Source organism: Coenobita brevimanus, chromosome 59 (assembly GCF_032717465.1).
Source record: "Coenobita brevimanus isolate Jiangsu-jjx chromosome 59, ASM3271746v2, whole genome shotgun sequence".
In the NCBI taxonomy this organism is placed as follows: domain Eukaryota; kingdom Metazoa; phylum Arthropoda; class Malacostraca; order Decapoda; family Coenobitidae; genus Coenobita; species Coenobita brevimanus.
Window position 1 is genome coordinate 20,684,091 of NC_137012.1, and position 144,179 is coordinate 20,828,269.

The following is a 144,179-nucleotide window of genomic DNA, read 5'->3' on the forward strand; positions in this document are numbered from 1 at the left end:
GGAGCGACCATTGATCGTCTCTACCTGGACACTGTGGGAGCGACCATTGATCGTCTCTACCTGAGCACTGTGGGAGCAACCACTGATCGTCTCTACCTGAACACTGTGGGAGCGACCATTGATCGTCTCTACCTGAACACTGTGGGAGTGACCATTGATCGTCTCTACCTGAACACTTTGGAAGCGACCATTGATCGTCTCTACCTGAACACTTTGGGAGCGACCATTGATCGTCTCTACCTGAGCACTGTGGGAGCGACCATAGATCGTCTCTACCTGAACACTTTGGGAGCGACCATAGATTGTCTCTACCGAAACACTTTGGGAGCGACCACAGATCGTCTCTACCAGAGGGGCGCCGTCTGGAGTTTGAGTTCTAACTCCACCCCTAGCTAGCTCAGCAATTCCGCCACGCGAAGGTCGTGTCCTTCTCCTACTGTGGCGGCGGCGTGGTGGCTGCATGTCACAGGGGCGCACGGCCTGGGCTGACATGCGTCGCTGTTGCCCGGAGTGATGGTGGCTGCGTGGCGGCTACCCCGTGGGGTCCGTGTGGGGGTGTCGGCATGTTTGCGGGCAAACTCTGTTGTTCTTGGTTTGCCCTGTCGTCGGGGATATTATGGTATTCTTCGGGGGCACTGTTCAAGCCACGCATTTTAGGCTCTTTACCCTGGTCCGTAGTCTGGCCGTAGCCAGAAGCTGATCTGTCCGATCAGAAACAACTGAAGGGCGTACAAGGCCGCTCCTTCCCCGCCACGTATAGAGACCGTCGGCGCGGTGTTGCTCCTGAAGGGGAGAACAGCAAGAGAGGGATGCACTGGGGCAACTCTCTCTTTCTGGTGTACTAAGGCCGGAGCCTTGGGTCGCCTTACCCTTGTACACTTCATTAGGCCGTAGCCTTGGGCCTCCTGCCCTAGAGCGTGTAACAAAAGCCGTCAATACGGTGTTACCTGGGACTGAATCTTGTTCAGTCCCACCCCTATTCTGGACGACAGGTGCTCCGCCCGCAATGTAGTTGCCTTTCCCTGGTCAACTGGGGTTGGGGCAATTGCGGGGAACAAGGGCCCAGGATCGTAGTGTCCTGGTGACCCTCTTGATCGGGGTCACTAACCCCACTGTTGTGTCCTCCTGGGGTGGTGGTGCGGTGGCGGCCCGGTGGTGGGGTGGGGGGGGTGAGGTGAGAGGTCCGGCGGCGGGCACGGCGGGCATTTTAAGTCCAATCATGAATGCTACAGATGCCTGTGTAGCATTGGGAAGAGCATGGAGATATGCCATAATGGATGCAACTTCTGAGAATCTGCCATAAATGTACCTGTAACCATCTTACCTGTAAGGGAGTTAGTTCTTTTGTAACTTTTTCTTTTACTTTTTTTATTCATATTTTTTAACCCATCTCACCCCAGCAGATTTTTCACCAATGACCCCCCCAAACCTGGCAATTTTTTTTTTTTTTTTTTTTTTTTTTTTGGCTAAAACCCAGCTTTTTATGAAGAACATCGAAAATTTAGAAAATGCTCACCTGAGCTTAGAAATGCCCTGTACAGATGACTTTTCTCTCATCTGGTACCGTCTTCTCTCGAGCCCAGCTCCAGAGAAGATGTTTTCTATGGGAGGGGTAACGTTTTCAAACCACTCAGAATAGGTAGGTATTTATTTATTTGGTACTAATTCATATGTAGTACGAGAGTATATTGGTTTTCACACAATAATATAGACGATATAAGCGTTATTTCACTCACAAACACATCAACATACCGCACCTTCCTTGGCGACGTTACCTCCTCATCACTTCTGATCGTTTCTGTTATGCGGGGCGTTTTTAGCTCGACTTCTCGGACTAGAAATGCTCGCAACTGAGCGGGGTCCTCTTTCCGGACCGGAAATAAAACACTTACAAAGGAACAGGGCATAAAAACTAGGCAGTACACCTTAACACATCTATTAGCTTATTTCAATACACTGTTACAATACAGAGTTACAGGATATAATGGAGACAAGTTTACAGAGTTAGCTTCCCAATATGTATCACACAGCACAGGCAGAGAGTAGAGTTCTGTAATTGTAACTCGGTGGTGAGTTGTAAGTTCTATATAACCGTATTGTGTCTATAGGTAAAATTAGTATTTAAGTCTCAACCGGATGTACTATAGATGGAGAGGGCCTGGAGTCGAGAGAGTGAACATTACTATAATTGATTAGAGCGCGAGCCGCAACACTCGAGGAAGTTACTTAGTCGCGTGGACACTGCTCACAGACTTATGGCTTTTCCTCGCGCTCAGGTTCTATGTCCGTGTTCACTAGTCTTTTCTGTTCTGCCTGGGTATTCATCTCAGTGTGTTACTGATATTATTTTGGCCTCACTCTTTCACTGTCACTGTTCACTCCCGTCTCTGTGGTTTTCTACGACACAAGAGATACACTTCAGTCACTGCTGGCCCTTGTTTCCTGGGCTTAACACAAGAGATGCCCGGGCGTGGGAAGGGGCTCTACTGGGGAGCCCTCCTGCAGGAGACAGTGGACTACCTGTAGGGGTGTCACTGCCCAGGGTTCCTTCGTCAGGGGGGTGCAGGGAGGCTCTCCCGTTTGGGGGCCTCGACCTGAGACGTCCTCGTGTTGGAGCCTCGTCGGTGGGATGCAGGGAGGCCCTCTGAATTGGGGGCCTCGACCTGAAGGGCGGCCCTCGGGACTGGGGCTGAACAGCTGCAGGAGGCGGGCCTGTCGCCTCTTCTTCCGGGCGGAGAGTTGTGGGGGAGTAGAGCCCAAGTGGCCTGACTCTGGGGCCTGCCGGCCTGGTCTAGGAGCCTGAGTGCTGCGGTCGCCTTTAGGGAAGGGCGCCGTCAGGGGCAGACTGTAGCACCTCTTTTTTCTGGCGTCCGTCAGAGACCGGGACCGACCAGGTGTAGGCAGCAGGGCCGATACAGGGCCGCGCCACCACTCCGGTAGTACCTCAGGGGAACCACACCTGGAGGAAGTAAGAGAGGGGCCTCCCACGCAGCCGAGAGGTGAAAGGCCAGCCGCGCAAGGGACCTCCTTCTCCAGGAGGACCTCAGAGATCACAGATGAAGGATGTACAGTGGCCGATCCTTCCCCCAAACGTACAGTGGCGGATGTGGCGGCTCCGTGATCTCCAGGGTCCACAGCTGAAGGGTGTACAGTGGCCAACCCTTCCCCCACACGCATAGTGGCCGATGTGGTGGTGCTGCTCCTGAAGAAGGAAGGGGCAGATGAGGGGCGCACAGAGGCTACACCCTCCCTGGCACGTACAGTGGCCGATACCGCAGCTCTGCCTGCCCCACGGGAAGTAACAGGATGTACGGTGGCCGATGTGGCTGTGTTACTCCCGCAAGAGGAAGAGGCAGTGGATGAGGGGCGTACAGTGGCCGAACCCTCCCCGATACGTACAGTGGCCAATATCGTGGTTCCACTCCTGCTTCCTTTTCCAACCGGAGTGCGCTCAATAGCTGACACTCCGGAGGTAGTACTCCCGTAGGAGGAGGTAGTGGATGAGGGGCGTACAGTGGCCGAACCCTCCCCAACACGTACGGTGGCCGATGTCGCGGTTCCACTCCTCCTCTCTCTGCCAGTCGGAGTGCGCTCAATAGCTGACACTCCGAGGCCTTTGCCAATTGGAGTGCGCTCAATAGCTGACATTCCGAGGCCTTTGCCAGAGTGCACTCAATAGCTGACACTCCGAGGCCTTGTCCAGATGTGGCTGTAGCTGAAGGGCGTACAGTGGCCGATGTGGCGGCGCTACAGGGGGAAAGCAACCGAGGGGCGTACAGTGGCCGAACCCTCCCCGGTAGGTACCGAGGCCATACCGCGCTGTTGCTTGGGACTGACTCTAGTTCAGTCCCACCCCGAACCTAGTGAGTGCTGTCCCGCCCGCAGGGTTGTGTCTTCCGCCGGCGTAGTTTCCTTCGGGGCGGTTGAGGGGTAGAGGGACTCAGGATGGGGACACCGATGTCCTTCTTGCCCCAGGTTGAACTCTCGGTGACCCGGCCCCGTGGTGTCCTCCTGGGGTGGTGGTGAGGTGACAGCTTGGTGGTAGGGTGGCCGGTCCAGTGGCGGCAGGTATTTCAATTTCTTCCTCTGGCATCATGTAAACTTTGTCCTCCACATTGTCATCAATTGAGGAATCACTCTCGCCTTGAATTTCGTACCATGGCGCGACATGTCTTTACTGGCCAGGTTACTGGTAACAGGTGAGTTGCCGAGACAATGGCATGTGGGGGGGGAGGTCACGCAGGGTAAGGCATTGTCCCTACCTGTCATCGGGTAGAGGAAGGTGTCCCTTGTATACATAACAAAAATCAAGTGTGAAATTTGAAAAATATGCAAATGACAGACCTTGCAATTGCAAAACACATGGATATGTCAACGGGTGTCACCGTGACAAAACGTGGTGAAGTATCCATACGTCAACGGGACCCCTCAGGTTAAATAACGGAACAAATGAAGGAAAAACAAATGAGTAAGAAAAAATCCATACACCAGATTACTGGTGTCCTCCATCCATAAAAGAATCTATAACAGTTGGACTTGAACTGCAGGGTTATTAACTATTCTTATAGTTTTGTTCTAAATTTTGTGAAGTTGTTTTTGTGCAACCACCACATCTACAAATACTGCAGCTATGCATGCCCACTGGCAAGTGCAGTGCCAAATGAACAGGAGAAACCTTGAGTGCTATATCTCCCACTGAGTTCTGTATTTCTATTATTGACCCCGATAGCATCAAGCAGTGCCCTCCAGTGCCAATGCCAGTGGAGTCAAATGAGTGCCACCTATAAAAGTACTGTGAATAGTTATGCAAAGGGAATGATAGTCACTGATATGTTTACACAATTCCACTCTACCATCTCAAGCACTCAGGGGGTCAGTTTATCCTGAATGTTTTTGCCCATATGTTTATATGTTATTGGCACATGTGCAGTAATTTTATATTTCCTCGAATCACAAGATGGCTTTCTAGAGATAAAAAACACATTGCAAGGTGCACCACATGATTCTCTTCACATCTGTAAGAAAAAGAAATTCTCAAAATGTGAAAAAATGGTCCTAGAGCCAGCCTGGGATGAACACAAATGTGCTACCTCACAGCAATTGGAGGGTTAATGACTTCCAACAAAGTGTATTTGAAGATGTGTTTATACACATGACAACAAACTACAGAACATCCCCCAAATAAATGAAACAATACTGAACAACTTCATCCCTCAAAAATTAAACCAGAATGGTTCTTCCAATGCACAGATTACCTTCACAACGGAATACTGAACTTCCCATCAGAGTACGCTGAATCCCTACAGAAGTATTCCACCTGAGTAGTTTGACCCACCTGAATAAATAGGAACTACGAGAAGTGAGAGCGGTCTATGAAAATCTGGTCATTTTTCTTTCAATGGAGGATGTGGAAGCACCTAACCCATGTGTCCAACCCAAACAGCCTCATCCCCTCTTCCTCCCTTCTACTGACTCTAAGAAACTGGAAAAAAATGAAAGACTGATCTTAAACCTATCCATGCAGAAAAATGATCAAGGGAAAGGGGAAATATACTGTATGTTTGGTTACTTTTTTTTTTTTTTTTATGATAACCTTTTAAGGGTTATATATGAATGAGGGTGAGATGTGGAAGATTCCGGTGTTGCTGTTTGCTGATGATGCAGTATTGTTGAGTAAAGATGAATGGGAGTTGCAAGGTTTGGTGAATGAATTTGGGAAAGTGTGTAGGAAGAGGAATCTGAAAGTGAATGTAAACAAGAGTAAAGTTATGGTGTCTGAGAGCAATGAAGTCACAGAATGCACAGTGAGGTTGGATGGTGAGGATATGGAGAATGTGAGTGCATTCAGGTACTTGGGTAGTGTGATGAGTAAGGATGGACCTTTTGGAGATGAAGTGCTTGAAAAGGTACAGCATGGAAGGAAGGTTGTCGGTTCACTGAAAGCAGTGATAAGAAATAGGGAGGTGAATATGGAAGTTAAAAAGTCACTGCATGACAGTATTGTGATCCCTACCCTGACGTATGGAAGCGAGGCATGAACCTTGCTAGAGGGGAACAAGTCAAGAGTGAGAGCAGTGGAAATAAGTTATTTGAAAAGAGCATGTGGAGTGACATGGAGGAACAGGTTGACGTATGAAGAAGTGAAGGAATGTTGTGGGGTGGATGTGGATGTGGCTGAGAAAATTAGGAAAAATACACTGAGGTGGTTTGGACATGTGGAGAGAATGGAGAATGAAAGACGGACTAAGAGGGTGTATGTAGGCAAAGTGGAGGAAGAGAGAGGGAGGGGAAGACTGAGAATGAGGTGAAGGGATGGAGTTGAGAGGTATATGAAGGAGAGGGGGTGAGTTGGGGGGAGGGCAGTCAAATGGTGGGTGACAGAGCGATTTGGAGGCATTTTTGTCTGCTGCCACCCTTTGCAGGATTAGGGCGTCGGGCTACAGATGTATAGATAGATAATTTGAGGCCAACAGGGTTACAGCATCTAACTCCTCAGCTGAGTGGGTGTGCTGGGATGAATCCCTCGTTGCATCAGTGCTTGATGGTATGAGTGCATTCAGTATCTTCAAAACCTCCTATGAATGAAAACACAACAAAAACATGCTTTTCACACCAGTGCATCTCTATAAAGATACTAATGCATCCATCTGTGATTTTATTTCAAGCAATGTCTTATAGCAAGTTGCAGCTCTTACCTTTGTAATCTTCAAATACATGCACAGGTAATTTGCACTCTTATATATACTTGTGGTTAAAGAAATACATGACAACAATAGTATTAGGTAAGAGAGTATAACACAGTATCAAATGGAAACAATGACAGTGCTACCACTTATGAAATGAATTGAACTGTATCATAACTAAGAACAATATGTAAGTAGAAGATGCATCAAGTGGGAAGGACTTTGAGGCAATTTGGAGCAACTGATATTTCAAGAGATATTGTTAAACTGGAGGGTCAAAATGGCATTCAAGGCCAAGGTCAAGTTACAAGGGGCAATGAGTATATTTGGGTACCATTCTGGAAGGGCATGAAGTTATTAATGAGGTAATAATAATGATTAAAAAAAGTATCGTATTTTTAGATCAGAAACACTCTGATGCCTTTTAGACAGGATGTATGGTGTACATAATTGGTACTAATCTGATGATGTAGAAAAACAAGCAACAGTAGCAAGCTGAATGTTGGATCAGTGGATTAACCCTTTCCATCTGATGATCTTTTTATAACACCAACAGATACTGTACAGTAATTTAATTCACCTCAAGATAAACCTTTCAAACTTGGGGGGGAAAAAAAAAACTAATTATTTATAAAACTGTCTGGTGGTAGCCCACTTCCAATGAAAAACACATCATCACAGTGAATGAATTATGAGAAACGAAACTTACCTTGAGTGGTCTCTGCATCCACCCATCCATCATATGAAGTAAAAGATATTTCAAGATTTTTTAACTCCCTCTAGTCTACAAGGCCCTGTCTGAGCTAAATATATACAGGCAAACCCCAATACAGTATCCCAGATTAGAGATGGGGGTAGAAATACCACCCTACCCTGCCTAACGATGGCCGAGCCTCGGTTTAACGATGGGTTTTTATATTTTTTTACCGATTTTGATATATTTTGTGTTTAGGTTGATTTATAAACAGCTTATATTTTTTATTAATGTGTTTTTAGTCATAGGTGGAGTGAGCACTGTCATTTAGGGTACAGATTCTTGCCCATCGGGTGAAGTACAAAACAGTGTGGACAACTAGGTGACTCAACAAAGAATATTTTGTGTTTGACCACTGAACATCTAATCTATCTTTTAAATTATAATAATTTTAAATAAATATTAATAATCATGAAAGCCATAAACAGTAAATATTTCCTGCATTGATGAAAACTGTGACATCAATAAATCATGTGTTTACATTTGGGCTGTTCAAGGGAAAATGCTTTGAAAATATGAAGTAATTTCTAAATAAATGTTGGAAAATAAGAATGAAGAAAATAAAGGAGCTCAGCAACCAGAACAGTAACAAAAACAAAATAAGAGGGTCCGCTGAAAAGGTTATCTCGATCGCATCATCAATCACATTCCCCGCCAAGAGAATTCCCCGTCAAAATATCAACAATTCTCCGTCACAACAATCAGCACCTTGGACGATTCTGTCATTCATACATTATTATTATGCATAACAGATGTTTATTTAATTGTCCAGGGACCGTCTGATGGTGAGACTGAATACAGTGCCGCTGCTTCTCCTCTACCAAGTTTGAATACAAGATGATCATATTCTCCAGTACAAGAGAGACGGGCACTGGTTTTAGGCTTAAGTCAGCTTCTTGTACAGATTGCCTATCAACTTGTTTTTGGACTCACCTGGGTGGGTTTAGGACTTGGTTGGGAGGAAAACCCAAGGTTCAAAAATGCATCCCTATACTTTACATGTTAAATCAGCCCTGATTTACAATACCCAAGGGCTGATTTACAATACCCAACCCAGCAATGGATTTTTACTTAACCAACTATATTGTTAAACTGGAGTTTGCCTGTATTTAAATATATACATATGGTGGTAGCCATTTGAAAGTAAACCAAGTTGCTTTGCAGAGAATAATGGTGGAGACAGTTTTTGAGCCCTTTTGTCTAAGATGTCCTTCCTAAGCTGAAAGTGACCATATGATTAATCCCATACTTAACATACTGAAATAAAACACTCATGAGAAAAGTATGTGTACTATAAGTGTGGAGTAAAGAAGAGTTACAGCACTACACTGCATACATTACAAGCATATAGAGAATACTGTAAATAATGATGAAAACAAAAGTTATCATGGACATTTTCAGCACAGATCATCAATTATCCCCTTCAATCCAGTAATATATGTTACTGGTTTATTCTTACTACTTCCAGACACTGCTAATCAATTCAGGAGTGACTTTCTAACCTAAAGTGGTCAGAGATGCAGCACCCTTTATTAATCCCTTCATAACTAGAAATCTCTCCCAAGCTAACTAAATATTTTCCAGGTGGCAAAAGAATATCATAAAAGCCTACATAACCATACTGACGAGGTTATTGAGGTCCTGCAGGGGATACGAGGCTCATGAGATATTAACTGCTTAAGTGATCCTTCATTTTATACTGTACTTAAAGTCTCACAGCAGGAAAGATATATAGTAGTAAAAAACATGAAAATAAATTTAATAATGAAGCCTCACTACATATCTTCTGAGTCCTTCATGGGAATACTGTTGTTACTTGCATCCAGGTCTGTAGCCGATCCCTCAGTTTGGTGATCTTCCACAACTTCATTAGAAATGCATGCAATAGTCTCTTCTTGCTTTTCCTCTTCTACATCACCACATTTTGCCTGCTTCTCTGATATGAAAACTCTCTTCATGGTTAACTTCTTGTTGGTCTTGCAAATGTACTTCAGCATTCTGGGTGGCTTCTTACAGAAAACTGGATCACACTTCAGTTTCTTTTCATCCTCCTCAAAGAAAGCTGCAGTCCCCATCGTGTGTTCATACTCACCAGAGAACACAAAATTCTCCACTTGTAAGATGGGACGATCTGAGTCAATGGCCAACACTTTAAACTTGTCAAAGGAGTCTTTTGCAAATATCTCTGAGTCTATAACACCATGTAATTCCACCATGACCAAAGTCTCCTCTTCCTCATCTGATTCCATTTTGCTGAGACAGTTTGTGCAAGCCTAAGAAAAGGGCTCCTGGATTTAATAAATATATGATGAAATGTAAAGAAAACAGTACATTATATACTTAAACAGTTAACAATCACAACACACATTAACAATGTTCGTGTTACTACGAGCCAACTAAGTCTTTCAGGTTAATCTTGCAATTATACAGGCCACGAACTATTACAGAACCATCATGAATAGTTTGCCAAATTGGATTCTTCATTAGCATCAGTATCCATTGCTTCCTCGTCATTTCGACCAACCATTGCATAAAGTTTCTGGTTGATTCGTTCCAATTCCTGGGTTTTCACTGAACAGTAATTGAGGTAGACTATTTTCAGACCCATGATCACTGCCAGTTTTTGCCTGAGATTGTAGCGTGCTGAATGTTTCTTGTTCCTAATGGCAGTTTTAAACTGAACTTCTAGATCTTGTACCTGAAAATGAAAAAAATTATATTGTATTGATAAAATATGAATATAAGAAAATATGTCTACATAACTTGCATACCAGTAGGTCAAGCTTATTGTTTAAATACTACAGGCAGACAGTGGTGCTTGCTGCCCTCAGTATTAGTCACTGATGTGTTTCAAATCACTAAAACCTTTCAATACAACAGATACTGTAAACTGGGATAAGTGGCAAATCAGCTTTACAGGTAACTGATCTTCAACAGGCAATTTTTCATTAACTTATTGTAGACTTAACTCAAAACAGACAGCAGAAAGTAAAAATAAGAGACTTCTATTTATCTATCAACAGACACACTCCATAGGGGTGGTTGTCTCCGAGTTAGCTGTTTTACGGGAAGGGGCACTAAACCTCCGCCAACCCACTTGCTGAAACGTAGGGAACACGTACGGGTTGGTTACATGGTTACCACCAGTGTTGTAAATGGTTTCCTGACTTGCAGGAAACCATTAGTACTGCCACTCAGTGTAAAGCCATCTGAAAGGAGAGTCATAAAATGTGACAAGAAAGATGGGAGACAAAGGAAGAGGGGAGGACAGACACAGAAAAAGAATGATACGGTGAAGGAAGAAGCAGGAAGCACTACAACAAGTGAGTGGATGACAGCTGCCATTACCTACTACCATACTGTATATCATGTACTGAAACAAAATACATTACTAAAAAGGTCAATAATAACATGGCAAAAGCTGTTTAAAAAACAGTGCCTGGGACCCAAACCTTCAAAATAATAACTCACATGACAAGACAATTGTACTTTCATATGGGTACCTGTATCACAAGGCATGGAAATTAAAAATCAAACATGAGTTGTTAAGTGATACCAAATTGGTGGAATGTGTTACAGCAAGGTCTAATGTACTTCACAGCAAGCCATCAGCATGTTGAAATATACTCCCTGTAAGTCATACAAGTGATTTAGATTTTTTTATTGTGAGATTGTAAGTACACTAGTATATCCATTATGAGTTACTATGGAACACCTCGGAAAAGATACTGGTTTTAACTTGACACAGAACACATCTTATATGGAACCCAATATTTTAATCTCCACAATTCATCATTAAGCTACTTTAGAAGAGAAGTATATGTTTTGCTGCAAAACTAACATCCATTCCCTACATAACACATGGTCTTCCATTGGACTGCTACAGGTTTCTACCCAACATCATTATGGAGTATTTTCCCTGCTCATCTAAAGTTTCTTCTCTCCTTTTATAATGTTTCTACCCTGCTCGTGTAGTGCTTAAACCAAGCTCCAGTAGTGTGTTTCTAATCTGCTTGAGTAATGCTTCTACTCTGTCCATCTAAGAGTTTTTACCAAGCTAATCAAGACTACCAACTCCACTGAAGTTAAGTTTCTACCCTACTTATCTAGACTTTTTACCCCGTTCATCATTTACTAGGCAGCAAGGGACTTATAACAAGGATTTACTGTGCAGTATGTAAGGTGTTAGATACCTATAAAGCCAGAAATACATAAACAGTAGCTACATCACAATTTTTGTATGTAAGCAGAAGGAAATTCAGTAGCTATGTGCTTCAACTTTAGAAAATGACTGCAGTCCAACAATTTACATAGACTTCTGTATCTCACTGGCTTTTGCATAAATATCAAGCCATGTACTTTATCATGGTACATCATCATCATTATCATCAGGATCTCCTTTCCCACCCTAAGGCAGGGTGAGGAGTTGCAACATCCAAACAGCCCAAGTATGCCCAATTCAATGGGCCACCATTCACTCATCAATCACGCCCCCCAAATCCTAGCTCATTATGATACGCCAAAAAATTTTCACCACATTCTGCAGCTTCACATAAACGTATCCAATTGTCAATCCAGACGCTGTCACATTCAAAAGGGGAGCCAAATCCCTGATCATGCATTTCTCACAACATTCATCCAGCCAGCTCGATCTCTTGTCAGTCCCTCAGCCTCATCAACTTCCATACCTCTCTTCCTCACACACTCATCCACCATATCCCTCCATCTTCCCCATCCCCCCTTTTTTTTTGGCTAGGGAGAAGGAACCAAAGGCCATGAGCCTGCATTTACTGTTCCTTCTCAAGAGAAAAACAAAATACAAGAGAAAGCCAAATTCAAGATCCGATCATTTCGAGATGCCTGGGCACACTATGTTTGAAAGACTGGAGATCATAGCTAGTAGGAAATACAGACAGAGGGAGACAGTTCCAGAGTTAACCTGTTGCATAAATGAAGGACTAGGAGTAATGGTTAACTCTTGCATTAGAGAGTTGGACAGAAAAGGGATGAGAGTTTGCTGCTAGATGGATTCTATGTGCTCGCTGTAGAAGTGGAGGAATGCAAGCAGACAGTTCAGAGGAGCAGTGACCATTGAAGCAGCGACAGAAAAGAGATAAAGATGCAACAGTGCAGCGAAGAGACAGAGGTTGAAGGGAGCCAGTAAGAGGAGAGTTAATGAGATGAAAAGCCTTTGACTCCACCATATTGAGAAGAGCTGCATGTGGGGAGCCTCCCCACACATGAAAGTTGTACTCCATACAGGGGCAGATAAAACCCGTGAATAGAGTCAACAATTGTGCAGGGGTAAAGAAGGAACGGAGTCGGCTTAGCACATCCAATCTCTTAGAAGCAGATTTGACAAGAGATGTAATATGATCTTTCCAAGACAGGTCCCGAGTGAATGAAACCCCAAGATAGTTCAAGGATGATGCAGGATTAACCTGAATATTATCAAACATTAGTGGGTATACCTGTGGAAGATTTTGTCGGGTTGATTGGTGTAAGAACTGATTCTTTGATGCATTAAAAACAAAATTATTTTTACCCCAGTCAGAGATCCGAGCCAAGTCAGACATTAGTTGTGCCATAGCTTCATCCCTTGTTTGTTGAAGTAACTGCTGAGATGAGCGTTGCAGGAACCAAATGGAAAGGTGAAGGGTGAAGTCATCAACGTATGAGTGGATAGGGTTAGATGTACAGCTTAGAAGATCATTGATGAGTAAAAGGAAGAGAGTTGATGATAGGACAGAGCCCTGAGGAACACCTCTGATGATAGATCTAGGAGAAGAATGATGGCCGTCTTCAACAGCGGCTACAGAACGACCAGAAAGGAAGCTATAGATGAAGGCACAGACAAAAGGATAGAAACCCTAAGAGGGTAGTTTAGAAATTAAAGATTTATGCCACACTCGACTGAAAGCCTTTGAAATGTCAAGTGCGATGGCAAAGCTTTCGCCAAAGTCCCGAAAGGAGTATGACCAGGAGCCTGAAAGGTAGGTAAGAAGATCGCCAGTGAAGCGTCCCTGATAGAACCCATACTGATGATCAGAAAGAAGGTTGTGATAGGAAAGATGCTTTAAAATTTTTCTATTAAGAACTGACTCGAAAACTTTTGAGATACATGATGTTAAAGCAATTGGACGATAGTCAGAAGGTTGGGAATGGTCACCCTTCTTTGGGACTGGCTGAATGAGAGCAAAATTCCAGCAAGAAGGAAAGGTGCAAGTTGATAGACAAAGGTGAAAGAGTTTGCCTAGGCAGGGTGTAAGCACAGTTCTTGAGGACAACAGGAGGGACTCCATCAGGCCCATATGCCTTGTTAGTACTGAGGCCAACAATGGCAGAAAATACATCAGCTGAAGAAATTTTAATGCCAGCCATGAGGAAGTCAGAGGCGGGAAGTGATGGAGGAACAGCACTGGAATCATCTTAGGTGGAATTGGAGGAGAAAGTCTGTGCGAAGAGATCTGCTTTATCAGTAGAAGAAATAGCTACAGAACCATCAGAGTAGAAGAGAGGAGGGAAGGATGACGAGGTAAAGTTGTTAGAAAGGTTTTTGACAAGGTGCCAGAAGTAAAGGGAAGAATTCAAGTTGGAGAGTTGAGAGCATTTAGTGCAGATGAATTTTTTTTAGCAGAGTGAAGAACAGACTTAGCACAATTCCAGGCAGAAATGTAAAAACGATGTGATTCAGGGGTGGGTTGGCTCCGGTATCTTTTACACGCCATCTCCTTGTTGCGGACAGCATTAGAACAAGCGTGATTAAACCAAGGCTTTCTTGCGTTAGTCAAAGGATATGAGAAAGGAATGTATGCTTCCATGCCCGAGAAAATAACCTCCGTAATGCGCAAGGCACACTCACATGGCTCCCAGCCATGGAAGCAATAATCTTTCCAGGGAAAATCAAAGAAGTACTGCCTGAGGGCCTCCCAATCCGCAGCTCCAAAGTGCCACAGACGACGTTTCTTTGGAGGGTCCACAGGCCGTACCGGAGCGAACGGACAGGTTAAGGTAATAAGGTTGTGATCGGAGAAGCCCAATGGAGAGAAAAGATTAACAGTGTAAGCAAAAGGATTAGTTGTAAGGAAGAGGTCAAGTATGTTGGAGCTCTCTCCGAGGCGGTCAGGGATACGGGTAGGGAACTGTACAAGCTGCTCTGAGTCATTAAGGACAGAAAAGATGTGGGCTTGTTCATCAGGTGGATCAGTGAAGGAAGAGGAGAGCCAAAGGTGGTGATGAACATTGAAATCTCCTAGAATGGAAATTTCAGAGAAAGGGGAAATGGATAGAATGTGTTCCATCGTAGAAGTAAGATATTTGAAGAATTTTAGATAGTCAGCAGATAAGGGATAAGTAAACAGTGCAGGTATATTTAGTCAGAGAATGACAGGAAAGCCAAAGCCAGAGTGTAATGAATTCAGAAGAATCGAGTTCAGGAACACGAGAGCAAGATAAGTCGTTGCGCATATATACACAACAGCCACCTTTGGCTTTGAAATAAGTATAGAGAAAGCAGGAGGATACAGAAAAGGGTTTGTTGTCAGATGCCTCAGACAGCTGAGTCTCAGTCAGAAAAACAAGGTGAGGTTTAGAGAAGGAGAGGTGGTGCTCAACAGAGCGAAAGTTAGAGGAAAGGCCGCGAATGTTGCAGAAATGAAGAAGAAGAGTCAGACAGTGGCTCCAGGCAGCTTGAGTCATCACCGGGAGAGAGGCGGAAGGTGGGAGCATTTATGGTCCCCCCCGCCTGGGGACTCCGAGGTCACGTGTTGCGCTGCCATGATTTTTGAATTTTGGAAAAGGATGTGTAGAGTGTACTGTGCATGTAGTTTTGTGTTGACAGAGAAACTTGTATTGGAGAGCATGCTGGCCAACTCTCTGTGTTACTGAGACACTGAAAAAGTTCAGCAAAGGGGGATGGTCACGAACTAGTCCTGAGGGCTGATGAAACAGGAACTCCACCTCCTCCCTCCTTCAAATTCGGCCAGATACCCCTTTTTCACCACTCTAATGTTATCCACTCTCTCCACATGACCATACCACCTCAGCACACTCTCTTCGATTCTGGTGTCCACAGACTTCCTCGCTCTGCATCTTTTACATGTCACATTATTTCGTATCCTACCCACTCTCTGTACTCCACTTACATTCCTCAGCAGTCTCATCTCCAATGCTCTCAGTCTTGATTTTTGATTTTCATGCCAAATCATAGTCTCACAACCATATGTTAAAGTTGGCACTAACACTCTTTGCACAGCTGCAACACTCAAGCCTCTGTTTCTTATCAAAGCCTTCATAGCACCAGCTAGTTTACTTCCTTGTGTCTGTCTAATTTCCATTGCTTTTGTGCATTTTCCTCTCTTTTCTATCATTGTACCCAAGTATTTGAACTCTCTCACCAATTCCAGTCTCTCTCCATTCACTGTAACATCACACTGGTAGTCACCTTCTCTCTCGATTACCATCACTTTACTCTTTTCTACATTTACTCTCAAAGCATGACACTCACAGACATCAGCAACTCTCAGCACTTGTCTACCAAGTTCTTGTCCGGTACTTGCAACTAGTACTGCATCACCAGCATACAATAAATTTGAGATATTCCATCCATCACCATTCATTACCAATGCCAACACTCTCTCCATTACTCATGTTTTTACTTCTCTCATCACCCCATCCATTTATATATTGAACAACCAAGGGGACATCACACAACCTCATCACATGTCCATACTGATTGTGAACCATTCACTTAAATGCCCATTTACTCTTACACATGACTCACTACCATCATTAAAACTCTTGACGGCACCTAGCAGCTTACCATCCAAACCGTACATACGCAAAACCTTCCGCAATCCTTCTCTGTCTACTTTGTCGTATGCTTTTCCAGATCCATAAATGCCATAAACACCTTATTCCTTCTCACAAGCCTTCTCCACTATGCCTCAATGCAAATATTTGATCCACACATCCTCTGCCACTCCTAAAGCTACCATGTTCATCACTCACTAGGATTTCTGATCTCTCTCTTACTTTCTCTATAATAATTCTTCCATATACCTTTACTACAACACTCAATAAACTTATGCCACGTTCATCACTCACTAGGATTTCTGATCTCTCTTACTCTCTATAATAATTCTTCCATATACCTTCCCTACAACACTCAATAAACTTATGCCACAATAATTCTTGCACTCACTTCACTCACCTTCATTTTTGTACAGGGGTACAACCACAGCCTTTTTCCGCTCTGCTGGCACAGTTTCACTCATCCATGCCTTCTTACATATCTCCAAGTACTTCATTCTGCTCTCTCCATTACACTTAATCATCTCTGCATACATCTCATCAACCCCAGCTGCTATCCCATTTCTCAGCGATTCACAGTGTTCTTCACCTGTACAAGTGTCACCTTCCCTGGGACTGCATTCCTTCTCTGCACAGTCCCAAAACCAATCATATTTACAGTGGCTCTGCTCTCTCTACTGTACAGTATTACCATTCATCAGACTTTCAAGAAATCCTTTCCATCTGGTCCTTACTTCATCCCCATGGGTTATTAATTTACCGCTTACATCCATCATACTTTCATAACAGTGCATATTTTATCCGTGATAACAGGAATGAAACATGAAGTTCATATTACCTGAGTAAACAAAGTACTGATGTGTTGATTAGCCAGGTCGAGACGCACACGGGTCTCTGCCTGCTGCTGCTTGATGGACTCTATACTTTCACACAGCTCTTCCTCGGACATTTTATGTCCACGTCACTCTGAAATGTACAGTACACCATGCTATCACTAGTTATGACGCACTTCTTATTATGAAGAGATGCACAACAGGCAAAGTTACTTATACAAGCTATGAAGAATTAAAGCTGTACATACTGAACAAGGGGATATATTTGGGTTGGGTCCTTGCCATAAGCTGTGTGTGTGAATTTGCATGACCTAATGTGGCCTTCTTACCAAAATAAAACTATTTTAAGATGTGATGCATGGGGATGGGGTTATGGGACTTACAGCCCTGATAATCGATAGCCTGGAGCCTTACCAAGGCTTTTACCACGGGCCTTAACTGTGTGTGAAGTAGGACAATCAGAGGGAGTATGGTTATGGAGACATAACATCCACAACCTCAAAAGCTGTAATGTGTAGTGGAGTATGGCATGTGGGTCTCTGAAAATCAACAAATTGCCTTTCCCATAAAATTAATAAACATGAAAAGCTCCACTGCCAAAGGTGGGCTGGTTACAAAATACAGCAAATGTCCTCCAATCCGACCACCAATAATCCGAAAATCCCAATATAGTACAGTAATCCCTCTACTATCCGATGTAACAGAGCCAAAGGCATGTCCGGAAAGTGGGCCCCTGGCTCCTAGACTGGTACTTAAGGACCCTAACCCAGCCTAACTTTGAAAGCCACCTAAAAAACTCCCTTCCAGACATGCATAGCACCTATTTAAACCTATTTAAGACCCTGTTCACACCAATAATGGACATAAAGCATGAAATAAATGAAAAAGAACCAAAGAATGAGGAGGTAGAAGTGACTGTACCTCAGCCACGGTACTTACAGCATGTCAGTGGCAGCCTTTTCTAAGGATCTGGCAGTGGTGAAAATGCTCTTGAAGCAAGTACAGTACTCCAGCGTTGTGCTGCACTTAATTCTTTGCACTGTGAATTATAATTGTTTAACACTGCGCAATGTTCCTAACTGCATCACGCCAGTTTCAACAGCTAATATGCACTTCACAGTTGATCCTTTGCACTCTATGTTTGAATTTCTTAACACTGCAAAACACTGTAAATTCCCGTGTGGTCCAGTGGCGAGGTATTGCAGTTTATTCACTGTTTATTCACAAAAAACGAGCATGTGTGGCTTCCATTGCAATAAGCATCTACTCACCATCGAAGTTAGGAAGTAACTGTTGATGACGGGGAGCCAGATCGCAATGGCCACATTACCAAACTCCTCAATTACTAAATTTAACTTTTCATTACCAAACTCGTAAAGCTAGAATTTATTCTTCACTAATTATATATACAAGTGGAAATACATGTAATCACTCTCCTTACAATTAACAGCATGTTGATTATTTTCATGCTATGTAGGCTAAGAGATTAATCAGAGAGAGCAAACAATCCACCATTTCCATCCTGTGTATCCTGATACATGTGAAAAATCCGTTTGGTAATGCATTATTCTGATTCATTACCAAACAAATTTTTCATTACCAAATTGGTCCACATTTGGTAATGAAAAACACCAAATGGCAACCCTGAGAGGCGAGGGGGGAGGGGGGAGGAAGGAAGGGGTGAAGGGGCCATGGTGTAAACCAGCTGTTTGGCGCCACACGGCAATTTCAAATTACAGGTGGGAAAAAATTTGGATTTGGGGGGGATTTTTTTCTTTTTTTTGGCCATTTTTGGGCTCCTAAGGTCTAGGCCCACACAGTGTCCGGTAAGTGGGCATCCAGATAGTACGGGGATTACTGTACTCCAAACTCGTCAACGCGAATTTTTTCTAAATTTTCTGGTCTTTTTAATTTTTTTCTGGACTTTATCTAAGAATTTATCTGGCTTGGACCTACCCTTGGACTTGGATGTACCTGCCTGCAACAATCCATCCACACTTATATGCATTTCCGGTGAGTAAAACAATAACCCATATCATTTTAAGTGTTTATTTAATGATCATGTACAGCTGCCAGCACTCCTGTGTGTTACAGGGACACAAGGGTTTGAAGAGATGTGGCACCACTGTTATTATTTACTTCGAAACAGTCCACGTGAGTGAAGCGGAGTAATCTCAATATAGTTTCATTAAGGAAAGATGTCTGTTGTATGTATGCTCTATTTCGCAAGGCTGACATTTCAACCTTAATTATTGGTATAATTTACATTGTTCTACATGAAGATAATAAGTGCCCTTATGTATATGATGTATTATGACCGTCCACAGTTTTGAGGTGAACTGACGTGTAAAGGAGGGTGGGAGGGGAGGGAGGGTGTTCCCCAACCCTACCTGGGGTAAGAGGGAGGATCCCCCACATGGAGTCAGAGAGAGAGGGGGGGGGGGTTGTAATGCGTCGCACATGACACGGTGAGATGAGACCACATCTGCTTCATTACCCTCAATACGGAAACTCAGCAGTACTGAACAATCATAAAATAATGAGTAACTTCATGAACTATGTTTATGTGAGAAATAAATCATGATAAAAAAAAGAGAAAAACTATATGTTTCAGTTTATGTATTAAGGAAATACAGTATTACGCTGTATAATCATAAACTCTCTTCTGTATTTTTTCTTTTTTCTTGGAAGGAACGTTTTGTGGGCTCATCCTTTGGTTCCTTTTTCCTTAAAAAAAAAAAAAAAAAAAAAAAAAAAGTGGGTGAAACCATGCCCGTGACTTGAGAAGACGCTGATCCAGACTGAGACTTGTGGATGGCAACCTTCAGAGATCAAGGTCAGCCCACTCTAGTAGTGTTAATCTTATCTCTATAATGATTATAACATCTTAGGCAAAAAGACTAAATAAAATTGATAATGGAGTTAAACTGCTTAATAACTAACGTAATGAATGGTTTTGATACACCAAATGAATGTGGTAAAGTATACAGTATATATTGATATGCTAGGTGTTTTTGGGTCGGCTTCCCGTCATAAGAACACCTAGAGTGTAGCTGGGTTCCCCTTCTAGACCGGAGCTTAGACACAGTATGAGAGGAACAGGGCATAAAAACACAGGGAAACAACCTTACACGTATATTGACAAATTCTTTGCTATGGAACAGGAAGACAGTTTACACAATATGCTAAACAAAATTAATACATAGGCTGGCAGATGACTTTTGAGTATCACATAGGATACTAAGTAGACAGGAGTCTTAGTCTGGGTTGGGAGGCAATACACAACTTTTCCAGTCCCTGCACAGGAGGCTCATTTCCAGTGGGAAAGCAAAATATACAGTAGATTTTACTAGTTCAGGGATATTTACTCTAACACTTGACTCTGGTTTCAGTTTCACGATGGTTATGAGTGATGTTACTAATTTCTGTTTCTTGATTCACACAGGGTGGATGTACACTGACACAGAGTTGTAATAATGACACCGAGTTTTGCCTCTCATCTTACACAGAATGGATAGGCACTGTCTCAGGTGTTTTTCCTCACTTTATTGAATCCCACAATTCACTTATACCGCACAGTCTTTGCCTCTCACTGTTGGTCTGTTGGAGCCATGTATCACCGTCACTGTTAGGTAATGTCACTGACTGGGCAAAGGGGAAGGCCGGGGAGGCCTGGGGACTCACAGTTGTCGGCCTGGGGTAGGCAGAGTCCCTTCAGGAGTCCCTTCGTCCCACGGCCAAGGGACCACTCGCAGGGACATCGTCTCTCGTCGAGGGTTTGGGCTGGGCGTGGTGAAGGGCCCTCATTATTGGGACTGGAAACTGGGGTCTGGCCCTTAGGGCTTGGGCCAAACAGATCCTGGAAGCACTTATTCAGGCGCCTGGTGGAGGAAGGGCGTCGCCTTCGTCGGGGAGGGGTGAGGTCCCGCCCTGGGGTCCGAGGGCACCCGCAGAGGCTCATTGGCTACAGTCTCCTTCTTGTGGCGTCGCTGTCAGGTTGGGGCTGCGGTGTCGCTCCCGGCCGGAGTCCATCAGGTGGAGGTCCTCCTCGGGGGCTGACTGGATAGAGAAGAGCCCAGGGATAACACAGGGCCTCTCCACCAGTCCTCGGGGCAGAAGTCCTCCTCCTGGAGGTTGCCTTGGTCTAAGTGAATAGAGCAACGGCCTGTGCTCCTGCCAGTAGGCAGGGCTGATCGCAGGTCGCCCTCGTGCTGCGGAGTCACAGGGGGCGAGGGGCTTTGGCGTCCCTCCCCAGCATGGCTATGGGCCATCGCTGGGTTCCCTTGGGCAACAGACGGAGGGCAGCTATGGGCCGTCCCTTCGCTGTCGGTGTGGCCTTGGGTCATCACCAGGGCCCAACTCCCTCACGAGAATGCAGACGAAGCACAGCTATGGGCCGTCGATTGCCTGTCGTCACGGCAGTAGGCCGTCACCGAAGTCCCGTGTGGAGGCCGATGTGCAGACAAGGAGCAGCTATGGGCTGTCGCCTGTGTCATGCCCTCCGAGGCAACTGCAGAAGGAGAGGGGGCGTACCTGTCTCTCCCCTCATGTGGCTTTGGGGCGTCATGGGTTCTGCAGGGGGTGTAGGCAGCACCTGACAGAGCGGCTATGGGCCGTCTCCTCTTTGGCGGCCCGGCTATAGGCTGTGGCCTTTTTTGTGTGTGGCTTTTGGCCATCACTGGGGCCCAGCTATAGGCTGTGGCTCTTTGGTCGGAGCGGCTATGGGCTGTCTCCTTATTGGCAGAGCGGCTATGGGACGTCTCTTGCTTGAAGCGGCTTTTGGCCGTCGCTGGGGTGCTGCCTGGAGCTGAAGAGTCAGCACCACCCCGATCCTGGTGAGGGCTAGCTCGCCCTAAAGGTAGTGCACTTGGACTGGGGTGGTCTTGTCGGGTGCACTCTGGGGAATAGGGGCACGCGGCTCTGGTGAACTTATGTCTGTATTAACCAGACACGCAGTGCGCACAATCTACCTCTCTGTAGGCTCCTCCTGGGGGTGTGGTGGCGACCTGAGTTGCCATGGCCGGTATTTCATATAAATATACTGTATATAAATAAATATATATATCTATATATATATATATATATATATATATATATATATATATATATATATCTATATGTGTATATATACACCGTATGTATATATATATATATATATATATGGAGAGAATGGATAATGAGCGATTGGTGAAAAAGATAACTAGATCTGATGTGAGAGGTGTAAGGCTGAGAGGAAGACCACGAATAGGATGGATGGACAGTGTGAAGAGAGAGCTGGATGCGAGAGGGATGTCTGTTGAGCAAGGAAGAGTGGCTGTGCGTGACAGAAATAAATGGAGAGAAATTGTGAATGAATAAGTGATGACGCAGCCCTGAGGGGATATTCTCCCGCATTTGGTCTGATCAGCTAGTCAGGTCAGGTGCGGGTAAGGGGATGGGTCTGTTATGATGTGGCAGGGGTAAACCAGTTCTGCTGTCGGGCCCTGCTGCGGATGTCACTGATTGCATTGCCCAGTTGACCCTTGTGCGGTGTGGTGCGGTGAGGATCTGTCCGTTCTCCCCTTTGGGGCTAAGATGCGAATGAATGTGTTTGAATGGATGAGTAAATGGAGAGTGAGTCATCCTGTCTCGGCTACCTCCCTTTCCTTGGGGGAAGCAGCCTAGGTATATAGATAGATAGATATATATATATTATATATATATATATATATATATATATATATATATATATATATATATATACAATAATCACTCCAATATCCGACGTAATAGAGCCATAGGTAGGTCCAGATATTGGTTCTGTCTGGATATTGGGCCCCAGCTTATGGACTTGTACTTATGGACCCTAACTCAGAGAAACACCTATACAACTCCCTCTGGACATGCATAGCACCTATTTAAGACCCAAATCACACCAATAAGGCAAATAAATGACTGAAATAAATGCAAAAGAAACATAAAATGAGGGTTTAGAAGTAGGTTCATACAATAATAAACATTCTGGTGACTGGCTCCTGGACTGGTACTTATGGACCCTAACCTAGCCTAACTCAGAAAAATACCTTCCTACTGCACATGCCTAGCTCCTAACACCCTATTCACACCAATAAAGGACATTAAAGAGTGAAATGAGGTAAGTATAGTATGGAAAAAAGTACAGTATGAAACATTCATATGTCCGGATAGTGGGGATGTTCAGATATTGGGCATCCGGATATTAGAGTGATTACTGTATATATATATATATATATATATATATATATATATACCCCCTGGGGGTAGTGGGGTTTTTCAAGAATACTCCCCCAGTATCCCTGCTTGTCGTAAAAGGCGACTAAAAGGGTTGGCGGAGAGTTAGTGCCCCTCCCCGGAAAACAACTAACTAAAAAAACAAACAACAAGCCTTGGACAAGGACTGACCAAACGATGTCGACCAAGGACCGGACAAAGGACATGGTTATTGGAACGTGGAATGTACAGGGAGCGAATGATGAGGTGAAAGAGAGAGAGATTGTCCAGGTGCTTCAGGGTGCGAAAGTGGATGTATGTGGAATAACTGAAACAAAATGGAGAGGAGAAAGAGTGAGAGAATGGGAGTATGGATGGGGTATATGTGCAGGAGTAGGTGAGAATGAGAGGGCAAAGGAAGGAGTATGTATAGTTGTGAGTAAAAGATGGAAGAAGAGCATAAGACAGTATGGATCAGTTAGGTCAAGGATTGTGTGGGTAAAGTTGAAAGTTGAAATACAAATGTGGGTGATTGTGTGTGTGTATGCGCCAATGCAAGATCGTGCTAGAAGAGTGAGAGAAGAGTTCTGGACAAATGTAGAAGTGTGCATGGAAAAGTTCGGAAGGAATGAGAGAGTGTTTTTGATCGGTGATATGAATGGTAAAGTTGGGAATGTGAAGGTGGATGCAATAGTTGGTGAGTGGGGTGTGCCTGCTGTGACAGATGAGAATGGGAGTGCGTTAGTGGACATTTGTGCTGGGAGGGGGTTGGTGATAGCCAAAACCCTCTTCAGACATAAAATGATCCACAGGTATACATGGCGAGTGATGAGAAGGGTGGGTGGTGAACTGAATGAAAGGAAGGCAACGATTGATTATGTGTGTGTGGATGAAAGGATGCAAAGATGAGTAATGGATGCAAAAGCGTATAGAGGTTGGGGAAGTGGACTTTCTGACCACTACTTGGTGGTGGCCAGAATTAGAATTCAAGTAAGATGGAGGAATAGAAGAAGGGAAAGACGAGAGGAAGGAGTAGTTGCAAGGAGAGTGGAAAGGTTACAAGACAATGAGAAAAAGGCAGAGTATAAGAAAGAAGTGGAGGAACGATTGGGCAAATATGAATTGGAGCAGATGGGAGACGTGGAAGGTGTGTGTAGGATATTTACAGAAGAAATATGTGCAGCATGTGATGTGGTGTGTGGAAGGAAGCGAAGACGGAGGGGGGTGCAAGGAACAGCGTGGTGGACTGAAGAGGTGAGACAGGCTGTGGCACAAAAGAAGAAAGCATACAATGAATGGATGAGAAATAGGGGCGTGGAAGAAGTTGAGAGGCGGAAGAGAGAGTTATATGCAGCAAGAAAGAGAGAGGTGAAAAGATTAGTAAGAGAGAGTAAGAAGAGAGTGGATGAGGAATTTGGAAGGAATTTGAGTGTAAAGTGGAGGGACTGTTAGAAAATGTTCTGGAAAGAGGTGAAAAGAGTAAGACAGGGTGGAAGTAAAGTTAGCAGGTGAGTGAAAGATAAAAATGGTAGATTACTAGTGGAGAAGGGAGAAAAAGTGAGCAGATGGAGAGAACACTTTAAGGAATTGTTGAACATAGAGGATGGAAGTAATGCGATTATAAGTGGCTGGGGAATGGCTGGGAGAAGGAGGGAAGTGAGAAGACAGGAAGAAATCAGTAGGATAGAAGTTGTGGAAGCAATGAAGAAAGTTAAATCGGGGAAAGACCCAGGAATCGATGGAGTGTGTGGTGAAATGCTGAAGCATGGGGGAGAGATAGTAGTTGAATGGATGTGGAAGATGTGCAGATTGGCCTGGGAGGAAGGTAGAGTCCCGGAGGATTGGAAGTCAGGTATAATTATTCCCTTGTACAAAGGAAAACGGGAAAAAGAAGTGTGTGGTAATCATAGGGGCATTTGTCTTCTTAGTATAATAGGAAAAGTGTATGGTAGGATACTTATTGACAGAGTTAGAGAAAGAACAGAGAAATTAGTTGGAGAAGAACAGGGAGGCTTTAGGAAGGGAAGAGGTTGTGTAGATCAGATATTCATTCTTAGATCTTTAGTGGAAAAGTTTCTAGAGAAGGGAAAGAAGTTGTATGTGGCTCTCATGGATTTGGAGAAAGCATATGACAGGGTGGATAGACAAGGATTGTGGAAAGTGTTAAGAATATATGGAGTACATGGGAAGTTGTTGAATGCCGTGAAGAGTATGTACGATGGTGCGAAGGCTGTAGTGCGTGTGTGGATGATGGACTAAGTGAATTTTTCTCTTTGAAAGTTGGGTTGAAACAGGGATGTGTCATGTCTCCATGGTTGTTCAATCTGTACATAGATGGGGTAATAAAGGAGGTACAAGGCAGGGTAGTGGATGTTGGAGTGGCCCTGGTGAGAGAGGATAGTGTTTGGAAACTCCCTGTACTGTTGTTTGCAGATGATACTGTGTTGTTGAGTGAAGATGAAGGGGAGCTGCAGGGCTTGGTGGATGAGTTTGGGAGAGTGTGTAAGAAACGGAATCTAAAGGTGAATGTAGGGAAGAGTAAAGTGATGGTCTTTGAGAGAGGTGAAGTCAGTGAATGTACAGCGAGGTTGGATGGTGAGGAATTGGAAAATGTGAGTACGTTTAAGTATTTGGGTAGTGTGATGAGTAAGGATGAAGGTTTGGAGGGTGAAGTGCTTGAAAGGGTACAGCATGGAAGAAAGGTTGCTGGTTCTTTGAAAGCAGTGATAAGAAACAGGGAAGTGAGCATGGAAGTGAAAACGTTACTACATGACAGTATTGTGATACCAACTCTAACGTACGGAAGTGAAGCTTGGACGTTGTTGGAAGGACACAAGTCAAGAGTGAGAGCAGTGGAAATTAGTTATTTAAGAGGAGCCTGTTGAGTCACATGGAGAGACAGGCTGACAAATGAGGATATAAAGAAGCGTTGTGGTGTGGATGTGGATGTGATAGGAAGCGTTATGAGGAACACACTGTGGAGGATGGAGGGTGAAAGATTGACAAAGAGAGTGTATGTGAGTGAGGTGGAGGGGGGAAGAGGCAGGGGGAGGCCGAGGATGAGATGGAGGGATGGGGTGGAGAGGTATATGAGAGAGGGGGGTGTGAGTTGGGAGCAGGGTAGTGAAATGGCGGGGGACAGGGCGACGTGGAGGCGATTTGTTTGTGGCCACCCCAAACGGGATTGAGGCATCTGGCAATAGAAATAGATATATATATACATATATATATATATATATATATATATATATATATATATATATAAGCCTCTGTGGTACAGTGGTAAAGTGTGCATTTTCGTATACTGAAGAACGAGGGTTTGCGCCCCGCCGGGGTAATAAACTTTGGGAGCGTTCTTCTGGCCACATACTGCTTTGGCGGACATAAGGGGTGCTGTGGTTGAACCAGTGTCGCATACCGTAAAACACCCTAACTTCGGACACTTTTCATGTGTTTTAATGTATAACTCTGTGTAAAATGGTGCAATTTTATCCCTGTTGGTGTCATGTAGTAGCCAGGGACAGTACCTACTGAATCCATATAATAAAAAAAAATTAGCCAAGCTAAACCCGTGTGTATTTTCTTCATTTTCAAGTGTCCGAAGTTAGGAACAAATTTCCTAACTTTGGACAGCTCTTCCAAACTTCGGACATCCAGGTATTCGCCCTTTAAACATGAGAAAGGTTAATAGCACCTGTCTCTGGGCACAATGACCAAACTTCGGACACTTTGGAAGATTTTTAAAAATGTTAAAAAAAATATATTGTGCACTTGTGCCCAAGTTATACAAATATAAAGAGAAATATCCAAAAATGTCTTCTTTCTTGAGCTCATATTGTGAGATCACATTAAGGTGCATCATATCACAATGTAATGAGGTATTCTGGCCATAAATATAACAAAGAACTCTTCAGAAACTTTTTCAGACGCCCACTAACACGCACACAAATCAACAGACACACGCACACACAGGCACATGTTATGAAGGCATTATGTAATGTATTAACGAGCTACACACTTCGGTCTTAAACACACACACACACACACACACACACACACACACACACACACACACACACACTCCCCTAAGAGGCCTGTGCCTGTAAAACACACACACACACACACACACACACACACACACACACACACACACACAGGCATGCAAACAAACACCTATACACTCAACCCTCGGCTATCACTCCCAGTTGGTCCCGCTATGGCTGCGTTATAGCCGAAACCGTGATAGCCGAATTGAAGACCTTATGGTAATAATTCTAATTGGTGCCATGACTTCAATATTTACCCCTAAGATACCTTTTTTGTACCACATATTAATATATAATAGTCTAAAAATGAGCATGTTTTATGATGTGATCACGATTCTTATAAATACCCCTCACAGTTGATTCACTGATGTTATGTTTCTTCCATACACTTCGCTTGGTCTCACCATTCTCTATAAGTTTCATATTTCCAGTTTATCTGCATAACATAGGTTCTTCCTCTTTTTTATTTCCCTGCCAGGTGCCGCAGCATTATGTTGGGTGATGGTAGGGGGACGGGGAGGGGGTACATTGGCCATGGTCATATCATAAAAAAGGTTATTGTTCTCGCTACCACTGTTCATGGTCTGAGGGCGCGCACTTGAATGGTTTGGCGGGCAAGAGACTCGGTCAGGCAGCCAATCAGTGCTCGGCTGGCGCTGATGTCACACGACCAATCACGGAGTGAAGCTTTTGTTGGCTGGGTGGAGCACTGGAGCCTGGCCTTTTTAAAATTTTCGAACATTTGCAGTGCGTGATAGCAGGTATTTAGTGCGTGATAAAGGTATTTGGGTAGTTTTTTATATAGGCGTGAAAGCGAGATACGCTATAGCGGAACCCGTGATAGCCGAGGGTTGAGTGTAGTCTGTATTTTTCCAGTAATTTGTCTGTCCGAATTTAGGAATTTTTTTCTGAAAAATACAGAGATATTCATTAAAACGGTCATAGCAAGATTATGCATGTACAGTACAATCCCAGCTATCCGGTATCCAGACAAACGGAATACTCAGAACAACAGGAAAATTCAAGGGCTGGTAAAAATTCAGTAAGTTATAACTGTGCGCCAATTTGAATGGACTGCCAAACCGCCGTTTGATTGTGTCACGCGAGGCTGGGTGAAGTCAGACAAAGCGAGGTGAAGGCATTTCCGGCTAATGTAAATCCCTAGCAAATCCTCTTAACCACCCCTCCTCTCCCCCTCTTTCCCCTACTTGAATTCAGTCATCCTCCACACCCTCCAAAAATCAACAGTCTGCATTTTGCCACCAGACAGTAAACAAGCTCTCTTGCTATTGTGTTCCTCTGATAGACGGTAATTTGTACACTCCAAAATGCCTAAAGTGCAAACTAAACGTAAGTGTATCGTGCTTACCTTGAAACAGAAGCTGGACATATGCAACAGACTTGAAAAAGGCGAACATTATTAAACACTAATGGCTGAATATAAATGTTAATAAGAATGAAAGTTTACTTTGTTGGAAGAAAAATAAATAAATAATATGCCTGATGAGTTTGAGAGAGTGTGTAAGAAACGGAATCTAAAGGTGAATGTAGGGAAGAGTAAAGTGATGGTCTTTGAGAGAGGTGAAGTCAGTGAATGTACAGCGAGGCTGGATGGTGAGGAATTGGAAAATGTGAGTACGTTTAAGTACTTGGGTAGTGTGATGAGTAAGGATGGAGGTTTGGAGGGTGAAGTGCTTGAAAGGGTACAGCAGGGAAGAAAGGTTGCTGGTTCCTTGAAAGCAGTGATAAGAAACAGGGAAGTGAGCATGGAAGTGAAAAAGTTACTACATGACAGTATTGTGATACCAACTCTAACGTACGGAAGTGAAGCTTGGACGTTGTTGGAAGGACACAAGTCAAGAGTGAGAGCAGTGGAAATGAGTTATTTAAGAGGAGCCTGTGGAGCCACATGGAGAGGCAGGCTGACGAATGAGGATATAAAGGAGCGTTGTGGTGTTGATGTGGATGTGATAGGAAGCGTTATGAGGAACATACTGAGGTGGTTTGGCCATGTGAAGAGGATGGAGGGTGAAAGACTGACGAAGAGAGTGTATGTGAGTGAGGTGGAGGGGGAAAGAAGGAGGGGGAGGCTGAGGATGAGATGGAGGGATGGGGTGGAGAGGTATATGAGAGAGGGGGGTGTGAGCTGGGAGCAGGGGAGTGAAATGGCGGGGGACAGGGCGACTTGGAGGCGATTTGTTTGTGGCCACCCCAAACGGGATTGAGGCGTCTGGCAACAGATAGATAGATAGATCATTTATTTTATTTTCTGCAAAACAGCTGAGTGGCGGGTGAGGGGTGGAGTGATGGAGGTCCGGTGGGGAAGAAGAAGAACAGTCGGAAACGTAAACAAACTCACGTGGGGGCACAGGTGTCGTGATAATTCTACAGTGCAGTCTTAACACATCATCAGTTCACTAATAAATGTTCAAGCTTTTATTTCTTTATTTTATTTTTCAATTTTTATGAGTACAGTACATATAATGAATACAGTAATTTGGTAAACAATGGACTGGTGCAATCTGCAGTACTGCAAATTGCTAGACATTGCACGCACGTCCGTTATGACCATGGTGTGTGTTTACAAGGCAGTTTTTCAGGCGGAATCTCTTAGTGTAACCCCTAATGTGACTGGTGAGTACCGGAACTGTATTTACTGCTGTGATAGCCTTTGTATAGATTTGACTTGAAAATCAGAAATACGGGAAAAATCTGTAACCGGGAAGGTAAATTCCCCAAGCCACCCGGTTAACTGGAATTGTACTGTATATACTTTAAAATAGCTTCCTGCCCAGTACTTACACATATATATATATATATATATATATATATATACATACATATATATACATATAAATATATATATATATATATATATATATATATATATATATATATATATATATATACATATATATACATATAAATATATATATATATATATATATATATATATATATATATATAAAAATATATATATATATATATAAATATAGATAAAAATATATATATATATATATATATATATATATATATATATATATATTCATTCATTCATTGCCAGACGCCACGTATCCCAAACGGGGTGGCCAAGGACTTATAGTTAATTGTTTTACAGGGAGGGGCACTAATCCTCCACCAACCCCACTTGACACGTAGGGAGTTATGCCAACAGCATCTGGTGTTCCCAGGCAGTCACCTATCCAAGTGTGTGTGTAAGAGAGAGAGAGAGAGTCACTCTTTGCCTATATCATATTAACCAAAAACTGACAGTGTGATACAACTTGTTAAGATTATTTAGGCTAAATTTTTGAACCATGTTCCCATCACCATCACTACCACCACCTCTCATTCCATGACAAGCTTAATATCTGGTAGTCTATAACGTCCATACAGGACTAAGCATTAAAGTGACATGATATTAATTGTTTATAAATAAACAGAAACAGAATCTACAGGTGAATGTAGGAAAAAGTAAAGTGATGGTCTTTGAGAGAGGTGAAGTCAGTGAATGTACAGTGAGGTTGGATGGTGAGGAAATGGAAAATGTGAGTACGTTAAACTACTTGGGTAGTGTGATGAGTAAGGATGGAAGTTCAGAGGGTGAAGTGCTTGAAAAGGTCCAACAGGGAAGAAAGGTTGCTGGTTCCTTGAAAGCAGTGATAAGAAACAGGAAAGTGAGCATGGAAGTGAAAAAGTTACTACATGACAGTATTGTGATACCAACTCTTAACGTATGAAAGTGAAGCTTGGATGTTGTTGGAAGGACACAAGTCAAGAGTGAAAGCAGTGGAAATGAGTTACTTAAGTGGAGACTGTGGAGTCACATGGAAAGACAGGCTGACAAATGAGGATATAAAGAAGCGTTGTGGTGTGGATGTGGATGTGATAGGAAGCGTTAGGAGGAACACACTGAGGTGGTTTGGCCATAGGATGGAGGGTTAGAGACTGACGAGGAGAGTGTATGTGAGTGAGGTGCAGGGGGGGAGAGGCAGGGGGAGGCCGAGGATGAGATGGAGGGATGGAGTGGAGAGGTATATAAGAGAGGGAGGTGTGAGTTGGGAGCAGGGCAGTGAAATGGCGGGGGACAGGGCGACGTGGATGCGATTTGTTTGTGGCCACCCTGTATGGGATTGAGGAGTCTGGCAATAGATAGATAGACAGAATTATACTGTAAAATGCTTTCAATTTTATACAGTAAAAGGTGTCAGGATGTGGCTGAAGGTTTTAGCTATACCAGTGTTTCGGACACAATATTAGTCCGATTCGTTTCTTCTGTCGAATTTATTTGTTTATTGGATGAAATCCATTTTAAGTTTGAGAGGAAGAAGGGATAAACTTGAATATTTTTTTTACAGTCCTCTAATATATGCAAACTATTCCTGACCGCACAGTAGCTGGGTACAGAAACCATCCAAGCATATTCGTCTTGTTAGTTCTACACCCAATCACATTTAAGAAGAAGGTTGGGCAGCCAATCATGATTAAAACCAGGTTTCTTCACCTCGCCAGTGAGGAAGCTATATCCATCTTGCCTTATAGTCTGCCAGAAACTAAGCCTGTTACAGAATGAGAGGTGGTGATGGTGATGGTGGTGGGAACATGGTTCAAAAATTTAGCCTAAACAATCTTAACAAGTTGAATCACACTATCATTTTTTGGCTAATAACGAATCAACAATCTAGGCAAAAAGTGAATCTCTCTCTCTCTCTCTCTCTCTCTCTCTCTCTCTCTCTCTCTCTCTCCCACACACACACACACACACACACACACACACATAGAAGAGACAGAAAAGAAAAAACGGGAGGATGAGTGATGATAGCAGTGAAGAACAACATAAATGCAGATACCATGGAAATGGGAGCAGGCAGGGCCAAAGTGATAAATATGAAATTAGAAACTGGAGAGAATAACAAGAGAGAGATGGCAGTAGTGTATGTTCCCCCTAAGACAAGAGCATGGAGTGATGATGAATACCAGGATATGCTGTCAGACATGGCAAGTTATTTACAGAAATTTATTGAGAAAAGCAACAATATAATTTTAATGGGTGACTTCAATTGTAAAGAGGTGAACTGGGAGGAATGGGACTCACGAGGCGGCGAGGATTCATGGAGCACTATATTATTAAATATAACAATGAACAATATGATGATGCAATAGGTCAAAGAAGAGACATGGTTCCGAGGTGAGGACACACCAGCAAGACTAGACTTACTGTTTACCAAAGAACCCGATGTAATAGAATCCTTGAAATATCTGTCCTATTGGAAAAAGTGATCATGTGGTCATTGAGTTCCAGATGATAACAGGGAACGTGAAGCCAAGAGACGAGCTTTATAGGCAGGGAAAGTACAACTTTGGGAAAGCAAACTTTACAGGATTGAGAATATTTTTTGAAAATGCAGATTGGAGAAAATTCAGAGAAACAAGAGAGATACAGAGGAAGTGGGATATTTTTCGAGAGTGTGGCGGATGGAAGGGTGCAATGAATAAATGTGTTGGGAGAGATGAATGATTCTTTGATCACGAAGGAGGAAGTGGAGAAGGCAGTAAAGGAGATGAAAACAGGGAAAGCTGCAGGTATGGATGGATGTGCTGTGGAATGCCTGAAGGGTGGTGGAGTGACAATTGTTGACTGGTTAGTAAGACTGTTGAATGTGCGCTTTGTGAAAGGTATGGTGCCAATCGACTGGGCAAGTGCTTGTGTGGTCCCGTTGTATAAAGGCAAGGGTGATAAGTATGAATGTACTAGCTTTAAGGGTATAAGTCTGTTGAGTGTTGTAGGTAAGGTGTATGATAGAGTGTTAATTATGAGAGTTAGAGAGGGTACAGAGGGAGTGATTGGTGATGAGCAGTGTGGCTTTAGGAGAGGGAGGGAATGCATGGACCAGGTGTTTGTGGTGAGACAAGTGTGTGAAAAGTATTTAGCGAAAGGCAAGGATGTGTTTTGGGCATTCATGGATTTAGAGAAAACGTATGATAAAATTAATAGGGAGGCTTTGTGGACTGTTTTAAGATTGTATGGACTTAATGGTAGGTTCCTAAAAGGGGTGAAAAGTTTTTATGTAAATAGTAAAGCGTGTGTAAGAGTGGGAAATGCTGTGAGTGATTGGTTTTCCGTGAGAGTTGGGCTGCGACAGGGATGTGCGATGTCGCCTTGGTTGTTTAATATTTATATGGACGGTATTGTAAGGGAGGTGAATACAAGAGTTTTAGGTGGAGGTCTGAGTCTGGTGAATGCTGATGGTGGAGAGTGGAATCTGAAGCAGCTGCTGTTTGCAGATGATACTGCACTGGTGGATGATTCAGAGGAGAGATTGAGATAGTTGGTAGAGGAGTTTGGAAGCGTGTGTGAAAGGAAGAAATTGAAAGTAAATGAGAATAAGAGTAAAGAGATGAAGTGTACGACGTTGGTAGATGGTAGGGGGATGAATATAGTTTTGAATGGCGAGTTGCTTGAGGAGGTAGAGTGTTTTAAATACTTAGGGTCTCATGTTGCTGTGGATGGAAGAATAGATGCAGAAGTGAAGTTTAGAATGAATGAAGTAGGAAAGGTGCTGGGAGGTATGAAAAAAGTATTTAGATGTCGTTCGCTTAGAATGGATGTAAAGAGAAGGCTGTATGAGGGTGTTGTGGTACCGACTGCGTTATATGGGGCTGAAACATGGAATATGGGCGTAGCAGAGAGGAAAAGTTTGAATGTAATGGAGATGAGGTGTCTGAGGAGTATGTGTGGAGTGACGCGTATGGATCGAGTGCGAAATGATGAAGTGCGAAGGAGAACTGGAGTTGTTCGGGAGATGGCTGGTAGAGTTGAGCAGAGGGTGTTGTGATGGTTTGGGCATATGGAGAGAATGGATAATGAGTGATTGGTGAAAAAGATAACTAGATCTGATGTGAGAGGTGTAAGGCTGAGAGGGAGACCACGAATAGGATGGATGGATAGTGTGAAGAGAGCGCTGGATGCGAGAGGGATGTCTGTTGAGCAAGGACGAGTGGCTGTGCGTGACAGAAATAAATGGAGAGAATTTTGTGAATGAATAAATGATGACGCAGCCCTGAGGGAATATTGTCCTGCATTTGGTCTGATCAGTTAGTCAGGTCAGGTGCGGGTAAGGGGATGGGTCTATTATGATGTGGCAGGGGTAAACCAGCTCTGCTGTCGGGCCCTGCTGCAGATGTCACTGATTGCACTGCGCAGTTGACCTTTGTCCAGTGTGGTGCAGTATGGATCTGTCCCTTCTCCCCTTTGGGGTTAAGATGTGAATGAATGTGTTTGAATGGATGAGTAAATGAGAAGTGTGTCGTCCTGTCTCGGCTACCTCCCTTTCCTTGGGGGAAGCAGCCTAGGTATATAGATAGACAGATCTGTGCCTTCATCTCTAGATTCCTTTCTGGTTGTTCTATACCCGCTGTTGTAGACAGCCATCGTTCTTCTCCTAGATCTATCAGCAGTGGTGTTCCTCAGGGCTCTGTTCTATCACCAACTCTCTTCCTTTTATTCATCAATGACCTTCTAATATGTACATCTAACCCTATCCACTCTTACGCTGATGACTCCACCCTTCACCTTTCCATTCGGTTCCAGCAACGTCCACCTCAGCAGTTACTTCAACAAACAAGGGATGAGGCTATGGCACACCCAATGTCTGACTTGGCTCGTATCTCTGACTGGGGTAAAATAATCTGGTTGTTTTTAATGCATCAAAGACTTAGTTTTTACATCTATCAACCCGACACAATCTTCCACTCGTATACCCACTAATGTTTAATAATATTCAGCTTAATCCTGCATCATCCTTGAACATGCTTGGGGTTTCATTTACTCGGGACTTATCTTGGAAAGATCATATTACATCTCTTGTAAAATCTGCTTCCAAGAGATGAGGTGTGCTAAGCCGACTCTGTTCCTTCTTTACCCCTGCACAATTGTTGACTCTATACAGGGGTTTTATCTGCCCCTGTGTGAAGTACAACTCTCATGTGTGGGGAGACTCCCCATATACAGCTCTTCTCAATAGGATGGAGTCAAAGGCTTTTCATCTCATTAACTCTCCTCCTCTTACTGACTCCCTTCAACCTCTGTCCCTTCGCTGCGTTGTTGCATCTTTATCTCTTTTCTATCGTTGCTTCAAGTCACTACTCCTTTGAACTGTCTGCATGCATCCCTTCACCTCTACGACGGGCACGTAGCACCTGTCTAGCAGCAAACACTCATCCCTTTTCTGTCCAACTCTCTAATGCAGGAGTTAACCATTACTCCCAGTCCTTCATTTATGCAACAGGCCAACTCTGGAACTGTCGCCCTCTGTCTGTATTTCCTGCTTCCTACGATCTCCAGTCTTTCAAATGCAGCGTGTCCAGGCATCTTGAAATGATCAGATCTTGAATTTGGCTGTCTTTTGTATTTTGTTTTTTTCTTGGAAGGAACAATAATTGCAGGCTCGCAGCCTATAGTTCCTTCTTCCTCGCATTAAAAAAAAAAAAAAAAAAAAAAAAGAGAGAGAGAGAGAGAGTGCAACACTGATTTTATTGACGTTCAATGGAGCGCACATTAGACTAGAGTGTGTAGTGTTAAGAAAATGGATTTATGAGTGCAGACTTAAGCGCAGAGTGCAACACTGATTTCATTAAGGTTCAATGGAGCGCAAGTAAGACTAGAGTGCGCAATGTTAAGAGAATGGAATTCTGAATGCAAATGACAAAGTTCACTGCAAGACTTCAAATACAGTGTACTGCAGGTGCTTCAGGTACTCCTGAGGCAGGTTATTCATTAAGATGGCCAGGGACTTGTTGTAAGTACCCAGAATGTTTCATATTGTACTGTATTATCCATACTTACCTCTCAAATCTCATTTCACTCTTTTATGTCCCTTCTTGGTGTGAATAGGGTCTTCGGTGCTATGCACGTGCAGTAGGGAGGTGTTTTTCTGAGTTAGGCTAGGTTAGGGTCCATAGGCTAAGTACCAGTCTAGGAGCCAGGGACTTGTTGTAAGTACCCAGAATGTTTAGTATTGTATAAACTCACCTCTAAAACCTCATTCTGTTTTTTTTTTCATTTATTTCAGTCTTTTATGTCCCTTATTGGTGTGAATTGGGTCTTAAATTGGTGCTATGCATGTCCAGTAGGGAGCTGTATAGGTGTTTATTCTGAGTCAGGGTAGGTTAGGGTCCATAAGTACAGGTCCATGAGGCTGGGGCCCACTTTCCGGACGGGACCACTTTCTGGACATGCTTTTGGTTCTATTGCATCGGATAGTAGAGGGATTACTGTATATGGAAATGGGGAGTACAGATGTGTTTTTAAAGGGGGGCAGCAGATATCTGCGGATATTTAACATTCGCATGTGTCTCTGTTACCTAACCCCCGCGGATGTTAAGCAATTACTGTACTGTCATTTCTGCGCTGGTAATCCTGCATAGGCTGTTTGTCTGCAGCGTAACATCTCCAAATCTATCAATATACAGTAATCCCCGTACTATCCGGATGCTCACTTTCCGGACACCCCACTTACCAGACATTTTGGTCCTGGGATTGAATTTTCCCAAAACTGCCCAAAAATCACAAAAAATAAAAATAAAAATCTGACTTTTTCCCCCTGCCATTTGAACTCGGCATGCGCGGCACGGACCAGCTGTGCTTTTGGTATGTAGTTCTGCCACCGTCCGCTAGAGTGCGCCTGTATCCTCCCCACTTACTGCCCATCTCTTTTTGTGAGTGCACGCTCATAATCATGGCCACCCATGTGCTCGCTTTTGTGGTGGTGCCCTACCTGCTGCAGGCTCTCCTGCCTCTTGTTAGTGTGTATGATGATGGCCCTGCCGCCTGAGAAGAGGAAGAGAGTGGTTTTGACTCTGGAGAAGAATCGGGAGATATTGGACAAGGTGGACGCAGGATGGTCAACCTCACGCATCCCCCGTGAATTCAACCTGGCCCGATCTACTTTGTCTGATATCAAGAGATCTCGTGACAAACCCATGCAGTACACGGCTGACTTCTCGTTGAAGAACAAATGCTATGATCTTTATTTCCCGGTATGCTGAAGTCAACCACTCCATGTTGATTTGGTATTGACAGCAACGTGCTGCTGGTGTGCTGGTGCATGGCACGGAGCTGAAGGCTGCTGCTGAGAAGTTCACAAGGCTTCACGACACTCCAGACTTCAAGGCATCAGAGGGTTGGCTCTTCATGTTCAAGTTACGACATGGCCTTACCAACCTTAAGTCTGATGGTGAAGCTTTGGATGCCAACGAGGATGGAATAGAAGAGTTTCGGCACAAGGTGAAGAGCTTGATTGACATGGAGGGCCTCACTCTCGGTCAAGTCTACAAAGCTGATGAAACTGGTTTATTCTATTATTCTTTGCCAATGAACACTCTAGCCGATGAGACAGAGAACCGTGTACCTGGCCGCAAGCTCTCCAAGCAACAGATATTCCACTTTGTGTTGTGCCAATGCTAATGCCATGCACCGACTTAAGCCCGTTATTGTTGGCCGTGCAAAGCAGCCTCTGTGTCGTCGTGGGGTGATGGATATCCTTCCTGTCATTTGGTACCATTCTTGGAAGGCATGGGTCACTGCCCAGATCTTCAAAGACTAGTTCCACTGCCATATCGTCAAGGAGGTCATCAATTACCAGACGAAGACACTGGGAATCCCGCATGACCAGGTAAAGGCCCTCCTTCTCCTCGATAATGCACCTGCCCACCCGTGCGACATGGACTTGGTGGCTGAGAATGGGCGCATTAGGTGCATGTTTATGCCACCTAATACGACTGCTCTCGTCCAACCAATGGACTAAGGAGTGATCGTGGCAACGAAGAGGCTGTACCGAAGGAAGTCCCTGGACGAGGTGATGGTTGTTCTTGAGGACGAGGACAAGCGCATGGAGGGACGGGACACGCGAGGCCAAAACCTTCACTGCTACAACATCAAGCCTGCAATCTACAACTTGGCCAGTGCATGGAACGAAGTCCCTGTCAAGACTAGAAAATGGTTGGTCTCGTCTGTTTCTCGGAACAGATGTGAAGCATGATTTCCTAGGTTTTGACATGGATGACTTCCCTGCACGTCTACATGTGCACAGCGATGATGTTGGTGTGGACGAAGTGTGTGAGTGGTGGATGACCACGAGGACGATCCTGGGTATCAGACCAAGTCTGATATCGAGATCGCATCTTCAGTTGTAGGTGTCAGTACCCAGCTTGAGGATTCCGATGAGGACAGCGACGATGATGCGGACTGTTCTCAGCATGACACTGCTCCAGCCATTCCCAAGCTGAGTGCACTCCGGGAACACGATGAGTTTGTTCTCAACTACCTGGAACACCCAGACTGTGACAGAGAGATGGGGCACTTGAGACATGTGGAGGAAGTGTGCGCTTTCAGGCAACACATCATTAATGGCCAAAATCATCATTCCTTGCATCAATCAACCACTGACAGCTTTTTCAGACCCGTGACCCCCACTGTGCCCAGCCCTGGCTCCACACCATTGCCTCCCCAAGACAGGCCCTCATCCTCCGAGCCATAGCCCAGCACATCAGCCACGGTGGAGTCACTACTGGACGCGAGTTTGCGCCTCTCTTCAGAGTCGTCTGTAGTGGGCAGTCCATCACCACAACCCGGCGACGCACCCCTAGGCCACCTGCATCAGCTACTCTCAGACTCTGACAATGAATAAACAGAAAGAACTCGCCACTAGACCACATGAGAATTTACAGTGTTGTGCAGTGAAAAAAAAGTGCATAGTGTTAAGAATTTAGAATTCTGAGTGCAAAGACTTAAGTGCAGAATGCAGCACTGATTTTATTGATGTTCAATGGAGTGCAAATTAGACTAGAGTGTGTAGTGTTAAGAAAATGGATTTATGAGTACAAAGACTTAAGTGCAGAGTACAACACTTATTTCATTAAGGTGCAATGGAGCTCAAGTAAGACTAGAGTGCGCAGTGTTAAGAGAATGGAATTCTGAATGCAAATGACTAAGTTCAGGGACTCCTTTTTAGTGTCAGAGTCTGAAAGGAGGCGGGTTATTCATCAAGATGGCCAGGGACTTGTTGTAAGTACCCAGAATGTTTCATATTGTACTGTATTATCCATACTTACATCTAAAATCTCATTTCACTCTTTTATGTCCCTTCTTGGTGTGAACAGGGTCTTCGGTGCTATGCACGTGCAGCAGGGAGGTGTTTTTCTGAGTTAGGCTAGGTTAGGGTCCATAAGTACCAGTCCAGGAGCCAGAGACTTGTTGTAAGTACCCAGAATGTTTAATATTGTATAAACTCACCTCTAAAACCTCATTCCCTGTTTTTTTTTTTTTTTTTTCATTTATTTCAGTCTATTATGTCCCTTACTGGTGTGAATTGGGTCTTAAATAGGTGCTATGCATGTCCACTAGGGAGTTGTATAGGTGTTTTTCTGAGTCAGGGTTGGTTAGGGTCCTTAAGTATAGGTCCAGGAGGCTGGGGCCCACTTTCTGGACATGCTTTTGGCTCTATTGCATCGGATAGTAGAGGGATTACTGTAATACTATTTCTGCTTGGTCTAATTTTTATTTATTAATTTGTTGAAAAAGTCATACATAGGCTGAAAATAGCTATTCTTTTGTGTTTCTGTATAATTCATGGCCCTTCATATTCTCCCTCGTCATATTTGTTGTGCGGGCATCTTGACCGAGTAAAATGAGAAGCACTTACGGTAAGTAACTTCCATCCATCCATCCATTGCCAGACGCCATAATCCCGTAAGGGGTGGTCATTTGACTTTGAGTTATTTATTTTACGGGGAGGGGCACTAATCCTCCACCAACCCACTTGCTGACACGTAGGGAGCACGTATGGTCTGGTTATATGGTTACCACCCAGCGTTGTAAATAGTTTCTTGGCTTACATGAAACCATTTGGCTTGTCACTCGATGTAAAGCCACCTGTAAGGGAAAGAAAAGCAATAAGAAGTGACAGGAAAGATGGGAGAAATAGGAAGAGAGGAGGGCAGGCACAGAAAAAGAATGGTAAAGGCTAAGGAAGAAGTAGGCAGCACTACATCAAGTGAGTGGATGATGGTTCATCGAGGATATTTAAATTTGTCGTCTACAAAGTGTACTTAAGATCAATAAGTAGTCTGGCAAGTATGACGTGTATTCTGTCCAGACTTAAATGCAACTCGTGAAAAATTTCGTCTGCTAAGTGTACTTAGCGATGCTAAGTATTTTTGATGGTAAGGGCGCTGCTGTCTGGCCTGGAAATAATTACTTGTGATGAGCTGCTGTTGGCAAGCACTGACCCTGGCATTAACATATCAGTGTAGGTCCTCAATGCACTCAAGACCATTGCTACACTGAGGTCTGACCATTCCTTGTTGGGGTCATTGTTGGTGATGGCATGGGTCAGCTTCTCGATTATCTCCACCACCTCCCTCAAGATGTGTGCGGGTGGCACTCCTGTAGGCCTGCTGTCATTCAGGTCATCCTCCTCTTGTTCCCCATCCTGCTCCTCCTCCTCCAACTGGTCCAACATTTCCTCGGTGTCAGGCTGCAGGATAGGGGAGATGAGCTCTTGAATGTCACCCACATCCACTGACTCAAAACCAGCCACTTGCCTTGTTGCCTCCACTGCCCAGCTGACCGCTGCCTCCACAGCCTGCGGCTCACCCAGCAACTCCAGCTTCCGACCTGGCAAACCCTCTAACATGTTCCGCCAGGCATGATGGATCGGGGCTTGGTTCACCTCCTTCCATGCCTCTACCATTGCATCCACACTCTCTTTTAAACTTAAATTTCCCCAAAATTGGAAGACTGTCTTGGCCTCTCTCTCAAAGTAGTGGACACAGATACAAGAGGTGGTGAAGAATCTCTGCTGGTCCCTGGGATTGGCGAGGATGATTGTGATGGTGGTGGTGGGGATTCAGCATTGGACATCTCCAGGAGCTCTTCCTGGGTGTCTGTCGCCGCACCTAGCATAACAAACATTCTCCTCGCATATGCCAAATTGAAAATGCTGATAACCTTCTGATCCAATGGCTGAAGGATAGAAGTGGTATTTGGGGTTAAGAAAACCACCTTAATGTTGGGATGCCTTTCAATCACAAGTCTCAATGACCAGGTGCATTATCAAGTAAGAGGACAATCTTGAAGTTGTGGTTCTTCCTGTGACAGAACACCTCAGTCTCTGTCACAAAACACTTGCCAAACCACTGAAGACTGATGGCCCCAGACATCCATCCTTTTTTGTGACCCTACCAATGTACATTTTAATTTACTCATGTCCATATTACGGTAGGCACTGGGCCATTTCAGCTTGCATATGCCTGAGGCATTGCACCCCAGGAAAGCCATGACCTGGCCCTTCGAAGCCTTAATTCCCTTTGCATTTCCCTCCTTCTTGGCAGTGAACATTTTTTGGGGCATCTTCTTCCAGTAAATGCCCGTCTCGTCGGCGTTGAAAATCTGGTCCGGGGTGTAGCCCCCCCTCTGTGATGATGTCTCTAAAAAAACTAGGGAACTCTACGGCTGTGGTCGTGTCGGCACCAGTGGTTTCCCCACTTATCTTCACACTTTTCAACTTATTCCTTTTCGCAAAGGAAGACAATCGACCATTGGATGCTATGAATGGAGGCAGATTATGGTAATTCATTCATTTGGCTACTTCAGCATAATAAAGTTTTGCCTTCTTTCATATCAAGTGGCCGTAAGTAGGCACGTCGTTCTTTTTCTGGTGCTCTACGTAACACCCTATCAGTTTCTCAGTCATCTTCAGGACAACATTATGAACTTTCACTGCTGCCACGTTTGCATCACCAGGGTCTCCTTGCATGATCTTCTTTATCTTCTCCCTGTCCTTCCAAATCATTCTGATGGTGCTTCCATTCACAACATGCTTTTTTACAATTTCTACCTGCCTCATTCCTTTCTCCAGCTCCTTTACTATCTCATACTTCTGTGCATACATGAAGATGCGCCTCTTTCTCGGTGGCTGGGGCTGATCACATAGCATGATTCAAGAGGCAATATCCCCACTCAAACCCAAAAAAAAGAAAAAATAATCTTGCTACACAGCACGGGCAGTACTAGCTGAGGCAGGAGAAAGGGCTAGAGTAGCAATTTCTAAGCAAGAATAAGCTAGATTGTGGATGAAATTATGCTGGATTGGCATAAAATGATAAATCTTTCGTTGTTCTTAATATGTTTGGTTTCTGTTATTTTCAAAGACTGATATAGTATGACCAGGTTGTTAATTGTATAAACTCATATCCTTAGGAATAATTCTTGTGACAAAAACCATCATATTAATAATTAATGGTGCCTGTAAACTTGCACACGTCCACCCGCCACCGGTCATGATTTCCTGGTAAAGTATGGCTTGTTTCACACTTTCCTTTCGTGATGTTCATATTAAACAAGTATCTGTCCTTCATGAGGCCTACTAATTACTGACACCTTGAGAAAATTCCTGGGTTATGAATGAAAAATTATTCCTTCAGAAAATTCCATTAGCAGATAGGTACTAAACACTGTCGCCATGTAAGAACCGAAGTCTGTAGATTTAGCAAGTTTTTCGCTGATTTAGCTACCGTCATCAACAGTTGCTGTATACATTCGTGAGTGTAGCCACATCGTGGTTATACATTCGTGGGCGTAGCCACACGCTCTTTGATAAAAACTAGCACTACTATATGTTATAAACTAAAGAGGCATACATATGGTTTACTACACACAGCAGCGAGAAGTAGTGTCAGAGTAGTATAGGAATACAGTAGTGTATGGCATAACAGCATCAGCCCTTCATTTCGTTTTCGTTTAATTTTTAAAGGCTCCAACATCCTTGCATGTGTCGGCCTTGGTCACCAAATGGCGGCTCTCCACGCTGCACGATCCATTGCAGCCTCCCTATTCAGTCCCTTAACCCTGAGGTCACACTTAATGACCTCGTCCCATGTCTTTCTCCGTCTACCCCTCATAACCCCAACCCCAATATTAACACTTCTCACCTTCCTCACCCAATTATCATCCCCCATCCTCTCCACATGTCCAAACCACCTCAATCTACCTCTCCTCATCACAACACCAATATACTCCAGTCCCATCCTACCTCTCAACTCTTCCATTGTAAACCCAGCCCCTCCAGGCCTTGGAAGCAGGGACACACTGCACATCCACCTAATCATTGTCATTTCTGTACGTCTGAGCCGGCAAATATCTTCCTCTTTCACTGCCCAGGTCTCACTACCATACAGCATTACACTCCTAACACATACTGCATACAAAGACCCCTTAGCACGTAGGGAGAGCCCTCTCAATGTCAGGAGAGGCAAGAGCTCCCTGAACTTCTTCCAACCACTTCTCACCCTAGCCACAGAGCTAGCTCTAGCCCCACCTCCAGCACACAACATGTCTCCCAAATAACAAAATTCTTCCACACACTCAAGAGATTCACCAGCAAGTTCAATCCTTTCACGTCTGACAATCTCCATCTGCTCACCCCGGCACGCCATACACATAAAATCAGCATTATCTCGCAGTCTACCTCTGATACCACTACATCTCTTATGCACCCATTTATCACACACACACAGCCACAAGATGGAATTACTTCCCACGCCCTTGTGGCAAACTGCACATGGCTACTCTCCCTCGTCTTTGACAGTACCGCCACCAACCCTAGATATCATCACATTTGTTTTATCTGAATTTACCCTTAAACCCTTTTGCCCCATACCATCTCTCCACTTCCTAAACCTTTCCTCCGCCTCCCTTTCGTTCTCTGCAATCAACACCAAATCATCTGCATACAACAACTCCCACGGGAGTCCGTTTCTAAAGTCACGTGAAAGGGCTTCAAGTACCATGATAAACAACATGGGACTCAAGACTGACCCCTGATGCACACCAACATTCACAGAAAACTATCTATCTATCTATTGCCAGACGCCTCAATCCCGTTTGGGGTGGCCACAAACAAATCGCCTCCAAGTCGCCCTGTCCCCCGCCATTTCACTCCCCTGCTCCCAACTCACACCCCCCTCTCTCATATACCTCTCCACCCCATCTCTCCATCTCATCCTTGGCCTCCCCCTCCCTCTTTCCCCATCCACCTCACTCACATACACTCTCTTCGTCAGTCTTTCACCCTCCATCCTCTCCACATGGCCAAACCACCTCAGTGTGTTCCTCATAATGCTTCCTATCACATCCACATCAACACCACAACACTCCTTTATATCCTCATTCGTCAGCCTGTCTCTCCATGTGACTCCACAGGCTCCTCTTAAATAACTCATTTCCACGGCTCTCACTCTTGACTTGTGTCCTTCCAACAACGTCCAAGCTTCACTTCCGTACGTTAGAGTTGGTATCACAATACTGTCATGTAGTAACTTTTTCACTTCCGTGCTCACTTCCCTGTTTCTTATCACTGCTTTCAAAGAACCAGCAACCTTTCTTCCCTGCTGTACCCTTTCAAGCACTTCACCCTCCAAACCTCCATCCTTACTCATCACACTACCCAAGTACTTAAACATACTCACATTTTCCAATTCCTCACCATCCAACCTCGCTGTACATTCACTGACTTCACCTCTCTCAAAGACCATCACTTTACTCTTCCCTACATTCACCTTTAGATTCCGTTTCTTACACACTCTCTCAAACTCATCCACCAAGCCTTGCAGCTCCCCTTCGTCTTCACTCAACAACACGGTATCATCTGCAAACAACAGTACAGGGAGTTTCCAAACACTATCCTCTCTCACCAGGGCCACTCCAACATCCACTACCCTACCTTGTACCTCTTTTATTACCCCATCCATGTACAGATTGAACAACCATGGAGACATGACACATCCTTGTTTCAACCCAACTTTTCAAAGAGAAAAATTCACTTAGTTCACCATCCACACGCACTGCAGCCTTCGCACCATCGTACATACTCTTCACAGCATTCAACAACTTCCCATCTATTCCATATATTCTTAACACTTTCCACAATCCTAGTCTATCCACCCTGTCATATGCTTTCTCCAAACCCATGAAAGCTGCATACAACTTCTTTCCCTTCTCTAGAAACTTTTCCACTAAAGATCTGAGAATGAATATCTGATCTACACAACCTCTTCCCTTCCTAAAGCCTCCCTGTTCTTCTCCAACTAATTTCTCTGTTCTTTCTCTAACTCTGTCAATAAGTATCCTACCATACACTTTTCCTATTATACTAAGAAGACAAATGCCCCTATGATTACCACACACTTCTTTTTCCCCTTTTCCTTTGTACAAGGGAATAATTATACCTGACTTCCAATCCTCCGGGACTCTACCTTCCTCCCAGGCCAATCTGCACATCTTCCACATCCATTCTACTACTATCTCTCCCCCATGCTTCAGCATTTCACCACACACTCCATCAATTCCTGGGGCTTTCCCTGATTTAACTTTCTTCATTGCTTCCACAACTTCTATCCTACTGATTTCTTCCTGTCTTCTCACCTCCCTCCTTCTCCCAGCCATTCCCCAGCCACTTATACTCGCATTACTTCCATCCTCCACGTTCAACAATTCCTTAAAGTGTTCTCTCCATCTGCTCACTTTTTCTCCCTTCTCCACTAGTAATCTACCATTTTTATCTTTCACTCCCCTGCTAACTTCACTTCCACCCTGTCTTACTCTTTTCACCTCTTTCCAGAACATTTTCTTACAGTTCCTCCACTTTACACTCAAATTCCTTCCAAATTCCTCATCCACTCTCTTCTTACTCTCTCTTACTAATCTCATCACTCATCACTCCATTCACTCTCACCTGGGTGTGAGCACCCACATACATGGCCATGACCACCCTAACCAGCCACTCCTCCAAGCCAAGCTTTCTCATTGCCCACTTCACCACCTCCCTAGGGACTCTGTCAAAGGCCTTTTCTATCTATCTATCAATTGCCAGACGCCTCAATCCCGTTTGGGGTGGCTGCAAACAAATTGCCTCCGAGTCGCCCTGTCCCACGCCATTTCACTCCCCTGCTCCCAGCTCACACACCCCTCTCTCATATACTTCTCCACCCCATCCCTTTTCCAAATCAACAAAAACAAAATGAAGATCCCTTCTCCTACGAATATATTTTTCCTGAAGCTGTCGAACAATGAATATGGCATCAGTGGTCCCCCTACCTGGCATAAACCCAAACTGCATCTCATCAATATTCACTCTTTCTCTAATCATACCTTCTAAAACTCTCTCCATTACCTTCATTATCTGATATAAAAGCTTTATACCTCTATAATTTCCTCTTTCCAGGGCATCACCCTTCCCTTTATACACATTTACAATTACACTCTTCAGCCAATCATCTGGGACAACAAACTCATAAATAATCCTATTTATCAGGTCAGTGACTAAACTCACCCCTATATCGCCTGAGGCCTTCAACATTTCGGCAGTCAACCCAGACACACCTGCTGCCTTCCCCACCCTAATCCTGCCTATTGCCTCATTCACAGTAGCAGTATCAATCAAAGGCCAAGGGCCAGACACTGGATCTGCTGGCTCCAAACCTTCTCTGTCCCAGTCAAACTCCTCATTCAACAACCGGTTATAATGCTCTCTCCATGCATCTTTAATATCCACACAGTTCACCACTACCCTTCCTTCATCATTCTTCACACACTGCTCACCTACACTATCACGATTATCCCTCTTCACCTGACCTGCCACCCTAAATATATTTTTCCTTTCCCCATGATTTAGGTTATCAAGTAATTGTCTCTGTGACTCAGACTTTGCCCTGTATACCTCTCTTCTAGCCCTACGCTTAGCAGCCAAATATTATCTTTGCTACCACCCTTCTTCCATTCCCGGAAAAGCCTTCTTTTCTCCTTAACTGCAGCTTCTACACCCTCATCCCACCACCAAGTTACTTTATGTCTTGGTGGTCCTCTTGTCCAGCCGCATGTTACATCAGTAACTCTCAAGAAATTGTTCTTGAGGGCTCTGCACTGTTCATTAACGCCTCTGTCTACAGCTCCCTGTTCAGCCACCACTTTCCTCAACTCGCTATAGAAGGCATCCCTTACTACTTGGTTTTTCAGCTTCCATATTTTCCTCCTAGGTACATAAGTCCTCTTTTTCATCACTTGTTCTTTAAGCACCATATCACAAATCAATAGTTTGTGCTGCTGCTCACACTCCTCACTTCCTATAACTTTAACATCCCTCACTAACCTCCTATCGGCTCTCCTAACCAGAAAATAATCTATCTGACTGCTATTTCCCCCAGACTCATACGTAATTAACCTACTGTCTCCTTTCCTAAAATATGTGTTGCACACAATCATGTCCGTTGCCTCCCCACACTCGAGTATCCTGTCCCCTTCTGCATTTCTTAGACCATACGCACATCCCCCATGCACTCCTTCATAACCTTGTGCTGCTTCACCTACATGACCATTTAAGTCCCCTCTCAAAATCACTATCTCATCATCCTGCATACCACCCACTACACGTATTAAATCATCCCAAAATCTATCTTTCTCTGATTCATCCAATCCTGCCTGTGGAGAATATGCCGATATAATCGCAGCTATCTTTCTTCCCAACAGAATTTTCACTACCAATATCCTATCGCTTACTCTCAAAACGTTCATAACATATTCCACCCATTTCTCCGCAACCATCACACCAACACCTCCATATCCGTCTGTCCCCCCCTGTCAAAACAACTTATAGCAACAGTCCTTCCCAACAATCTTTCTGGCTGATCCACCCCTGTACCAGACTTCCTGCAAACACGCCACATCCACCCACCTCCTACTGAATGCCTCAATGACTTCCCCTGCTCTTCCCCTCAAACTTCCCACATTCCATGAACCCACCCACATCCCCATGGGTGATTTACTGTCCTCAGGCTTGCTTTGAAACTTATTTTGTTTTGTCAACTTCAGTATTAATAAAGGGGGACAGACACAGCACAGGTCCCACTCACTGCACAGTCCCAGGTCCAGGCAATGGATCTGGGACCCCTAGCCCACCAGCTTACCAGTGGCTGTGGTAGTGGCCTCAGGGCACCCTGCCAGGACAGCTGCAGGGACACCCTCCAAGCGCGTCTTGGCACTGCAACTATCCCGCCATTATGCACCTACTGATAGGGCAGCCTCCTGGGGTGCTACTCCCAGGTTCGGGCCCCTCTCTATTGGGTGGAAGCGGCAGCCTGGGAACCGCAAAGCCCTGTACCCTCCGGCACAGGCCCGAGCCCCATCTCGCCCTGGACCCACGATCTATGCTGGCAGAACCCCCACCACACCTGCCCCCAGAAGTCCGCCACTAGGTAGCGGGGGCAAAGTTTTCTGGCCGCATGCCCTTGTTGGCGCCAACCCCTGTAACGTAGTGGGATACGTTGTGTGAAATGTAGAGTGCATGTGGTGTAGTGCATAGGTAGTTAGAGGAAATGTTTGGGAGAGTATGCTGGTCTACTCTCCATGTTACTGTCACACTGAAAAGGTCAGCAAAGGGGGATGGTTAGATATCTAGTGAAACAGGAGCTCCAGCTCTCCCTATCACCAGCATTCCCATTCCCCTCGGGAGTACTACCCAGTTCGGCCCGTGCTACGGCCTTGCTAACTTTAGTACTTACCGTACTTTGATACCAAATAAAAATTATGCCAAAATAATTCCAAATTTCATCAAAGAATACTCCCCCAGTATCCCTGCTTGTCGTACAAGGCAACTAAAAGGGTTGGCGGAGGGTTAGTGCCCCTCCCCAGAAAACAACTAACTAAAAAGACAAACAAGAAGCCTCGGACAAGGACTGACCAAACGATGATGACCAAGGATCAGACAAAGGACATGGTAATGGCAACATGGAATGTAAGGGGTGCGAATGATGAGATGAAAGAGAGAGATTGTCCAGGTGCTTGACGGTGCGAAAGTGGATGCATGTGGAATAACTGAAACTAAATAGCGAGGAGAGAGTGTGAGAGAATGGGAGTATGGATGGGGTATATGTGCAGGAGTAGGTGAGAATGAGAGGGCAAAAGGAGTGTGTATAGTTGTGAGTACAAGATGGAAGAACAGCATAAGAGAGTATGGATCAATTGGGTCAAGGATTGTGTGGGTAAGGTTGAAAGTTGGAATACAAATGTGGGTGATCGTGTGTGTGTATGCGCCAACACAATATCGTGCAAGCAGAGTGAGAGAAGAGTTCTGGACAAATGTGGAAGTGTGCATGGAAAAGTTTGGAAGGAATGAGAGAGTGTTTTTGATTGGTGATATGAATGGTAAAGTAGGGAATATGAAGGTGGATGGAATAGTTGGTGAGTGGGGTGTGCCTGCTGAGATAGATGAGAATGGCAGTGCATTAGTGGACATTTGTGCTGGGAGTGGGTTGGTGATAGCCAATACCCTCTTCAGGCATAAAATGATCCACAGGTATACATGGCGAGTGATGAGAAGGGTGGGTGGTGAACTGAGTGAAAGGAAGGCAATGACTGATTATGTGTGTGTGGATGAAAGGATGCGAAGATGTGTAATGGATGCACGAGCTTATAGAGGTTGGGGGAGTGGACTTTCTGACCACTACTTGGTGGTGGCCAGAATCAAGATCCAAATAAGATGGAGAAATAGAAGAAGGGAAGGAAGGGAAGAAGGAGTATTTGCAAGGAGAGTGGAAATGTTACAAGAGGATGAGAAAAAGGCCAAGTATAAGAGAGAAGTGGAGGAACGATTGGGCAAATATGAATTGGAGCAGATGGGGGACGTGGAAGGTGTGTGCAGGATATTCACAGAAGAAATATGTGCAGCATGTGATGTGGTGTGTGGGATGAACAGAAGACAGAGGGGGATGCAAGGAACACCGTGGTGGAATGAAGAGGTGAGACAGGCTGTGGCACAAAAGAAGAAAGCATACAGTGAATGGATGAGAAATAGGGGTGTGGAAGAAGCTGAGAGGCGGAAGAGAGAGTTTTATGTAGAAAGAAAGAGAGACACGAAAATGTTAGTAAGAGAGAGTAAGAAGAGAGTGGATGAGGAATTTGGAAGGAATCTGAGTGTAAGAAAATGTTCTGGAAAGAGGTGAAGAGAGTAAGACAGGGTGGAAGTAAGGTTAGCAGGGGAGTGAATGATGAAAATGGTAGATTACTAGTGGAGAAGGGAGAAAAAGTAAGCAGATGGAGAGAACACTTTAAGGAACTGTTGAACATAGAGGATGGAAGTAATGTGAGTATAAGTGGCTGGGGAATGGCTGGGAGAAGGAAGGAGATGAGAAGACAGGAAGAAATCAGTAGGATAAAAGTTGCGGAAGCAATGAAGAAAGTTAAATTGGGGAAAGCCCCAGGAATTGATGGAGCGTGTGGTGAAATGCTGAACCATGGGGGAGAGATAGTAGTAGAATGGATGTGGAAGATGTGCAGATTGGCCTGGGAGGAAGGTAGAGTCCCGGGGGATTAGAAGTCAGGTATAATTATTCTCTTGTACAATGGAAAAGGGGAAAAAGAAGTGTGTGGTAATCATAGGGGCATTTGTCTTCTTAGTATAATGGGAAAAGTGTATGGCAGGATACTTATTGACAGTTAGAGAAAGAACAGAGGAATTGGTTGGAGAAGGACAGAGAGGTTTTAGCAAGGGAAGAGGTTGTATAGATCAGATAATCATTCTCAGATCTTTAGTGGAAAAGTTTCTAGAGAAGGGAAAGAAGTTGCATGCAGCTTTCATGGATTTGAAGAAAGAATATGACAGGGTGGATAGGCAAGGATTGCGGAAAGTATTAAGAATTTATGGAGTAGATGGGAAGTTGTTGAATGCTGTGAAGAGTATGTATGATGGTGCTAAGGCTGCAGTGCATGTGGATGGTGAACTGAGTGATTTTTTCTCTTTGAAGGTTGGGTTGAAACAGGGATGTGTCATGACTCCATGGTTGTTCAATCTGTACATGGATGGGGTAATAAATGAGGTACAAGGTAGGGTAGTGGATGCTGGAGTGGCCCTGGTGAGATAGGGTAGTGTTTGGAAACTTCCTGTACTGTTGTTTGCAGATGATACTGTGTTGTTGAGTGAAGATGAAGGGGAGCTGCAAGGCTTGGTGGATGAGTTTGGGAGAGTGTGTAAGAAACGGAATCTAAAGGTGAATGTAGGGAAGAGTAAAGTGATGGTCTTTGTGAGAGGTGAAGTCAGTGAATGTACAGCGAGGTTGGATGGTGAGGAATTGGAAAATGTGAGTACGTTTAAGTACTGTACTTGGGTAGTTTGATGAGTAAGAATGGAGGTTTGGAGGGTGAAGTGCTTGAAAGGGTACAGTAGGGAAGAAAGGTTGCTGGTTCCTTGAAAGCAGTGATAAGAAACAGGGAAGTGAGCATGGAAGTGAAAAAGCTACCGTACTACATGACAGTATTGTGACACAAACTCTAACGTATGGAAGTGAAGCTTGGACGTTGTTGGAAGGACACAAGTCAAGAGTGAGAGCAGTGGAAATGAGTTATTTAAGAGGAGCCTGTGGAGTCACATAGAGAGACAGGCGGACGAATGAGGATATGAAGGAGCTTTGTGGTGTGGGTGTGGATGTGATAGGAAGCGTTAGGAGGAATACACTGAGGTGGTTTGGCCATGTGGAGAGGATGGAGGGTGAAAAACTGATGAAGAGAGTGTATGTGAGTGAGGTGGAGGGGGGGGAGAGGGAGGGGCAGGCTGAGGATGAGATGGAGGGATGGGGTGGAGAGGTATATGAGAGAGGGGGGTGTGAGTTGGGAGCAGGGCAGTGAAATGGCGGGGGACAGGACGATGTGGAGGCGATTTGTTTGTGGCCACCCCAAACGGGACTAAGGCGTCTGGCAATAGACAGATAGATCAAATTGTGCCAAATTTAACAATATGCTAAAATTTATGCTAAACCAGTGAGTTTCCATAAAATATGCTAACTTAGCATAATTATGCTAAATCTGGTCATGGTGGAAAGGAATTGAGATACCCTGATGTATGCCAGCAAATCATGGCCGTTGTGGTGGGTGACATACCTGCACGCACCTGTCAAATTTTATCATCAGGCCAGCTGACTTCCCGCGTCAGCTTGAGTTTCTCCGTGTGTTGATGTATACCTGTCGCATTATGTTGGCCGCGTCAGAACAAAAACATGTTACTCGAGGATTGAGTGTATACCTATTATTGGGTACCGGTATTTAACCCCTTAAACGCGGCCGTGTACAGTCGATCCCCCCCGAGTGGCGGGGTTGTATCGCGGTCTGAGTACCTGTAGGAAAATATTAGCCAAAAATCAGAGATTAACCATAGAACATTATACTTGGTATGGTAGATAGTACTTACATTCAGCTTTCTCCAGAGACAGGTGTTTAGCCTTCGTGGACTACCCAAGGACTTGTGGAGACTTGCAAAGTTGGGTAACCAAATCTTCACTTTCACACCTCCAGCAACCCGGTTTCCCCTCTACCACAGCCTCATTCTGTCACAGTAAACTTTATACTACAACGTAAAGGTAGTTTGGAATCCGTATTTGTACAATAAGCACTGAAAATAAGGCTAAAATCAACGGAGCATACGGCCGACATGCACCGTGGCGGCGGTCTTCCCGTCACTCAACAAACATTTTCATTTTCACAGCTAAAAACATGTATACTACATTATTTTCAATCATATTACTTCCCAAAAGATCACCACGGCACCCTTTTTATTCTGCCTTACGTCCGCCACTTTATTCTCGTTCCTGTCGGCCGCTTGCACTGACTGGGAAGAGCTAGAACTTGCCATAATGTCACTTTGAAAGCCTGCAGTAAACTGACGCTAAACAGGGGCAAACCGTGAGAAAAAAAGCTAGTGTTACAACTGGGGAAACAAGCGTTTCCTATTAGCATAAACTGCTTGTGAGAGGAGAGCGCAGATTTACAGTTCTGAGTGCTCAGAGCGCTGCCATGTATCACAGCCAGGCTGGCCGGGCCATGGTGGGGGGGGGGGGACGGGGGGAAAACGCGATACTTGGCAACAACTGAGGTCAGTAGTACAAAGGTAAAGTATGCCAGTTGTAGCTAGAGGGTGGTGGTACTGATAGACAATACCATCTGGAGCCTGCTTGCCCGCAGTTATTCAAAATTTACTAGAATCGCAAATGCGACGATCCGCCGTTATGTCCTTTTTGCCGAGCGTCGCAAACGAGACGATCCGCGTTTAAGGGGTTAAGGAAGCAACTAGGTCGCCCTCAGCAATGTTTACCAATGATCTCTCTGACTGGCTGCATTGTTTACCATCACTCCGACTGGACGCATCCCCTGTCAAAGCTACAGGAAACTTAATAATTTAACCAAACCTAACCTAAGCAAACCAAGCCTAATCCAACCTGACCTAACTCGCGTTTGACATCCAGCTTTCAAATGAAAAAATGTGTCATGAATATAAAATACAGTAAAATCTCGATATACAGTAGTGCACCAACTTTCGCTACAGCAGGATTCGCGGAATCCACTTTCGCGGCATGCACCAAATATTCCCTAACTTCCACTTTCGCTTGAAAAAAAATCGATTTTCGCGCACAAATTTTGGGTTTGGGACAATATTTTGAACTTTGAATTTCCTGCACCGCCCGCCCATAACCCACCGCCATCTTGAATGACATCATGTCAACACTCTGTCCACCCATTCCCGCCATTGTGTACGAGCGTGCTAGCTCCATTGTGTTGGATTCTCATGGTTCAATGGCCTCTACTATACCTGGTAGTGTGGGGAAAGGGCCTGGTGGTATGGGGGGAGAGCCTGGTGGTGTAGGGGGAGGGCCGGGAGGCAGTGGTGGTGATAAAAAGTGGCCGGGACATTTAAAGTCGGGAGGAAAGGCCAAGGTCATTGTTAACCATCTCTCCCTCCCCTCCCCTCCCCTCCCTATTTTCTCTCCTCTTCCCTTCCTCTCTCTCTCTCTCTCTCTCTTAAATGGCTTCCTTACGTATTCTTTCCATATATGTACTGTATTGCAAGTGAAAATGAAAATCTGATGTTACTTTAGGATAACCGGGAACCAATTAGCCTTTTTGCCATAAAGACAATGCCCCAACTTTCGCTAATTCCACTTTCGCGCATTATTTTTGGACCCAATTAGGCGCGAAAATTGGTGCCCCACTGTAATGGACTTCAATAGATCGGAATTTGCTTTTATCGGATTTGAGGAGCAAACGGACTAAATTCTTACATACAGGTATACCTCGATATATGATATCTCTACTGTAGATGCGATATCCCAGCTTAACGATGGGAGTAGAAATACCACCATAGCTACCCTGCCTACTGGCGGCCAAACCCCAGTTTAACATTTTTTTTTTTTTTTTCAACTGATTTGGATGATATTTTAGACAAAAATTGTGTGTTTAGGTTGATTTATAAACTGTTTTAGACTTAGATTAATGTGTTTTAGCCATACGTGGGATGAACATTGTCATTTTGGGGTACAGTTTACTAAGCTTGATTTTTTCCAGACTTATATTTGGCAAGTTTCAGATTTTATTTATTGGTTTTAGTGAGTTATTTACAAGTGTTAGGCTTAGGTTAGCTTCCTTTACGGCTGTTAGGCCATTCAGATTGGCTTTAAACTTTTTGGGGGGCTTGTTTGGGTGGATTTTGGACTTAGTTGGGTGGGAAACCAAAGGCTGAAAAATGCATCTCAATACTTTACATGTTAAAACTACTCCGATATATGATACCCTGCCTAACGATGGGTTTTTACCTAACCAACTACATAATTATATCAGGGTATTACTGTACTGGAAAAAGTCCGATAAAGCCAGAAGCGGTCCGGTTTGCCTGACCACTTCACCTATGTTCACAACAATAAGGTAAATAAAAGACACTTTTATCACTGTAGTGGTAGGTGGTAGAGACCGTCATCCACTCACTTGATGTAGTGTTGCCTACTTTTTCCATAGCTTTTATCATTCTTTTTCTGTGCCTGCCCTCCTCTCTTCCTATTTCTCCCATCTTTCCTGTCACTTCTTATTGAGTTTCTTTTCTTTACAGGTGGCTCTACACTGAGTGACAAGCCAAATGGTTTTCTGTAAACCAAGCAACCATTTACAACGCTGGATGGTAACCATATAACCAAAACATACGTGCTCCCTACGTGTCAACAAGTGGGTTGGTGGAGGGTTAGTGCCCCTCCCTGTAAAACAAATACAGTAAAACCTCAATATAACGGACTTCAATAGACTGGAATTCGCTTTTATCAGACTTGAGGAGCTACCAGACTAAATTCCTATATATTGGAAAAAGTCCGATAAAGCCACATGCAGTCCAGACTGCCTGACCACTTCAGCTATGTTCACCACAATAAGGTAAATAAAAGACATGTTTGTCTGTGTACAGTACAGTATTATTACATACTGTATACTATACCATTTGATTAATGTAGTGAAGCTATAACACGGTACAGTACCGCAATGGTAGTCAAATCTGTTTAAAAACTGTTTATGCAATCCAGACTGTCTGATATATCGGAAAAAGTCCGGATGTCGCTTTTATCAGAATTTCGCATTTTTCGGAATGGTTTGGGCCCCAAGTAGTCCATTACAGTGCGGTCTTACTGTAGCTCAATGTCAAATGGCCACCCCTTATGGGATTATGGCGTCTGGCAATAGATAGAGATAGATTTATCAGTGTACAGTACAGTATTATTATATATATAACATACCATTTGATCACTGTAGTGAATGTATAATACAGTACTGCAATGGTAGTAGTGAAAACAGTTTAAAAACGTTGGTGCGATCCGAACTGTCGGATATATCGGAAAAAGTCCGGGTTGGCAGGGGGGGAAGTCCAGGTGTCGTTTTTATCGGAATGGCTTGGGCTGCAAATAGTCCGATATAGAGAGGTTTTACTGTATGGCCAGCTAAAGGCAGACGATAGCTTTCAAAGGCCAGTTTATAAAAATCCCCAGTAGTGGTGGTAATCCAGGAAAAATAACAAGTAATCTGTGAATGACTCATTTCAATAGAAAATACGGAAAGGCCCTACCCGTTTGGTAAAGAATTAACAGTAAAGGTACCGTACGCTTTATTTGAAGCAGTAGAAGCACCTTACCAAATCATTTCGTCTTCTTCCTCATAGCCTGTTATATTTTTCTCATTATTTCTAAGGTGGTAAATAAATGTTTCATGCAAATCTGTTTCCCCGTTGTTTATTGCTATGTTCTGCTGTGTCAACCACTGAGCTATATAGAGTGTAAACTTGCTAGACTCACCTGCAAGATAATGACAGAAGGACTGTCTTAAATGTTAACGAAAACCTAACCTAGCCTAGCTTACCTGACCTAATGATTTAACCTAACCTAACCTTGCATCCAGTTCGAAAGTTGGGAAATGAAAACCACCTTTGAGTATGCTGAGTGAGACAGACAATCATATGTACGGTTTGAGGAACATGATGATAAAAATAGTGGAAAATTTTTGGCAAATTTTACAAGTTGCCAATACACCCCCCAGTTTGTGCAGTATATTTTTCTGGACCTACTCTAACATAACCCAACCTGCTGTAGCAAAATGCTTACCTAAGAGCTAGGTATCATACTACCGTATGCGTTATGGTCGTAATATCCCTGAACCGCATATTGGCAACTTGTAGTACCAAATTTTTCAGCAGGAAAACGTAATTTACCACACTGAAAATAGTTAGAAAAATACAGAAAACAAACTGGAGGAATATGAATTGAATTGGTAATGTCTTTCTACTGCCACAAATTACACATACCATTACTGAATTAATAAAATTAATTTTCGAGGCCTGTGGCTTCCGAGACTCCAGGTTACCTATTAAAGGTTAAGCCACACCTACTACTGTTTGTTTAAGGTGTAATGCAATAAACGTACCCAACATACCTTACTCAAAGATGGACTGTTTCCCAACTGAAGGTTAGGTTAGGATAAATTATTAGGCCCAGTTAAGCTACGTTTGTTTTGGTTTTGTTAAACATTTGGGTTAGGACAGTCCCTTCCTGCGCTGACGAATCAAACAAGAAATAACAGAAGAACAGCTAAAAACAACGGGGAAGCAGATTTAACAGGAAACGTTTAATCAGAAAAATATAACAACTAACACGAAGAACTTATTTGGTTAGGTGCTCTACTTCTTAAAGGAAAGCGTATGTTCGAACTTGCGATACAGAAAACGTCAGATACAACCATGATAATAGAAAACCATAAGATGGCACAAGACAAGACTTACTTCAGTGCTGACACCACGGCACTACGGCAGGATTACCAGAAGCAACACAGATGTTTCGGACACCCGTACTGTTCGACATCATTGTCAAAATAACCAAGGAGCTATTTTTTTTTATTCGGATACATCATTTCAGTAATATTATATCGCTCTGTAAAGTATTTTTTATTTTAGTTATGGACATGTTTGCAGTTTAATTTTGTCGAAAGTTCTCTATCATTGTTTTGGACGTAGCCTTGAATGAAAAGCGCGAAATTTAAACTACTTTTCTTAACTGTTGTCTACATTATTACAATTACCAAATTTCTGGGATAAGTGTACTGAATTTGTAGATGGTCTATACAGTACTAATGTTAGAAGTTATTTAATGAAGGCGTTTTATTGGGTCTCCTAAAAATATATTAAACAAGCTACAGGTGTACTGTTCGGTATGGCACAGTGAAATGGTTTGAAGTCCTCTTGAAAAATAGAAAACAACGTGTGTTAATCGAAGATGAAACATTTAATTGTCAGGAAGTTATCTCCATTATACATGAAGGAAAAGTAACACCCGGGGGAGGAAACTATGGTAATTTGGATGATGCTGTGGCCTTGTATCCCAGATGGAGGGTTAATAACCAGTCACAGGCTCATGAGTTACGATGATGAGGACCGCGACTAAGCGCCCTATAGCGTTTGTTCCCTCCTTTCCTTTACCATATACCAGATCCAATGTTGCTGCAGAAGGACACTTCTGAATGCTGGCACCAACACCGGTGTCCTATGCACCAAGTTTGTTTATCTATTGCCAGAAGCCTTAATTCATACGGGGTGGCCACAAACGAATCGCATCCATGTCGCCCTGTCCCCCGCCATTTCACCGCCCTGCTCTCAGCTCACACTCCACTCCATCCTTCCATCTCATCCTTGGCCTTCCCCTTCCTCTCCACCCCCTCCACCTCGCTCACATACACTTTTCTGGTTAGTCTTTCGCTCTCCATCCTCTCCACATGTCCAAACCACCTCAATGTGTTTTTCCTAAAGCTTTCTGTCACATCCATATCCACACCACAGCGCTCCTTCACTTTCTCATTTGTCAATCTCTCTCTATGTAACTCCACATCCTCTTCTCAGATAACTCATTTCCATTGTTCTCACTCTTGACTTGTGTCCTTCCAAGTTCCAAGCTTCAATTACATACGATAGACTTGGTATTACAATACTGTCACGCAGCGACTTTTTTTTTTTTTTGCTTACGTCCATGCTCACTTCCCTGCTTCTTCTCACTGCACTCAATGAACCAGCAACCTTTCTTCCTGGTCGCACCTTTTCAAGAACTTCACCCTCCAAAGTTCCATCCTTACTCATCACACTACAAGTACTGTGTACTCACATTTTCCATTTCTTCATCATCCAACCTCAATGTACTTCCACTGACTTCATTTCTATCGAAGACCATAACTTTACTCTTCCCTACATTCACCTTTAGATTTCGCTTCTTACACACTCTCCCATACTCGTTCACCAAGCCTTGCAGTTCCCCTTCGTCTTCACTTGACAATACAGTATTATTGTCACAATAACTTTGTATATTGTAGTGGAGTTTTGTAGATTAGTTATATATATATATATATATATATATATATATATTAGACTTGTGGACGAGCGGTTGTTATACGTGAGTAGCTTTGTAAGTAGATAATCTTGGTTCCCTTTTGTCATGCAATGACAGGAGAGGTAAAGAATAGTATGGGACTATTTTTATATGTCTTGGAAATATTAACAAAGTCTGTCACACAGAGTGAAGTATAAAGTCCCGCCAGCTACCTCCCAGTCTCTCTCTCGCCCATGTTCCTAGGCTCGTTCTCCCTACTACCTGCCGGTTCTATGGCTAACCTCCTTCTGAGCTCTGCTTCCTAAATTCTGGTGTAGCAGGGGTCGTGTCACGTGTGTTACACTGTTGTTGGAATGTTCTAGAAGCCTGTGTGTATGTGTGTATGTCTGTGTATGGTCACGAGCCGCTGTTGTGTGCCTATCAAGCATTAGAGTGTGTAAGCATGTTTAGCATTGCTCGATTCTCGCAGACACAATACCTTCTCATCATCTGACTTGCTGCTTCTATCTGTCTGTCTATCTATTTATCTATCTATCTATTATGATTTGTAATTATAATATGGAGTCCTGACATTATCTGCAAACAACAATAGAGAGTTTCCAAACGCTGCCCTCTTTCATTAGTGCCGCTCCAGCATCCACTGACCTACCTTGTAGGCTATCTCTTTTATAACCCCATCCAAATACAGATTGAATATCCATGGAGACATGACATATCCCTGCTTCAATCCAACATTCAGACAGAAAATTCACTCAGTTCACTACACACACTCACTGCCGCCTTAGCACTCTCATACATACTCTTCAAGGCATTCAACAATTTCCCATTTACTCCACATATTCTTAATATTTTCCATATTCCTTGTCTATCCACCCTGTCATATGTTTTCTCCAAATCCATGAAGGCCGCATACAACTTCTTTCCCTTCTCTAGAAACTTTTCCACTAAAAGATACCTGGTCTACACAACCTCTTCCCTTCCTAAAACCTCCCTGTTCTTCTCTAGCTAATTCCTCTGATATTTCCCTAACTCTATTAATAAGTGTTATGCTCGGTGTTTTTAGGCCGACTTCTCGCCCTAAAAACACTAACTACTGAGCGGGGTTCTCTTTCGAAACCGGAACTAGAATACACTACAAGAGGAACAGGGTATAAAAACTCGGGAGACCAACCGTACACTTATACTGCCTTAATTATTATCCTTCACAATATACAACAAATATATACAGTAACGGTAAGTATGGACACAGTCAGGCGTCAATATACACCACAATATATGGTGCAGGTAGATATGGACACTGTCAGGCCTCGATATACACAATAATATAGAGACAGGTAAATATGGGCACTGTCAGGTTTCACCATACAACGTAACACACAATATAGGGAAATACACATACACTGCCAGGTTCTTCTTGGGTTGCTGGGTCTGGGCGGATTACAGGTGGCGCCTGGGCGTGGAAGGTAGGTCGTCAGGCGTGCCCTCCCTTAGGGGACGCAGAACTACTGCCAGGGGTGAGATCGTCCAGGTGGGTCTGCGGGTTGGCGTACAAGGAGGCCCTTTCCTGGTGGGGCCTCGAGCTGTGGTGTGGCCCTCGGGACTGGGGCCAAACAGGGCCAACAGGTGCGCCTGTTTCCGCCTGCTCCTGGCAGAGGGTCGTCTGCAGGTGGGGCTCGGGAGGTTCGGCCCTGGGGGTGTCCCTAGGTGACTGAGGGTCTCTACCGGGTCAGCCTGCCATCAGGAGCTGCCTGCGGCGTCCCTTCCTAGTGGCGTCCATCAGCAGTGGGCGTTGTAAGGGGCAGCCTGTAGGGTTAGGATCTCCAGGTCTGGGAGAGTCCCTCGCCACAACTCCTCGAGCTCCAACTCCTCTGGGGGGCTGCACCTGTGAGGAAACAGAGAGAGAGAGACATCTCACTTGGCTTCCGGATGGGTAGTGGGCCGAGCCAGGGACTTCCTCTGAAGGGGTAGTCTCAGGGGTTGTGGATGAAGGGCGTACAGTAGCCGTCACCGTGGTTCCACAAACCCTAGAAACAACAGTTGAAGGGTGTACAGCAGCCATCCCATCCCCGGTGCGTACAGTGGCCATCACCGCAGTTAAGCCTCTGCCTGGTTTACCAGCCGACGTGTTTACAGTGGCCGTCATGTCCTGCCCAGTGGGTACAGTGGCCATCAATGCGGGGCTGGTTCTGGGGGTGGCAGCCACTGACATGTGTACAGTGGCCGTCACGTCCTTCCCGGTGCGTACACTGGCAGTCACCACGGGGCTGCAGGGGGCAACAGCTGAAGGGCATACAGTGGCCGTTCCTTCCCCGGTGCATACAGTGGCCATCACCGCGGTGCTACTTGGGACTGTCTGCAGACAAGTCCCTCCCCAATCCTGGCGAGGGCTGGCCTGGCTGAGATGTCGTTGGCCGTGACTGCTCTCCTGCTGGCAGCCGTGTTGAGTGGAAGAGGGGTGTAGGTCCATGGGACACCTAGGCCCGTCTCGCTTGGGGCCAGCGCTATCTCCATATGCCCATCCATGGTCTCCTCCTGGGATAGGTGTGGGGCTGTGGGTTCTTCCTGTGGTGGGTGTTACAACACCCCTCCCTGGGTTTCTCATGGGGGCGGGCATTTCATTAAGTACTCTACCATATACTTTCCTAGTGCACCAGGAAAACAAATGCCCCTATGATTACCACACACTTCTTTTTACCCTATTCCTTTGTACAGGGGAATAATTATACCTGACTTCCAATCCTCCGGGACTCTACCTTCCTTCCAGGCCAATCTGCACATCTTCCACTTCCATTCTACTACCATCTCTCCCCCATGCTTTAGCATTTCACCACACACTCCATCAATTCATGGGGCTTTCTCCATTTTGACTTTCTGCATTGCTTCCACTCTCTCCATTCTACTGGTTTCTTCCTCTCTTCTTACCTCCCTCTTTCTCCCAGCCATTTATACTCGCATTGCTTTAATTCTGTATGTTCAACAGTTCTTTAAAGTGTTCTCTTCATCTGCTCACTTTTTCTCTCATCTCCTCTAGCAATCTACCATTTTTATCTTTCACTCGCCGAGTAACTTCCCTATCACCCTGTCTAACTCTCTTCACCTCTTTTCAGAACATTTTCTCACATTCTCTCCACTTTACACTCAGATTCCCAACAAATTCCTCCTCCACTCTCTTCTTACTCTCTCTTACTAATCTTTTCACCTCCCTATCACTCTCTATGTATAACTCTTCCGTCTCTACGCATTGCCACATCCACAAAATACGAGTACCCCATGTAATAAAATGCCCGGTCACATCGTTGGTCTTTGTGCATATAATTCTAAATAGATGATTTCCTATGATAGGCTGTGGCACAGTTTTATTTCTGTACACAGAATATGTGAAGAAGGTTGATGGAAGATGTATGTATTAGAAGGCAAGGAATGGAAGTTGATGAAGCTATGGGAATGACAGGGGATTGAATTGGTTGGATGAATTATAATACTGCACAGAGGAGCACATGGCAAGGGCTTGGCATACCATTTTTAAACTGATACCAGTGTTGACAGACTGGCTCTCATCTGGTATATAATGTGAAGGTCATATGCAAAGATAACAACCCCCCCCAAAAAAAAAAATAATAATAATAATAATAATGAATGTCCTGATGGTTAGGCCTGTGATGTCCACCCAGGATTCCATGATCTGAAATAGCGAATGAGTGAGTGTGGCATATTTCAACAGGCATGCTGTTGATAATTCCCTCTCTCTTTACTTGCTGAATTACACCCCACCTGTCACTCCATCCTTAAACAGGAAAAGAGGTCAGGAGGATGAAAAATCAATATATTGAACTGATGTCGTGGCACTGGGCCACACTGTGCCTGTAGGAGATAATTTAGCCCAACTGGAGCAAAGGTACAAACACCAAATAGGAAGGTCATGCCATAATTACTGACAGTAGTTCTAACTCACACACATAATACTGTACTGTACTATATCTATTTTGGTCATAATTTAGCCTAACTGTAGGTCGTAATTTAGCCTAACTGGAGCAAAGGTACAAATACCAAGTAGCAAGGTCATGCCATAATTACAGTAGCTCCAACGCACACACACATAATACATATTGCTGTACTGTACCATATCTATTTTGGGCATAATTTAGCCTACCTGTAGGTCATAATTTAGTCTAACTGGTGGAAAGGTACAAATACAGTTGTAACTCAGACACATAATACTGTACTGCACCATATTTATTTTGGTAACAGAGATTGAACAGGGTGGAGAACCGCTATTAGGGAACCTTGGCCGATACATACAAGCATGCTGGAGCCTTTATAAATGATACAAAACGATACGATAACCGTGTATATTAGGCACTGTTTGACAACCAGTTAGCAATGCATATTTTTAAAATAACCCAATTACGTATACTATAATTAAGCAACATAAAGATGGCTTACACAGTTGCAAGAGAATTATGCCTATCGACTGTACTGGGTCATTAGAGCAGATAATAACTATGAGTTTAGTCTTTGAAGATGGAATGTTCAGTGACCTTCACCTCCCTTCAACCCTATGAGTAAATATTATAATAATATTGTGTAACTGATATCAAACTGTTGAAGTTTTTATACTGTTTTCTGTTTTCATATTCCATGTTTACAGTTTGTCCTTAGCCATCAATATTATACATTACTTTTACATAAAACCTCTTGCAAAAAATAATACACCAGATCTGTCGCATTAGTACAACTCTGTAAATCCTACCATACATACACCAGACCTCCCCCGTTCCTCACATTCTAAGTAGCTGGTGATCCTAATCTTCTGATGTCCAGCCACCATACCCACTTTATATATATTATCTGGTGGAAATTACCAATACTAATGTCAATGCCTGTATCAAGATAATATACAGTAAAATGGCAAAACTTATATTACTGAAGCAGCATGACAAGGCTGATAAGCAAAGCCGCATCAAGAGCTGTGGGGTCCCTGGAGCACAGCATCTTGTGAAGTCACCTTCACAGGCCAAGCACACAAGATACGAGACAAATGCTGGGGTCCTCAGGTATGCAGAAACTCCCTATGTATGTCCATAGCTCTGCTCCTTTCATAAATAAGTGTGGTATTTCAGATGAATCCGGAACCTCCTGGGATGGGTACAATAAAGAATTTTCCTTAATATGTACAGTACACCTTCTCCATGCAATTTAAAGCCATACCTAGCTTATACAGTAAAAATGATAGTGTCTGCTGTTTTTTTATTTATTTATTATTTTTTTTTTTTTGGAAGGACACAAGTCAAGAGTGAGAGCCGTGGAATTGAGTTATTTAAGAGGAGCCTGTGGAGTCACATGGAGAGACAGGCTGACGAATGAGGATATAAAGGAGCGTTGTGGTGTGGATGTGGATGTGATACGAAGCGTTATGAGGAACACACTGAGGTGGTTTGGCCATGTGGAGAGGATGGAGGGTCAAAGACTGACGAAGAGAGTGTATGTGAGTGAGGTGGAGGGGGAAAGAGGGAGGGGGAGGCCGAGGATGAGATGGAGAGATGGGGTGGAGAGGTATATGAGAGAGGGGGGTGTGAGTTGGGAGCAGGGGAGTGAAATGGCGGGGGACAGGGCGACTTGGAGGCGATTTGTTTGTGGCCACCCCAAACGGGATTGAGGCGTCTGGCAATAGGTAGATAGATTTTTTTTTTTACGGCTCTGTACCATGATATTCAAAACTATAAAGTGAAGTATCTCCTCACCTTTCAGATGAATCCAACCTGTTTGGAAAACCTGATTACCAAAGTTAAGAAACAAAAATGGGAACTGTGGCCATCCGAGTGTATAAACTTTATGAAAAGCCCAAAGTCCTGCATCAGGTAACAGTGAGGCAGGTGAGTCGCATTTCCTAGATGTAACCGCAAGCTGGAAACCAGGATTTCTCTTGAACCCTACTTCAGGCAGTGGATCAGAGACAACTGACGTAACTATCCACCAGTGTATGCAGCATGTTCTGCGCCCAACTCCTTGGGTTCAGATACGGTGCCGGCCTTGGGTTCTTTATTCTTGACTGGGCTAGAGTATACAGACAAGGGCATAGGGCTCAAACACAGGCTAACCAGATCTACACGTATATTACCAAAACAAGTAGAGTACAGCAGTTAAAATACAAGTACATGGACAATCCTGTATAAAATACAAGTATACTGTATGATACAATACAATATAAAGCACACTTACACTATATATATATATTTGGTACAATACACGCAGGGGGACCTGAGTACCATATGACACACGACACTAGATATATCACACTGTAACACACATGGGGGCATAGACACAGTATAACTTATGACACGGTATATCACAATGTACAATACACACGTGTGACATGAACGCAATACTACACAGGGCACGATATATCACAGTACACTACAGTACACGCACGTGACATGAGCGCGATGTAACAATTGGCACAGTATATCACAGTGTAACACACCTATGTGGTACAAGCACAGAGTACTGTATAATACTAAACACTAGGTTGGAACATGGGGTCAGGCCAGGTATGTATTGCACGGGGAAGGAACAACACACTTGACAAGTCAGGGGTGGATCGCTACACTGAGGTACACTACAACAGTATGTTACGGGGACGAGTTTGGTGATTCCCTGCACTCACCACTCACTAGGCCTAGAGGGCACGATGCACCGAGAGGGGGGAAGTCAGGTACGACATTTTTAGGGCAATAGGGGCCTTCTCACCAAAAGGATGGAGAGGGAGGGAAGGGGGGTAAGACACACAAGAGCGTACACTAAGGGCAGAATCACGGTGGGGAGGGCTCGGCACAAGGGGAAGTCACACACAGAGGCGCAGTACTCTAGGTAGGGGGAAGGGGTGTATACATAGTCTGAGCCACTGTAACTTACGGTATAACTGGTCGTCGGTGGGTGCAAGGGGCGTGCCTGCGGGACCACTATACAGACAACCATAGGTAGCGGCCAGGTGTGGGAGGAGGGCCGTCTGGGGTGTGCTCCTGGCGTGAGTCTCGGACGGCGTGGTCTGGGGTCCGGGTCGAGCTGAAGGGTGGAGTGATGGGCGGCCCTTTCCTGGTGGGGGCCCTGGGAGTGTGGTGGCCCTCTGGACTAGGGCTGAACGGTGCTAAAAGGTGCTCAGCACGGTGCCTGTCCTTAAGGTGGGAGTCCTGGGGGCAGACCTGGGTTGGTCCGGGCCTGGGGTCAGCTGCGGGGTGCTCATCGCCGCCCTGGGGCTGCAGTCTTGCCTGGAGGAAGAGGCCATCAGGGGTAGACTGCAGCTGCTTCCCCTGGGGGAGTCTGTCAGCAGCTGTGGGTGTCGGGGGCTGTACTGCAGCGACAGGACACCTGGCCTCGGGGTGGTCTTGTCCCGGGTACTCTCTTGCGGGGATCCTGTGGGGGAGCAGTCTCTACTCTCCCAAAGGAGGGGAGGTGGGAGAGGTGTCTCACTCGACCACAGGAGGGGTGGGCTGAGCAAGAGACATTCCCCTCATAGGGAGCCTTCGGGGTCACGGAGGGGGAACGATTGGTGGTTTGTTCCCCAGCTTGGTGGGCCTGACGGTCCCTGCCGAAACTCCGTGCTGGAGTATAGGAGGAAGGCCTGGAGGACTCCCCTTCTGCCGGACAGGGACAGGTCCAGAGGACACTGTCCAGGCTCCACCCCAGGGTGGTTGTCAAGGGAGATCTGGTGGATACTCCTTCGGGCTGGCAGATCCGGGGGACACTGCCGGGGGACCACTCATCCCGGGGAAGACCGGAGGAGAAGCCCCAAAGGGCCTTCTGGCTTCTGCTGCGGGTACAGTGGACTCTGCTTCCCTCCTGCCATCGGGGGATAATGCACCTGGGGGATGACCAGTGGTCTCTCCTCTTGTGGCAAATCCGGTGGATACCATCAGGGTGCCCGCTGCCCTCCTGAGGAGCACAGGCGAAGGTCGTCGAGGTGACGGCCTGACACGCTCACTCCTGGAGGTGGGTGACAGAAAGAGGAGAGTATCTCCTCTTACAGTTGATCTGGTGGATACTACTGTGCCGCTGCTCCCCTGGGGTGAAGTAGGAATGTGAGCACTGGCTGCAGCTCTCCCTCTTGTAAAGGCAGGTCTGGTGGACTCTGTGTCCGAGGGCCTACTTGGGACATCCTCATGGCAAGTCTCACCCTGATTCTGGCGAGTGCTTTCTCCATCAGAGAGTAACGCACTCAATCTGAGTACTGCCTGGTGGTCTGGCTGTGTGGAAGAGGGGCGGGGGATATATGTCCTTTCTGCATGGAATGCAGGTGTACCTCCCCATTGCCTCCTAGTGGGGTGGGGGCAACCTCCCTATGTCCTCCTCCTGGGGTGCTGGCTCGCTTCGCCAGGTGGGTATTTCATCACCATTGTGGGGGTGGAAGTCAGGTCCCTTTGACTGGAGATGGTAAACATCGATGGTGGGGGTGCAATGGGAGGGCGTGAGATAGTGAAGGAGATCCGTCCAGTAAAGTGTCAGCTGGTTCGGCTGCTGATGTGGGCAGTTGACTATTGTGAACGTGGATGGTAGGGGCGTCTGCTGTAGGATGTGGAGGAGTTGGATCGTGCCTTTGAGGCGTTGCTTGCGTCCTCCGGCCTGGGTCCAAATAACATGCTCGATCTTCATCTCGGGTGGCAGAGACTATGGGACGTGATGTGTGGTGTCTGGCTGCAGACTGGAGATAGGTGAGGTTGCCTTGCTTTTAAGAGGTCATGGAGGGTTAAGTGGCTTAGTGGGGCGGGCCACTGGGATGTCCCGCGAGGTATGGTGGATTTGAGGGTGAGTGAGTGGTATTAGGAGGTGGGGTGGAGGGTGGAGAGGGTGTGTGGGTGTATCTGGGTGGGGGGCAGGATAGGCATCCTGATCTGGTCCAGGTGGTGGTGAGTACTGGTGTTGGGGGCGAGGGGTGGGTAGCGGTTGCATGGGCGGGGGGCATGGTGGTGCGGGGAGACAGTGATGTTGATGGGCGTGAGGGAGTGAGAGTGGTAGTGGGTGGAGGAGCGTCGTCGTCGGTTGTAGGGGGCGTCGTTGCTGAGGGCGGCGTGTGGGTGGGGTGGGCGGCTGGTAAGTGGACCGGTGGCATTGCGAATGTGGGTGGAGACGTTGAGGCCTGTGTGGGGAACAGGGGGTTGGGGTGGCTAGTGGGGGCGGTGGGTGAGGTGTAGCAGGGAGAGGGAGTCGGTGATGGGCATGAGGGCGTCAGGTGGCTGCGTGGAGTGGGATTTGGTGGTGGCGGCATGGTGCGGTGGAGTGCGGCGAGGTCGTTAGAGGTGAACCAGGGGTGTTGGGGGAAGGGGAGGTGTCCAGAGTAGGGGTGGTGATGGTGGTAGGGGTGGTGATGGTGGTAGGGGTGCTGGGTGAGGATATGGAAGGGGAGAGGTAACAGGAGTATGAGTCATCGGGGCCAGGTGGGGAAGTGGGGTGTGCACTAGGCAGGTGAGGGTGGAGGGGTGGTGGCGTGGGTAGTGCGTGGATGCGGCGCACGTGGTGATTTCTGTAGGTGCGTGTGGTGTTGTGGTACTGAATGGTGACCTGGTATGGGTTGAGGACCTTTACAATTGTGTAAGGCCAATGTAGCATGGGGCTAGTTTGTTTGGTGTTGGTAGCGTGGCTACCATGACGGATTCACCTGGCTTGTAAAGGCTGGTTGCGGAGGTGTCGGGTGTTAGATCTTGAGTATTTTGGAGGTGGTGGAATTTTTGCTTGAGGTGGTGAAGGGGGTCGGAGGAGGGGGGGTTGGCGAGTGATTGCATGTGGTGGCGGAGGGGTAGGGGTAGGGATGCCTCGCTAAATACTCGCTCGTACAGTGTGATGCCATCTTCGTGGGGGCAGGAGTTGATGCCCCATTGCACGATCTTCACATGCGCTGGCCAATCATCACTTTGGGTTTCATGTATTCTGGTCTGCACTTGATTAAAAGGTGCGGTGACTCCGTTCGCAGATGCCGTTTCCCTGTTGCCAGTATGGTGAGGGGTGGGAGATTTTGTAGCCAAAGAGGGTGGAGAGTTCGGCCCAGAGCTTGCTTGTGAATCCCGGGACACTGTCGGAGTGGAGGGCCTGGGGAATGCCAAAGTATGGAAATACGTTGCGAGTTAGTGCATCTGTGACAGCGAGGACGTGATGTTCTGTCGCCGGTCAGGCAATCAGGAATTTGGAGTAGGTGTCCACGAACGTTGTTATATATTTGTAGCCGGATTTGGGTGGGAGAGGGCCGACGACATCTATTGACAGCAGCTGCCAGGGTTTGCTGGCTAGAATGTGGCCAGATGGACCCGGTGACCTGTTTGGTGAGTTGGGATGGGTTTGGGGTCCAGAAAGTGTTACTGAAAATATTCAGGAGTTTCTTTGTGCCAAGGTGAATACCGCTGTCGGAGTGAAGGTGAGTGAAGGTGTCTAGGGCGGTGTCTGGGTCTAGGGTTATATGTCCTGAGTGGGTGCACAGGTGAACGCCATGTCTTTGTAGTTTGGTAAAAATGTGGGCGAGCATCCAGGTGGGGGGGGGGCCTTTTGTTTGCCATTGCTGCAGGAGGGTGGAGACAGTGCGGATGGAGTTTATGGGGAGTCGAGAGACAGTGTCGGCATTTGTGTGGAGTTTGCCTGGCCAGTAGGCTATGCCAAAATTAAGTTCCTCTAAGGTTTCCTTCTAGCGGATGATTTAGGCGCTGTAAGTCTCCAACTGTCGTAGCCATTGCAGGGATTGGTGATCAGTGATGATAGTGACATGGGTGCCTGACAGATAGGCCCAGAAGTATTCTAGGGCCCAAATGATGCCCAAACATTCTTGCTTTGTGGCGGCATAGTTTTTTTCCGCCTGGTTTAGCATGCGGCTGGTGCAGGCAATGGTATGTTCCCTGCCGTCCTGTACTTGGGCTAGGACGGCTCTGATCACTACTAGTGACACGTCCATGTACAAGCAGAAAAGAAGGGTATAGTCGGGGAACGCCACAATGGGGACGGTGTTGAGTTTGTCCTTTAGGGTGTTGAAGGACTGTAGACGAACTTCTGTCCATGTGAAAGGTTCCCTTTTCTTTGTTAGGTCGTGTAGTGGTTTGGCGATGTTCACGAACCCTTTCACAAAGTGTCTGTAGTAGGACACGAGGCCTATGTATGCATGGACCTCGTGCATGTTCTGGGGTAGGGGAAGGTCTGCTATCGCCCTTAGTTTTTCCGGGTCAGGGGCTAAGCCCTCTCTGGATATGACGTGCCTGAGGAAGGAGACAGAACATTGGGCTTGGACGCATTTTGATGGACGGAGTTTGAGCCCAGCTTGTCGAATCCTGAGGAAGACTTGTCGTAGGCACTGGAGGTGGTCGACCCAGGTTTTACTGAAAATTATCACGTCATCCAAATAGGCTAGGCATATCTCCCAGGTGAGGCTGCTCAGTACTGACTCCATTAGTCTGAAGAATGTGGCTGAGGCATTGCAGAAGCCAAAGGGAAGCACGTTAAATTTGAAATGCTTCCCTTTGCTGGTGGAGAATGCGGTTTTGCCTCTGTAATCAGGGTGGACAGGGACCTGCTAGTATCCTGACTGCAGGTCGAGGGTGGAAAACCAGGATGTCCCATAGAAGGAGTCAAGGGAGTCGTCGATTCTGGGTAGAGGAGTGACGTCTTTTGTTGTCACGTCATTCTGGCGATGGCAGTCTACGCAGAAGCGCAGGGTCCCTTCTTTCCTTTTCACGAGGACGTCCGGGGAGGACCAGGGGCTGTTGGATGGTGATATTATGCCAGCATCTAGCATGTCCTGGACCTGCCGGTCTTCTTCAGCCCATTGCGTCGGGTTTTTTCGTCGTGAGGATTGGTGGATGGGTGGCCCCGTCATGTGAATCTTGTGGGCCAGGTAAGTGGTGTGCCAATGTCTTTGAGTCCCGACGAGAAGACGTCTTGGATGTCCACGAGGAGGCATCGAAGGCTGTCGGCTTGGTGGGGCGAGAGACAGTCGGGGATGGGGGATAAGGCAAGGGCGTCAAGGGAGGGAGGAGAGATGCAGGGCTCTGCCTTTTCCATTTCTCCGACAACTAATACCTTGGGGAGCGTGAGGGGAGTGGCACAAAGGTTGGCGATGCGCACTGCTCCGATGTGGGGGGGAGGAAGGTGGGGGACAACAGGCATGAGGCGGTGGCACCCATCGGTGGATTTGAGGAGAACACTACGGAGTTTCTGGTGGGGCGGTGCAAGGGGAGCCAGGCCTCGTGGTGGGGAGGAACAGTGATGGTGGAGGCTATGGTAGCGGCAAAGGTGGGTGGCTGGGGGGGTCACTTTGGAGAGGAGAGGGCCGGAGAGGGAAGGGGGCGGGGATGGTTCAGGGGCAGGTGGGGAAGCCATGCTGGTGCATGTGAAGAAGGGCTGAGGGGGTGGATCTGGAGGTTTGTTGAAGCGTAGTTGCTGCTTGTGGCAGTCTATGTTGGCGTGGAGTTCTTGTAGCAGATCCAGCCCTAGGTAGCTGTTGTATGCACGGCAGGTAGAATCAAATATGATGAATTGGTGTTTGGTGGTCACATGTTGGTGAGTTTCGACACGCAAGGCCCCTGTCTCCCCACGAATAGGCAGGGGGCCGTCCCCCACGTCTACGAGATGGGGGGAGATGGGGAGAAGAGGGTCGAAGGCCGTGGAGTGGCGGGAGTAAAAGTGGTGGTAGAGGCATGATCTGGCTGCTCCTGTGTCAACCAGAAGTCTTGCTTTCACACCATTCAGCCTCAATTTGTCATAGACTGGGGGCAGTATTTTTGTGAGGTGGCCCCCGCCACCATGGGGAGGTGCGGGGTCGGTCCTAAAAATCCAGTTGTGGTGAGGCATCCTCCCTCTTGCTGCCAAGTTCCGTCTCCTCAGACTTGGGGTAGTCAGTGAGAGGGGCCGCATCCTCGACTTGGTCATCCTCGATGGCTGACACTTTGTGGCGCCCCTGGTTGGCTGCTTTGTGACAGGTGGTCTTCAACTGCTCTCTGATGTCGTGTATGGGGCAGCGATGGTTGCATGCAGAGAACTCCCACAGGTTGACAGAGATGAGATTGGTGGTATCTCTGGGGTTGGGGGGTTTCTTGGTGGGGAGTGCCCTTGGTATGGTGGGAGGGTTCGATGGGGCAGTGTTTCTGGGGGGCGTCCAGGGCTTGGTGGGGGGTGGTTTCCGAGTGGGGACTCGGCTCACCATCCCGATTTGCTGAGGAGTGGTGCAGGCGGCGAGTAGGCGCCTCACGAATTGTATATCGCTATCGAGGTCCCCAGTAGGGTCGTAGATTGTGAAATGCTCTCTAATGACACTGGGGAGGATCCTCAGGAGGGTATTGAATAAGTGCTGGTCGTGGGTGTTGGCATCATCATCCGGGTAGGCAGCGGCGACAAGCCGCCTAGTTTGGATGATGCTATCATCCAAATTGCCGCTGTAGGTGAGGGCGTCTAACTGGGAGAAGGCAATGAACTTCTCCAGTGATGGTGTGATGGCTTGTGTCACGATTTGGCTGAACTGATCCCATTTCAGCTCTGGGACGATTTTTGCCGCGATCCTTGACACAATTTTCCCAAAGTGTGGGAGTGTAACTGCTATTTTTTTCCTGTCATTTTCAAAACTTATATCTAATATAGGCTTGACCATCGACATACACGTTTGTATGTCCTACCGCTCAGGGTCGAACTTAGGTAATCGGACATGCATTTTGGTAGCCATTGTTGTAACATTCCCTTTTGTCCCTTGTTGCATTCCGTTGGATCGAGAACCACCGCTACCCACCAGTGTTATGCAGTGTATTCTGTGCCCAACTCCTTGGGTTCAGATACGGTGCCGGCCTTGGGTTCTTTATTCTTGACTGGGCTAGAGTATACAGACAAGGGGATAGGGCTCAAACACAGGCTAACCAGATCTACACGTATATTACCAAAACAAATAGAGTACAGCAGTTAAAATACAAGTACATGGACAATCCTGTATAAAATACAAGTATACTGTATGATACAATAAATACAAGGCACACTTACACTATATATATATTTGGTACAATACACGCAGGGGGACCTGAGTACCATATGACACACGACACTAGATATATCACACTGTAACACACATGGGGGCATAGACACAGTATAACCTATGACACGGTATATCACAATGTACAATACACACGTGTGACATGAACGCAATACTACACAGGGCACGATATATCACAGTACACTACAGTACACGCACGTGACATGAGCGCGATGTAACAATTGGCACAGTATATCACAGTGTAACACACCTATGTGGTACAAGCACAGAGTACTGTATAATACTAAACACTAGGTTGGAACATGGGGTCAGGCCAGGTATGTATTGCACGGGGAAGGAACAACACACTTGACAAGTCAGGGGTGGATCGCTACACTGAGGTACACTACAACAGTATGTTACGGGGACGGGTTTGGTGATTCCCTGCACTCACCACTCACTAGGCCTAGAGGGCATGATGCACCGAGAGGGGGGAAGTCAGGTACGACATTTTTAGGGCAATAGGGGCCTTCTCACCAAAAGGATGGAGAGGGAGGGAAGGGGGGTAAGACACACAAGAGCGTACACTAAGGGCAGAATCACGGTGGGGAGGGCTCGGCACAAGGGGAAGTCACACACAGGGGTGCGGTACTCTAGGTAGGGGGAAGGGGTGTATACACAGTCTGAGCCACTGTAACTCACGGTATAACTGGTCGTCGGTGGGTGCAAGGGGCGTGCCTGGGACCACTATACAGGCAACCATAGGTGGCGGCCAGGTGTGGGAGGAGGGCCGTCTGGGGTGTGCTCCTGGCGTGAGTCTTGGACGGCGTGGACTGAGGTCCGGGTTGAGCTGAAGGGCGGAGTGATGGGCAGCCCTTTCCTGGTGGGGGCCCTGGGAGTGTGGTGGCCCTCTGGACTAGGGCCGAACAGGGCTTAGAGGTGCTCAGCACAGCAGCTGTCCTTAGCAGAGGTGGGAGTCTTGGGGGCGGACCTGGGCTGGTCCAGGCCTGAGGACAGCTGCGGGGTGATTGTCACCGCCCTGGGGCTGTGGTCTCGCCTGTAGGAAGAGGCCATCAGGGGTAGACTGCTGCTGTTCGCCCTGGGGGAGTCTGTCAGCAGCTGTGGGCGTCAGGGGCTGTACTGCAGCGACAGGACACCTGGCCTCGGGGTGGTCTTGTCCCGGGTACTCTCTTGCGGGGATCCTGTGGGGGAGCAGTCTCTACTCTCCCAAAAGGAGGGGAAGCAGGAGGGGTGTCTCACTTGGTCACAGGAGGGGTGGGCTGAGCAAGAGATGTTGCCCTCGTAGGGAGCCTTCGGGGTTGCGGAGGGGGAACGACTGGTGGTTTGTTCCCTAGCTTGGTGGGCCTGACGGTCCCTGTCGAAACTCCGTGCCAGGGTGTAGGAGGGAGGGCCGGAGGACTCCCCTTCTGACGGACAGGTCCGGAGGACACTGTCCAGGCTACCCCCCGGGGTGGTTGTCAAGGGAGATCTGGTGGATACTCCCTCGGGCTGGCAGATCCGGGGGACACTGCCGGGGGACCACTCATCCCGGGGAAGACCGGAGGAGAAGCCCCAAAGGGCCTTCTGGCTTCTGCTGCGGGTACAGTGGACTCTGCTTCCCTCCTGCCATTGGGGGATAATGCACCTGGGGGATGACCAGTGGTCTCTCCTCTTGTGGCAGATCCGGTGGATGCCATCAGGGTGCCCGCTGCCCTCCTGAGGAGCACAGGCGAAGGTCGTCGAGGTGACGGCCCGACACACTCCTGGAGGTGGGTGACAGAAAGAGGAGAGTATCTCCTCTTACAGTTGATCTGGTGGATACTACTGTGCCGCTGCTCCCCTGGGGTGAAGTAGGAATGTGAGCACTGGCTGCAGCTCTCCCTCTTGTAAAGGCAGGTCTGGTGGACTCTGTGTCCGAGGGCCTACTTGGGACATCCTTATGGCAAGTCTTACCCTGATTCTGGCGAGTGCTTTCTCCGTCAGAGAGTAACGCACTCAATCTGAGTACTGCCTGGTGGTCTGGCTGCGTGGAAGAGGGGCATCGGGTCTCGGGGGATATATGTCCTTGCTGCATGGAATGCAGATGTACCTCCTGTTACGGAACAGAGAAAACTGTCCTGCAAAGTTCCAGGTTCAAAACAAAAGAGTTAGGTAAAATTACAAGTTAAGTTTAATGCTCAAACTAACAACTAAACATTCAGGACTCATAAGGATAATGTAATGGCAAAAAAACAGGTTAAATATATGGTTAACTGCAATAGCCTCTATTAACACGAAATTAGCAAGAGTAAATTTATTTAAGTCAGCCCTAATACAATGAGAAAACCGGATAATGCTCTGTGAATGCAAGATATGTTATTACAGATACAAAATATTATCAATAATGACTGACACCTAAAACACATGAATCACAAAAACCTCACCAGTCCCACGAACCAACACCCCATGCCACACAGCACAAGAAAAAACGTAACAACACTTATACTCAAATTACACAGCTGCTAGATGGTTGGAGACTTCCTGAGCACTCACGAAAATAACTGCACAGGGGAGGACAGAGATGTGAACAAAATGAGGAGTAGATCTAATTGGCAATTAATGCAGAGACTGAGCTTATTATATAGGGGCCGGCAGAGCTTGATACAACTTGCAAGAAGGACGCGCAAATGAAGCCATAGGGGACAAAGAGTTGACAATCCTGCTCTGAACAACAGAAAGAACGACTTACTCTACTATAAGGGAGGAGGGAGGGAGTGAAGTAGAACACGCACTATGGAAGCCACGAGGCGAATCGTGATCAAACGTGCAGCATACTGTACGTTAGAATTATACAAATGATGATGAAACCATAGGCTATGTAACACCTCCCCACAAAGAAAAAGAAATTTACAAAGGAAATTTCTTATTACTCTAAAACAATCTGTCTAAAGTCTAGATAAGCAATCTGCAATAACATTTTCTTTCCCCTTGACATGTTGTATGTCTAATGAATACTCCTGAAGAAGTAGACTCCATCTTGTCAATCTCTGATTTTTATCTTTAAACTTACTAAGGAATTTCAGTGGGTTATGATCGGGATAAATGATTATGGGGTCAAAACCAGAACACAAATAAAATGAAAAATGCTGTAAACCCAAAATCAAGGCCAAAAGCTCTTTCTCAATAGTTGAGTAGTTCTTTTGAGGTGGAGTGAACTTCTTACTGTAATAAGATACAGGGTGTTCAATACCCTGATCATCCTCTTGCAGCAAAACAGCCCCAGCTCCTGTATCACTTAATTGCATCAGCAGCCATCTTAAAAGGCTTAGCAAAATTTGGAGTAGCGGGCACTGGCTGACTTAATAGGATAGCTTTAAGTTTACTGAAAGAGGATTCACAGTTATCGGTCCAGACAAATTTAACTCCCTTTTTCAGTAGGTCTGTAAGTGGTGATACAAGAATTGAAAAGTTAAGAACAAATCTCCTGTAATAACCTACCATTCCCAAAAATCTTTGTAGCTCTTTCCTACTTTTAGGTCTGGGAAGATCACTTATAACCTGAACCTTAGTTGCTGCTGGTGCAACATGTCCATCACCAATTACGTACCCAAGGTACTGAACTTTAGCTTGACCAAACTCACACTTTGATAAATTAGCTACAAGATTAGCCTGAACCAAACGCTCAAGAAATTTACTGACATGGCATAGGTGATCTTTCCAGTTGTCACTGAAGATTAATACATCATCAATATAAACAACACACCCTGCCAAACCCTCTGTTACAACATTCATGAGCTTCTGAAATGTGGCTGGTGCATTCTTCATACCATATGACATTACAGAACATGCAAAAGTCTTTCCTAGTGTTACAAAACATGAGATCTCCCTAGCACGTTCAGTCATAGGTACTTGATTTAACAAATCAAACTTATGTACCTAGCCTTTCCGATCTTGTCTATGCAATCTTCCACGCGAGGGAGAGGGTAAGTGTCTGTTTTGGTTATCTGATTAACACGTCTGTAGTCGATGCAAAGCCGCTGTGACCCACCTGGCTTAGGGACTAGAGTGACAGGAGAACTCCACTCGCTCTGACAGGGCTCAATCATCTTGTGGTCCAACAGGTAGCCAAGCTCCTTCTGGATGAGAGGAACTTTCACTGGGTTCACACAGTAAGGAGGCAGTTTAATAGGCTTTGCGTCTCCAACATCGACATCATGCATCAACACAGTGGTTCTTCCTGGAGTGGCACGGAACACTTGCGGGTACTCCTGCAGTAATGCCAAAAACTCCTGCCTTTCCTCGGGAGGTAGATGAGAAAGCTTAATCTGGAGATCATTCATGATATCAGGATTCTTCCCCAAACTATCACTCAGGCTCATGCTGCATGGGAGAACTTCACTTGCAGACTCGGGTGGAACAGCTACAGTACAGACTGGGTTATTTTCGTCCCGCCTGTGATATAACTTAAGCATGTTGATGTGACAAAGTTGCTTGTTCTTTCTACGATCTGGTGTGGCGATGACATAGTTGACATCACTGAGTTTCTTCTCCACGAAATAAGGACCACTAAACTTGGCTTGAAGAGGTTGCCCATGCACCGGTAGCAGAATCAAAACCTGATCTCCTGGCTAAAAGTGGCGTAACTTGGACTTCTTATCATACCAAGTCTTCATCTTCTCCTGAGCAGCTCCTAAATCGCCAGCTATAAAGCAATGGACAGCCGTTCTTTGAACTTCATCACATACTCCAGCAGGTTGACGTCATCTTCCTCCGACAGCCAGCATTCCTTGAGTAGCTTAAGGGGTCCTCTTACTTCATGGCCAAACAGTTGTTCAAAGGGTGAGAAGCCCTGTCATTCATTTGGAGATTCTCTTCCGGCAAATACAACGAATGGAAGACCTTTATGCCAGTCTTTCTGATGTTCCAAACAGTATTTCTTGAGCATCGATTGGAGTGTTTGATGACATCTCTCCAACGCTCCTTGGGTCTGGGGATGGTAAGCTGAAGACGTGATCTGGGTGATGCCCAACTCTTTCAGAGACTGCTTGAAAACATTTGACATGAAATTACTTCCCCGGTCTGACTGTACCTCCTTGGGTTGACCAAACTTTGTGAAGAACCCTAGCATTTCCCTAACCACGTTCTTTGCTGAGATATTTCTATTTCCTTAACCACGTTCTTTGCTGAGATATTTCTAAGTGGAATGGCTTCAGGATAACGAGTAGCCATATCAATCAGGGTCAACACATAAGAAAATCCTGAAGAAGTCTTAGGAAGAGGGCCCACAATATCCACCAACACACGGGTGAATGGCGCCTCAAAAGGAGGAATGGGAACTAGAGGTGCAACCTTTTCGGTCTGATTACACTTCCCCACAACTTGACAGGTGTGACAAGACTTACAATACCAGGAAACATCTCTGAAGATACCTGGCCAGTAGAAGTGTTTCAAAATGCGTGCCACAGTCTTCCTCACTCCAAGGTGTCCTGCCAAACTGGAATCATGAGCCACTCTAATGATATCCTGCCTACAAACACGAGGGATGACAACTTGATGTACAACCTCCCATTCACAGTCGGCTGATGCTGTTGGGGGTCTCCACTTCCTCATAAGTACTCCTGACTTTATATAATAACAAGTAGAAGCACCAGCTGACTCTTCCTCACTGCAAGCAGAGTTAGCTAGACCTTTCAACTCAGGGTCAGCAACCTGCAACTCAACCAACTCTTGACGAGACAAATTATCAACACTACAGGGTACTGCCTCATCTGGTGAGTGGTCCAAATTAGCAAGAAAAGTGTCAGCTAGGATAACATCATCATCATCATTATCCTCTAAGTAACCAGTAACTTTAGACTTAGCCCTAGTGACAGCACATGCAGAGAACACATCAGGGACATCACAATCCTGGGTCGCAGTCACTGACTCACTAGACAACTGAGAAGCTGGACACACTTGACTTCCACCAATATCATTTCCAAGTAAGAAAGTTACACCTGACATTGGGAGTGTCTCAACCAACCCAACCATAACGGAACCATTAACAAAACCAGACTCTAAATTCACTCTGCACAGAGGGACAGAGAAGTAATTATTCCCTACACCTTGTAAGATTACAGTTTCATCAAAGGAATTAACATTAGAGCCTAGAACACTGGTCAGCATAAGGGATTGGCAAGCACCTGTATCACGATATATTTTAACTGATTTCCTGTCATTACTGTCCAGAGGACTGACAAAACCATCAGACAGGAAATTAGCACATGAACTCTTGAGTGACACCCACGTTACTGCTCAAAAGAGGAGCTTCATCATGAGAATCTAATTTACCCCTCAAAGCAGGTTCAGTTAACTCGGTTAAAGCATTCTGGGAACTCTGAAGGGTGGACACTAGACCAATTGACTGAATACTTAAAGACTCCTTTTTGTTCACATCAAGCTGTCTCCTGAAACATTTCTCCGTAGTATGACCAAGCTTACTACAATAAGTACATTTACTTTTCTGAAATCTAGAGGTGAAGCTGGTATTTACTTCCTGAGAAACATCATCTTTATTCTCTTTCCTGTTACCTGTACTCTGAGTAGAGGCAACGTACTTACTCTCAGCTTTCCCTTTTTCTCTACAATATCTCTTGTGAGTGAGAACATATTCATCAGCTAAAACTGCAGCATCAGACAAATTATCTATTCTTTTCTCATCAAGATATAGGCTTACATCATTATTAATACACCTTTTGAAGTCCTCCAGCAAAATCAACTGCTTAAATTTACCAAAATCAGAATCCACATTCTTAGAATTTAACCACTGCTCTAACAGATCTTCTTTGATTTTTGCATACTCAACATGGGATTGCTTATCTTGCTTATAAGTTGTCCTAAATTTTACTCTATAGGCTTCAGGAAGAAGCTCATAGGCCTTAAGAATCAAGTTCTTAACTACATCATAATTATCAAATTGATCCTGAGGCAAAGATGCATAAGTTACTTGAGCTTTACTGGTGAGAACAGTTTGAAGGAGTACCGGCCAATACTTTTTGGCCAATTAAAACCTGTAGCTACCCTCTCAAACAACTGAAAATACTTTGTTAAATCAGATTCATTAAAAGGAGGGACAAGTTTAACATTTTTAGCCACATCAAAATCATCAGAGCTACAGTAGATGATCCAGTTCCACCTTGTTTCATGCGATACTCATGGTCTGCCTGAATCCTAGCAATTTCAACTTGTGCCTCAGCCTCCTTAGCACGAGCCAGAAACTCAGCCTCCTTAGCATTTGCCTGAAACTCAGCCTCCTTAGCATTTGCCTGAAACTCAGCCTCCTTAGCATTTGCCTGAAACTCAGCCTCCTTAGCATTTGCCTGAAACTCAGCCTCCTTAGCACAAGCCTGAAATTCAGCCTCCTTAGCACGATCCTCCTGCAGGGCTAGCTGTAACTTAGCTATTTCAGTCTGCGTTTGCTCATCTGGAGGAGTTACATTAAACAAGCTTTCATTAATCATGTCAACAATTTGATGTTTAGAATGATGAGAGCGAACAGCAATTCCCAATTGTTGAGCAACAATCTTAAGTTCATTCTTTGTTATGTTTTCTACATCACACACTGTTTGCACATTTGACAAAAAATCTTTGGCTTCATCAGGCGTAGTAATAGTAGACATCATAAATAAATCACAGTCACAAAATATCAAGCAATATCTTTATGATAATATCCTGAATATCCTGATAAGAGGTCGCCAAATTTATGTTACGGAACAGAGAAAACTGTCCCGCAAAGTTCCAGGTTCAAAACAAAAGAGTTAGGTAAAATTACAAGTTAAAGTTTAATGCTCAAACTAACAACTAAACATTCAGGACTCATAAGGATAATGTAATGGCAAAAAACAGGTTAAATATATGGTTAACTGCAATAGCCTCTATTAACACGAAATTTTGATTTTAGTAAGGATTTTGATAAAGTTCCTCATCTTAGACTGCTTAATAAAACAGAATCATATGGATCTGGCGGAGAAGAACTGGCATGGATTTTCTTATTGGACGTTGGCAGCGAGTGGAAGTCTGTCACAAGTGGTATACCGCAGGGTAGTGTGCTGGGACCATTATTATTTGTTATATATATGACCTGCCAGATGTAGTTAAGGCAGTGCTTCAGATATTTGCAGATGATACAAAGTTGTATAGTATGGTCAAAACAGAAATTCAGATCCAAGCCCTACAAAATGATATAGATAACATTTGTACCTGGACATCAGACTGACAGCTGGAGTTTAATGCAGGTATATTTAGGAAGAAATAACCCAAGAAGCAGATACACTATGGTAACTCAAAATGGTGTAAAGGAGATATCAGAGACCATGGTGGAGAAGGACTTGAGGATTCTATTGGACAAGAATTTAACATTTCACAAGCAAGTAGCAGCCACTGTCAAGAAGGCCAACAATGTTTTGGGAGTAATAAGGAGAACATGTACACATCTGAATGGTCAAATCCTGGTCAGACTGTACAGCTCAATGGTTAGACCAATTTTGGAGTGTGGTATTTCAGTGTGGCCGGCGAGGTTTAAGATGGATATGGATAGTTTGGAGGCAGTATAAAGGACAGCAACTCGATGATTCCTGAAATTAGTGGACTGAGTTATCAAGGAAGACTTAGAGCGTTGGGGATGTTCTCACTATACTACAGGAAGAAAAGGAATGGCATGATGAAAGTGTATAAAATAATGAACGGCCACGTAAGAACTGAGAATATTTTCTGAGCTCCATGACTCCAACACAAGAGGACATCATCTTAAGTTGAAAAAACAGTCTTCAAGGCATGATGTAAGAAAATACTCATTCTCAAGAAGGATAGTTGATGATTGGAACTCTTTACCAGAAGATGTGTCAGCCCCAAGTATTGAAAATTTTAAAAAGAAACTGGACTGTTTTTGGAAAGAGAGCATTTTTGAATTACCACATTGATATAGATATACAGTAGGCCTATACTGCAGTCCTGACGCGCTGCCACCTAGTGTAGGAGTAATGTAAAGGAATCAGACACAAGCCTTTCAGCCAGACTACTTGTTATGAAGGTAAGTCTAGGCAGGACAGGTCCACCCAGCCAATTATGTTTGTGAAGTTCAGAATCGGATCCAATCACGTCATCGGGATTCCTGGCAAGAATATTAAATTCCAGGATAAAAACGCAAACAATATTACACACAAATACTGACAAATAGACTAGTTCTATTACCCATTGTCAAAAGGGTTTGGGAATCCAGTTTCCAACAGAAAACCGCTCTTCATCGCGGTCACCACCGCCTTTTTCCACGTCGGAGTAAGACATTTTGAAGTCTCGAAAAATCAGATAAAACTACACCTTAGCAGATAATAACACTGTAATATATGTATATGACTTACCACTTTTACAACGCTAAGGAGAGTGACTCGCTCACACAGGTGCTAACCTTTTGTAGCCCCAAGACGCCGGATGTGGATATTATGAATACTTCGCGCGGCGAATGTTTCGTTATTTTTCTTCCATTATTACCTCAGTGCCATTCAGACCCTTTACACATACACATTTGAAGAAAAACAAAAAAAAGTATGAGCCTAACCTTATATGTGACATGTGTCGAGGAAAGAATGAAAATCAGCATCATTTATTCATATGTGATGCATACGAAGATTTAACTAGCGAAATTAAAGGAAAAGAATCAATAACAGAAGTACTAAAACAAAATGAATTATAGGTTGCAGCAAATACAGTGGGCAGAATTAAAATGCCCGCCGAGACCGCCACAGGACCTCCCACCTCACCACCCCCCACACCACCGCCGAGCCGCCACCCCACCACCACCCCAGGAGGACACACCGGTGAGGTTAGTGACCTCGGGCAAGAGGGTCATCGGGGCATCCCGAACCTGAGCCCCTATTCCCCGCAAGTGCCCCAACCCCAGGTGTTCAGACAACCTGAACTACTGTGCGGGCGGGGTAGTGACCGTCAGACCAGGGGTGGGACTGAAAAGAGGTCAGTCCCAAGTAATACCGTCTTGACGGTCTTGCTACACCCTCTAGGGCAGGAAGAGACCCAAGGGCAGGAAGAGGCCCAAGGCTACGGCCTTAAAAGAGAAATAGACACAGGCTACGGCCTTAAAAGAGAAATAGACACAGGCTACGGCCTGACAAAGTGTGTAAAGAGGAAGGTGACCCCAGGCTCCGGCCTTAACACGCTGAGGAGAGAGAGTTGCCTGTGTGCATCCCTCTCCAGTTGTACTTTGGCTACGGCCAGAATACGGTCCAGGGTAGAGAGACCCTGCTACCGTACGTGTAGCGCTACCCAATTACGGAAGCGGCGACTCGGGGCCGGCCTCTCGCCAGAGCAGACGGGTGATCCCGTTTCTCCGTTAGTCGTTTCCCGTACAGGCAGACACTCAGCTACAGCTGGGGCACGTACCAGGGTGGAGAATTCCCTGACGGTAGGATCTGTCCGTATTGGAGAGAGTGCGGCCCTTGGGCCCCTCACTCCGGCTTGTCCCCTACTGCGGGAGGAACACCACGTTGACGGCCTCTTGCCTCGGCGAAAGGGCGACCTCGATCACCCTAATGGTGTCCCTCGCACGCCGGGCAAGTTCACGGCACCAGCCAAAGTCCACACTAGGGGAAGTAGAGCCCCACCTCAGTCCAATGAACACACTCAGGGAACCACGAAGAGCGTGAGTCTCCCTCAAGCCTCTTTCCCTCTGGGGAGCCCTTCGTCGCCATCCAGGCTTCTTGGCCAAGCGGAGGCGTTAGAGTGGTGGCAAGGCCCGATTGCGGAGTTACCGCCCACACCCGGACGCTCCTTAGCACTGCTGGAGCCCTACCGGAGATGCTGCCGCAGCCCAGCCCTGACGGCGCCTCTCCCCCTGAGCACCTGCAGCCCCCGGACGCCCAGGCCTTCCACCACGGTCCCCGACAACGGCGACCTAGGCTCTCTCACGCCCCGGCAGCAGAGGAAGCAGGCCCGAATCCTCCGACTGTTCGGTCCTAGTCCCGAGGGCCCCCGATCAGGTCGAGGCCCCCACACTACAGGGCCTCCCTGCACCCCACCAGCGCGGCCCTAGGAAGGAGCCGCCCCTCAGGTCGAGGCCCTAAGCAAGGGAGCCTCCCTGACAGTAAGTACCAGTGACTCAATTACCCAAGAAACAAGGGTAGAACAGTGACAGTGACAGTGACCCCTAATACAGTGATCCAATGCACAGTGGCAGTGTCCAATAAAAGTTATATTAAACAGTGGTATCATAATAAGTCGTACAACAGTTCAGTTCCCCCTCTCAGAAAGGAAGCGGGGAGTTTTCTGTGGAATTGAAGGTACGTGCGTGAGTGAGCCGAAAGGCAAGTGAAGTGCTCCCCTGCGACTAGGTGACCGTGTCGGATGTCGCCATACGCACCCTACTTCTATTATAGTAACATCTCCTCCACAGACTCCCGATCACAGTGAATACAAGTGAAAATCCTCCGTTTATTATTATCCACCAGTAACACGACAATTACTCTCAATTGACAACCGCAGTGAAGTGACACCTCTTCTAAGTAACAGTAACACGTATCCCTGACTGCCCTGTGCCTAGTGTAAAAGTATATTGGATCCAGTTATAAGTGTATTATTGTATCTGTTTTATTGTGTGTCAAATATTGTGTATCTAGCACTGTAAGGGATAGAATTTAAACAATAGATGTGATTCGGTGTACTGTCTCTTTTTATGCCCTGTTCCTTTGTTAGTGCATTACATCCGGTCTAGCCAAAGGACCCCGTTCCAGTGCTCGTGTTTTTACGAGGAGAAGTCGCCTTAAAAACACAGCATTACACTGGTGGCAAGCGGTGGTCCTAGATCCGAGTAACGCACGGAGGAACACGAAAGGGAACTTACAATGGCAGCTAAACCGCACATCCAATTGCCGAGGTTCAACCCGGACCAGTGTGACATAGACGTATATTTGGACATGGTCAAACCCCTCCTGGACATAGGGTTTGATTCAGACAAAGAAAAGATCACTGTCACTCTACCTAACTTGGGTAAAATAATCACTAGTGTCGCACCAAAAATCGTCCCAGAACTGTCATGGGACCAATTCTCACAAATAGTGAGACAGGCTTTCACGCCATCAAAAGGCCGAGTTGTCGCTCTTTCTCAACTCGACGCCCTCACCTACAACGGAAACCTGGATGACACATTCACCCGGGCTAGGCGCCTCGTCAGCGTTGCCTATCCTGAGGCACCACCCAATGCCCGGGATATCCATACATTCAATGCACTGTTGAGAATCCTCCCCAGCATAGTCAGGGAGCATTTCTCAATCTACGACCCGTCAGGGGACATGGAAAATGACCTACAACTCGTCCGACGTCTGCTCGCCGCCCGCCCCACACCACAGCCACTCCACGCGGTGACACGTTTTCCTACAAGGCAACAACCCCCTTCCAAACCTAAACTGCCGCCACATCAGCCAGCTACTGAGCCGCCCACAGTCCCTAGAGCTTACCCCCAAAAGAAGCGCTCAAACCCGAGGGAACAAGGAAACCTCATCACCATTAACCCCTGGGAATTCACAGCTTGCAGCCGCACCTGCCCTCTACACGACATTAGGGAACAGCTCAAAGCTAGCAGGCGCAGAGGTTTTCAACAAGGGCGCAAGAAAGTCTCCTCCTTAGACGCCGCCGCCCAGGAAGACGACACACCGACGCACACCCTCTCGGGAACAGACGACGATGACCAAGAGGACACCACTCCACAGCAAATGGATTTTTAGGCCCGCCCCCGCACCTCCCCACAGTGGCGGGGGCCACCTCACACAACTACAGACCCCCTGTTTACGACAAAATCTGGCTAAACGGGGTCAAGGCACGTCTACTAGTGGATACGGGAGCAGCCAGATCGTGCCTCTACTCCCACTTCTACTCCCGCCACATGGGTGCATTCGGCCCCCTCTTCCCCACCTCAGCCAACCTCGTCGACGCAGGGGACGGCCCCCTGCCTATCCGTGGGGAAACTCGGGCCCTTCAGACCCACACCCATCAACAAATATCCACTAGCCACCCATTCATCATATTCGACTCAACATGCAGTCAATACGATGGATATTTAGGGCTGGACCTCCTCCAGAAATTACATGCCACCATTGACTGCCATCAACGCCGCCTCCACTTCAATCCAGCCCACCACAACCAACCAGCAGTGAGGACTAAGAAAAAAAAAAAAAAACAACGAAGGCACACCAAAAACCCACACCCCCACACACTACCATCAGACACTCACCTGTCCCATACCACAGACACACCTACCCGGTACACCCTACCCAGCCCCTCACACCACTAGACTCCCATCACCACCACCCACCACTCATCATCTACATCCCTCCTCATCTTTTCTAGCCACTGTCGCCTCCTCTATCACCATTCCACCACATCATGAAGCTTGGGTAAAACTTAACAAACCTTCCTATACCTCCGTTCTCTTCTCACCATCCATCCCCACCGGACCACTCTCCTCCTGTCTAGTAAGCCCTACCTTCCTTCCCCCACATGCCCAAGAAATCCGTGTCGCCAACCTCGCTACCACACTACTAACCTTACCAAGAGGACTCATCATCGGCGACACTGAAGAAGCCGAACCATGCCAAACGCCGCCCCCAGACCAGCCCACCCTATCCACCCTACCATCACACCTATCCCCAGCCCAAACCAACAGCCTCCGACAACTCCTCCTGGATTTTCAAGATCTATTCTCCTCAGGCCTGACCGACCTTGGCCATACCACCTATCTCAGCCATGAGATACACACAACAGGACCTCCAATTCGCCAACCATCACGACGGAAAAATCCTAAGCAACAAGAGGAAGAAGACCGGCAGGTCCAGGACATGCTAGATGCCGGCGTTATCTCCAACTCTACTAGCCCATGGTCCTCTCCGCTGGTACTCGTAAGAAAAAAAGACGGGACAATGCGCTTTTGCGTTGATTACCGCCGAGTAAATGATGTCACAGTCAAAGACGCCACTCCCCTGCCACGTATCGACGACTCACTAGACTCCTTACATGGCTCGACATGGTTCTCCACCTTAGATCTACAGTCGGGGTACTGGCAAGTCCCTGTGCATCCCAACGACAAACACAAAACCGCCTTTTCCACATCCAACGGCAAACATTACGAGTTCAATGTCCTCCCTTTCGGACTCTGCAACGCTCCTGCCACATTTTCCCTTTTAATGGAGTCAGTCCTTAGCGGTTTAACTTGGGAGACTTGCTTAGCATACCTCGACAACGTCATTGTTTTCAGTTGTACATGGGCCGACCACCTTCACCGCCTCAAGCAAGTGTTTCACCGCATACGCCAAGCAGGACTTAAACTGAAACCTACGAAATGTGTGTTAGCAGAGAGATCAGCTTCCTTCTTAGGGCATCTAATTAATGCAGAGGGCATCTCACCAGACCCAGAAAAGCTTCGAGCCATCACAGACATCCCACTCCCCCGCGACGTGCACGAAGTCAGAGCATTTCTGGGGTTGACATCATATTACAGGCGATTCGTCAAAGGATTCGCTGACATCGCAAAACCCCTCCACGAACTAACAAAAAAGGGCAAACCTTTTTTATGGACTGAGACAAGACAAACAGCCTTCACCACCCTCAAATCAAAATTAACCACCTCGCCAGTAGTCGCGTTCCCAGACTACAATCTTCCCTTCCGCCTCTATACCGATGTGTCCCTCATCGCCATAGGAGCTGTCCTTGCGCAAGTACAAAATGGGAAGGAACACATCATCGCCTGTGCCAGTCGCACCCTTAACACGGCAGAGCGGAACTACGCGGCCACAAAACGTGAGTGTCTAGGGATCATCTGGTCCCTAGAGTACTTCAAATCCTACATCTCGGGCACCCACGTAATAGTCATTACCGATCATCAATCCCTACAATGGCTACAACAGTCAAATACAAATAACGCCCAACTGATACGCTGGCGGGAAACCCTCGAAGAATACGACTTCGAAATTGCGTACCGACCAGGCAAGCTACACACCAACGCTGATGCCCTATCCCGTCTCCCAATCAACACCATCAAAGAAGAACCCGACCTGGTTAAAAATGTGGTTTGACAAACAACGCCCCACTTGGATTCCACAGACCACATTTAACAAACTCCACCCACATGGCGAACATCTTTTTGACCCAAACAGACACATTGTCCTCAGCCCAGCCACGGCCCACGACACCATGCTCCACCTCCATGCCCACAACGGCATCCACCTAGGAACTAAGAAGCTGCTACAGATATTTAACGATATGTACTGGACTCCCAACCCATCCACCATCGCAAAGATCATACAATCATGCCGAGCATGCGCTCTTGGCAAAGATATCACCCGAACACCAGGCCCTACAGGAAAAGTCACAGCACAAAAACCGTGGCAACTTCTCTCCCTAGACATCGTCGGCCCCCTCACACCAAAATCCGGCTATAAGTACATAATTACCTTCGTGGATGTGTACTCTAAATTCATCATCGCCTGCCCAGCCAAGGACCACACTGCACCGTCAATCGCCGACGCCCTCACCCGACATGTTTTCCCTTATTTCGGGATTCCCCAGGCCATCCATTCGGACAATGCCCCTGAATTTACGGGGAAAATATGGGAAGAACTTGCCAACATCTTTGGATACAGCATCTCCCACTCATCTCCCTACTGGCCCCAAGGCAACAGCGTATGCGAAAGAAGCCACCGCTCCCTGATGAACCAAGTCCGCACGCGCATTACGCAAACGGGAAATGAAGACTGGCCTGCACACGTAAAGATCTTACAATGGGGGTTAAACACGTGCCCAAGGGAAGATGGAATAACCCCGCATGAGAGAGTGTTCGGGGAACCACCCCTACTCCTACCCCTCCGCCACCACCTACAACCGCCCACTCCACCCTCCAGCACCGACCCTCTCCACCACCTCAAACGCCGCCTCCACCACCTACACTCAAAGCAGGACCTAGCACCTGACACAACCCACTCCAACCCATACACACCTGGCCAATCTGTGGTGGTTGCAAACCTCCCTACCCCACCGAAGACCGTCCCCCGATTCAATGGACCTTACAAAATTGTGCGGGTGCTTAATCCTTATCAAGTCACCGTGGATCAACAAGGGCAACACCGCACATACAGAAACCGCCACGTGCGTCCCTTCAACCCACCCGCCACCGCCCACTCCCGCACTAAGCCTACCTCCACCCAGGCCCGCACACCTGGCCACCCTGACCTTCCTCAACTTCACCCCCCAAACTCCTACTACTACTCCTTCTCCCCCCCCTCCTCACACTCTCCGCCTACCAGCTCTCCACCAAGCACACCATCACCGCAACCACCTACCACCGCCCCTACTTCGCAACCAGTCACTCACCCGCCAAACACCCATCCACCCACCACCCCCCAATCCACCCCACCCAGGCCGCCCTAGCCACCACAACCGCCCACCTCCCCCGAGAATCACGCCAACCCCACACCAACCACTGACCTCCCCCATGACCACTCCCATTATACACGTCACACCGCACCACCAACCATCCACCCACCTCACCACCGTACACCCTCACCGCCACCACGCAATCAACCAGCCTCACCACCCACACCCACCATAACCACGACCACCACCAGATCGGGACGAATCTCACGCCCACCCACGAGATACACCCCGACACCACCACCCAACAACCACTTATCCCAAAATCCACCAACACCACCCACCCCCAATACCTCCCCCATAACCCTACCCCTCCACCAAGCACGTTGGAACCTTCCTAACTCCCAATTCCCCAAAGTACAACGCTCCTCCCACCACATTAGCCCAAATAAAAGCACCAACCTCCCATCACTCTCCAGCATTCAAATCTCATCTCCCCACCAGGCACCATTCCCCGAGATGAAGATAACCAGGGTCCGATGGCAACATCACAACCACCCACCAACCAGAATCAGAGGCACCCACCACCTGCTACGCCTCCTACGCCGGACCAACCAGCCGTCCTCCCTCCACTTCACGCTCTGCCCCCACCAGGAGCCCAATCAATTCACCACGCACTGGGTCAGCTTCACCCAACACCTGACCCCGGCCTACCAGACAGCCACCTCCTCCACCTACCACCTCCAGTCACGGGGCCGTGACTTCAACGACGCGGAGGGTGGTAAAATGCCCGCCGAGACCGCCACAGGACCTCCCACCTCACCACCCCCCACACCACCGCCGAGCCGCCACCCCACCACCACCCCAGGAGGACACACCGGTGAGGTTAGTGACCTCGGGCAAGAGGGTCATCGGGGCATCCCGAACCTGAGCCCCTATTCCCCGCAAGTGCCCCAACCCCAGGTGTTCAGACAACCTGAACTACTGTGCGGGCGGGGTAGTGACCGTCAGACCAGCGGTGGGACTGAAAAGAGGTCAGTCCCAAGTAATACCGTCTTGACGGTCTTGCTACACCCTCTAGGGCAGGAAGAGGCCCAAGGGCAGGAAGAGGCCCAAGGCTACGGCCTTAAAAGAGAAATAGGCACAGGCTACGGCCTGACAAAGTGTGTAAAGGGGAAGGTGACCCCAGGCTCCGGCCTTAACACGCTGAGGAGAGAGAGTTGCCTGTGTGCATCCCTCTCCAGTTGTACTTTGGCTAAGGCCAGAATATGGTCCAGGGTAGAGAAACCCTGCTACCGTACGTGTAGCGCTACCCAATTACGGAAGCGGCGACTCGGGGCCGGCCTCTCGCCAGAGCAGACGGGTGATCCCGTTTCTCCGTTAGTCGTTTCCCGTACGGGCAGACACTCAGCTACGGCTGGGGCACGTACCAGGGTGGAGAATTCCCTGACGGTAGGATCTGTCCGTATTGGAGAGAGTGCGGCCTTGGGCCCCTCACTCCGGCTTGTCCCCTACTGCGGGAGGAACACCACGTTGACAGCCTCTTGCCTCGGCGAAAGGGCAACCCCGATCACCCTACTGGTGTCCCTCGCACGCCAGACAAGTTCACGGCACCAGCCAAAGTCCACACTAGGGGAAGTAGAGCCCCACCTCAGCCCAATGAACACACTCAGGGAACCACGAAGAGCGTGAGTCTCCCTCAAGCCTCTTTCCCTATGGGGAGCCCTTCGTCGCCATCCAGGCTTCTTGGCCAAGCGGAGGCGTTAGAGTGGTGGCAAGGCCCGATTGCGGAGTTCCCGCCCACACCCGGACGCTCCTTAGCACTGTTGGAGCCCTACCGGAGACGCTGCCGCAGCCCAGCCCTGACGGCGCCTCTCCCCCTGAGCACCTGCAGCCCCCGGACGCCCAGGCCTTCCACCACGGTCCCCGACAACGGCGACCTAGGCTCTCTCACGCCCCGGCAGCAGAGGAAGCAGGCCCGAATCCACCGACTGTTCGGTCCTAGTCCCGAGGGCCCCCGATCAGGTCGAGGCCCCCAGACTACAGGGCCTCCCTGCACCCCACCAGCGCGGCCCTAGGAAGGAGCCGCCCCTCAGGTCGAGGCCCTGTAGCAAATACAGTGGGCAGAATATTGAAACGAAGAGAAGTAATTATGAAAATAAGGAGCAACATAGAAATGAACAATAGAGACTGAGAAAAGAAAAAAATAAATAAATACTGTAAAGCCATCTTGTTTCAAGACAAGAACTCCCGGATAGGAGTAGGCGTCAACAACAACAACAAAATCCTTATTCTTAACTTTCGTAAATTAAGATTGAGTTAGTGTTACAATTAGATATCAAGAAACGTCAAGTAGGTAATATTATGGAGACTGCCTTATTTTCGGTCTTGGCTATTAACTTAAATTCAAATCTGCGATTGTAGTTTTGAGTACAGCATAGTAATGGTAACATAAAGTAACCATACTGATTTGTGATACTATTTCATTTTTCATTTCCTAACTGTTGTTTCTTCAAAGACAGGAGTAAATTAGTTTTCATAATGGCTTATCCAAATTCCTTGGAAAATATCACGCATAGTTATGACACCTACCACAATGCTAACCTGATAGCCTGTGGCCTCCATATCCTTTCCACAGCACCTCTTTGTGACTAGCACCATAGTCTTTTAGTGCTAATCTCTTCTTACAGCACAACACTGAAGATGGTTAGATGGCAACTTTACGCCAAGTTAAAGCAGAGTTTGGTATCGTCACTATTGTACTTTCTTCTAGCTTCTCATAATAGACCTTACTTTCATCAGTTAGGCTGGTGAGAATTATGGAAAAAACAACAACAATAGCTGCTTTTAATAACAAAATCAAACAATTTATGGATGCTGTGAACTCTCTTCAGTTGCATTTAGGGTGAGGTGGGGGTAAACCGTACTATTAGTGGCAAAGTATTTACCAAACATTCATATAATGGTTTTATTAAACTGTAAATGTTAACAGAAGTTTCCGGAAAAGGCCAATCTGTGGGTTGGTTATCACTTCTTTTGAAAAAAGATAAGTTGATTAAAAGTGTCTTTTCAAAAAGGTAGCCATGTGTATAGATAGTGGGGGTGAAGCCTACATCCTGTCTGACAACACTTTAATGTGTTACCAAAGTAAATCTAAGTTTATAATAAAGTATGCATTGTAAGAATTCAGAGGAGAGACATTTATTTACTCCATGACGTTCATATTGCCTTACAAGCAACACAAAAATTTAATATTCCATTTTCAAATGTTTAACCTAGCTGAATACTGAAATGTGGTGCTGAATTATCGTAAAAGTGAAGGTCACTATGCTGTCCCAGTACAAAAATGCTGGCCATATGTTCTGGCTGAATACTGAAATGTGATGCTAGATTATTGTAAAAGTAAAGAACACTTGCTGTCCCAGTACAAAAATGTTGACCAGATACTACAGAAATATATATATGCTGGAATGAACAAAAACAGGCAAGGTTATGACGTACCGGTACTGTTATTATAGGTTTAAAAAAAAAAAAAAAAAAGATATACACAATAAAACTAGGTAAACATACGCTTTATTTGAGGCAGTAGAAGCATCTTAACAAATCAGTTGTTCCTAATAGTCTCTTATATTTTTCTGAACACTTCTAGGGTGGTAAATAAAACTTTCATGCGATATTTGTTTCCCCGTTGTTACAGTATTAGCTATGTTCCTTCAGTGTCAACTCGTTTGACTGGTCGGCTGTGAATCATGACATGGCGGAAGGACTATCCTAACTTAAGTGTTTAACCAAATCTAACCTAACCGAGCTTAACTGTGCCTAATAATTATTCTAACCTAAGCTAACCTAACCCAACCTAACCTAAACTAACCTGGCATCCAGCTGGGAATTTGGGAAAGGAAATCCACCTTTCAGTACGTTGAATAAGATTTCTTCCATTACACCGTAAACAAACAATCGTAGGTACGGCTTAAGATGCGGTTAGGCTTAAGCAGATCTCTAGGCACAATTTCGTCTTAATTCAAGGAGGAACCGAGGCTTCATTAAGGAGACAGGACCACCTCGTAAATATTATAATTTACCAACCTTTGAAATACTCTTCCCTTCGATGAAGCAGCCGCACGAAGTCTGTCTTGCCTATTTGGTGTTGTTAAAACCACTGGCTCGGCCTTCGTGGAATAGTTTGCCAACGGTAGGGTTGGTGCAGCTGACATGCATTGTGGGAAGAAAAATGGCAAGACTGGTGCGCAAGTGTACCTTCACTTGTCATTTGTTCATTTGTTGACATATGGGAACTCCCTCAACCACCAAGAAGAGCCATTCTTTGGAGACTTGTGGTGTGCCTGCATCTTGTGCCCAGTCATGATGCCTCACAAAACATCGAGGTGGCTGGAGCAGCAAGGATTAGACCCGTGTCTTTAAAGATTGCCTTTATCTTCCTATCTGTCCATTTGGCCGGACTGACTTGGTTCTGACCTTGAATCCCTACTTGGCTATGGTGACCTATTACCGTTAGATAAAAGGCCGTAAAAGAGAAAGGAAGGGTTAGGTATAGCCGAACTTATGGAAACATGGCATATGTAAACAATAATATGATAGGCCTATGCAGATATTAGAAAGTTGTTTAATGAGAACATACAACAGTGTTATAACGTTGTGGGCACTCGTCATAATATAGATCTAATTAAAATCCACAGTTTCTTCTTCAAGTAGAGGTGCATTGATGACTAATCTTTCTATAATTAACAAGAATCAGTAGCCAACACTGACACAGGACGTCTGACCTAGCTTCTGTGTGTACTGGTTGAATTTAAATTTTTGAATTTCCAACCTGTTCCCGGATCACTAACTGAGAAGTATATACAAATCTAAATATTCTTCTAAAAGACTTTGCCGTAATAACAATATTTATTAATTGTACAAGTTTGAACAGGCTTAGCGTATTTACAGTACAGTACCCCCCTTCGAAAAGGATGATCTCCAGAGTTGCTTATATCGTCAAACAGCGAAATTATCAAATGAACTCCTGGTTAGGGAAAGGACATCGCTTATCTCGGGTGCTGACAAGGCGGGTAACAGCAGGGATTTATACAGTAATAATTATCACAGAAATGCTAATAAAATTCATGAAGTTGTAATAATATTAATAATGTATCGTATGATTGATACGGAGTTATTTTATATATGGACATTAATCGTAAGTTTATACAAAGACAACTTACAACAAGTTTCTCTAGTGTAGAAGGGCAAACCTGGAACGGGCTATATAAAAGGGTGCACGATGCTGCTTGGTTCCCACAGAAGACGTAAACTCCCCGTACAACCAAGAGTTTACGCTAGATGAACTGCTCCTTGCCCTTAAATCCTGTAAAGACACCAGCCCTGGACCAGACACCATCACGTACGGTATGATCCAGCATCTTAATCAGGACAACCTGATTAAGATGTTAGCATTGTACAATGAGATTTGGGCGTCTCGAACGTTCCCAAACTCATGGCACTTTGCGCACGTCATACCGATACCCAAAGAGGCTGGTCGTCTTATGAATCCCACTTCATTTCGTCCTATTGTGTTGACTTCTTGTCTATGTAAGGTCATGGAACGTATGGTTAACAATAGGCTTCTTTTTGTTTTAGAGTCGAAGAATTTGTTAAATGATCAACAATGTGGCTTCAGTAAATACAGAAGTTCCCTAGATCATTTAATGAATTTGGAGCATTGTATTGCAGAGGCATTTGCCAATAAAGAATTCATGATAGGGGTGTTCCTGGACATCCATAAAGCCTATGACATGACCTGGCGACACGGTATATTAATGAAGCTCTATGCTTATGGTTTAAGAGGAAATTTGCCTGTTTTTATTTCAAATTTCTTAAGGGACAGAACTTTCTGTCAAATTGCCCCGTAACGTAACATCGGATATATTTATCCAGGAAAACGGGGTGCCACAGGGAAGTGTGCTTAGTCCTACTTTATTTAGTATTATGATCAATGATATTTTGTCATCAGCTCCCATCCCGAGGAATCTTAAATACTCACTCTACGCTGACGATTGTGCAATATGGCACTCTTCCCGTAATGCGCAATTTTCGGCTGGGCGGATTCAAGCAGCCCTTGACTCCGTCCACCAATGGGCCTTGCAGTGGGGATTTAAGTTTTCCATACGTAAGTGTGCCGCTATAGTTTTCACTAATCGTAACGTACCTAATTTGTGCTTAACTTTGGATAATCAGGCGGTACCTTTTCAAAATTCTGTAAAATTTTTAGGAATACATTTTGATCGTAGAATGAATTTTAAACTTCACGTTAATACTTTGCTTGCTCGTTGTGATAAACCGTTAAATGTCCTCAAGTACCTAGCGGGTACTACCTGGGGTGCCGACAGAAAATCTTTATTAATGGTGTATAAGTCCCTTATTTGATCAAAGCTAGACTATGGCGCACAGGTGTATGGCTCGGCATCTGATGCCACGCTGAAAGGATTGGATGTGTTACAGAATAAATGCTTGTGAATGTGTCTTGGAGCTGTCCGGTGTACCCGTGTGGCTCGTATGGAAGTGGAGGCGAATGTGCCTCCCCTCCGTATTCGCCGTGACCACCTGGCCTTGTCCTACGGCGTAAGGACATTAAGGAAAAGTAATATCGGCAATGTGGCCTGTACCCCCCTGCGTCAACACCACCACCTTCTGCGGGGGGGTGCGTCGGCCACTTGCCGCTCGCCTCCACTTACTGACTCAGGAGCTTGATGTGGACCCCAGTGACTGTGACAAGTTGGTGCTTAAAAATATAGCGCCTTGGGAGCCACCCGGCTTTACAGTCGATGTTACGTGGCTCCCAGCACCAAAGGCCAAGGCGCCGGAGGCGGAGGTCCACCACTTGTTTCGTAACATCATTGTTCGTCACTTGGGGTCCCATCAATTGTACACCGACGGCTCCAAGTCGAGTGAATGTGTGGGTGCAAGTGTGTGGTCGACTGAATGTGCCCTCAGGTATCGGTTGCCGACTCATACATCTGTGTTTACTTCAGAACTTTTTGCTATTGACAAAGCCATAGACTATGCTCTCAATTCTAGGCATGACTCATTTGTCATATTTTCAGATTCAAAATCAGCCCTTCAGGCAATTGCATCTTGCACTACGGACTCTCACGAGATCCAGGGCCGCATCGTTAATTAGTTGCATTCATGCAACAAGTCATTCACGCTGATCTGGGTGCCTGGTCATTGTCGTATCTACGGCAATGAGCAGGCTGACTTACTTGCAAAGTCGGCTGTAGAGCTCGAGGAGACTTGGGACGTTCCTCGTGATCTACGGTCGAGTCTCTCTCTCGGAAAGAAATCAATAAATCTTCTGTGGCAAGGTCAGTGGACCAGACTCAATATTCCAACTTGTAAGCCGTACCTGGGCGACTGGGACACTGCCAACCGTCCCAGTCGCCTAGAAGAAAAAGTGTTGGCACGGTTACGGCTGAATGCCACCATTTTAACCCACATAAAACCATATATGGAAAGACGCTTCCCACCGCACTGTGACATCTGTAATGCGGTGTTATCTATTAGTCATATCATCCTGCGCTGTCGGCGATTTATTCGTGAACGTGCTTCACTTATAAATTACTGCGGCGCAGTAGACGTCCCCTTCACCCTTTCCACCATCCTGGGTGATGGGGACATTGTTATGACTGATAAATTGATGGCTTCCTTGAGAGACACCGGACTGATCAGAGTGATGTGACTTTTTTACTGTGTGGTTATGGTTTTTATGAACAGTAAATATGTATATATTGTAATATTAATTAGGGTTGACAGTTGACATATTTTAAATAGTTCCTCCTCCCACCGATCTATTTCTAATATAGATGTCCCCTACATTAAGCCAAGTTCCTCGCCTGACAGTCACCAGCTGATGAGTGCAAGTGTGCAATATAGGAAGGTATTGGGCACTTGCAGTCGATGGTGGTCTGCTGGGCGAGGTTCTTCACTTTTTGTACAAATTATGTAAATACATTATACTATTTCGCTTAAGTTATTCTAATTAGGGACGACAGCTGACGTATATGGAAATGTTCCTGACTCGTCTGGTTCCCTTTCATATATTGATGGCCCCTATATTAGGTTGTGCCTCGACTGACAGTCATCAGGTGATGAGTGCAGGTATGTCATGTAGAAAGGCATTACATATCTGCAGTCGATGGTGTTCTGTTAGTCGAGGTATTTTTACCATTAGTGTAGGTCTAGCTATTTGTCTCTGTAGGATTTAGTATAGGTTAGCGATTTGTCTGTTAGGTGATTAGTTTTAGGGTCTTTAGATTAGGTATTTTTGATTATAAGTATTATAAGGTTAAAAATATAAAAAATAAATAAAAATAATAAAAATAAAACTACAAAAAAATAATAAAATAAAAATTATTATATATATATGTACGTGTGTATGTTCATATGCATGGATGTGTGTATGTATGTATGTATGTATATATATATGTTTGTATATATATGTATATATGTGTCAATATATATACATATATATATTTGCCTTAATGACCAGAGGCTCCGGCCTCAATGGTCGATAGGCAAAAAAAAAAAAAAAAAAAAAAAAATGCTTGGTTCATTATTCACCTGATATCAGCAAGGTAAGACGTGTTGGGTGATACTCGTAGCAGAACTTTGCTGATATCTTAGTGAGTTGTATTTTCTTTGAATTAACTTCGAAGTACTTGTTTCATTGTTAGTACTTCTTCAACACACAATGCATAAAGTTCAACTTGAGAGCAGGGGTGGGCTTGCTTACATCAGGGCAAAGTTTGGCGGCAAATGGACCGATATCCTGATTGACTGTTGTTGTCCTTGTACGGCGGTACCCTTGCAGATGGTGAAGGAATGTGGGATGCTAGATAAGATGCAGAAGCCGGATGATAGTTAGGTCTGCGAGTATGTTGCTGGAGTGCTCGGTAATGTGGAAATGCAGTGCGAAACCCTGGACGGTGAGGTTATTTCTTTGTTTCCTTTTGTTCAGGTTCATACCGAACTTAATGAGCCAAACATTGGTGCAGATATTTTGTTTACATACAAGTGTCACATGAAGGATTTGAACGATGATGACAAGCAACATTTAGGGCTTACTGTGACAAATGTTTTGCCTAAAGCAGAATGGCCAGAAGAATCTGTGTTTAAAATTAACGGGCAGGAGATTTCCGGGCTAATTTTTTTTTTTTTTTTTTTATGTGACCGACTCAGGGCATAGGCTTCACAGCCTGCTATCAAGGCCCAGTAGTCCTCCTACGTACCGCACACCTCTGCATGTCACCACTTCGGCGCTAACACCCACCGTCGATACTGAATACATGCTAGGGCTGTCTCATACAGGACTGGTGTATTGGTATTAGCGGGGGTATTTTTACATGTCGGCGGGTCTTCTGGTAGATCAGTAAAGCCTGATTTTTATGAAATTCAAATCCTTAAACTGTTCCCTGCACCAGCGGGATTTGAACCTGGGTCCGGTAGGACCGCAAGCCACCTCTCTCCCGATTGAGCCACCGCCTCCCCCTTGACACGGGTTCGGCCACCGTAAGTATGTCAGAAGCCTTAGCCATCAAGTGTGGTTTGGAGATGGAGCCTCTTGATAAACCTTTTGTTTTTCTCGAGTTCGACGGTCGAAGTGTTAGCAACAAAACATGCCGTGCAGACGTCACAGTGGATGCTGTTCCTGTTCCCTACACAGCCCCAGTTACAATATACATCTCGGATAAATTTCGTGAACCGGTATTTGGAGTGGATTTTTGGATGTATTTTGAGCACATTAGTTTTACAGAGACCGGGGTTGTTTTAGAGATAGATGTGGAGGAGGAGGAGAAGGAAGAGATTTGATTTGGTGTCGGGCACTGTATGTCAGAAGCCTTGGCCATCAAGTATGGTTTGGAGATGGAGCCTCTTGATAAACCTTTTGTTTTCCTCGAGTTCGACGGTCGAAGTGTTAGCACCAAAACATGCCGTGCAGACGTCACAGTGGATGCTGTTCCAGTTCCCTCGGTTCAAATATACATCTCGGATAAACTGTCTTTACCGTTATTTGGATTGGATTTTTGGCTGCATTTTGATCACATTAGTTTTACAGAGACCTGGATTATTTTAGCGAAAGACGTGCAGAAGGAGGAAGAGATCTGATTCGGTTTGGTTAACTTCTGAACTTTTTCCATGGCACCACATATTGGCACTGAAATAAATGTTGATAGCAATGGGTTGTAAGGAATTGGAGAGTGAGGAAGAGGTCCATCCCTGGTAAAAATAAAACCTCACATCGATGAAAATTTCTTACGCGAACCCCCAGGGGTGATGGATTTTACTGTAGCAGTGCAGTACAATCCAGGCAAAGACCTACAGGATTCTTGGATGGTTGATCCAGTACATCGTGTATAATATGCTGGGCAAGGAAGCACAAATGCCACTTATTCTACTTATTTCTGAGGACATACTAACATAGGCCAAAAACTCGGCTCTCTGGCGTGTCTCAAACATGGTTTTCTTGGTGAATGGGTACACATGTATTTGTGAATAAATTTACCCTTCAGTGTTGTGTGAATTCTAACCCTCTGCCGGCCATTACACATCATCTTATACAAGTATCTAATCCCTACAGCTGAAATGGGCTGCCATACTCACAAAGCATCTCTTTGGTCAAATGGCCACACTTTCAAAACGTGACCTAGTTGATTCTACCTCTCTCAATGGCGTGACTAAGTTGACACAAGCTGCCAGGTTTGTAAAGTGACAGCAGGACTTCCTGGGATCCATCTACAGGGGCTGTGGATAAAGCATGGCAACGTTTGTGGCTGTTGATATTGATTCTCTTATGTTTTTATTAGCAGTGCTTGCAGTCGTTTTGGAGCAGGAGACAGCTTTTACCTTAATGTTAAGTGTATTGTGACCAGTAATTATATGAACCATGTAACCATATGTGTTATGGCGAAGCTTCTCAAGATCATAGACAATTGTCAATATTTTTTTCTCAATTTGTGCGTAGCTATTCTCTGTCTTACTTATTGACCTACTGCCAAAGGCAATAGGTTTTCCTTCCTGCAAAAGCACTGAGCAGAGTCCAAACCCAGTAGCATCACTCTGTGTTAACTCTTTAATGCGGTCATAGAACACCAACAAGGATGTAAAAACACTCATGCCTTTGACATCTGGCAAAAGAAATAGGCTTTTCTTCCTGCAAAAACACTGAGTAGAGTCCAAACCCAGTAGCATCATTCTCAGGGTTAACCCTTTAATGGGGTAGTAGACCATTTGCACAGAAGTACCAACACTCATGCCTTTGGCTACTCGCAAAGGCAATATGTTTTCCTTCTGACAAACTTATTGAGCAGTCCAAAATCAGTAGCATCATTCTCAGTGCTAACCCTTTCATGGGGTCATGGAACACGAACAGTGAAGTAACAACACTCAAGCCTTTGAGTACTGGCAAAGGCAATAGGTTTTCTTTCCTGGAACATAATTTAACAGATTCCAATTTCAGCAGCATCAATCCCAGTATTAACCCTTTAGTGCAGCCATAGGCCACCAGCAGGGAAGGATCAACACTCTGGCCTTTGATGTTTTTTCAAAGGTGTTCTTCATTGCACTGGACCAGGTCCAAGGTACATCACGTTTTAGAAGCATAAAGTCTGCCCGATGGCATGGTAGGTGAAGTGCGTGACCGAAAATTAAAAGACCCCAGATCGAACCCCATACTTTTGGCCACCCCTTGCGGGATTAAGGCATCTGGCAATAGACAGATAAAGTCTATGCAAAACATCACACACATTAGTCAGGAATTTGGGCATATAACTCACCATAACCAAGACTGACCTACGGCAAGGTTTGGAAACTGGAAGGACCATCCCCTGTGTGGCTGTATATATCTGTCTATGGCCAGACGCCTTAAGGCTGTAAGGGGTGGCCACAAACAGTGCCTCCAAGTCCCCCCCGTCCCCTGCAATTTCGCTGCCCTCCCCCAACTTTCACCCTCTCTCATATATCTCTCTTCTCCATCCCTTCATCCTCGGTGTGCCTTTGTCTCTCTCCCCTTCACTTCACTCTCAGACACTCCCCTAGTCAGTCGTTCACTCAACATCCTCTCCACATGGTCAAACCACCTTAATGTATTTATCCTAATGCTTTCTATCACATCCTCTTCCACACCACAATGTTCCTTCACTTCCTCATTTGTGAGTCTGACTCTCCATGTAACTCCACGTGCTCTTCTGAAGGATTTCCTTCATTTTTGCATTCACTGTTTATCTGATGACGGCATATAAACCTCCCTGGCTTTTTAAATCCTATCATGTGTAATACATAAGAATTCACATAAATCTTTATGACCAAAAACATTTTTTTTTTTTTTTTTTTTCAAATCTGCTAAGTAGAGAATTCAGTTCATATTATATGACCTTAAACATTCAGAGGAGAGTCATTACCCTTAGTGCAGAAAGTGTTAATAGGAACATACATTAGCCAGAATTATATTTAAACTACATACATACTTTTTTTTTTTAAATAATGAATGGAGGAAGGAAAAACAGGAAGAAAAAAAAATAAGTCAATGTGCCTAAAGGCATCCTCCATTCATAAAATATTTATAACAACTGGATTTGAATTGAAGTGGATTAAATGTCTGTGGGAAACAACTCCCAGGAAGTGTATTCCAGAGAGTAGTAGTTTTGGGGATAAATGAATTTTGATAAGCAGAGGTTCTGCATTGCGGGGGAGAGAGTGTGAATTCATGGACGCTCCCAGCTGCCCGAGTATTTCGGGAGTAAATGTGAAGGGGAGGCACAATTGAAGCTAGTTCGTCAGAGCACCTACAGTAAAAATATCGATAAAATAATGCTAAAGAAGCAACATCTCTACGTACTGATAAAGAAGGAAGGTCCTGCGTAATGGCAGGATTATTGATTAATCTAAAGGCTTTATTTTGAATTTTGTCCAACTTCCTCAATGCAACAGCTCCACATCCACTCCACAGTGGTGAACAGTATTCGATCTGAGAACGCACATGACTTGTATATTGTGGCCATCTGCTCGTCAGTGAAGAACTCACGAACTCTGTACATAAGTCCCAGTTTTTTGGAAGCATTTTTAGCAAGGGATATAACATAAGCTGTCCAGCTTAGGTTGGGGTTTAGAGTAACACCTAGGATATCAGTTGTGGTGGATATGGGAATATTGACATCATTTAAAATTATGTGAGAGTCTGAGGGATTCTTTCTGTTGGAGAAGTTAATGTATTTAGTTTTCTGAGCATTAAATGAGACCAGATTTGTTTGTCCCCATTGATTAATTTTAGAAAGGTCCTGGTTCAGAGAAATTGCTGTGTTTATTTGGGAATTTATAATATCAAATTGTGTAAAGGAGGTACTAAATGTGAAAGAACTATGAAGAGTCGAGTCATCAGCATATGAGAGTATTGGGTTGTGAGTGACAGATAGGAAGATATTCATATGAATGAGAAAGAGGGTTGGCGCCAAAACTGATCCCTGAGGTACGGCAGCGTTTATGGAATGAAACTGAGAACAAATTCCATCTACCATGACCCGTGTTTTTCTATTATGAAAGTAAGAAGAAATTAGAGGAACCAGTGATGCAAGGCCATAGTGTGACATCTTAGACAATAAGGCCCGGTGCCATACTCTGTCAAATGCTTTTGATATATCAAGTGCTATTGTGTGTGTTTCACCGTGTTAGTCTATTGTTTTGTTAATCTGATGGGTAGGAAGGCAAAGAATGTCTACAGTTGAACGTTCTCGTCTGAATCCATACTGTCGATCACTGATTAATTTATTAATTTCTAGATGCTTGACTATGTATTTGTTAATTAGTGTCTCAAAAACGTTACCAAGAATTGAAGTTATTGCAATTGGTCTGTAGTTTGATGGATCAGAAGTTGCCCTCTTTTTAGGAACAGGATGGATATTTGGTTCTTTCCACGAGGCAGTGCATCCTCATGTTGAAGGGGTTAAGTGCATGAAACTTACCCCTTCAGCTCCTGTCCTCAATTGCAGGTAGTCTTGCAGATGCGTCTTGCTGAAGTCTTTATTGTCCCGAATTATGGTGAAAAATCCACTGCTGATGTCACATCACGACCTGTATATGCCTCCACCAGTGATGACACCTGTGAAAAAGAAAACAAGGTCACTAAGAAGATTGGAAGTGAAAACAGACAAGGTAAAAACTGTGATAAAGTAAGGGGAGGTACCGGAATCATAGCAGAGAGGAAAACAAAACCCTACTGGGGGCCAGAACAGAACCCATGAAAGGAGGCTGGAGGCCTGTAGAAGACCAACTTCGGCCTGCACTCCATCGGGTGCATGTTTAGGTGAGCCTGTGGTCACACGACAACACGAACCCGAAAGGCAGCAACATCTCCTTCTGACTTTGACCTTTTTCTCCAGATCTATAGCAATCACCTACTCCTCTGGGGGTCTTAGTGCCATATAGCCATATTATGGCTTGCTGTTAGTGCTTCAGTATTCCTTCCTTCATTATTCCTTCCTTCCTCTGAGGAAGTATCCCTGCTTGTCATAAGAGGCGACTAAAAGGTGCCTTTTTGTCTCCCGTCTTTCTCTCCATGCTATCTTCTTCTGCTTTTCTGTCCTATCTCTCTTCATGATATTTCCGTGTTTCTTCCGCACATTATTTTCCGTCTTCTCCTGCAGTGCCATATAGCCATTTCATGGCTAGGTGCTAGATCATTATTCCTTCCTTCCTGTGAGTTTTTTTTTTTTTTTCCCAAACATTAGGTACAAAAGTATGCAATAATTGTGCAACACTACTGCAACCAGACAGACAGACAAACCAAGCCAAAACCATAACCTTCTTGACGGAGGTAACAACAATTGCAGATTATAATCTGCTTGTTTAAGTGTTGAACAATACCACCTCCTAAAGAAATTACATGATAAAAAGCACATCACAGTGTTTGTGTCACTAACAATCTGTGCTTGTGTGTGCGTATGTATGGTACCCAGCTGTATGTAAGTGTGGGGTGTCGCTGGTGTAAGAGGTTGTGTGTGCGTATGTATTGTACCCAGCTGTATGTAAGTGTGGGGTGTCGCTGGTGTAAGCGGTTGTGTGTATGTATGTATGGTACCCTGCTGTATGTAAGTGTGGGGTGTCGCTGGTGTAAGCGGTTGTGTGTATGTATGTATGGTACCCAGCTGTATGTAAGTGTGGGGTGTCGCTGGTGTAAGCGGTTGTGTGTATGTATGTATGGTACCCAGCTGTATGTAAGTGTGGGGTGTCGCTGGTGTAAGCGGTTGTGTGTATGTACTGCATGTATGGTATCCAGCTGTATGTAAGTGTGGGGTGTCGCTGGTGTAAGCGGTTGTGTATGTATGTATGGTATCCAGCTGTATGTAAGTGTGGGGTGTCGCTGGTGTAAGCGGTTGTGTATGTATGTATGGTACCCAGCTGTATGTAAGCGTGGGGTGTCGCTGGTGTAAGAGGAAGTATACTCGCCTCACAAACGACAAGTTTCTGGTTCGATTCCCTGAACAATCATGAGACCTGATGCTGGTGACACACGCCTTCACGCACAGGCGCGCGCGCTTGTGTATCCTCTCCTCTCCTTTCTCTCCCACACCCTTGCACGCTTTCCTTCCCCCTTCCTCATCAATGCTCTCATTCTCTTATCCTGTCCTTTGTCTCAGACACTTACATTACCCTTTCTTCCCCTCACCCTCACTTCTTTGTGTCTCCTCCTTCCCCTCCCACTTCTCTCTCCAATTCCCTCGTCTGCCCCTATGCCTCCCCACTCTTTCTTCCTCATATTCCTCCCCTCCCCTTCCCCTTCTCCTCCTCCCCCCCTCTCTGTAATGTCTCCTAATTAAGTAAAGACCTATGTTAGAAACTATATTTTATATTTTCAGTACGATGACGTTCCTTGGATTGATTCTTGCTACCGTCAAACTATTTTATTTGGGTCAGGAAGGGCTTCTGGTACTGCTGAGATCAGACTGAATAAAATCGTACAGAGGCAGCAGGAAGAAACTAAATGAAAGTAAATGATAGTGTTATTCCCTTCTCTATCTTCACTATGACAATAACTTTTGTATTTTATTCATGCTGTCTCCACACGGGTTTATTGTACTTTATTCATGCTGTCTCCACACGGGTTTATTGTACTTTATTCATGCTGTCTCCACACGGGTTTATTGTATTATATTCATGCTGTCTCCACACGGGTTTATTGTATGTTATTCATGCTGTCTCCACACGGGTTTATTGTATGTTATTCATGCTGTCTCCACACGGGTTTATTGTATTTTATTCATGCTGTCTCCACACGGGTTTATTGTATTATATTCATGCTGTCTCCACACGGGTTTATTGTATTATATTCATGCTGTCTCTAGATGGGTTTACTGTATTTTATTCATGCTGTCTCTAGATGGGTTTACTGTATGTTATTCATGCTGTCTCCACACGGGTTTATTTTATGTTATGCTGTCTCCACACGGGTTTATTGTATGTTATTCATGCTGTCTCCACACGGGTTTATTGTATTATATTCATGCTGTCTCCACACGGGTTTATTGTATTATATTCATGCTGTCTCCACACGGGTTTATTTTATGTTATTCATGCTGTCTCTAGATGGGTTTATTGTATGTTATTCATGCTGTCTCCACACGGGTTTATTTTATGTTATTCATGCTGTCTCCACACGGGTTTATTGTATGTTATTCATGCTGTCTCCACACGGGTTTATTGTATGTTATTCATGCTGTCTCCACACGGGTTTATTGTATGTTATTCATGCTGTCTCCACACGGGTTTATTGTATGTTATTCATGCTGTCTCCACACGGGTTTATTGTATGTTATTCATGCTGTCTCTAGATGGGTTTACTGTATTTTATTCATGCTGTCTCTAGATGGGTTTAGACAGTTACCGGGGAGACGGAGATATTGAGTTCTTTATTACCAGAGATTCTTTTTAATATTTTTTTTTTTTTTTTTACATGTCCGACTCTGACCAAAGGCTTTCTCGGGGGCAGTGACCTATCCCAAGGCCCAGTAGTCCTCCTACACCTCCACATGTCACCACTTCGGCGCTAACACCCACCATCCATACTGAATACATGCTAGGGCTGTCTCATACAGGATTAGTGTATTGGTATTAGCGTGGGTATTTTTACGACATGTCGGCGGGTCATATGGAAGATCAGGAAAGTCTGCTTTTTAGGAAATTCAAATCCTTAAACTATTCCCTGCCCCAGCCGGGATTCGATCCTGGGTCCATTAGGACTGCAGGCCGCCTCTCTACCTCGTCACTAAGATAACATATCTCTATATTTCTTTACATGTTCCTGCCAGTGGTTCATGGTGGCGACCATCATCCACTCATTCGATGTAGTGCTGTCTAATTCTTCCTTTGGTGGCTCTATAGGACTACATAATAGATAGATAGATAAATAGATAGATAGAGAGACAGATAGAAGCAGGAAGTCAAATGATGAGAAGGTGTTGTGTCTGCGAGAATCGAGCAGCGCTAAACATGCTTACACGGAGGAAAGCTGACGACAGCGGCCAGTAAGGAGATGATGCAGTTAGCTGTCAGCAGTCCTCTCGTGAGAAAGATCTGGTAACCATGTGGAACATACGTGACACACCCCTGCTACACCAGATTTTAGGAAAGAGAGTTTAGAAGGAGACAAGCGACCCTAGAGAGAGGTCGAGAGGGAGATTAGCCTTAGAACAGAGAGAGAGAGAGAGTTAGTGAGACAGGGAGGTAGCTACCCGGGACTTATACTCTTTCCATGTGAGAACCCTGTTTAATATTTCTAAGACAAATAAAAATAGTCCCATACTATTCTTTACCTCTCCCGTCACTACATGACATCTGGTGGGGAAACTACTACAAGATATAAAAGCCGCTCGACCACAAGTCTAAAATATACTTCTCTAAAAGTAACTACAAAGTCATTATGACATTTGGTAGCAGCGAACGTACACGAACCTCGTCTACGAATCAACATTAAATTCCTACAAAATATCAAGATTGAAAACAACCAACAACATCAGCTCCTGACAGTATTCTCTCCATCCTGCCCCCTCCATCTCCCAGATCATTACGCTGATGCAGAGGTCAAGAGATCACTCGACGCCTTGCAAGTAGCTTAACGACAAACCAGCAAATCTGCGGACATCGTCTCCGAATTAAAAGCAAATTTCTACAAAAGCAACCGAGACTACAAGATTAGCTTCAGTTCTACATTGAATCCTACAAAATACAGTCTACAGTGCAAATAGTCTACAAAGACTACAGCCATTTACAATCAACTACAGCCATCTACAATCAACTACAGCCATCTACAATCAACTACAATTAACAACTCTACGTCGTCTGTATAATCTTCTACACGCACCTACAAGTAGCGGCAGTCTTCATCCCACAACGAGTAAATCACTAGAGAAAAGGACCGAGATAACTTCCACATAGAATAAAGGGAACAAACAAACGAAGAGTGAGACACGACTCACAACTCATCTTCACTCAAGTTACTCATCGCTACTCATTCACTCACCACAGCTACCAGTGTGGGAAGCCGACGTCACCATGTGCTGAGATGACATCACAACGCGAGTCTGCCATGCCAAGCAACGTGTGACTGACACCAGGCACTTCTCACCCACTACTCATTACTCATTATTCACATAGCTCCTACTCATATTCACTTATTTTCACAGTTAAGTTGGAAATTCGACGTTCTATGCTGAGGTTTGCCTGGAACAGCCGTTAACCACTACAAATACCAGGCCTGAGTAATATCGTCCATCAACACACCACTAGAATTATCAAGAGATCTTCAATCAAACCTGTATTTTCTTCCGAGATCGACTTTTGTATCGACACACCTCTACGATCTGTATCAAGTGGGTAAAATTATACTTGCTCATTTCTTCTCAGTGCTAAAATTAGCTATATTCAACTTATTTACTCATCTAGTTTGCTAGGACATAAATAAATAAGAGGCGTATTTCATAACATCATATCTTAATGACAGGAATATTTTCACCACCACCCACGTTAATACCAGATGACACACAAATTGCCACAACATCAGACTCACAATTAAGAGACAGCCCACCCATTGTACAACCCACACCACACGTTATAGATAAAGAAACAAATACGGGAGTTTCGGATGATGAGTGGGAAACCCCTTCAGACATAGAGAGTATCGACTTTGCAGCTGCCTTGAATACGTATGCCAATATACTTAACAGGGTTCACCGGTCCGGTCATACATATTCTACCATTCCCTCACATAACGATAAACTCGTACAAGTTGAATTAACAGGGCAATCATTAAATATGAATCAAGAACCAAATACTGCTGATCTAAAAACCACACCTCACGTTTTTGTGTATCACGAGGATAAGACTGCCCCAAAATTCTCTGGCACAGACAAGGTGTGTGTGTGTGTGTGTGTGTGTGTGTGTGTGTGTGTGTGTGTGTGTGTGTGTGTGTGTGTGTGTGTGTGTGTTTCTTACCTAACTGTTCTTACCTAATTGTATCTTTACAGGAATGAGTCAAGCTCGTAGTGTCCCGTGTATTAAACCATTTTTATCATACATACCCTTAAAATTATCAATAGTTTTGGCGCACGTTATTTCATTCGGTAGTGCATTCCATTGATCACTTTCACTATTTGGGAAACTTATTTCCTTACGTCTTTATCACCTCTCTTTTAAAGCAGTTTTTTGCAGTGTCCTCTTGCTGTTGTGTGTGTGTGTGTGTGTGTGTGTGTGTGTGTGTGTGCGCGTTGGCTTCCATACATATGCCTGACCTGTCTCCCATAACCAAGGCCAAACGTTGAGGTTAGTCTTCGCTTCCAGAACATTACACACGAACTGTATCATACATCATCCTGGCTGTGAAGGTAGGCGAAAATGTGCACTCCAAGTTCACCTCTACCACACCCACCACTCGTCCTCTATGCTGTTTAGTTTCCTTCTCTGAGGTTGGTTGGGCTCCGCTCTTGGGTATTATTATGATGGTTTTTTTATGTGTGAGGCGAGTGAAAATTAAACTTACGGATAAGCGTGACTGCATTATATAAACCTTTATTCCGGCACTTAACTGACCAAGTTTAATTGGGATGTCATTCAGTTTACTTTTTAATGCAACCCTAGTAGTTCGACAACGCCGCAGAAATATCTGACTAATTCAGTTAACTCTGTCATGAACTCTGCTTTAAAAATTATGATCCATTCCTCCTTCTCTCGTCCTGCCCTTTTACCATACCCATGTCTTCCCTCCCTCCTTCCCTCCCTCTCCTTCTACCATACCTAACGTCCCCTCACGCATGTCCCTATCCCTCCCCCACTACCAGAGTCAACTCTCCTGTCTCTGTCTCTGTCTGTCTGTCTGTCTCTCTCTCTCTCTCTCTCTCTCTCTCTCTCTCTCTCTCTCTCCCATTTCACCATACTCAGCAACTTCTTTCCCCCTCACTTCTTTGTTCTTCACCCAACTCCCCTGTCTTCTCTGCTTTTCCACCCGTCCACCTTGAATACAAGATTTAGTTTTCCATTTATGGCTCTGTCCTCATTGTCCTCTGTTTTTACACAATCACAAAAAGTCAGCTACGCATCGGATGACTAGAGTCAACGATCAAACAGTAATGGGACCAATCTTCCTCGGAGAAAAACAAGCACTGAGGATGATAAGGCTAGTGAGTGAAATGGTTGTGAACTACTCTCTCTCTCTCACTGAATGAAGAACTGATCGCAATAGAGATTTTTACGTCTGAAGCGAAAGTAATTGTGGCAAATTTATACATGCCACCCAGATCAAACTTTTGGGAAAAAGCCGAATATGAAGACCTGGCAGAGAAAACAATTCAAAGTTTAAGAGAATTACTACATAGAATGGAGGAGAAATCTGAAAGAATTATACTCAGTGGAGATTTCTGTACAAATATGAATTGGAATACTCTAGATGTAAAAAGCCAGGAGAGCTGTTGGGACCAAAAGCTCCTGGATCTTGTGCAGGAGTTTTTCCTAACACAACATGTAAAAGAAAGCACCAGAAAAAGAGGACTTGACATACCATCAGTACTAGATCTTATATTTACTAGGCAAACAAATCATCTATCTCTCTATCTATAGCCCGACGCCCTAATCCCCAAAGGGTGGCCGCAGACAAAACACCTCCAAGTCGCTCTGTCACCCACCATTTGACTACCCTCCCCCCAACTCACCTCCCCTCCATCATATACCTCTTAACTCCATCCCTCCACTTCATCCTCGGTCTACCCCTCCCTCTCCCTCCCTCCACCTCACCTACATACACCCTCTTAGTCAGTCTTGCATTCTCCATTCTCTTCACATGTCCAAACCACCTCAGTGCATTTCTCCTAATATTCTCAACCATATCCACATCCACATCCACCCCACAACGTTCCTTCACTTCTTCATTCGTCAACCTGTCCCTCCATGTCACTCCACATGCTCCTCTCAAGTAACTCATTTCCACTGCTCTCACTCTTGACTTTTCCCCTCTTGCAAGGTCCACGCCTCGCTTCCATACGTCAGGGTAGGGATCACAATACTGTCATGCAGTGATTTCTTAACTTCCATACTCACCTCCCTATTTCTCATCACTGCTTTCAGTGAACCAACAAACTTCCTTCCCTGCTGTACCCTTTCACGCACTTCATCCCCCAAATTCCATCCTTACTCATCACACTACCCAAATACTTGAATGCACTCACACTCTCCATATCCTCACCATCCAACCTCACTGTACATTCTGTGACTTCATTCCTCTCAAACACCATAACTTTACTTTTGTTTACATTAACTTTCAGCTTCCTCCTCCTACACACTGTCCCAAATTCATTCACCAAACCTTGCAACTCCCATTCATCTTCACTCAACAATACTGTATCATCAGCAAACAGCAACATCGGAATCTTCCAAATCTCACCCTCATTCATTAGAGCCACCCCCACATCCACTGCCCTACCCTCCACCTCCTTTACAATCTCATCCATGTATATATTAAACAGCCATGGAGACATTACACAACCCTGTTTCAGTCCCACATTGAGATCAAAGAACTCCCTCAGCTCACCATCCGCTCGCACCGTAGCCCTAGCTCCTTCGTACATACTTTTCACAGCATTTAATAATTTCTCATCCACTCCATATATTCTTGATACCTTCCACATACCTTGCCTATCTATTCTGTCATAAGCTTTCTCCAAGTCCATGAAGGTAGCATACACTTTCTTTGCCTTCTCTAGATACTTCTCCACTAAACATCTTAGAACAAATATCTGATCTTCACACCCTTTTCCCTTCCTAAATCCCCCTTGTTCTTCTCCAACTAGCTCCTCTGTCATATGCCTAACCCTATCAATGAGTATTCTACCATATATTTTACCAGTCACACTAAGAAGGCAAATACCCTTGTGGTTACCACATACTTCTCTCTCCCCTTTTCCTTTATATAATGGAACAATTATACCTGATTTCCGATCCTCTGGAACCCTTCCCTCTTTCCAGGCCAATCTACACACTTCCATATCCACTCCACAATAATCTCACCCCCATACCTCAGCATATCACCACACACTCTATCAATTCCTGGGGCCTTCCCCAACTTGATCTTCTTCATTGCTTCCACTACTGCCGTCCTACTGATCTCTTCCTCCCTCCTTTCATCTCTTCTTCTTCCAGCCATTCCCCAACCACTTATACTTGCACTGCTGTCACTCTCTACATTCAACAAATCCTCAAAGTGCTCCTTCCATCTCCTCAATTTCTCGCTCTTCTCCACCAACAATCTATTATTCCTATCTTTCACTTCCCTACTATTTCCCCTTTCACACTCCCTTACTTTCTTTACCTCCTTCCAAAACAATTTCTTACTCTCCCTCCATTTCACACTCAGATTCCTCCCAAACTCTTCATCCACTTTCTACTTACTCTCCTTCACCAGTCTCTTCACCTCCCTTCTCCTACTCACATATACCTCTCTCTTCTCTCTCTCATTTTCTCCCCTACCTCTACTCGCTAACCATTCACTATATGCCTTCTTCTTTTGTTCCACAGCTCGTTTCACCTCATCATTCCACCATGCTGTCCCTTGCACACTCTTGCATCTCCTCCTCACTCCACAAACCACCTCACACGCTGCGCCTATCTCTTCTGTAAATATCTTACATACGTCTCCCACCCCTTCCATCTGCTCTAGCTCATACCTTCCTAATCTTTCTTCCACTATGCTCTTATACTCTGTCATTTTTTCACTATCTTGCAAATTCTCCACTCTTCTCACAGGAGCTGTTTCCTCCTGTCCTCCCCTTCGTCTCCTCAACCATTTTCTTTGCAGCTTTACCTTGGCCATCACTAAGTGATGGTCCGAGACTCCATTCCCCCACCCTCTCCACACTCTTGCATCCAACACTTGTCTTCTCATTCGCTCATCCACACACACGTAGTCTATCATTGCCTTTCGTTCAACAAGTTCACCATCCATCCTCCTCATTACTCTCCATATATACCGGTGGATCATCTTATGCCGAAAGTAGGTGTTAGCTATTGCCAACCCCTTACCAGCACAGATGTCCATCAAAGCACTACCATTCCCATCTACGTCAGCTGGCACACCCCACTGACCAACCACTCCATCAACTCGTACATTCCCAACATTGCCATTCATGTCTCCAATCAAAAGCACTCTCTCGCTCCTCTCAGATTTATCCATACATGCTTCTACTCTCGCCCAAAACTTATCTTTCACTCTTGCCACTCGGTCCTCTGTCGGAGCATACACACATACAACTGCCCACGCTTGTATACCTACTTTCATCCTCACCCATACAATCCTTGCACCCACTGTTCCATACTCTCTTATATTCTCCTTCCACTTCTTTCTTATCATCAGACATACTCCCTCCCTTGCCCCCTCATTCTCATTAACTCCGCCACATATACCTAAACCATATTCCCATTCCCTCACCCTTTTACCTTATCATTTAGTTTCAGTCAATCCACATATATCCACTATTGCATCCTCAAGCACCTGAACAATCTCTCTCTCTTTCACTTCATCATTCACTCCTCTCACATTCCATGTTCCCACCCTCAGAATGTCCTTTGCCCGTTCATTAGTCGTCAACGTATGGTCCGTCCTGGTCCGAGGCGCTTTATTCGCTTTTTTAGTTAGTTCTTTTTACGGGGTGGGGCACTAACCCACCACCAACCCTTTTAGTCGCCTCGTACGACAAGCAGGGATACCGGAGGAGTATTCTTGAAACCCCCCTACGCCCAGGGGTAACCTACCCCAGGGGAACCCTACCCCCAGAGGTAAAAGTGACCAAGCAGTATTAAATTACAACTTCAGGATTGCATATGACATAGTTAATAGTAATGAAAGTTACAAAAAGAGCCTTAACTACAAAAAGGGCAACTATCACTACCTAAAGAAATACTTCTTAGATACAGATTGGGAAAAAGAGCTTAGAGGGCAAGATTTAAAAGTTATATATAGAAAATTCTGTGAACTTTATGAAATACAAGTCCAAAATTACATCCCTCGGCACAAGGAAGCAGAAATGAAAGTAAAGAAATGGTTTAATAAAGAATGTACAAAATCAAAAGAAAAAAGAGAATTGTCGTGGAATAGATGCAGAAGACACAATAGTGAGAGGGCATATAAGAAATATAAAATGGCAAGAAACGAATACACAAGAATAAGGAGAGAAGTCCAAAAACGGTTTGAGGAGGACATCATAAACAAAAGTAGTGATCAACCGAAGCTATTTTACAGCTACATCCGAAGCACAACCAACGTAAAAGATAAAATACAATCCATTACAGATGAGGGGATCATCTATACACAAGAGAAAGATATTTGTGAAGCACTGATATTTTACAGCTACATCCGAAGCAAAACCAAAGTAAGAGATAAAATACAATCCATTACGGATGAAGGGATCCTTTATACACAAAAGAAAGATATTTGTAAAGCAATGAATAAGAATTTCCAGTCAATTTTTACAGAAAGAAATAATTTTGAGAAGGATGATATGGAAGAAGCATTCCCAAACATATTGCCTTATATACAAATATCAGAAAAAGAAATACAGGAGGAGTTGAGTAAATTAGACAAAGGAAAAGCAAATGGTCCAGACGGAATTTAATGTTGGGTGCTACATAAATGTGCAAATGAGTTAAGTAGACCATAGTCTTTAATGCTCAAGGAATGTTTGGAAGAAAGCAAACATTGTTCCCTCATTCAAGAAAGGGAAAAGAGAAAATCCACTAACTACCGACCAGTATCACTAACCAATGTTATAAGCAAGGTATTAGAAAAGCTTATAAGAAAAGTTTGGGCAAATCATCTAGAAGATACACAATATGATAACAGACAGTTCGGCTTCAGAAAGGGAAAATCATGTGTTACTAATTTGCTGAGCTACTATGGTAGGATAACAGAAACATTACAGAAAAGAGAAGGATGGGTGGACAGTATCCATTTATATTTCTAGAAAACATTTGACAGAGTACCGCACCAAAGACTTTTATGGGAACTGTACCATCAAGGAGGAATCCGAGGGAAACTGTACTGTTGGATGCAAGATTTTCTCAGAGAAAGGGAAATGAGAACAGTACTAAGGGGAAATTACTCATCATGGAGGGAAGTGACTAGCGGAGTTCCACAGGGCTCAGTGCTGGCACCAATTATCTTTTTAGTGTATATAAACGACATAGGTAGTAACACTGGAAATGGAAGCTATCTAAATATGTTTGCTGATGATGCAAAAATACAAAGGAGAATTACTAACACAGACTCTTGTAAAGAGCTACAAGAAGAATTAAATAAACTTCATGAATGAGGTAATACATGGCAAAGGGAATTCAATGTGGACAAGTGTCATGTAATCAAGTTTGGTAAAAGTGGGAAAAGACCAGATTGGGATTAAAAGTTAGGAAGTAAAACCCTACACATATCAGAAAGACAGAAGGACTTAGGTGTGATTATCATTTACAGACTACCTCCGGCGGACCACATAAGTGAGAAGGTATGGAACATGTATACACTGCTTGCAAATATAAGAATAGCATTCACGTACATAAATGAAGACATGATGAGAAAGATAATAACATCTTTCATCAGACCAACCCTGGAGTATGCTGAAAAAGTTCAAAGGGCCGCTACAACATGGGTACCAAGTTTAAGGGATCTAAGCTACGAAGAAAGACTAGAAAAACTGAATCTGCCAACACTACAGGAGAGAAGAAAAAGAGGAGACATGATTATGCAATATAAATGCATATCAGGGAAGGAGAAAATAGACAAAAATGAATATATAGCCTATGGGGAAGCATCAGCAAGAGAACACTGCAAAAAACTGCATTAAGAGAGAGGCGATAAAGACATAAGGAAATATAGTTTCCCAAAGAGGGCAACTGATCAGTGGAATGCAGTGCCGAATGAAAGTGTGTGCCAAAACAATTTATAAATTTAAGGATATGTATGATGAAAATGGTTTAAGACACGGGACAGTACGAGCTTGACTCATTCCTGTAAAGATACAATTAGGTATGAACAAACAATTAGGTAAGAACACACACACACACACACACACAGTAGCTAACAACGAATTCACTCACGAACAATCTCAATGCTTGTTTCGCCTGAGGAAGATTGGTGCCAGGTCCTACCATTTACTGTTTTATGGTTGACTGTATAATCTCTCAGGAATAGCAACAGCAAGTGATAATGATATTAGCAAAGTTGTGATATTTCATCTATCTATCTACTATCTACTGCCAGACGCCATAATCCCGTAAGGGGTGGCCATTTGACTTTGAGTTAGTTGTTTTACGAGGAGGGACACTAACCCTCCACCAACCCACTTGTTGACACGTAGGGAGATTTCATAATTTCAGAAATATTCTTTTATTAAAACTGTCAGCTGTTAGATGGAATATAATGGAAACCTAATGCAAAGACATCCAAAACAGCTGAATTATAGGGAATATGTCGCAGATACGAGTCAATATACTGTGCAAGCTGCAATTAGATGGAATAGACTGTAGCACCAGTCGACTGTAGCACCAGTCGAGCAGGGCAGTACTCCCGAGGTGGATGGAAAGCTGATGACAGGGAGTGCTGGATCTCCCGTTTCATCAGCCCTCAGGACTAGTTCCTCACCATCCCCCTTTGCTGAACTTTTTCAGTGTCTCAGTTACACAGAGAGTAGGCCAGCATGCTCTCCAGTACAAATTTCTCTATCTATCTTCACCAAACTACATGCACAGTACACACTACACTTCCTATCCAAAATTCACCAAAATGGCATCAATTCACCCAGCCTCGGAGTCCCCAGGGGGGGGGACCATAAATGCCCCCGCCATCTGCCCCTCTCCCGGTGACGACTCGAGGTGCCTGGAACCACTGTCTGACTCTCTTCTTCTTCATTTCTGCAACATTCGCGGCCTTTCCTCTAACTTTCGCTCTGTTGAGCACCACATCTCCTCCTCTAAACCTCACCTTCTTTTTCTAACGGAGACTCAGCTGTCTGAGGCAACTGACAGCAAACCCTTTTCTGTATCCTCCTACTTTCTCTATACTCATTTCAAAGCCAAAGGTGGCTGTTGTGTATACATACGCAACGACTTATCTTGCTCTCGTGTTCCTGAACTTGATTCTTCTGAATTCTCCACTCTCTGGCTTCGGCTTTCCTGTCATTCTCTGACTAAATATATCTGTGCTGTTTACTTATCCCCTAATTCTACTGACTATCAAAAATTCTTCGACTATCTTACTTCTACGATGGAACACATTCTGTCCATTTCTCCTTTCTCTGAAATCTCCATTCTTGGAGATTTCAACGTTCACCACCACCTTTGGCTCTCCTCTCCTTTCACGGATCCACCTGGTGAACAAGCCTACATCTTTTCTATCCTTAATGACCTAGAGCAGCTTGTACAGCACCCTACCCGTATCCCTGACCGCCTTGGAGAGAGCTCCAACATACTTGACCTCTTCCTCACAACTAATCCTTCTGCTTACTCTGTTAATCTTTTCTCTCCGTTGGGCTCCTCCGATCACAACCTTATTACCTTAACCTGTCCTATCGCTCCAGTACGGCCTGCGGACCCTCCAGGGAAACGTCGTCTCTGGCATTTTGGAGCCGCGGACTGGGAGGCCCTCAGGCAGTACTTCTTTGATTTTCCCTGGAATGATTATTGCTTCCATGGCCGTGAGCCATCTGAGTGTGCCTTGCGCATTACGGAGGTTATTCTCTCGGGCATGGAAGCATACATTCCTTTCTCATATCCTTTGACTAACGCAAGAAAGCCTTGGTTTAATCACGCTTGTTCTAATGCTGTCCGCAACAAGGAGAAGGCCTACAAAAGGTACCGGAGCCAACCCACCCCTGAATCACATAATCTTTACGTTTCTGCCCGGAATCGTGCTAAGTCTGTTCTTCGCTCTACTAAAAATAATTTCATCCATACTAAATGCTCTCAACTCTCCAACTCGAATTCTTCCCACTCCTTCTGGCACCTTGCCAAAAATCTTTCTAACAACTTTACCTCATCATCCTTCCCTCCTCTTTTCTACTCTGATGGTTCTGTAGCTATTTCTTCTACTGATAAAGCAGATCTCTTCGCACAGACTTTCTCCTCCAATTCCACCTTAGACGATTCCGGTGCTGTTCCTCCATCACTTCCCCCTCTGACTTCCTCATGGCTGACATTAAAATTTCTTCAGTTGATGTATTTTCTGCCATTACTGGCCTCAGTACTAACAAGGCATATGGGCCTGATGGGGTCCCTCCTGTTGTTCTCAAAAACTGTGCTTCTGTGCTTACACCCTGCCTAGGCAAACTATTTCGCCTTTGTCTGTCAACTTGTACCTTTCCTTCTTGCTGGAAGTTTGCTCTCATTCAGCCAGTCCCAAAGAAGGGTGACCACTCCCAACCCTCCAACTATCGTCCAATTGCTTTAACGTCCTGTATTTCAAAAGTTTTCGAGTCAATTCTTAATAGAAAAATTTTAAGGCATCTTTCCTATCACAACCTTCTTTCCGATCGTCAGTATGGGTTCCGTCAGGGACGCTCCACTGGCGATCTTCTCACCTACCTTTCAGACTCCTGGTCATCCTCCTTTCGGGACTTTGGCGAAAGCTTTGCCATTGCACTTGACATCTCAAAGGCTTTCGATCGAGTCTGGCATAAATCTTTAATTTCCAAACTGCCCTCCTACGGTTTCTATCCTTCTATCTGTGCCTTCATCGCTAGCTTCCTTTCTGGTCGTTCTATAGCTGCTGTCGTAGACGGCCATCGTTCTTCTCCTAGATCTATCAACAGTGGTGTTCCTCAGGGCTCTGTCCTATCACCAACTCTCTTCCTTTTATTCATCAATGATCTTCTAAGCTGTACATCTAACCCTATCCACTCATACGCTGATGACTCCACCCTTCACCTTTCCATTCTGTTCCCGCAACGCCCATCTCAACAGTTACTTCAAGAAACAAGGGATGAGGCTATGGCACACCTAATGTCTGACTTGACTCATATCTCTGACTGGGGTAAAAATAATATGGTTGTCTTTAATGCATCTAAGACTCAGTTCTTACACCTATCAACCCGACAAAATCTTCCACAGGTATACCCACTGATGTTTAATAATATTCAGATTAATCCTGCATCATCCTTGAACATGCTTGGGGTTTCATTTACTCGGGACTTATCTTGGAAAGATCATATTACATCTCTTGTAAAATCTGCTTCCAAGAGATTGGGTGTGCTAAGCCGACTCCGCTCTTTCTTTACCCCTGCACAATTGTTGACTCTATACAGGGGTTTTATCCGCCCCTGTGTGGAGTACAACTCTCATGTGTGGGGAGGCTCCCCACATACAGCTCTTCTCAATAGGGTGGAGTCAAAGGCTTTTTGTCTCATTAACTCTCCTCCTCTTACTGACTCCCTTCAACCTCTGTCTCTTCGCCGCACTGTTGCATCTTTATCTCTTTTCTATCGCTACTTTAATGGTCACTGCTCCTCTGAACTGTCTGCTTGCATTCCTCCACCTCTACGACGGGCGCGTAGCACCCGTCTATAGTCGGCCTTGCGCCCGTAAGCGCCTGTGGTGTGGCTCGCACCTGTTTACAATGGTGCCACGTTTCCTCAACTTGCGATGTGAAACGGAAGCTATTTATGTACAAGGCATCACAAATTCGATAAATTCAGATGAATAAAACTTACACTTGTGTATTTTGATGGATGAATCAACAGTAATCTAATTATGCATAAAATATTTATACAGTAACACAGAAACATGGCATACATATTGTACAGTGTTGCTAAAAGAAATAGCAGTCACTTTTAATGGTTTTTAGCGTAGTTTTAGGGTGGTTAATAATATTACAGTTATGGATATAATAGAATGAGCCTGAAAAAAGAAGAAATATGCCAATATCCAAAGTAAAAGAAATAATTCATATAATTCTTGTGAGTGGCAGCACTGACAGATAGCTTCCCTACAGAGAGAGAGAGAGAGAGAGAGAGAGAGAGAGAGAGAGGCAGGAGAGGGGCATGCATTGAATGCATTGTCGGCATCACTAAATATAACAAAACCAAATTAACAAATGAAAGCACAATTATAAATAACTTATAAAAGAATCAAAAGTACTCAGGGTGGCTCACATTTCCCGCCATGTGGTAGGTGAATCCAGCCCCCCCTTCCCCTTCCCTCCCTTCTTAATCCCTCCTGGGTGTCTCAGGTCAAATCCCCCTTCACACTTCCCCACCCCCCAGGACCACCACCCCAACAAACCCACAACCACACACCCACCCACACCAACACCCACACCCCACTACGTCGGGGTGTATGAATCAGTAACGTAACAAACCTCTCAGCAGACAGTAACTTTGACACTCCATCTACTACTAAATATAACAAAACCAAATTAACAGATGAAAGCACAATTATAAATAACTTATAAAAGAATCAAAAGTACTCAGGGTGGCTCACATTTCCCGCCAGGAGAGAGAGAGAGAGAGAGAGAGAGAGAGATAACGGTATAGAAAACGTGGCAACACTGTACACAGGTGCGGACCACACCACAGCCGCAAACGTGCGCGAGTCCTACTATAGCAGCAAACTCTCATCCCTTTTCTGTCCAACTCTCTAATGCAAGAGTTAACCGTTACTCCCAGTCTTTCATTTATGCAACAGGTCAGCTCTGGAACTGTCTCCCTCTGTCTGTATTTCCTTCTGCCTATGATCTCCAGTCTTTCAAACGTAGTGTGTCCAGGCATCTCAAAATGATCGGATCTTGAATTTGGCTCTGTATTGTATTTTGTTTTTCTCTTGGAGGGAACTATTACTGCAGGCTCATGCCTTTGGTTCCTTCTTCCTCGCATAAAAAAAAAAAAAAAAAAATTAGAACACTACTGGACACTTGCACATCTCATCCTCCCCCTTCACCGTCCCCAAATCCCCCCCCCTCCCTCCCTCCTTTTCCACTCCTCCACCTCGCCTTGCTGACTTTATCTGCCTGTTTCAGCTCTTCCTATTGAATGTCTTCAAGCGCTTAAAATACTGTTATGTTTCCATTCCTGCCTTACATAGGGAAGCAACAATGTTGTATGCAATCAGTCACTGACAAATGTTGGTTCACACCCTCTTCTGTATGTTTTACATAATCCTTATGTTAAAATTGAAGTTTTTCTATAGTGTCCTATACTCTGGGCATAGACTAAACCACTTCTTGCCTGGGGCTCAGCAGTCTTACTTGTCACACTCCGATCACCCCTTCCGACATAGGATTTTAATGTTAGTAGTGTCGACACCTTTTATAGGTTAAATGATACATTTATATTATTTTTGGTAAGTTTTTATAAACTACTTGTCGATTAAATAAAGTGCGAAACTGTCTCAGCCGGTATTAGATGGCACGTCAGCAGAAATGTAAATGATCTCTGAGGCTAATTCCTACCAAATACTGTTCAGTATGGCTGCAGTGAAGCACACACGTGACAACAACCTGTAGCACTGACCACATCAGTTGTTTTCCCTTCTCCCCACACTAAGGTGCTGGACACAACTCCCACCTCTAACCACATGCTCCTGACATGCCCTTACGGTGTACTCCTGTACTCATACCAAAGCCACAACGAAATATTACTTGGCTCCACGTTTGCCTGTGTCTGTGTGTGTGTATGTCTGTTTCTGTGTGTGTACTAGGTCTGTGTGTGTGTGTTTGTCTGTCTCTGTGTATGTAATATATCTGTGTGTGTGTATGTTTGTCTCTGTGTATGTAGTACGTCTGTGTGTGTATGTCTGTCTCTGTGTATGTAGTACTTCTGTGTGTGTATATGTCTATCTCTTTGTATATACTATGTCTGTGTGTGTGTATGTCTGTTTCTGTGTATTTACTTTGTCTGTGTGTGCGTATGTCTGTCTCTGTGTATGTAGAACGTGTGTGTGTGTGTGTGTGCGTGTGTGTGTGTGTGTGCGTGTGTGTGTGTGTGTGTGTGTGTGTAGTATGTCTGTGTGTGTGTATGTCTATATCTATGTAGTATGTCTGTGTGTGTGCGTATGTCTGTCTCTGTGTATCTAGCATGTCTGAGTGTGTATGTCTGTCCCTGTGTATGTAGTACGTCTGTGTGTGTGTATGTCTGTCTCTGTGTATGTAGTATGTCTGTGTGTGTATGTCTGTCTCTGTGTATATAGTATGTCTGTCCATGCCTGTCTGTTTATGTCTTAGTGTCTGTGGGTGTGAGTGTGTGTGTGTGCGCTCGCGTGTGTCTGTGTGCACCTGTGTCTGTAAGCGCGTGTTTATGCATGCACACGTGTGTGCGTGCGTGTGTGTGTGTGTGTGTGTGTGTGTGTGTGTGTGTGTGTGTGTTTATGTGTTATTCTTAGGATTTGTGTCTTATTGTTTCAGACTCTCTCTCTCTCTCTCTCTCTCTCTCTCTCTCTGTATTTGTGTGAGTGTGTGTGTGTGTGTGTGTGTGTGTGTGTGTGTGTGTGTACATGCCCGACAATTTTTCGAATGGCTAAGCTTCATCCTCCGAATTATATTATGTGGCCATTGTATTATGCTGTGATATAGGCTAATAAATATTATGTGACTGGGATAAGGGGATGTGCACTATACTATTTATAGTTTGAGTTACAGAAAATAATTCTCTTGCCTTGTAACGTGAACTACGATACAGGTCGAGTTGTGGTTCAGAAACAGAGGGCAAGTTCACCCAGGAATGGCGCGATGTAGGGGTAAGGGGGGAGTATGCGAGTGAGCGGCCAACAGTTATATATTCATAGTCATTACAGTATAATTATTAAGGTGTCAATGATATCCTGTATCCTAAATAATAATAAACCTATTTATTTTTATTGTCTTTATATAGACCCGATTACACAATAGGATACCCCCTCCCTTGTTATATGCAGCCTGCTCCACCGCCTTGACTCTCTCTCTCTCTCTCTCTCTCTCTCTCTCTCTCTCTCTCTCTCTCTCTCTAAAACTCCTCACCTGGCTATCAGTACACACACACACACACACACACACACACTATCAGTTTGTGCTAATGAGTAATGACGTTGAATTTAGTATGTTTACCTAAAATTTAATACTGTGTCAAAATACAAGTGCAATACATAACCACTTCACATTACGGGTTACGTTAACCTAGTAATCAACACTTATTTGCATAGTTTATGTTTCAGTACTAGTCATGGGGTAGCCATACCTACAGTGATATTTTCGTTAATGCTAAAGGTAATCATGTGTTCATTGACGGATACCAGTTACAGGGGAGGTGGCCGCTGACACCTCCAATCCTCATCCCTACGGCGGTGAGTTGTAGTGTCACTGCAGAGGTTCCTGTTCCTCCAGTTACGTCAATAATTAAAGTTAACATACTGATGAACAGCCATTTGTTATGAAAAATACATACAGCCTATATGGAACTCTAAAAATACATTTATGAAGCATATTGTGGGAGCTTTGCAGCTCTCATGCACCAGTCACAGTCTTGGTCCTTCGTTTCGGTATTGCCAGCCTGACAGCGTGCAATGTTAATGAATATGCTATTAATGTTAGTTCTATATGCTTATTTACGTTTGGAACAACAGAATTCAAAGCAGGATTTCATTCAGTACACAGAATGCCAAATACAATATGTGTGTGTGGGTGTGGGACACTATGTGTGATGGGGGGTGGGGGGAGTATAGTCAGTATGAAATGTGTCATAATGGTAATATGGGTGTGTGCATACGTGGCTAAGGACGTCCAAGACTGATATGTAGTCTTTGCCTGTAACACTGGATGACACACACCTCAGTATTTATTTAGGTTCTACTTATAAGTTTGTAGCATGTTACATTATTATATTATTATGATTATGTTTTGGGGGTGAAACCTGAAACACCATATAAAGACAAACACTGAAGTATTATAATACTGTAATATGGAATCCATATTACATGAATAACTATTTCTTCCACGAGAAAATAATGTTATTTTAATGTTCAATACAAAATTACACTGTAGGAGAATCTGTTTTTAATGGCAGCTTACCGGATTCCCAGCGATCAGTTTATTAAGTTATACAGTACTATAGCATAGATTTGTGCAATATATCCGTTATATATTGTAATATCTATGTCATGAAGGCTCACACAGTGGACTTTCACGTAAACTACTTCGAAAAGGTTCAGTGTTTAATAGTTTGATAAGTTCATGTATTTTTTGGTGTGGTTATAAATCCAGCTGTCGTTTACTGGCTAATGTAATTCCTTATAAATTGAGAGTAGTCAAGTGTAAAACCAATTCCCTATGTCGCATAGTAGTTTGAAAATGATCACTGATAATAATATATGATTACTGCATGACCCTCCCGAATGACCACACCCAGAATCTTTGTTTTATTTATTTTAATGTTGGGCCACTTGGAACAGATATGAGTAAATGACACGATAGCCCACGTGGATTTACTGAATATAACCTAGCCAGTATGAAGTTTCTTGATTAATAATGTTATGTGGGTGTATGGTTATCAGGTAAAAGTTAGAACCTATACACACACACACACACACACACACACACACACACACACAGAAATATATATATTTATATATATATATATATATATATATATATATATATATATATATATATATATATATATATATATATACGGTAGTGAATTGTAAGAATTATGGTAAACAGACAGGTTGAGGAAAAATTGGAGAATGTGGAAGAACAGTAGGTAGATAAAGGCCAGATTATAGATATGCGTTGATCGTATGCCTGACACTTCTCCATATGACTGTTACCGGGTATTTTGTATTCATAAAATTTAATGATAGAAAAAAGATTTCTGGAGGCGACAGTATTCTAATGCATATGTATAAAATTATTGACGATATGTATAACAAACATATTTTTATACTGTATCACTAAATAATTTTAATATTATTAAAAAAAAAAAAGCATTCAGGGATCAATTGATATTCATAGTAATAATACGTCTAGATGAACGCATATTACCAACACTTGCACCACTGTTTATTAAGCCTTACAATCCCCATAAAATATACCAAACTAATAGTGGATAATGAACCATAACATGAAAAACGGTGGCTTTTCCCGAAGCGTCAAAGATATTAGAAATGAAACTATATGAGCGATGTATAAATATTCTATTCACGTGCAGTTACGACCGTAGGAACATCTACGAGGAGGCCAGAAGTGGACACGTCACCGTCAATGTCTGGGGGTGGGTGTGCATCCACGGCATGGGTGACGTCACCAGGATAGAAGGGAGCTTCACTGCTAAAAAATACATTGAAATTTTGCAGGATTTTTTCCTCCCCTCAGTTCAGGAGCGGAACTATCCGTTTCCTCCCGGCCCTATAAATTTTGTTCAGGACCGCTGCCCCATCCACACGGCGAGAAGAGTCTCGAAATGGTTGGGAGGTCGAGAGGACTTGCAGCTGCTCGACTGGCTCTTTAAGGATGCAGACATGAACCCCATCGAAAATGTATGGGGGAATATGGTTAATTGATGGAAGCCTGAGAGTGAACGGACACCAGATAAACTACTGGCCCACATCCACGCCTAGTGGGAACAATTCAGAAGCCAGAAACAGCTCATACGGAACCATGTCGCCTCTACGCAAACAGACTGCGAGAGGTGCACGAGAAGGAGGGTGGGTTACTTCCTGCTAATGAATGAGTTCCATACATATCTTATGTTTTTTTTTTTTTTAAATTATCCTCTGATTATAATGGATATTATTCCATGCAGTATAACAATCTAACAGTAACTTTAATAACTTACTATAACTTACCTAACAATATAACTGGTACGACACTATCTTATATATTTTGCTCACTGACATGATTTTTATTACGGGGCACTTATACAGGAATTAGTGACGTTTATGTGCATTTCTTAACGCAACTTCCCTGTTTCAATAGCAGTTTTTTTTTTTTTCTCGTTGAATTATGATGCTTTCTTGATTGTCACAATCACAACTCTCTAGACATTTTGCCAACTCGCTAGACATCTTGGCACCTGTTGACATGCCTAAGGTGCTATTTTCCAGTCATGATAAAGATTATAAAAAATTACTCAGGAATAAGTTGGTCAATGTGTGATCAATAACAAATACCGGTAAAATACTAACAACTGCACTTGCTGTCTGTTCGATTTAGTTTTAAGTGAAAGTCCACCATGACATCACTTTCAATACAATACATAACATGTTACTTAATAACGTAACATACTGATCAAAGGAAATCTCATAATCTAAGCTTAAGAAACGCTGCACCTACAACGTATTGAAATAGATGTTATAATACGGTAATATTTCTTCCAGAAACATTGTTATTCATGCATTTCGACACACATAATGCATTTTTTTAATATTTCAGTGTTTGTCTTTATATGGTGCTTCAGGTTTCACCCCCGAAATATAATCATAATAATATTATAATGTAACATGCTACAAACTTATTAGTAGAACCTAAATAAATATTGAGGTGTGTGTCATCCAGTGTTACAGGCAAAGACTACATATCAGTCTTGGACGTCCTTAGCCACGTATGCACACACCCATATTACCATTATGACACATTTCATACTGACTATACTCCCCCCACCCAACATCACACATACTGTCCCACACCCACACGCACACACACATATTGTATTTGGCATTCTGTGTACTGAATGAAATCCTGCTTTGAATTCTGTTGTTCCAATGTAAATAAGCATATACAACTACCATTAATAGCATGTTCATAAACACTGCACGCTGTCAGGCTGGCAATACCGAAACGAAGGACCAACACTGTGACTGGTGCGTGAGAGCTGCAAAGCTCCCACAATATGCTTCATAAATGTATTTTGAGAGTTCCATATAGGCTGTTTGTATTTTTCATAACGAATGGCTGTTCATCAGTATGTTAACTTTAATTATTTACGTAGCTGGAAGAACAGGAACCTCTGCAGTGACACTACAACTCACCGCCGTAGGGATGAGGATTGGAGGTGTCAGCGGCCACCTCCCCTCTAACTTGTATCCGTCAATGAACACATGATTACCTTTAGCATTAACGAAAATATCACTGTAGGTATGGCTACCCCATGACTAGTACTGAAACATAAACTATGCAAAGAAGTGTTGATTACTAGGTTAACGTAACCCGTAATGTGAAGTGGTTATGTATTGCACTTGTATTTTGACACAGTATTAAATTTTAGGTAAACATACTAAATTCAACGTCATTACTCATTAGCACAAACTGATAGTGTGTGTGTGTGTGTGTGTGTGTGTGTGTGTGTGTGTGTGTGTGTGTGTGTGTGTTTGTGTGTGTGTGTGTGTGTTCTTTCCTAATTCTTACCTAATTGTATCTTTACAGGAATGAGTCAAGCTCGTACTGTCCCGTGTCTTAAACCATATTTATCGTACATATTCTTAAATTTGTGAATTTTTTGACACGCACTATTTCATTCGGTAATGCATTCCAATGATCAATTGCTCTGTTCGGGAAGCTGAATTTCCTTACGTCTTTATCACCTCTCTTCTTATGCAGTTTTTTGCAGTGTCCTCTTGCTGATGCTTCCCCATATGTTAAGTAATCATTTATGTCTATTTTCTCCTTCCCTGATATGCATTTATATAGCATTATCATGTCACCTCTTTTCCTTCTCTCCTGTACTGTTGGTAGATTCAGTTTATTTAGTCTTTCTTCGTAGCTTAGATCCTTTAAGCTTGGTATCCATCTTGTAGCGGCCCTTTGAACTTTTTCAATCTTGTCTATGTGTTTTTTGAGATGAGGACTCCAGACTACTGATGGATACTCCAGGGTTGGCCTGATGAATGATGTTATTATCCTTCTTAGCATGTCTTCGTTTATGTATGTGAATGCTATTCTCATATTTGCAAGCAGTGTATACATGTTCCGTACCTTCTCACTGATGTGGTCAGCCGGAGATAGTCTGTTATTGATAATCACACCTAGGTCTTTCTTTCTTTCTGATGTGTGTAGGGTTTTATTTCATTTCCAGTGTTACTGTCTATATCATTTATGTACACTAAAAACATGATTGGTGCCAGCACTGAACCCTGTGGTACTCCACTAGTCACTTCCTTCCACGATGAGTAGTTTCCTCTTAGTACTGTCCTCATTTCTCTTTTTATGAGAAAGTCTTGCATCCAACAAAACAGTTTGCCTCGAATTCCTCCTTGATGGTACAGCTTCCATAAAAGTCTTTGGTGTGGTACTGTGTCAAAAGCTTTCTTGAAATCTAAATAGATACTGTCCACCCATCCTTCCCTTTCCTGTATTGTGTTTCTTACTCTGTCATAGTAGCTCAACAGATTAGTAACACATGATTTTCCTTTTCTGAAACCAAACTGTCTTTCTGTTATCATAATGTGTTCTTCTAGATGATTTACCCAAGCTTTTCTTATAAGTTTTTCTAATACCTTGCTTACAACACTGGTCAGTGATACTGGTCGGTAGTTGAGAGGATTTTGTCTATTTCCTTTCTTGAATAAGGGGACTATATTTGCTTTTTTTCCAAATATCAGGTAGTTTCCCTTGACTCAAGGATTTCTTGAAAATTAAAAATAATTGTTTACTTAACTCCTTTGCACATTCTCGTAACACCCAACATGAAATTTCATCAGGACCACTTGCTTTTCCTCTGTCTAATCTACTTAACTCCTCCTATATTACTTTTTCTGCTATTTGTATATCTGGTAGTATGTGAGGACATGCGTGTTCCACATAGTCCCTCTCAAAATTTTTTTCTTCTGTAAAAACTAATTGGAAATTCTTATTTAGTGCTTCACAAATATCTTTCTCTTGTGTATAAGTGATTCCCTTGTCCGTAATCGATTGTATTATATCTTTTACTTTGGTTTTGCTTCTGATATAACTGTAAAACAGCTTTGGTTGATCACTACTTTTATTTATTATATCCTCCTCAAACTGTTTTTGGGCTTCCCTCCTTATTCTTGTATAGTCGTTTCTTGCCTGTTTGTAATTATTATACGCCCTTTCATTATTGTGTCTTCTGTATCTATTCCACAACAAATCTCTTCTTTCTTTTGATTTTTTGCATTCTGTATTGAACCATTTCTGTATTTTCTTATCTGCTTCTTTGTGCTGTGGGATGTACTTCTGGACTCCTATTTCATAAAATTCACAAAATTTTTTATATACAGCATTTAAATCTTGTCCTCTAAGCTCATTTTCCCAATCAACTTCTAAGAAATTCTTCTTTAGGTCTTGATAATTTCCCTTTTTATAGTTTAGGCTCTTTTTGTAACTGTCATTGCTGTTTACTATGTCATATGCTATCCTGAAGTTATAATTTAGTACTCCATGATCGCTTTTGCCGAGTGGAGGGTGATATATTAAACTGTCAATGTCATTTTCTTGCCTAGTAAATATTAGATCTAGCACTGAAGGTACATCAAGTCCTCTTTTTCTAGTGGTTTCCCTCACATGTTGCGTTAAGAAAAACTCTTGAACGAGATCCAGGAGCTTTTGGTCCCAACAGCTTTCTTGGCTATTTATATCTAGAGTATTCCAATTTATATTTGTATTGAAGTCCCCAGTTAGTATAATTCTTTCCGATTTCTCTTCCATTTTATGTAGCAAGGATCTTATACTCTGAATTGTACTCTCTGCCAGGTCCTCATATTCGTCTCCTTCCCATGTGTTTGATCTGGGTGGCATGTACAAATTGGCTACAATTAATTTACCTTCAGATGTGTCGATCTCTACTGCAATCAGTTCTACTTGTGATGGTATATCTAGGTTTATTTCCTTGACTTTTAGATTTTTCTTAGTTAATATTATAATTCCTCCTTCTTTTTTTAAAATTCTGTCTCTTCTCCATATATTGTATTCCTCTAAGTTTAGTATGTCATTGGATATCCTTGGTGTTAATTTTGTCTCAGTTAGGCATATTATTTGTGGTTCATTTTCTCTGACATAATCATTCATCTCTAGTAATTTAGATACCATTCCATCCACATTTGAGTACATCAACTTTATCATCTTGTTTATATACTTGTCATGACATGGTTCTACTAACTTCCTCCTTTTTCTTCCATCCTGTTTGTGTACCACTTTCGTACCTGCAATCCTATTACTTTGTAAAAAAAAAATATCTTCTTCTCCTCTTCTGATCTTCCCTCATTTTTTGTTTTTGCTTCCTCCCTTTTCTCTTTCAGTAATTCCAGTTCCTCTTGTGTTAGGCATCTTTTTATCCATACATTTTTGAACTCCTCTTTTTCCATAAGTTTCTTTGCATTTTTTAGTATCTCTTCCACAGTGTTTACACTCTGGAAAGTCACCTTTAGAGGTCTTGTCTTGCTTTTCTCGTATTTCCCTAACCTTTTGTGTTCCTCTATGTCTTTACTACAGATTTCCTCTGATACTTCTTTCAGTAAGCTCATTACATTTGCCATCTCCTTTTTGTCTCTTGTGATCTTGTTTTTAATTTCTTCCTCTTCTATACCAGTGATTGCTATTGATTTATTTATTTCTACTGAATCTCTGACTAACTTTGGATTGTTTTGGATTATTCTTTTCACTTCCTTTTTAATGCTTTTTTCCTCCACCCTTGTTTCTAAGTCTTTCTTTACTTTCACCATTTCAGCATACGTGGTTTCTACATCATTTTTGTAGCTTTGCACAGCTTCATTCACCTGTGTTATCTTCTCCTCAATAACACAGGTGAATGAAGCTGTGCAAAGCTACAAAAATATGTAGAAACCACGTATGCTGAAATGGTGAAAGTAAAGAAAGACTTAGACACAAGGGTGGAGGAAAAAAGCATTAAAAAGGAAGTGTGTGTGTGTGTGTGTGTGTGTGTGTGTGTGTGTGTGTGTGTGTGTGTGTGTGTGTGTGTGTGTGTGTGCGCATCTCTCTCTCTCTCTCTCTCTCTCTCTCTCTCTCTCTCTCTCTCTCTCTCCGTGTGGATGTGTGTGTGTGTGTGTGTGTGTGTGTGTGTGTGTGTGTGTGTGTGCTTGCGTGCGTTAGTGTGTGTGTGTGTGTGTGTGTGTGTGTGTGAGAGAGAGAGAGAGAGAGAGAGAGAGAGAGAGAGAGAGAGAGGCTCACAAAATGGCGTCAGGTGGGCCAACATTCACATAGAGTCTTAAGCAATGTTTACCAGGCACCCGTACCCACACAAGGCAAGTATTGACACAAACTATTTGATCCTCAGCAGTTTAGCATTTTAAACCCCTGTGTCTAATCTTTATTATTATTATTATTATTATTATTATTATTTGCAGAAGCTTTTATTGAGGTTAGGGAATCCCCTTGATAGAGAAAGGATAAACCGTCTCAGGCTTAATGGTGTGGTAATAGCTGAACTTAAGTAGCGGATTTGATGTGGCCCCCGACAGAGGGTGTTTGGTGATGGCTTTAACCCTCCCAGCCTCCTGTATTCACTCTCAGCTCCTGTATTCATTCTCAGCCTCGTGTATTCACTCTCAGTCTCCTGTATTCACTCAGTCTCCTACAAGCACTCTCAGCCTCCCATATTCACTCTGTCTCCTATATTCACTTTCAGTCTCCTATATTCACTTTCAGCCTCCTATATTCACTCTCAGCCTCCTATATTCACTCTCAGCCTTCTATATTCACTCTCAGCCTCCTATATTGACTCTCAGCCTTCTATATTCACTCTCAGCTTTCTATAATTCACTCTTAACCTCCTATATTCACTCTCTTCTATATTCACACTCACCGTTCTGTAATTCACTCTTAACCTCCTATATTCACTCTCAGCCTTCTATATTCACTCTCAGCCTTCTATATTCACTCTCAGCCTCCTATATTCACTCTCAGCCTCCTATATTCACTCCCAACCTTCTATAATTCACTCAACCTCCTATATTCATTCTCAGCCTTCTGTAATTCACTCTTAACCTCCTATATTCACACTCAAATGAATAACATTGTTTGAGAGTACCACAATTGTTGGTTAAAACTGTTTTCTGCAGGACTAACAAGGAAACCAATGCGAGGAATCTTCCCGAGTTTGCACGGTCTCCAGCACAAGTCGAGCGACCGGCTCGACGAGCATGTATGTGGCACCGCCGCACCTCCAGTTTCAGCCCCTCACCCCTCCCCTCTCTCGTTCCCACTGATTCGTCTACCCTTCACCCTCCCCACATCCAAGGGCCTACTCGCATTTTTTCAACCACTCTTCCTTCATCCATATATCTCGGGAAATAATGGTTTTGTTATGATAATGAATAAAAACACATTACACAGTATTTTACTCCATAGTATAGTTATTTATACACCACGATCTGAACGTAGGGTAAAATAGTAATATATTCGTATGACAGTGAGGTCTGTAATGATATACTTTATCATTTTGACGGATGTATCCAGTCAGTGTGTAACATTAAGCAGTCGGAAGCTATAAGTAGATGTTTGTAGTGGTCGGTAGTGTGTGTGTGGGGGGGAGGGGTAGCTGGTCGTTACACGTTATGGTGGGGGAGGGAGATGGGCCCGGAGTCGACGGCTCTTCCTGGGGTGGATAGTGTGTGTGTGTGTGTGTGTGTGTGTGTGTGTGTGTGTGTTTTCCACCAATGCTCATAAACACGTCTTTATTATCACCATGAAGTGTGTATTACATTGTCCACTGCACCACATAATGGTGATATTTATAGTGTAATGATATGGCAATTAAGCATTTAATGATCAGTAGTACAGTAAGACCTTATTTGCTAAATGTTATTCAATCAGATATGCAGTGCAATAGCGGATTATAATACATTAGTTTGAATGTTGCCTTTAACTCTGCAGGGTAAGTCAGGCTAGAACACCAAATCTCTAATAAAACATTCACTATTGTCACTATACCACATCTTATTGTAGGGCAACTGGATCAGGACGATAGCACAGGTGATGGGTGGTCCTACTCGGTGTTGACAGGGTTACCTTATCTCTCCCCCAGTTACCCACAACGTTCCAGTATCATATAAATCCAATGTCTGACCCCATTGTTTCATATCGTTTTAAAATGTATTCTTAAATATACCGGTAGTTAGTCTTCCTTATTAAATGTTTGCGTAACCAAAACCGTTTGTCCATTTTAACATCCTTCCCTCTCTGAGGCAGCTGACGTTTCGGCTGACGATAGTTAATGGGAAAAACCATGGCCACACAGAGATAGAGGAAAGTAGTAACAGACATGGGACACAAGTTGAAGAGCAAGTAATCATAAGGTTAACCTGACCGCTACGTCTATTACGTTGCTATAAGTAACACTGACCAGTGTGAACTGTTTTGAAAACGTTCTCACTGAAAACGAATAAACTGAATTATCTGGCACGATAACGTTGATTAGCGTAAGCTGCAATCGATAAGTTTGTTTTGTTAATATGCAGATCATCTATTCGGCCAATTTAGTTTTTTTTTTTTTTTAAACTTTTTCGAAATACGTGTTATAAACGTGTGCATCGCAAATTACACCCTATTGCAGTTGTAACTATAAAAGGCAAGGTTATATTCCTGATACTGTTATCAGGTGGTGGCAGGTCTCATGCTGGAGTGAGTGGCGATAAGCTGAGGCAAGGGGTGGAGGGGGTTGGCTGTATGCAGCGCCAGATTAACCATGCTGTGGCCTGGTAGGCAGTGCAGACTGTTGGCCTGCAACATATACTGTAGATCTCTTTTTTCCGTTATTTCCAGTGAAATGTTGGCATGACGTATAATGGCCAGTTTTGATGGCCTGATGGGTGATGGCCCTTATTTGGACGTCCAAAGCGTATATTGATTCCGCTCTGGAAGTCTGGATGGCCTGTGACAGGCCATAGCCTGGTAGGCAGTTGCCCAGTGTGGCTTTATGTGGTAATCCGACCCTGGTTGTTTGCTGTGCGCGGGGTCAGCACACCACGCGGCTCACTCTACCGTTGGCTGTCCTGTGTATGAAATTGACCTTGATACTTATAATGTCAGCAGCAGTGAATGGTGTCTATATATTGACTGACCTTTGGTAATGCCAGCAACCACGTCATGGCCTCCGCTTGACCAGCTTAGGCAGTTTAACCACCAGACAAGCTGTCATCCAGTCCCTGTTATAACTGGCCATCGTTATCTGAGATCATGTATTAAGACATCAATAACCAAGATAATACTGTTCCTGTGTTTTACTTATCAGCTACACTTTGTTATTATCACACATGGGGTATTAGTAGTAACTAATGGTAATGACCTATACTAGAGTTTCTAAAGTAACAGTGATTACGTCGAGTAAGGGAAGGAGCACACCAATGACCACTACAAACATATAGATTCCGACTGTTTAATGTTACACACTGACAGGATACAACTGTCAAAATGATAAAGTATATCATTACAGACCTCACTGTCATACGAATATATTACTATTTTACCCTACGTTCAGATCGTGGTGTGTAAATAACTATACTATGGAGTAAAATACTGTGTAATGTGTTTTTATTCGTTATCATAACAAAACCATTATTTCCCAAGACAAATGGATGAAGGAAGAGTGGTTGAAAAAATGCGAGTAGGCTCTTGGATGTGGGGAGGGTGAAGGGTAGACGAATGAATGGGAACGAGGGAGGGGAGAGGGGGAGGGGATGAAACTAGGGGTGCGGCAGTGACACATATACCAACCTGCACGTCAAGCCGGTCGCTCGATTTTTGCTGGAGACTGTACATGTTCCTGTGAAGACAAATATTTACTTACGGTCGGTAGTCGAATTATGCACGAGAATGCCAGCCAGGGGTGACGCTCATCCTATGTGTTTTAGTTGTTCCTGGGAAAACAAATGTTTAACTTACTGCTGCAAATTGCTGCTGAAAATATGCGTGACAGGGCCAGCCAGGGGTGGCCATCTCGTTGGCTATATATGTGTGACAGGGCCAGCCAGGGGTGGCCATCTCGTTGGCTATATATGTGTGACAGGGCCAGCCAGGGGTGGCCATCTCGTTGGCTATATATGTGTGACAGGGCCAGCCAGGGGTGGCCATCTCGTTGGCTATATATGTGTGACATGCAGGGCCAGCCAGGGGTGGCCATCTCGTTGGCTATATATGTGTGACAGGGCCAGCCAGGGGTGGCCATCTCGTTGGCTATATATGTGTGACAGGGCCAGCCAGGGGTGGCCATCTCGTTGGCTATATATGTGTGACAGGGCCAGCCAGGGGTGGCCATCTCGTCGGCTATATAAGGATGTTCCTTCACACTCGTCCTTCACAAATTTATTTCTGTACATGACGTGTTAACAGCCTTTTATAGGTTATTTATGCATTATATGTCCCTATTAATAAGACATCAATGCCACAAGACTTATAGTCAAGATAAGTCACCAAGACACAGGTGCTACGTAAACTGGTAGTAATATCGCGTATAATAAACAGTTAAGGGGGCACGGTAGCACTTCCTCCTTAGCGATTTGCATACACCACCTTATGCTCTTTGCTTTTGTCTTTTTTTATTAAAAAAACATGTAAGCCAGTATTGGCCTCATATATCTGTCTATATACCTGTCTCTATCTATCCATCTATCTGTCTGTCTATCTATCCATCTGTCTATCAATCTCTCTATTTCCAGACGCCTTAGTCCCGCAAGGGTAACATGCAAAGGATTATTAACCTCATTTATCTATCTATCTATCCATCTATCTGTTGTCATTTGCCGGCAAGGGGTATGGCCACAAACCAATCGCCTCCGTCTCGCTCTGTCCTCTGCTATTTGGCTGCCCTCCCTGCAGCTCACACACCCTCTATCATATATCTCCACTCCATGCCTCCATTTCATCCTTGGTCTCCCTCTCTCAATATCCCCCTCCACCTCACTCACACACACTCTCCTAGTTAGTCTCTCATTCTCCAATCTCTCCACACGGTAAGACGTCGTACAAGTAGAAAGAAACCGCTAAGGAGTTGCTAAGCGGCGTACGTCCTTAACCAACAAAAATATAGATAACATAAGAATGGGGTTACAGGAAGAAGGAGTGGGAGACTGAGAATGAGGGTGGGAAGGTGGCAGTGCGTCCTTGAGAGAGAGAGAGAGAGAGAGAGAGAGAGGGGGGGGAGGAGGGGGGCACTGGGGAGGTGTTATTGTCGCTGGCTTGCCACGTGTCGTCACACCGTTGCTCAGCTGTTTATTATACCACTAGCAGCCTAACGTTGCCTTGTATGGTGCACATTTTCTGCGTCAGTAACATACTGAATCACGTTGAGCTGTAATGGACACAAGAAATTGCACAGGAAGAGGTGTGACGCAATCTGCCAAGCCACTTATACTGCCTTGATGTACGAAGTTATAGATTAATTGACAGGGATTGTGTGAAACGAGAATAGACAGACAGACAGACAGACAGATTCAGATAAATACAGACATACAGATAGATATATAGATACAGATAGATAGTTATACAGATACAGATAGATGGTTATATAGATAGACATAAGGTAGAGTATTAAATAAAATTCTAGAGGCTTTGTTTTCATGTTAGTGAACGGGGTTACTCTCACACCTTAAATACTAAGTTGTGGTGGCAGCAAATTCACTGAGCCTTAATTATGACATGCCAAGGAGTCTCCTTGGTTACTGGTCCACGATGAGCCTCCTTGGTTGCTAGTTCAATTTGAGTCACCTTGCTTCCTAGTCCAACCTTGCACTCCAAAATTGTGGTTACATGAAATTCAGTGATCTTAGTTATGCAGTATGCATCTCCTTGGTTACTAGTCCACTATGAGCCTCCTTGGTTCCTAGTCCAGTTAAAGTTACTTTGCTTACTAGTCCAGTCAACCTTGCACCCCAAAACTGTGATTACATGAAATTCAGTGATCTTAGTTATGTGGTATGCGTCTCCTTGGTTACTAGTCCAGTCAAGCCTCCACGCACACGCCACCTGTCAGACAACCCCCCACCCCCTCCGTCTCTCTGAGTGTTGACTGGTAGCACACACGAGACCATTTTCATCGCGTACAAGATCCCGTAGTGGTAAAGGTGTTCATGAAGGCTGTATCTAACCTCTCCGCATTGAAAAGTTTAGTCCAACTATAACAAAATCACTTGGAGATAAATAAAAATAAGGAACACGTATAGGGTCTGAATGGGTTATCCTTTCCAGAACAATAGACGTAGTCTGGCTTTACTTATGCCATCAGACGATTTTATTCAACTTGCGATAGACTTGTGAGGGGATTAATAAAGACTATCCTCTGGAAATCCAAGTATCTCTTTAGTTGAATGAAATCGTGTGTATGTAACAAGCATACAGTAAAGTCCAAGAGGTTCTGGAACTCAGGTGCATCACATACGCTAACTATAGTTCCATCCAGAATGCAGTTATACTGAACCACAAGTGACACCTTCCACACCTACCCATACCTAACTCCCTCATTCGGATTCCATGGCCTCTATTGCACAATGCCAGTCCAATCCAGTATTATATTTTGGCCAACAGTCACATAATTTTAGTCGAATAACACTTCTCCACCGCATCAAAAATTATAAATAAGAGCTAAAGCCATCCTATAAGTTATTATTGTACTCCAAATAATGTCAGATGATTACATTCGTTTAAAATAGCCAACTGAAGCTAGAATTATTACTCTGAAGGAATTCCGAATACTGTCCCAAAGAATTCTACCACTTCACGAAAGAGAGAGAGAGAGAGAGAGAGAGAACAGAAAGCTTTCTTGTGGTGTGTCGGAGGGGAAAGTGGGGTGGATTAGGGACAGAAGGAGATCAGAGGCGGGGCAGAGAAGAGGAAGAGTGAGATGGGGAGGAGTCGAGTAAGCGATGCACCAATCACATAATCGATCCGCGAGGGTGTGACTCCTGACGTCACAAAATTTCCACTTCAGCAGGGTTCGTCTTTATGCTCTATATTGACGTACCTCTAGGCATAATACAGTATGATAGAATCACGGCTGAACATTCTTTTCAATTGAACTTCTTCTTGACTAGCATCATATACTAAAGTTAAACTATCTATCTATCTATTGCCAGACGCCTCAATCCCGTTTGGGGTGGTCACAAACAAATCGCCTCCACGTCCCCCCGTCCCCCACCATTTCACTACCCTGCTCCCAACTCACACCCCCCTCCCTCATATACCTCTCCACCCCATCCCTCCATCTCATCCTCGGCCTCCCCCTCCCTCTTCCCCCCTCCACCTCACTCACATACACTCTCTTCGTCAGTCTTTCACCCTCCATCCTCTCCACATGGCCAAACCACCTCAGTGTGTTCCTCATAACACTTCCTACCACATCTACATCCACACCACAACGCTCCTTTATAACCTCATTCGTCAGCCTGTCTCCCCATGTGACTCCACAGGCTCCTCTTAAATAACTCATTTCCACTGCTCTCACTCTTGACTTGTGTCCTTCCAACAATGTCCAAGCTACACTTCCATACGTTAGAGTTGGTATCACAATACTGTCATGTAGTAACTTTTTCACTTCCATGCTCACTTCCCTGTTTCTTATCACTGCTTTCAAAGAACCAGCAACCTTTCTTCCCTGCTGTACCCTTTCAAGCACTTCACCCTCCAAACCTCCATCCTTACTCATCACACTACCCAAGTACTTAAACGTACTCACATTTTCCAATTCCTCACCATCCAACCTCGCTGTACATTCACTGACTTCACCTCTCTGAAAGACCATCACTTTACTCTTCCCTACATTCACCTTTAGATTCCGTTTCTTGCACACTATCCCAAACTCATCCACCAAGCCTTGCAGCTCCCCTTCGTCTTCACTCAACAACGCAGTATCATCTGCAAACAACAGTACAGGGAGTTTCCAAACACTATCCTCTCTCACCAGGGCCACTCCAACATCCACTACCCTACCTTGTACCTCCTTTATTGCCCCATCCATGAACAGATTGAACAACCATGGAGACATGACACATCCCTGTTTCAACCCAACCTCCAAAGAGAAAAATTCACTTAGTTCACCATCCACACGCACTGCAGCCTTAGCACCATCATACATACTCTTCACAGCATTCAACACAGCCTGTCTCACCTCTTCAGTCCACCACGCTGTTCCTTGCACCCCCCTCCGTCTTCTCTTCCTCCCACACACCACATCACATGCTGCACATATTTCTTCTGTAAATATCCCGCACACACCTTCCACATCCCCCATCTGCTCCGATTCATAGTTGCCTAATCGTTCCTCCATTTCTCTCTTATACTCTGCCTTTTTCTCATCCTCTTGTAACCCTTCCACTCTCCTTGCAACTACTCCTTCCTCTCGTCTTTCCCCTCTTCTATTCCTCCATCTTACTTGTATCCTAATTCTGGCCACCACCAAGTAGTGGTCAGAAAGTCCACTCCCCCAACCTCTATAAGCACTTGCATCTATTACACATCTTCGCATCCTTTCATCCACACACATATAATCAATCATTGCCTTCCTTTCATTCAGTTCACCACCCACCCTTCTCATCACTCGCCATGTATACCTGTGGATCATTTTATGCCTGAAGAGGGTATTGGCTATCACCAACCCCCTCCCAGCACAAATGTCCACTAACGCACTGCCATTCTCATCTATCGCAGCAGGCACACCCCACTCACCAACTATTCCATCCACCTTCACATTCCCTACTTTACCATTCATATCACCGATCAAAAACACTCTCTTATTCCTTCCAAACTTTTCCATGCACACTTCCACATTTGTCCAGAACTCTTCTCTCACTCTGCTAGCACTATCTTGGGTTGGCGCATACACACACACAATCGCCCACATTTGTATTCCAACTTTCAACTTTACCCACACAATCCTTGACCCAACTGATCCATACTGTCTTATACTCTTCTTTCATCTTTTACTCACAACTATACATACTCCTTCCTTTGCCCTCTCATTCTCACCTACTCCTGCATATATACCCCATCCATACTCCCATTCTCTCACACTTTCTCCTCTCACGTCAGTTTAACTTTCAGGTTGGAGATCTGGAAGTTTCTGGCAAGTGACAGATAAGAGTTCCCAGTTCTTTGTTTCCGTGAGCGACATGCCTGTTCCGCAGACGGAAGTGGTGAATGTAAACTTTTTTTTTTTTCCTTAAAGCATTGCCTGCAACGGACTACCCAGGCTTATAAAGATAATGATGATGATGATGAAATATACCTATTTTATTGCTTAGTAGTCGCAGTTATAATAATAATAATAATAAAAATAAAAATAATAATAATAATAATAATAATAATTTTTATTATTAATGTAGTACTGTCGGCTGAAGAGCAAGTAGGCAGCTCACCAGGCCCATCACCTCATGGATGACAGCAGTACTGGGCAGTATGAAGTATCGTCTCCAAGTTTACCTATGTTATACAAGCCTAGGCTGGTATTCTCGCCAGGTAAGCAGGTTCCCTAACACCTTTTCCTTAGCTGTTTATTTTTGGATCCGGCTGGTTAATATCCTTTTGTGGCTACTTATTCAGAGTATGGCGATATTGGAATGATATTATGTAACACAGAATGGGACAGTAAGGTGTAATATGCAAAATAAATCGCTTTGAAAAAAGTGTTAGGGAGCGTCCTTAGTCGATGAGAATACTACAGTAGTTTGAAAGTCGGAAAGTGTGTCTGGGTGAGGCAGATGGGGGAACATACAGAGAGTTTGCTGGTGTGTCTGGGTGAGGCAGATGGGGGAACATACAGAGAGTTTGCTTGTGTCTGTAGTGGTCATCGTACTGTAGGTGGGGTAGGAAGTTTCCTAACAACTCTATTATTGCTAATTAATAAGCACAAGACACCTCAGCCTTCTGTGTGTGTGTGTGTGTGTGTGTGTGTGTGTGTGTGTGTGTGTGTGTACTTTCCATTGCGACATAGTTTGCATTACACTTTCTCATGCTCATGTGTTTGTGTGTGTGTGTGTGTGTGTGTGTGTGTGTGTGTGTGTGTGTGTGTGTGTGTAATTTCAGTTGCGACACAGCTTACACGTTCATCCCTCCCTTCCTCCTCCTCCTCTTCCCCTTCCCAGTTCCCCCGCCCTCTTGCTTCTCTTCCCACACCCACAGTACACCCACACTCACAGAATATCCACACCCACAGTACACCCACACCCACCGTACACCCACACCTACAGAACACCTACACCCACAGAACACCCACACCCACAGAACATCCACACCCACGGTACACCCACACCCACGGTACACCCACACCCACAGTACACCCACACCCACAGTATACCCACACCTACAGGACACCCACACCCACAGGACACCCACACCCATACCCAACCCGACTCACATAATTACAGTATGTCAGCGAGCGGATGTTTGGTGCTTACACATTATGACTCAAACGTGATGGCATCTCGTGAATCAGCAGAGGCCACATATCACACACACCCACAGTACATCCACACTCATACCCACATATCACACACACCTACAGTACATCCACACTCATACCCACATATCACACACACCTACAGTACATCCACACTCATACCCACATATCACACACACCTACAGTACATCCACACTCATACCCACATATCACACACACCTACAGTACATCCACACTCATACCCACATATCACACACACCTACAGTACATCCACACTCATACCCACATACCACACACACCTACAGTACATCCACACTCATACCCACATATCACACACACCTACAGTACATCCACACTCATACCCACATATCACACACACCTACAGTACATCCACACTCATACCCACATATCCACACCTACAGTACATCCACACTCATACCCACACATTCACTCCTACAGTACATCCACACTCATACCCACATATCCACACCTACAGTACATCCACACTCATACCCACACATTCACACCTACAGTACATCCACACTCATACCCACATATCCACACCTACAGTACATCCACACTCATACCCACACATTCACTCCTACAGTACATCCACATTCATACCCACATATCCACACCTACAGTACATCCACACTCATATCCACACATCCACACTTACAGTACATCCACACTCATACTCACATACCACACCTACAATACATCCACGCTCATACCCACATATCTACACTTACAGTACATCCACACTCATACCCACACATCCACGTCCATACCTACATAAACCCCCATGTCCACACCTACACCAACAGTACAGTCACACCCTTTCCTGCACCCAAAGCACATCCATGTCCACACTAATTTTTACACCGCTGCCCACACCCATAGCCACATATCCACACCTGCGGTGCATCCACGCATACCCACCTCCACCCCAGCAGGACACCCCGTCCCCCACACACTTGTGCAGTATACCCACACCCACGTCCACATCCACATCCACACCCAATATCCACATCCGCATTCAAACAGGCAGCTTAAAACCCTGACTCAGTCTTATAATTGCCGAGTTGTCCCTTTGCTCTTGTGTTTGGCTGAGACGAAGGGGGGATGGAGGGGAAGGGGGGGTGAAAGGCAAGGTGAGGCAGGGAGGGTAAGAGGGGAATTATAGGGAAGTGGGGAACGATAGAGAAGTAGGGAATGATAGGGAAGTGGGGAATGATAAGGAAGTGGGGAATGGTAGGAAAATGGGAAATGAAAGGGAAGTGGGGACTGAGAGGGAAGTGGGGAATGAAAGGGGAGTGGGGAATGATACGGAAGTGGGGAGGTGATAGGGAAGTGGGGAATGATATATAAGGAAGTGGAGAATGATATACAGGGATGTGGGGAATGATGTATAGGGAAGTGGAAAACGATTTATAGGGAAATGGCGAACGATATATAGGGTAGTGGGGAATGACAGAGAAATAGGAAATGATAGGGAAATGGCAAATGAAAGCAGCACCAAGAACGACTCCACACACACACACACACACACACACACACACACACACACACACACACACACACATCCACACGGAGAGAGAGAGAGAGAGACACACACACACACACACACACACACACACACACACACGGACGTTTACAACGACTTCACTCACTAATCATCCACAATGCTTTTCCCCAATGTTGGTCTCAGGTCTTACGAATTATTGTTTGATGGATGACTGTATAATCAATCAACAGTATGAACAGCAAGTAATAATGAGACTATGGTCGCGGCGCGTGACTCTGAGGTTGTTACTATCGTGCTTTGGCAACCTACCATTCAGAAGTGCGTCTGATTTCGTGTATAATATGAGACGCATGTGATTCGTGTATATGTTCGTGTATAATAATATTCGTGTATAATATATTCGTGCATAATAATATGATTCGTGTATAATGTGACATAAAATCGGACGCACTCTTGAATGATATGTTGCCAGGGTACGATAATGACAACCTCAGAGTCGTGCGCCGCGACTATAGTATAGTGTGATTTCTAGCATTTGAACGAATTATTCGTTCAGTAAAACTATTGGCTATTAGATAACATATCTTGGAATCCTAATGGATATACATCGATGACATAGCTGAATTAAAGGGGGTATGTCGAAAATATGAGTCAATATACGGCGCAAGCTGCAATTAGAACAATACTGGTCACTTCCACATCTCATGCTCCCCCTTCACCCTCCCCAAATCCCCCCTGCTCTCCCTGCCTCTTTCCCATCCGTCCTCCTCCCCTTGCCAGCTTCATCTGCCTGTCTCAGATCTTCCTACACAAATCCTTGACGTGCTTTAATCATGTTACCTTCAAACGATCTTAATCAGCTTAGGAGAGACTGTACCAAGTGGAGGGGTTACATTCAGCCTTCATTAGACCGTTGTGTAAGGGAGAGCAGGGCAGGATTAACCCTGCTGTGGCCTTGTAGGCAACGCAGACGGTTGGCCTGCAACATATAGATCTCTTTTTTTCCATTATTTCCAGTGAAGTTCTGGCATGACCTATGATGGCCTTTTTTGATGGCCTGACGGTTGATGGCCCTTATTTGGACGTCCAAAGCGTCTATTTATTCCGCTCTGGAAATCTGGATGGCCTGTGACGGGCCGTGGCCTGGTTGGCAGTTGCCCATTTTACCTATACCTGGTAATCCCGCCCTGGGGCAGAGTTTTCCTTCAGGTGAATCAAATCAGGTAGGATTGGCAAGATGGAATATATTACGTCACTGGACTAAAGGGGTCAATTTGTTTAATACGA

The 144,179-nt window shown here is 44.6% G+C and overlaps 2 protein-coding genes across 2 annotated transcripts; both read right to left on the minus strand.

Moving 5' to 3' along the window:
* Positions 1–8,231: 8,231 nt before the first annotated feature.
* Positions 8,232–9,695, minus strand: LOC145402861 (general transcription factor 3C polypeptide 6). The gene has a single exon (XM_080274769.1). The coding sequence runs from the start codon at positions 9,684–9,686 to the stop codon at positions 9,213–9,215; it is 474 nt and encodes a 157-aa protein (XP_080130895.1). The 5' UTR covers positions 9,687–9,695; the 3' UTR covers positions 8,232–9,212.
* A 193-nt stretch (positions 9,696–9,888) lies between these two features.
* LOC145402862 (uncharacterized) lies at positions 9,889–57,568 on the minus strand. The gene is made up of 3 exons (XM_080274770.1): positions 57,532–57,568; positions 17,087–17,214; positions 9,889–10,135 (listed from the first exon to the last, which is right to left on the minus strand). The coding sequence occupies exons 2-3, from the start codon at positions 17,195–17,197 to the stop codon at positions 9,890–9,892; spliced, it is 357 nt and encodes a 118-aa protein (XP_080130896.1). The 5' UTR covers positions 17,198–17,214; positions 57,532–57,568; the 3' UTR covers position 9,889.
* Positions 57,569–144,179: the final 86,611 nt, after the last annotated feature.

Excerpts from the sequence above, each read along its gene's own strand:
- LOC145402861 (XM_080274769.1), bottom strand. The coding sequence starts at position 9,686 with ATGGAATCAGATGAGGAAGAGGAGACTTTGGTCATGGTGGAATTACAT.
- LOC145402862 (XM_080274770.1), bottom strand. The coding sequence starts at position 17,197 with ATGTCCGAGGAAGAGCTGTGTGAAAGTATAGAGTCCATCAAGCAGCAG. Across the intron at positions 10,136-17,086 it reads TCAGTACTTTGTTTACTCAG|GTACAAGATCTAGAAGTTCA; the intron begins GTAATATGAACT and ends TTTCATTTTCAG.